The 129,305-nt window shown below is 40.2% G+C and overlaps 9 protein-coding genes across 9 annotated transcripts; 4 read left to right on the top strand and 5 right to left on the bottom strand.

Moving 5' to 3' along the window:
- Positions 1–4,891: 4,891 nt before the first annotated feature.
- Positions 4,892–8,750, bottom strand: LOC124148087 (perlucin-like protein). Its single transcript, XM_046519025.2, has 3 exons — positions 8,277–8,750; positions 6,152–6,316; positions 4,892–5,164 (listed from the first exon to the last, which is right to left on the bottom strand). Exons 1-3 carry the CDS (start codon positions 8,386–8,388, stop codon positions 4,935–4,937), a joined length of 507 nt encoding a protein of 168 aa, XP_046374981.1. The 5' UTR covers positions 8,389–8,750; the 3' UTR covers positions 4,892–4,934.
- Positions 8,751–9,801: 1,051 nt separating this feature from the next.
- LOC124148088 (low affinity immunoglobulin epsilon Fc receptor-like) lies at positions 9,802–13,027 on the top strand. The gene is made up of 3 exons (XM_046519026.2): positions 9,802–10,245; positions 10,366–10,533; positions 12,113–13,027. Exons 1-3 carry the CDS (start codon positions 9,828–9,830, stop codon positions 12,349–12,351), a joined length of 825 nt encoding a protein of 274 aa, XP_046374982.1. The 5' UTR covers positions 9,802–9,827; the 3' UTR covers positions 12,352–13,027.
- A 4,159-nt stretch (positions 13,028–17,186) lies between these two features.
- On the top strand, positions 17,187–19,425 carry LOC124148089 (macrophage mannose receptor 1-like). The gene is made up of 3 exons (XM_046519027.2): positions 17,187–17,640; positions 18,373–18,540; positions 19,106–19,425. Exons 1-3 carry the CDS (start codon positions 17,229–17,231, stop codon positions 19,345–19,347), a joined length of 822 nt encoding a protein of 273 aa, XP_046374983.2. The 5' UTR covers positions 17,187–17,228; the 3' UTR covers positions 19,348–19,425.
- A 5,034-nt stretch (positions 19,426–24,459) lies between these two features.
- Positions 24,460–27,200, top strand: LOC124148090 (macrophage mannose receptor 1-like). Its single transcript, XM_046519028.2, has 3 exons — positions 24,460–24,876; positions 25,249–25,416; positions 26,886–27,200. Exons 1-3 carry the CDS (start codon positions 24,477–24,479, stop codon positions 27,122–27,124), a joined length of 807 nt encoding a protein of 268 aa, XP_046374984.2. The 5' UTR covers positions 24,460–24,476; the 3' UTR covers positions 27,125–27,200.
- An 8,793-nt stretch (positions 27,201–35,993) lies between these two features.
- LOC124148104 (rhodopsin, G0-coupled-like) lies at positions 35,994–36,884 on the bottom strand. Its single transcript, XM_046519043.2, has one exon. It carries the CDS (start codon positions 36,882–36,884, stop codon positions 35,994–35,996), a length of 891 nt encoding a protein of 296 aa, XP_046374999.2.
- An 11,750-nt stretch (positions 36,885–48,634) lies between these two features.
- Positions 48,635–59,045, bottom strand: LOC124148140 (zinc finger protein 723-like). Its single transcript, XM_046519104.2, has 2 exons — positions 58,900–59,045; positions 48,635–51,048 (listed from the first exon to the last, which is right to left on the bottom strand). The coding sequence occupies exon 2, from the start codon at positions 50,942–50,944 to the stop codon at positions 49,871–49,873; it is 1,074 nt and encodes a 357-aa protein (XP_046375060.2). The 5' UTR covers positions 50,945–51,048; positions 58,900–59,045; the 3' UTR covers positions 48,635–49,870.
- A 3,875-nt stretch (positions 59,046–62,920) lies between these two features.
- Positions 62,921–75,239, top strand: LOC124148141 (zinc finger protein 501-like). Its single transcript, XM_046519105.2, has 2 exons — positions 62,921–62,954; positions 66,288–75,239. Exon 2 carries the CDS (start codon positions 66,306–66,308, stop codon positions 67,815–67,817), a length of 1,512 nt encoding a protein of 503 aa, XP_046375061.2. The 5' UTR covers positions 62,921–62,954; positions 66,288–66,305; the 3' UTR covers positions 67,818–75,239.
- A 20,516-nt stretch (positions 75,240–95,755) lies between these two features.
- Positions 95,756–103,249, bottom strand: LOC124148092 (alpha-(1,3)-fucosyltransferase C-like). The gene is made up of 2 exons (XM_046519030.2): positions 103,189–103,249; positions 95,756–98,816 (listed from the first exon to the last, which is right to left on the bottom strand). The coding sequence occupies exons 1-2, from the start codon at positions 103,189–103,191 to the stop codon at positions 97,518–97,520; spliced, it is 1,302 nt and encodes a 433-aa protein (XP_046374986.2). The 5' UTR covers positions 103,192–103,249; the 3' UTR covers positions 95,756–97,517.
- A 6,051-nt stretch (positions 103,250–109,300) lies between these two features.
- LOC124148105 (uncharacterized protein K02A2.6-like) lies at positions 109,301–110,341 on the bottom strand. The gene has a single exon (XM_046519044.2). The coding sequence runs from the start codon at positions 110,339–110,341 to the stop codon at positions 109,301–109,303; it is 1,041 nt and encodes a 346-aa protein (XP_046375000.2).
- Between the last annotated feature and the right edge of the window lie 18,964 nt (positions 110,342–129,305).

The following is a 129,305-nucleotide window of genomic DNA, read 5'->3' on the forward strand; positions in this document are numbered from 1 at the left end:
TATAATCTTTTAATTTATCGATAAAGTCACGAACGTGATTAAGAAAATATTAATGTCCTTGCACATCAAAATTAATATCATTAAAACACAAAACAGTGTCGAGTAACGAATTTCTGTACCAGAATATAATAATTATTATTGTGAAATATGTAAGGTGGATGTTGGAAAATCCAAAAAGGCTGTTACTGACGGTATAGGAACTCATATTAGGTAAGTTATTGTCTTGGAATTGTACTGACGGTATAGGGGCTCATATGGGGTTAGTAGTTCTGCTCTCAGATTGCTCAATCTCACTTTGAGGCATAATGATGATTGATACATGTCTGTGGGTGGTACTAATTCCTTATCACACTTGGGGGCACGGTTGGCCCAGTCGTCTAAGGCGCCGAAATTAGCTGTGTAGAGTTGCGTCCCTTGGGCACGCCAGAAACCTATGGTTTGAATCCCGGTTCGCCCCAATTATGTTTCTAGGTTTTTCAGCTCGTGAGTTTCACCGAAGTGGTAAACGTCTGAGACCCGCATCTCTTCAGGCTTTCTTCCCACATTCAGCTGACACGCAGTGATATAACTGGACTACTGTTAAAAGCGGTGTAAAAAACCCAAATCACTCACTCACCTTATCACACTTCGTGTCTAGGATATCCTAAACCAAGGCCTTGTGTGACAGACTAACTTTCGGGACCGTGAATTCTTGTTGTTAAACGCCGCACTCAGCAATATTCCAGCTATTGTAAGGTAATCTGTAAATAAGCGAGTCTTGACCAGACAATCCAGTGATTGATACCATGAGCATCGATCCACGCATTTGGGATACGATGACATGCATCAACCAAGTCAGCGAGCCTGAACAACCGATCCTGTTAGTCGCCTCTTACGACAAGCATGGGTTGCTGAAGACCAATTCTAACCCGGATCTTCACGAATCTTGTGGATTTGGTAAATACACTATGTTCATACTGTAGAGTCACGGATGAAAATAAATCGGGTATTTGTCTGTGCATTCATATCATATTGTCTGTCTGTCTGTTGTTTAACACTGCACTTAGCAATATTCCAGTGACTGACATCATGAGTATCGAACCACGCAATTGGGATCGATGACATGCATCAACCAAGTCAGCGAGGCTGACCACCCGATCATATATTTAGTGTAAAGTCACTTTTCAATGTGTCTTTGCACTCGTATTATATTGAGTGTAAATATACATTGAAAAGTGACAAGCAGAGATTTTGTTCATGACTTTTCCAAATTTTGTCACAAATCATGGGGAAATATAGTGTGACTTACAGGTGATTTCTGTAACAGATTGGTTGGAATTTGGTGCTACACGTCGACATCTTAGAAGAACAAACCAACGGAGGATAAAATAGGTTGCGCATGCTTGCATTCCTATATGAGAACAGGGAGTCTATAACAGTGCGTCATACCATCAGGCTATGCTATATTGTACAACACATTTGAAGTTTTGTTCAATAGAATAGATCCAATTTTCTACTTTGGCATGAACTCTGGCGACCGGCAGTTTTTGACATGGATATGCCAACGAGAAAACAGTCGAGACAAGCCACAAGTGGTTGTATGGTACAGATAATCCATTTTACAAAACGTCATAATATGGGTGGTTGGTATGGGCCTGGATTAGGTCGACCTGTCATATTGGACTTCGCCAGGCCGTATCGGCACTCGGCGTCGTATGTGACCGACTTTGGCCCAGGCCATACATATACTTACATAGTGCTATGATATTAATCAACTGTCTCTAACAAACCCAGACCTGCTCGCACCATACAGCTAGCCAATACGAGTTTTGAGCGTGCTTCAGATCAAGGAGCTCGTATTTCACTCGAATACGGGCTCTTTTTTTTGTTTGTTTTACAGATTGGATCCTGCATTCTCGGTGGTCTGCTCGGGCAAAAAAATTGAAGCGCCTTAAAATGGAAAAGTTGAATTGATGTCAAGGAGAGAACTCCCGTTTCAAGCAAGCAGACCTGTTTCGTGGTTCCCAGTCGGTTGTTGATATGGAAATACTGCAACGGTCTTAAACCATTCCAATATGTAAACAGACATATATTTACATAATAATACAGTATTGGAGTTCAGATCCCCGTTTACGGACATTTGCGTCACGATCTCACATATCATAAATATCTTAAATATGTGTTTGTTTTCGCACAAAAAACACTCGAAACTTTTCACTTTGTCATAAATAATCTCATGAATATTCGATAGCGTCAGCGTCTGACGACGCTTTTGGAGACAAGAGAAACAGCCTTAGCATTTCAGTAGTTTGTCCAGAGGACTACTGAATACTCTATTTCACTAGTCTCAGAATTTGTAGCTGGTCGGGCGGTCGGGTAGCCTAGAGCGTTAGCTCGTCACGCCGAAGACCCGGGTTCGATTCCCGACATGGGTACAATGTGTGAAGCCCATATCTGGTGTCCCCCGCCGTAAAATTGCTGGAATAGTGCTAAAAGCGGCATAAAACTATACTCACTCACTCACTCACTCACTGTAGCTAGTTCTGCTGAAACGAGACAATCATGTTTAGGATGTTTTCATTTATGTCAGTTTTATTCAGTTGCAATATAAAGTTTATTTTCTGACTTTCGAAGGTTTGAGAAACCTTTGGCGAGAGCGAACATTCAAGGATACCGAACTGTTAGCCAGGTATTACCATCCTACAACTGTTTGATCGGGTCAGCTGGGATATCTCTTGGCCGACACAGCGTTCGGGCGCCCTAACCTACCTGTTCAAGCTTTAGTAACACTTACATTATTGTTTAAGGGTATTCTGAATCGTACTTGGCGATTTATACAGTATTTTCAAGTCAGGAGTTCTAATTTGATACACTTATCAACGCCCGACAAACATGCCGAACTGGCCGAGATTTCTATCACATCTGTTGTGGCTTTCCGAACGTCGACTGCATGTAGATTCAACTGTCAGCGGGCACTAGTTTGCCCAGAGGACTATTGGATACTCTGTTTCACTAGTCTCAGAGTTAGTAGCTAGTCGGGCGGTCGGGTAGCCTAGTGGTTAAAGCGTTCGCTCGTCACGCCGAAGACCCTGGTTCGATTCCCGACATGGGTACAATGTGTGAAGCCCATTTCTGGTGTCCCCCGCCGTGATATTGCTGAAATATTTCTAAAAGCTGCGTAAATCCATACTCACTCACTCACTTACTCAACTGTCAGCATTGGGTCCTTCCCAAATTTGCGTCCGAACCCCTGAATCTGTAACGATTTAGAATGTGTCCCCAGCAACCTATGCTACTGGCAAGGTCATATCAATCACCGGATTGTCTGGGCCAAACCCGATTGTTCACTGGCCCCCGACATGATCATATCGCAATGAGCGCCATATGATTCATTCTCGTGAACCTCTGATCGTTGTGAATCATTAAATTCGAAATGTTGGTCAATTGACTGTGTACAGAAAGACGAAAACAGTGCCTGTGATAAGCACAAACGTCTGTCAATATAAACATATTAAACCCTTTTCTCGTGTGATCGGTGTGGTAACATTTTAAGCGTGTCTACCTAATTACATCTGACTATTATCTTGATATTATGTTGTTAATGTCAAGTGTACACGGAAAACGGCTTTTCCATTGGACGAGAGGACGGTCACAGGAACGCACAACTGACGTCCATACGTTTTTCATGCGATTATATTTTTGAAATGAAGTAAACACGGATGAACTACTTCGACATTCCTAGAGACACCCCTGGGAATTCCGCCTCACCAACAAATATAGAAGCGTTGTTTCTGATCATTTAAACGCTTTACTCTTGAATTTAGAGTTGTAGCATACATTGAGATAAGTCAGAGACTTTGACTGCATGTCCGTTTACGGACATCATCGCCGCGACCAATGCCAGTGAACAAAACGAGGTAATGCACATCCCAACTATCTACTCGATCCGTGACTAGACTGACAAGTGACGGTCTTCAGCTATCTATTAATATACCTCAGTACCTATTTGACACAATTTTTATCACCTTTCAATGGTCGACCAATTGACCAGTGATGTCACACACTTGTAATCGCCACAGGTTCTACAACTTCGGAAATCTTTCCCGTCATGTTTATTGGCTCAGCAAGTTTGACGTCCTGTATTTGATTTGATTCATTGACGAAGCGCTGTCAAAGTGACTGACTTATGGAGGTAGTTCGGACCAATCCTGTACATAACCTCATGTCACTTCTCCTTTTGATGAACTATTTTATCCCGCGTTACAGTTGGTTGTTGTGTGGCTCTGGGTGTAAACAATGAGTCACGCGCACTAAATGATTTTGTGTAATAAATCTCCAAATGTACAAAATAGTGATATATGGAATTATAAGAAATTGACTTTCACTTTGTGTGAGTTCATTGGAATATGAACCGTCAAAAAGTGAGGGCCAAACTGTATGAACGTCGGAGCTTGCATTCACCAATTAACTTAAATGAACAACAATATATAATATATATAATATATATAATGTATATAATCTAGATATGACTCTCTGAACTGACATCATAAGACAAACTGGCATCAAGTAATTTTTTAATGTTGTACTAACAGGGTATGAAACTCCCAAAATTTTCAGCCAGACCACAGGACTGGCTAGCTGAAATACTTGCCAGCTCTGACCAAAACCTGCCTGCCCACTATAATCATATGTTTCTCAGGATAATTTAATTAAAACTTTAAATCGAATTCATTGAACATGAAGTAATGCAAGAAAAGAAATAGCACTTTTTAGGTCAGATTTGTATTTAATATCCTAGAATACATCATATAAATAATGCTTATCATCGGGAAATATTTAGAATATTTTTACATATGAAATATAACCCGACCGTCTGGCAGCCCGAGTTGAAATCAACCCGTCTCGGACGGTCGGGCAGGCAGGTATTTCGAACACTGGTACTAATCGACGTGTCTCTAATACATATCCCTTTCACAAATATAGAAGTTTTCGTACGTTGCTCTGGCATCTGCCCACTTGAATCCTAGGTATTCAGAAATGTAGGCCTTGCATTCCATGTCCATACAGTTAGGTTCTCTTCGTGCCCAGTTTCGGTAGTCCACAACCGTGCCATCCATCCAGATGTATTCCCCTTCGTCATACACCATCCCTATGTAGTAGGAGTCTCGCCGTCGGGTCGTGTAATCTGAAAGAGTAGCAATACTTCAAACATATACAATATGGAATTCAGTTAATTCAGTCATACATACCAACATACAAGGACCAGACAATCCAGTGATTGACTCAAGGAAAGTAATCTAGCTGGAAGATACATATGTAAAAGTGGAATCTCCAGGTTGACCTACATATATGTCCTTTCACATCCTCTCAGTTTGGTTGTACAGCAACCGAAAACAGATACCAAATTACCCATGGCCTTGGCTCACTTAATAGCATCCAGGCGGTAACACTAATGGCCATTTACGGTCTCAGATTCCTTGGTCCAGTCGTCTGAGGCACCGACAGTTTCATTAACACCTCGGTTCATATTAATTACATCCTGTATTTTTAAGGGGGCACGGGTGGTCCAGTCGTCTGAGGCACCGACAGTTTCATTAACACCTCGGTTCATATTATTTACATCCTGTATTTTTAAGGGGGCACGGGTGGTCCAGTCGTCCGAGGCACCGACAGCTTCATTAACACCTCGGTTCATATTATTTACTTCCTGTATTTTTAATTGGGCACGGGTGGTCCTGTTGTCTAAGGCGCCGCGATTCGCGATGTGCAGAGTTGCGTCCCTTAGTCAGGCCAGAAACCTATGAGTGTGGGTTCGAATCCCGGTTCGCCCCGATTATGTTTCTAGGTTTGTCAGCATCGTACCCGTGGTACAAACATGTCTTGGTAGGTTTGACTAGGTAGCGCTTCCTGGGCTGCATGTAGAGGGGGAGAGGACCCTGAGCTGATGATGAGCCTAACTAACCTGACTGTGCCAGGGTCACCCAAACCCTCTTTGCTGCATTTTTTATTTTAATCTGTAAATGATAATAATACTATAATAAAATTGACAATAACAATAGATACATTTTGGCACGAATCCCTAATACAAAAATGAAATTAATGAATATCTAAGTCTCTAATCGTATTGGTTATGATCCCCGGGCAACCCTTGTAATGTATGTATGAATCTCACGTTGTTCTATTTCATTCAGCAGGAAGTCATCTTCATCCACAGTGTTGATGGAGACCAGGTCCGCGTTCTCAGTGAGGCAGTTTTCACGGACAGTCAGCCAGTTTGCTTTCGTCATCGCAAACAGGTAGCAGTGGTCCTGAAACCTCTTGTATCCGACGGGACATGCTGCAATAGGGACAGATGCGGTGTTAGCAATGGCTATATTCATATTTCACCAAATTACTTTTGATAGTTTATGTAGAATTCAATGTTCACCCTCTGCCCAATGCGTCTCCGAGACTCTCCTATGTATGATACCCTCTGTGAGGGTACGTAAGCGCGATATAATTCAAAGTAAATTTAGTCCTACCACTCTTTCAATCGCAGAACATTGTTGCCAGCAATCGCCAGCAACGGTCCTTAGTCTGGTGGCCGATTTTTGTTGCTGACGATCTGTCCTTTATTATATTGTGGAGTAATAACTTCCTCAGTTAAATGTTCTGAAGCTAGTTTTAAGAATACAAATATTTTATACGGCCAGTTATTGTTCTGCCCATCATAGACAGATTCTAGTATACTATTATTCGCGTGTAACATTTTCTACTCCGATATTACGGAAGCGTAGAAGGGCCAAGGTGAAATCTTTTTTGTCTAAGTATCTCCTACGTAGGACTTATTATCTCTTACGTAGGACTTAGTATCTCCTACGTATGACTTAATATCTCCTTCGTAGGACTTAGTATGGCCTAGAATCACTATCTCCTACGTAGGACTTAGTATGGCCTAGAATTACTAGTAGGGCCACGGTGAATTATTTTTTGTCTAAGTATCTCCTACATAGGATTTACTATCTCCAACGTCGGACTCAGTATCTCCTATGTAGGACTTACTATCTCCTACGTAGGACTTACTATCTCCTACGTAGGAGATTCTAAGTCCTACGTAGGAGATAGTAATTCTAGTCCATACTAAGTCCTACGTAGGAGATAGTAATTCTAGGCCATACTAAGTCCTACGTAAGAGATAGTAAGTCCTACGTAGGAGATAGTAAGTCCTACATAGGAGATACTAAGTCTTACGTGGGAGATACTTAGACAAAAAAAATTCACCGTGACCCTACTACGCTTCCGTACGATATGGCTGAAATAATCATGAGGTGAGGTGAGGTGAGGTGAAATTGGGTTTAACGTCGCGTCCAAGATTATTGCACTTATATAGCGACGTGCATGCACGTGTGTGTGTGTGTGTGTGTGTGGCTGCTTGTACTAGAACGGACTGATGCCGATTTATAGTGCTAGCCCACTGAGATAACATGCCGCAGTTTAACATTAATACCCCACTCAGACACAGTATACTGACTCCGAGCCGACCAGTCCTTTCTTTAACCCCTTAATGCCGAGCGCCAGACAGGGTAACAACAAGTACCATCTTTTAACGTCTTTTGGTATGACGCGGCCGGGGATCGAACCCCGGACCTTCCGCTCTCCGGGCGGACGCTCTACCACTAGACCACGGAGGCGGTCGAAATAATCATGATGAGAAAAGTATTAATATGAGTACACGTGAAATATCTCATGTCGCTTTTTAATACGCGGCTACATGTCTCTCTAAATGTATCAAGTATCACAAATCATGAGCTTGTTTCAAAGGTACAATAACAGATAAAACCAGATACGATATCATATTTTCACCTTTTGAGACCCTTTAAGATTCGGGTTAGAATTGGTCTTCAGCAACCCATGCTTGTCGTAAGATTCGACCTACGGGATCAGGTGGTCAGACTCGGGAACTTGTTTAATTCATGTCATCGTATCCCATTTGCGTAGATCGATGCTCACGATGACAACTACTGGACTATCTGGTCGAGACTCGATTATTTACAGAGAACCTTTTTGTAGCTTGAATACTACTGAGTGCAGCGTTACAGTTTACACGTAATGTGTTTCATGATTTCTTCTTTCTGTAGTAATTACATCATTCTACAAATTCGCTTGTTGGTCGTTGCCGATTGAATTGTTTTACACGGCACAACGTATGGACATAACTATCCAAGCTGTCATTGGCAATGAGGTGTAAAATCTGACATTCGCTGATATGTTATAAACAAACATGAAGTTAGCTTAAAAAATGTAAAATAAAGTCGTACCTGGTTTCTTTGTTGTGGTAAGTGCTGCGGTTGTAGTTGGAGCAAGAGTCGTCGTTGTAGTAGGCGGAGCGTCATGTCCAGTACATTTCGTCAGCGCGTTTTCAAGTCTCATCAATCCCTTATAAGACAATTCCACCTTCTGTTAAACCACCTGTTGTCGTGTCCTCTCAAGAGCAATCTCAGTCTCAAGGAGATCAATCTTCCGCATCCTTTCCCTAAATGTCTCCTCTAACTCTTTCTTCAGTTCCTCTGTCACCTCATTTCGAACCCGCTTTTCAGTCTCTCTTATTTTCAGAATACAGGACGCTACCCCTTGTTCTTCCTCTGATCTCAAGGGTAGATGCTCCGCTACCGTTTGAGAAAATTCACAGCAAATTACAAGCATCAATATGTGACACGCAGTTGCAGACACAACCTTAGTGGACTTCATCCTTGAAACTGTTGAAGCCACTATTCAAATCACACTGTCATACAGTTACAGCACACTCCTAATTATAGACCGTTTGACGAGAAATAGCAGTAAACAAGTACTGGTTGACAGGAAGTTTCAAATCATAGTGTAGAGTTGAAACTATGGATGACTGGATAGTGAGGATAAAGGCCTATATAATATACACTTGTTAATTAAGAGCTGTTGATATGTTCAAGGGAAAATATGAAAACGTAAACGTTTCCTCGTGAATAGCAACATATTTATTTTTGCAACGATTTCTTGTCTCTTCATCTGTGTAAACATCCAGCTCATCACGCCTGATTGGCTCTCCATTTCGTTAACCCTTTTGGCGTTCCTAATACCTTCAATAATAACATCTGTACATAGTTCCTGTTCTGTGAAGCTGTTCTCTACATAACAATGACCCGTGAAGATCCGGTGTAGAGTAGGTCTTAAGCAAGTATGCTTGTCGTAAGAGGCGACTAACGGGATCGGGTGGTCAGGTTCACTGACTTGGTTGAAGCATGTCATCGATCCCAATTGCGTGGATCGTTGCTCATGTTATCAATCACTGGATTCTCTGGTCCAGACTCGATTATTTACAGACCGCCGTCATATAGCAGGAATATTGCTGAGTGCGGCGTAAAACAACAAACCAACAACCAACATCAAAGTAACTTGCTGAGCCGTAGAAGCATTATATAAATTAATTTTGCCAAACAATTATCACATTAACTGATCGTGTTGTTTCGTTTTTTGCAGGAAATCCATGAAAACAGATATTGTCAAAGATACAGGGATAAAATTAGGAATGATTGATGAATGGCTTCTCTCTGTACACCATGTGCGCCAATGTCTAATTAACAACAGTTAAAACGCTTTGCATTCAATACGTGGTACAGGTATCGTACGTCGCCTGGTGTCAGCAGTTTATTTATAGGGTTTTCACTGCTGTTTTGACTTTTGAACCCAATGGAATCTGTGTTTCCGCAAATGATCAAGACTAGTTGTTCTCTGGCTTCAAAGTTTAATAGTTCAATGTGACAGATGAAACTACTTTAGGCAATTTACTGCTTCCTGTCATTAGTTCTATCGTCCCCTATTCTGACACATTGAACATGACTATTGACTGTAGGTTGTTAGCACTGCAGTTTAAACAAGTCACGATGACGATTGCTAAGCTCCGCGCTGTAGCTACCGTGTTTTACTTGATGTTAATAACGGGCCTTGATATGGTAGAACAAAAACATAATGACACAGATTCCTGCATGCTAAGAATAAAAGAAAACGAAAGTCGCGTTCGCGTCGAAGTGGCAAGAGAGATGAGGGAAGAGATGAAAAACGAAGTGAAGTCGCAGTTCAAGCGATTTCAACTCTCAAGGAATAAGAGGGCACAACGACAGGGGGAAGTGGATTTGTCAAATGAGGTTCGAGTTCTCGAGGCTGCTCTCTTAGAGTGCACCGTGCTTGTTGTTGCAACTTCTACGACATGTCGGATAGGGAAGTCCACGATGACAAACACGTCAGTAAAACCAGGTTAGTCTTGTATTACAGGTGAACAATGAAAAGCAACCCCCTTATGACGTGTTTCAGATGGCACATATTATATATTTGTCTGCCTCTCAATAAGAAGTTACATATTATTTCGTTCCGTAGTGTCGTGTCCAGGTGGGTTTGTGAGATTTGAAGACCACTGCTACTTACTGTCACTGGAAGAAAACAACTGGACTACTGCAAGAACTACATGTCGTATCATGGGTGCCGACCTCGTCTCCATCAATACACAAGCTGAGAACGACTTTCTGGTCTCAGCAATAAAGAAATGTAAGTACTGGCATCAAGACATAATGGTTTGGTTTGTATGTTGTTGAAAGCCGCACTCAGCAATATTCCAGCTATATGACGGTGGTCTGTTAGTAATCGAGTCTCGACCAGAAAATCCAATGATTGATATCATGAAGATCGACCTACGGGATACGATAACATGCATCAAATCAAGTCAGCGAGTCTGACCACCCGATCCCATTAGTCGCCTCTTACGACAAGCATGGGTTGCTGAAGACCTATTCTATCCGGATCTTCACGGGTCCAAGACATAATGCAGGTAGTGGCGTTTCAATTTATCATGTATTGAAGTATCCAGTAGGCAGAAGCTTCATTCGATACATGATAAATTGAATCACCACTACTTACACCAGACATAATGCAAGTAGAGGTGTTTCAATTTATCATGTATCGAATGAAGCTTCTGTGTACTGAATGCTTCTCAAAAGACAATAAATCCACCAACAAAATATGAATACTTCAAAATTGATAGTGATTCATGAACACATGTAGATCCGAGTTTGAATTGTGAGAGGCGTCTACTGGGATTGAGTTGTTTGGCTTGCTGACTAGGTTGATGCATGCCATCGACTCTTATTGCGTAGGTCGATGTGCATGATGCAATCACTGGATTGTCTTGTCCATCCTAGATTATTTACAGATCACCGCCATATAACTGGTGTATTTTTAAGTGCGGCGTTATACAAGCGAAACAAACATTAACGCATACTTTTGGCATAATTGGAATCCACGATTGTGTCGCTCTTACTAACATATTTCAACTGTTCACCGTCACCGTGAGTTTATGGCCTTCCTTGCGTCAAGATGAGATAATTGAAAGAAAAAGGAATGGGCAAGAGATAGACAGCCTTATGGGCACTAGTTGTGCACCCCTCCCTGCTAATCTGTTTCTGTGTGCTTAAAAGTAGAAATAGGAATTTCTGCCTGGATTGTCAAATCAAAACAAGGCAATTTCGGTCAAGAAGTTTCACCTGAGCTTTAGGTATATCGTTGCTCTGATATCTTTAAATAATGGTCAAATAGCCTATCCCCGTCAATTAAATTTACCCTGATGATCGTAGTGTAATAAGATATTGTAACATTCCTTTGGAAATCTGTAATTTAGCATCTTTAGTAATTTAAACCATTTTAATAGCCTTTATGTGAGCGTCTATGTACAGTGGGCATCGTTCACATTTACCGTAGACGATAACATTTGGAGTGCAAGGCTTAACACCAAGAAACTTCCTACAGTCATATAATGAATCTTTTCGACTGCATCAATAACTTTTAATCCACAATTTTCCGGAGAGAGTCACTTGATTCTTAGTCAGTGGTTGTTTTATCAGTATTTCGTAAAGCTTTAAAAACGTTGGACATGTTGACTACACTTTAACGATTTCTCTCAAAACTTTGTTCAATCATTAAACCCTTAGGGTTACACATGGTCCAGTTGTCGAAGGCACCACAGTTTGTTGTGCTGATTTGGCTGTAGGATACGCTGGCCATTAGTTCGAATTTCCGATTGGCACCGAGCCTTGTAATTACCATATCCGTTACCAGTCGTTCGTAATTCCAGATTTCCCACCGGGAACCGGAGGATATATATTCTGGCTTGGGATGATCTATGTAGGCGGAAAGAACATGTGGGCTGATGGCACTGAGGTGGGCTTCACTGACTGGATTCCATCGCCGTTACCTTCCTGTAAGGGCGAACCGTGTAAGGCATATATTACAACGTATCGTTCAACCTACAAGTGGAGTGGTGGACAAAAGAAGTATGTACACTTTTCTATTTGTGAGAAGGATGCAGCCTAGAGAAGGAGCAGAAGGTTCCTCTATAGTAAATCATAAACACATGCTCAAGATGCAGTCGGATTCGGACAATCGACTTTGCTTGTCGCACAGATTTCTTGTGGCCATGGAAAGGGATGTGTCTATTGTACTTAGAGCTGTAGCAAATGGCAACGCTATATTAGAAGGATGCGTCCCAGAGGAAGGTTCTTCTCTTCAGTGGGTGTTTTGTGCTTAAGGCTAAAGAAAAAGAAATTGAATTTTAGGTGTTGTTGATATTTCGACGAGTATCGTTGTTGACGGAAACGTCCAGTGTCCAGCGGTGTTGTCACGTTTTCCTGCTCCGAGTGCCGTCCGAAAGCAAGTCCGAAGGGTGTGGCGTAAACGTGTGGAGCAGGGATCTGATCACAAATTGTTTTCAACAGTGCATCTCGTTTGCCAACTTCATTGTGGGACGCAGATAATACACCGCATGCACACATATCACGTTGTAATATGAAGCCATGTGCTAGACCTACATGGTGACTACACCTTGATCGGCACTTGTTATGAACTGTTCTCCTGTGTCTGTAGGATGATTTCATGAATGATAGGAAAGAGCTCAGCGAATATCACTTTCAAAGGCAGCAGATAAAGGACCCATGAAGATTCGGGTTAGAAGTGGGCTTCAGCAAACCATGCTTGTCGTAAGAGGCGTCTAACGGGATCGGGTGGTCATGCTCGCTGATGCGTGTCATCGTATCCCAAATTTGTGGACCGATGTTCATGGTGTCAAACACTTGATTGTCTGGTCCAGACTCTATTATATACAGGCTGTTCGCATATTGATGGAGTTCTGCGTTAAACAACAAACAAACAATCAAACAAAGAAATTGGCCGATGTTTTGGTATATTGAATGTCAATGTGTCGGTAACACAAGCGGTGAAGCGTCCTGCTCCACACATACATGTCTTGTGGGTATTCACACGGGTGTACGTCTTTCTGGTTACAAATCGCCTTAACCACCTATCGTAATGTGCGTGTAATTTCTACAGAATGGGTGATTTTGGTGATGTGTCTGGTGATCAAGCTGACACACTGACATAACGGAAATACTGTTCAAAGCAGTGTTAAAACCTCCTCACTCACGACCAATGGACGCTTGTCTTGAAATTTGACCAATATAGGTGTAACATGCAGTGTGAATGTAGCACATAGAAATACTGTGTTAGCCAAAGACAAGAGTGGGTGAATGACAATGAAAACAATAGTGCCACATGCACTCGCACGTGGAACAACATGGACAGCGAATTCAGACGCAGAAATGCGCACACACAAACACACCACACATGGACATTAAAATGAGACAAACACGGGAACGAGCATGGGCATAAACAATTTATGTAAAAAATTTTTTTAAAGATTTTTGTCACTAAAGGGCACTTACATTAACCGGAAAGAACGGACATAACCAATTACATGGCAATTGTCCTCGTGGACGGTCATGACTAAACATAATCACATCCACTTAATGTTTAATGACTTCATTGACGCCCACGATGATCCGAGTTCGTACACAATGAGTGAAAACCACAATTGAGTTTTGGAATTACGGAAAACCTAAAAAAGGCATACACAATTCCAATTCAATGTGTTACTTAATTGTTAGATTTATTGATTGCAAATACATTACACAGGCCTAGCAAAAATAACACCAGAGAGCAAATAAACTGTGTGTTAATGTACACAGTAACCATAAAGTTTGACCAAGGTGAGCTTAGGCCATACCGTGGCAAATGGTAGCGTTGACAACTTGGGAATTCCATAGTTTGGTTGATCTCGGTTGGTTTTCTTTGGTAAACGTGAATTAAACAGTAGGGTACTTACTTACACATGTATCTTCAGATCGAAAGCTAGAACAATCTCATTAAAATCAAATCTTAGTTCTCGCTATCGCTAAACAAAGATCTGAGGACATCCCATAAGGGTCACGTCAGAACGACCTTTCATCCGACCAATCAAAGCGTCGCTTACCAGATCATGAAAGTGGCAGTCGGAATGTGATTTCTAAACATGCAACCTCGAAAACGTTAAAACGGGGTATTCCGAACGACAGTTACGGCCCGTACGACTGATTCCGTCAAAATTATCGTCTGTCTCTCGCTTCCTTAGGATAAACATTTGAACGGAGGAGGGGTTGCACAGTACGTGGGAAGCACTGCCATACAATCGTAACCACATATTAGACATTCCGGATTGTTCTTTTGTTCAGTTTTCAAAATTTTAATCGAGAACTGTGTCAACATATTTTTCAAGCGTATTCTGAAATGGAAGTCGCCCGGTTGAAACAAGTGCCGTTAAGCTCGAGAAAGCTGCTTTCTAATTGGATGATGTCGACTTCTTGTTCTTCGTTTCAGTGGTCGGTCAAAGTTCGCGAAAGGTCGTTCTGACGTGACCCGTAATGGGATGACCTCAGATCTTTGTTTAGCGGCAGCGAGAACTTAGATCTGATTTTAGTGAGATTGACGCTAGAATCGTCAGCTTTTGGTCAGCGAATAGGGTCAGAAGATGGTAAAGTTACGGTAAAACGAAATACTTCACTCAGAAACACTGACCAATAGGAAATTCATGTTCAGTTAATGCGTAACGCACCTTTTACGCCTAAAGCTGCCTTGTACATGTGAAGCTAGTCGTTAGCTAGACTAGTTATTTTACGCGTACAGCGATTTTTTACGAGTAAAGGTGGTGGTTTTATGCGTAAAGCTAAATTCATTGGGCGTAAATATGTTAACCGATGAAAAATAAATGCACCATTATACGTAACACACTTGGCTGTGAACATTCCAAGGGCACCAGGGGAAGTGTTTTGTGTTATACCATTTAAAACAATCACGCTATTCCCAAGTCACAACGGGGTAGATGGGGCCCAAATGAGACACTGTATTTTGCCCACGGTAATGACATTTCGACCCAGGCTATTGCATCTCTATACCAAAACCACAGCTTCACAGGGTAGTCGCCTTGACGAGTGCTCAGGTCCACACTGTAGTTATAGTTTTACACTTGATGATGATAGTGAGCCTTGATGCCGTAGAACAAGAACAAAACGACACAGCAGGCACATATAGTGTGTGCAACATTTAAACACAATGCCCTCGAAATGCCCAAATGGACAATAAGATGGTCGTGTGTAAGCAAGTAACATTAATGTCATTAAGATGTCATTTAAAGACGAATATACATAACAATTAAACAATGTGAAAATTGATATGTAGTAATTGTGGTATGTTTGGTTGTGTATGAAGAATCAACTTCATGTACCGCTGCGACTCCCAATGATATCACGGAAGTCTTGATGAAGTATAATTCTGGCGGTCTTTTCACGAAGCTGTCTTAGCGATAAGACTGGCGTAAATGTGTCATAGCGAAAAACGTCTTAGCTAAGTCTATTCTCGAAGCTGTCTAAGCGCTAAGTTATCTTAAGTTTAAGACAAAAACTAAGACGGGGTCTGACCTGTCGTAAACCTGTCTTAGGTATCCATCATGGCGTCCTACCTATTGCTCGGACTTCTCGACAGAGAAAAGCAATCAACCCTAACACATTCCGGGAAGAAAATATTCCGTGACAGGAGTCGGCTGGACACGCAAGATGACACGCAGCTTATATCCAGATATAGGCTAAATCGGCATGCCATCATGCAAATTAATGCGAGTGTGGGGTCCTACCTCGAACGAACGACCAAGCGTAATTCTGGCCCTCTGCATAGTTTTGCATGTATCATTGTGTCATTTAATTAATATTCAGTTGGATGTCGGTGTATATATTACTGAAATTTATTTGCTATTCCTTCTCTGTCGTGTAGCTTCTCTCTATATCTTCTCTAATTATGGCGGTGGTCGGGTACAATGTGTGAAGCTCATTACTGATGTCCCCCGCTGGGATATTGCTGGAATATTGCCCAAAGTGGGCACTCTTATCATGTCAATCCGATTTATTGTGAAAGGTAAGGTGAAATAAAAATAGCTTCATTTAGTAGTGCTGGTTTCGTGAGATTTGAAGACCACTGCTACATACTAGAACTGGATAAAACCCCAAACTGGGGCTCTGCAAGAAGCTGAGTGCCGACCTCGTGTCTATCATACAGAAGCTGAGAACGACTTTCTGATGGCGAAAATATAGGAATGTAAGTACGGACGTCATGGCCTTATGCAAGTTGACGAAGCTGTCTTTTCATGTGTCCCTCTGTATGGCCAGACCTTATGTCTGCTTATGGTTTCACAGTTCAGTCCGTGACCTTTCAGCCTTTTTTGTTTGTATTTCGAAAAAGAGAAGAACTTGAGTCACATTTTAATCGTTAGTTGTGACGTGTTAGTACTATATCCGCGCTCATGGGTTTCATAACGTCTAAGAAGCTTCTATAGGTTCTATAACAAAGATACTGTTAATGTAGGCGTACATCGCTTATCACCAACTCATTAGTTCCATAATCTACACTTACGAAGGTCATTCCCATTGTGAACTGCTGTTAGACTTGAGCGTCTATAAAAGGAACATGAAGATATTTTCAAATGGATATGTTGTGATCAGTTAAAGACTACCCGACTGGCCATGCCGAGATAAAACTGGAATACTGTTCAAAGCGGCGTTAAATAGTTGACGCTATGTACATTCGACACGTAGCAGGGTAACGTGTTTGTGTCCTTCCATTTAAAAGAATTACAATATTCTAAAGTGATATTTAACGCCAGTAAATGGCCAACTGCGAAACACTGTATTGCCCACAATAATGACCTGGGTGAATGCTGTCATCTAAAATTACTTACATAATAAACGACTTCCTGTAATTAGATATATCCCTCCCGTATAAAAGCATACACACAAACTGACATTTGGACACCACAGCTTCACAGAGTAGTCGCGATGACGAGTGCTAAGCTCCACTCTGCAGCCGTTGTTTTATACTTGATGTTGATAGCGAGCCTAGATGCCACAGAACACAAACAAAATGACACAGATTCATGCATTCTGAGGCTAAAAGAGAACGAAAGTCGCGTCCGCTCGGATGTGATAAAAGAGTTGAAGGAAGAAATAAAAGAGGTATTTAAGTCTCAGTTTAAGCGATTTGAGCTCCTAAAGAATGAGGTTGCTGTTGAAAAGGCACGACAGCGTGTGATGGAGGAGAAGGTGGATTTTTCATATGAGGGCGTTCAGAAACTCGAGTCTGCTCTCTCACAATGCACAGTGATTACAGCAACTCCTATCACGGTCGCAAACACCACCACCACCACCACCACCACCACTACGACGACGACGACAACTACAGCAAAACCAGGTAAGGTACATATTGTGTATACAATAATTAAGCGACCCGTAAAGATCCGGGGTAGAATAGGTCTTCAGCAACCAATGCTTGCCGTAAAAGGTGACTCTGCTTGTCGTAAAAGGCGACTAACGGGATCGTTTGGTCAGGCTCGCTGACTTGGATGATGCATGTCATCGATCCCAATTGCGTGGATCGATGCTCATGATATTAATCACTGGATTGTCTGGTCCAGTGCGGCGTTAAACAACAAAGCAACCAACCAACCAATAATTAAGCGCACATATGGAACAATAATTCAAGATGGTCGTGTGTTAGCAAATGTCTTAAGGCTTCTGTTCACTGTGACATTAAAGGACAAATGTACACAAAAATTAAACAATGCGAAATTTGATATTTAGTAATTGTATGATGTGACAACAAGTCATGTTATATTTTGTTGTGTATTGTGATATTTGTAATGACTTCAAATTTGACTTTTAGGTACCACTGCGACAGCCAATAGTATCAGGGTAATCATGATGAAATACAGTTGTGGCCCTATGCACAGTCAGTTATATATGCATCATTGTGTTATTTAATTAACATGCAGAGGGAATGTCTGTTTATACATTTCTGAAATTTACTTTCTGAAATTTACTTTGCTATTCCTTCTCTACCCTGTAGCTTCTCCATCTGTCTTCTCTAATTATGTCAATCCCATTTATTGTGGAAAGGTGAAAGAAACTTAATTTCATTTTGTAGATTTGTGTGCAGCTGGTTTTGTGAGATTTGAAGACCACTGCTACATACTGGAACTGGATAAAACCAGCTGGGCTTCTGCAAGAAGTAGATGTCGTATCATGGGTGCCGACCTCGTCTCTATCAATACACAAGCTGAGAACGACTTTCTGTTGGCTCAAATAAAGGAATGTAAGTACGGACGTCATGTCCTAATGCAAGTTGACGAAGTTGTGTTTTCATTTGTTCCTCTGTATGGCCAGACCATATGTCGTCTTATGTTTTCACAGTTCAATCCAAAATGCCCGAATTCCTTCTCAATCCTTCCTATCCCTAAAATTAAATACTGGACATTTTCTGGGACTTAGAAGACGCACAGGTGGCCCAGTTGTCTAAGTTGGCTCAATTCATTAAACTGAGTTGCGTCCAGTTGCTGTGTTAGGATGTGCTGATCCTGGGTTCGAATCTCATGTTCGCGATCGTTAGTTATGATTTGTTAGTACCATATCCGCGCTCGTGGGTTTCACCAAAGGTTAAGAAGCTGCCAATCGGTACGAGAACGAAATTATTGTTGAAAGAAGCGTTAATCCCATATCACTAACTAACTTGTGCCTGAAACAATAGGGCAACTTATTTCATCAACTGCAATTATGAAAGGCATTACCACTTGAGCCGCTGTTAGACTTGAACGTCGATCAAAGGAGCTTTCATATATTTGTAAAAAGAATATGTTGAGATCGGTTATATGTAATTTCAGACTTCCCGCCTGACCAGAAGACTAATGCTTATTTCTGGATGGGAATGATGCATGTTGGCGGAAAGTACACGTGGCCTGACGGCACTGAGGTGGGCTTCACTGACTGGCTTTCGGCAGGGGAACCAAACTGTATGGATGGGAACTGCAAAGCATTCATTACAACATACGACTATGCATACAAGTGGGAGGATGCCCGAAGTAGTTATGACTTCTACTCTATCTGTGAGAAGGATGTTGCCTAGAGAAAGGAACGGAAGATACCTCTCTTCAGGGAGTGTTTTGTACTGTAAAGCTAAGGCAAATAAAACTATTTAGTTTTCTGTAATGTTATTTCTATTTGCATACTTTATTCCATGGTTGTATGTCAATACAATTTTTACGAAACTCCCACCAATTTCCTTTACATAGTGTTCGTGAAATCAGAATGACACACACACTCGTGTGGTCGTTTCATTAGCATCCACGCATTATGCTTATTCTTCTATGCTGACCCAAATCGAGAAACAAACAGTGTCAATCGTCATCACTGATGATAGCATGTGATATCATCATCTTGCTTTACATCATGGCATATAACGTCAACAATATGTGGAAAACGTCAAAAAATATATATATATTTTTCCGAATTGTTACTTCTACCAGGGAGTCTATATGTCTTTGTATGGTGTCCCTGCTTATACATACTCAAGCTTGCTGACGCACGAACGCACACACACACACACACACACACACACACACACACACACACACACAAACACACACACAAACACACACACAAACACACACACACAGACTTTCGACGGATTTTCTGTTAGTTGTAACGATAATAAAAATAATGTTATGAGAGGATAAGAGAATAATTTGGACGAAATGTGGGTTCTTTGGTAGACATACAAAATCTTGTCAACATTTTGATAATTGTTTCATGGTATAGCATTTAAATTCGAATTCGTGGGCTCATCATTTTCATCCCCAAAGAGATGGAATAATGAATAAATAATGACAAACTTCATAGTTATACAGTGCCGGGTTCCAGCATTTGCTCAAAGGCGCTTAGTCAAAGGTTCTGCAGAAGAGAACTAGTTTTAGATGTTTAGTCCATGCCACAGTAATGGCGAGAGATCTGTCTCCGTAGTTAGCTGTGCTGGTTAATGGTACAGTGACTTGTCGTGATGTTGACGGTCTCAGAGCTCGCTTTGGTTGGTACCAGTAGAGAAGATCATTGACTGTGGCTTTGGGAATCTCATACTAATTGACAAAGGTAGGGTGAGTAAGTCAAATTTGAAGTCATTACAAATATCACAATACACACCTTCATTCACAGTGGCTGGATTTCATTCCTGTGATAGTTAAGGTTAATAGTGTAATCACGTGATTAACAATCCGTTGATCTACAACATATTACGACAAGGTGACACTCTGACTCATTACATCAAAAATAAAGCATGAACATCTCTGTCACAGTACACTATTGAACACATCTACCTAACTCTTTACCGTGAAGGTTTTGCAAGGAATATCGGGGTATCAATAATACCTCCATAAAGTAAGTAGTACTGGTGTACATATGGACAGTTGTAATATATTTGCAACATGCTTTCATTTTTAACAGTTTCCAGGAGGAAATATTTTATCAATATGGTATGTACATGTATGTGTCATCAACGGTATTCGGAAAACCCCCCAGTGAAACATAAATTAACATAACATGAATTTCAATAAAACTGTCAGTATATTTGCATTGGTCTCCTAACACAACCGTTGTAAGAAAATTATCGATGTTGTTTGATGTAGTTAAATAAGTCGATTTTAAAGATAAGATCGGGAAGAGTTACTTCGAAGAGTTACTGCGTTGCTGCAGCGAGTCAGCGTAGGTACGTTGAAGACACTAGATGATGGAAAACAGCCTGGGGAATGAGGTTTCAAATGTCAACCAAAGATCAGCCCAAATGAGCTGGTTCTAGACCTGTCGTGGGCTTCGATACATCTCATCCCATGCATGTTCTATGGGGGGAGACGTTTGGCGGAACAGCCGGTCATGACAGTACAGGATGATAAAGCTGTCATCTAAAAATATTTGATATCATTTACAATCTCATATCATTACTTCTATCGTCCCTCATATTCCACAACGAAACTCACGCTTTAACCAAGACTATGGGGTGCAGAAGGTTACACCACAGCTATATATAGTATTTGCGATAACGAGTGCTGAACTCCAAGCTGAAGTATTATACATGATGTTGCTAGTGAGCCTTGATGCCATGGAACATCACCAAACGACACAGATTCGTGCATTCTGAGGGTAAAATAGAACGAATGTCACGTTCGCGCGAAAGTGATAAAACAGTTGAAGGAAGAGATGAAAGAGGAATTAAAGTCTCAACACAAGCTCCTGAAGAATGGGGTTGCTGTGGAGAGACAGCGGTTGACAGAGAAGGTGACTTTGCCTTTGACTTTGTCATATGAGGGACTACAGAAACCCGAGGCTGCTCTCTCACCGTGCACGGTGATTACAGCAACCCATATCACAGTCGCAAACACCACTACTACAACCACATTACTAAACTACCGGGCAAAAGAAAGTTTTCACCGACTTCACTTGACCAAACACCGAAAACAAAGGCATATGTGAGATTTATGATGATTAATTCATAAACAAAAATCATTTTCCATGAATTAGAATGTTAATGCATTGTAATGCCGATATTGCATTCTCCGCAATACACAAAGAAAGAGTCAAGGGGTCCAAATTAAAAATTACACAAATCAGAGTTCATTGAAAAAGTGCATGAAGAGTCCATTAATGACACAGTAGTCAGGTAACACGTCATCAATAGCCAGTGTGACCACCCTGGGCATCCATGCACGCCAACACACGCCTCCTCATTGACGTCGTCAGTCGGCGGATAAAAATATAACGTCAACAGGAATCCTGTTCCATAAGTTCAATAGAGTCTGTTCAAGTTCCTGTCGGTTCGCTGGAGGCGGTACATGTTGTCTCAGCTGACGATCAAGATGATCACAGAGATGTTCAATGGGGTTCATGTCTGGAGAACAAGGTGGCCAGGGCAATACGTTGACGTTAACGTTGTTCAGGTAATCTTGAACAACTAGGGCGGTGTGAGGCCTTGCGTTGTCTTGTTGCAAAATTAATCCTCTTGGCTGATGTTGAATAAAGGGCACCACAACAGGTCTCATCGCTGAGCGTTCAGGTTTCCTCGGATGATAACCAGCCGTGTTGTAATCTGGACACAAATGCCTCCCCATACCATGACGCCTCCACCTCCAAACGGGTGAACTTCTCTAATGCAATTTGGCGCCAGTCGCTCTCCCCTTCGTCGAAAAACTCGAACTCTGCCATCGTTCCTGAACAGACAGAACTGACTTTCATCTGTAAAGAGCACTCTCGCCCAGTCACGTCGCTGCCACCGACGTACAGTTCGTGCCCATTGCAGTCTGCGTTTGCGGTGTAGACAGGTCAAGGCCATTCCACAGAAGGGTCGGTAGGCTCATATACCAGCCGTACGAAGTCGTCGAAGGACTGTTCGTCTGCTGATGGCATGCCCTAGTGCTGTTGCCGCCGTTGACGTCGCCGTCACACATCTGTTTCGGGGGTGAATCTGCCGGATGTAGCGGTCTTCGGCCGGTGTTGACACACTCGGTCTTCCCGATCTTGGCCGGTCTTGAGTCTGTCCTGTCTGTTGGTAGCGGATTATCAACTTGCTGATGGTGGTCTGGGAGCAGTTGATAGTTCTGGCTATCTGACGTTGAGTAGTCCCCATATTGGCCATACCGATCACTCTGTCTCGTTGCGCGTGTGTAAGTCCGGGCATATTCTTGGTGTTTTTTTGCTACCTGAATGCCTGCTCTGTCCAACGGCGGTATTTATGCCACAATCACGCACGTGCATTTGGACCAATGTCTCAAAATCACGTTTTGCACGTTTTCAACAATGCATGATTTGGAAAGCTGCGTTCGAAAATGTGCGTTGTGGTTGTGGTCATGTTACATTTGGGCGAATGTTTTCAGAGGGGGTTCAAACCTGTACCACCTTTTTTGCTTTTTATACAACTATTTTGCTCAGGTGGACAATAATTCAACATGTATGCAATGTCATAATGTGTAAGTACATATTGACAGGTTCTTTCTTAAAGGGCAGTTTTCTCCACTGTAGTTTGGGAGATCCACACAAATCTTAAACCTTGTTCTCGCCACAAAGAACATGTAACATAATCATTATTGTTGTAATTATTATTATCACCTAAACAGCCCTTAACCGCAAGGTAACTACACTGTTCCCAAATCTGTTTTCTCAAACCACGTTCTATGTAATAAATGCTTAGCAGCTTAAGTAAATATATATATATATATATATATATATATATATATATATATATATATGATACTATCTCCTTAAAGACGAAGGGCCTCTTAATTGTGTAACTAAATTACTGAGAACCACATGCTTGCCGTAAAAGGCGACTATGCTTGTCGTAAAAGGCGAGTAACGGGATCGGGTGGTCAGGCTCACTGACTTGGTTGATGCATGTCATCGATCCCAATTGCGTGGATCGATGCTCATGATATCAATCACTGGATTGTCTGGTCCAGACTCGATTATTTACAGACCGCCGTCATGTAGCTGGAATATTGCTGAGTGCGACGTTAAACAACAAAGCAACCAACCAACTGAGAACCACTTTCTGGTGGTAAGGAATGTAAGTACGGCAGTCATGTCCTGATGCAAGTTGACGAAGCTGTCTTTTCATGTGTTCCTATGACTTAAAAGAGCATGTGTCTACTTCTAGTTTCATAGTTTAATCCGTGTCCCTTTAACCTCCCGTTGGTGTATTTCGAAAAAGAGGAGATATGTAAATAACTCATATCATATGTTCGCCCCGATTACGATCGTTGGTAATGATTTGTTAGTACCATATCCGTGCTCATGGGAATTACAACGTCTATGAGGCTTTCAATTGGTGCTAGAACGAAACTACTGTTAAATGAAGCATTAATCACATATCACCAAATCACTAATTCCATAATCTGCAATTATGAAAGCCATGCCCATGTGAACTGCTGTTAGAATTGAACGTGGCGATATTTTGTACAATGGGTGTATTGTGATCAGTTATGTGTTATGTCAGACTACCCGCCTGGTCACGCCTTGATATAACCGGAACACTGTTCAAAGCGGCGTTAAACGGCTGAAGCTCTGAACATTCGAAGCGTAATGGCATGGGTAAGTGCTGTCATCTAAAAGTACTTAAAATAATCAACGACTTCCTATAATTAGATATTTCCCTCCCTTATAACAGCATACACTCAAACTGACATTTGGACACCACAGCTTCACAGAGTAGTCACGATGACGAGTGCTAAGCTCCACGCTGTAGCTGCAGTTTTTTACTTGATGCTAATCGTGAGTCTTGATGCCACAGAACACAAACAAAACGACACAGATTCATGCATTCTGAGGCTAAAAGAAAACGAAAGTCGCGTCCGCTCGGGTGTGATAAAAGAGTTGAAGGAAGAAATAAAAGAGGAATTTAAGTCTCAGTTTAAGCGATTTGAGCTCCTAAAGAATGAGGTTGCTGTTGAAAAGGCACGACAGCGTGTGATGGAGGAGAAGGTGGATTTTTCATATGAGGGCGTTCAGAAACTCGAGGCTGCTCTCTCACAATGCTCAGTTATTACAGCAACCCCTATCACGGTCGCAAACACCACCACCACCACCTCTACGACGACGACAACTACAGCAAAACCAGGTAAGGTATATATTGTGTATACAATATTTAAACACTCATATGGACAATAATTCAAGATGGCCGTGTGTAAGCAAATATATTTAATGACGTAGTGAACATACGCCTAAAGGACAAATGTACACAAAAAATAAACTGTGAAATTTGACGTATAGTAATTGTATGGTGTGACAATAAAACATGTTAGTTATTCTTGTGTATTGAACATTGACTTCAACATTTGACATCACCATTCAGTGGGGATGTCTGTGTACTCATTTCTGTAACTTACTTTGCTATTCCTTCTCTGCATTGTAGTTTCTCTATCTGTGTTCTCAAATTATGTCAATTCGATTTATTGTCAAAATGTGAAAGAACATTAGTGTTATTTTGTAGTGTTGTGTTCAACTGGTTTTGTGAGATTTGAAGACCACTGCTACATACTGGAATTGGATAAAACCAGCTGGGGTTCTGCAAGAAGTAGATGTCGTATCATGGGGGCCGACCTCGTCTCTATCAATACACAAGCTGAGAACGACTTTCTGTTGGCTCAAATAAAGGAATGTAAGTACGGACGTCATGTCCTAATGCAAGTTGACGAAGTTGTCTTCTCATTTGTTCATGTATGACACGAGGATATGTCTGCTTATGGTATTATAGTTCAATCCGTGACCCTTCAGCCTCCCTTTCGTGTATTTAGACGAGGGGAGATAATTAAATAACTAAAAAATGCCCCCATTCCTTCGAAATCCTTCCCATCACAAAAATGGCCTACCCTTAGGATACAGTACCACAAATTATTCAAACACGTCACCCCGTGACGTTATTTGTACAATTTTGTTCCCATCACAGGCGAAACAATGCTCTGAAATGTCAGGGGTCATCGAATGTCCATAAGCTCCTCTCAGTGATCTATCATGTCTGCACGCAATGTCACTGAATAAGCCTAGCAATGTTGAGAGTTTGAATATTTGTTAACTAAATATAGCCTGCTGTACATATGGCGCGTTTTATAGTGAAAGCACTTTTATTATCATTATATTTTTTATTTCGTTTTTCTAAAGTCATACGTCTAAAATGATTATAAATGGGAACTAATATACGTATATTTTTTTATTAATTAATTTTCAGGATTATGTTCAGGAATGCAGTTTTTTAGATATATTATATTGGCACTGAACACATCCACGTCTGACGCCTGGAGTCGTTTTCATTTCGCGCCATATCGACGCATTCCTCACCATTCGGTATCTTGTGAATTATGGAAAGGGACGAGTGTGCGAAATGGCATCATGATCACCCGTAAATGTCCGTCGACGGAAGTCACGAGACAATGCCTACCCGTAACATTCGACCGTAACGTCGTTGGCATGACTAGTTTCATTGTGTGGACGTCGAGGTTGCGTCCCTTGGGCACGCCAGAAACCTATGATTGTGTTATGTTTCTAGGTTTGTCAGCACCATACCCGTGCTCGTGGGTTTCACCGAAGTGGTAAACGGCATCACTTCGGGCTTTCCTCCCACATTAAGCCGACACGCCGCGATATAACTGGAATACTGTTAAAAGCGGCGTTAAACCCAACTCACTAACTCACACATTGTGTGGGCTCAGCTCAGTCGGTTAGCTGTCGGGCTAACAATCCGAAGGTCGCGAGTTGTGGTTCTGTATTCTAAAGGTGCTACATTTCATTAAGCTGAGTTACGTCCGGTTGCCGTACCAGGGTTGCCGTGGGTTCGAATCTCAAGTAGGCTCCGATTACAATCGTGAGTTATGATTTGTTAGTACAATAGCCCCGCTCGTGGGTTTGACCAAAGTATAAGAAGCTGCCCATCGGTACACGAACGAAATTACTGTTGAAAGAAGCGTTAATCCCAACTCACTTGTGCCTAAAACAATTGTGGAACTAATTTCATCAACCGCAATTATGAAAGGCATTACCACGTGAACTGCTGTTAGACTTGAACGTCGATCACATGAGCATGACGATATTTATTAAAATGAATATATTACGATCAGTTATGTGTAATTACAGACTACCCACCTGACCAGAAGACTGGGGCTTATTTCTGGATGGGGATGAGGTATGCAGTCGGAAAGTACACGTGGGCTGACGGCACTGAGGTGGGATTCACTGACTGGTCGAGAGGGGAACCAAACTGTATGGATGGGGTCTGCAAAGCATTCATTACAACATATAACTATGCTTACACGTGGGGGGATGGAGGAAGTGATTATGACTTCTACTACATCTGTGAGAAGGATGCAGCCTAGAGAAAGAGCGGACGATCCTCTCTTCAGGGGATGTTTTGTACTTTAAAGCTAAAGCACATAAAACTATTTCGTTTTCCGTATTGTTGCTATTTCTATTTGCATGCGTTATTTCGATCCTACAACATGGTCGTATATCAATAGAGGATCTACCAAGTTAAAGAAACGCATAACGATTTCATTTACATGGAGTTCATAAAACCAGAATGACACACAAACTCGTGTAATAATTTTATCCACACTAAAACGCAAAAGAAACGGAAGTTGTTTATAACATACGGATAACGTTAAGACCAAAGAGAAAAAAACGAGGCCGGACACTACCTGTCTGTTGATGCCTTGCGACCTGTCTGGTGATGGTAGACACATGGCATCCAAAGTTCCTCGCCACTGCAGTTGACGTTGATCTGGCCTGTATCATCCAAATGGCTTCGCCTCTCTGGAGTTCAGTTAATCGAAACAAGTTTTCTTTCAAAGTCGAGTGCGTTTTAAAATGGTTCCTTATGAAGGATGGACAAGGGGGAAATGTACGCACTTCGACTGCGTTCCTGTGATGTGCTCAAAATGAATGACGTAAAAGGTGAACAGTGTTTCTTCAATGTTACGTTTGAATACATTTCTTTTCACAATTATTTTGTGCATTGCACGAAAAAAAAAATTTGACTTTTGCGGTTAAGTATCCAAATTGAGAAAGTGTTAATCGACATTTTTATGATGACATGTGATATCGTCCTTTTGTTCTGCATCATCTCACATTTTATCTCACATTACATCAAAACTAGTGGTTGTGTGAAGATCACTTATCACACCAGATTTCCAATTGTATACCAATTGTGGATTGGTTGATGGTTTCGCACTAAATTATTTTATATACAGATTTCTGGGTTAACTAATTGTTTCAATTTGGGAATCGACACGTAATTAGGGGCTCGTCTTGGATCGAAATATAATTTTTTACAAGTTACGTATATGTCTAATTATCGGATAAACATTTCAATATGAAGCCAACAATCACTGTGATGTTTAGCGTAGAGGGGTTTGTTAGCCAACCATCTACGGAACACGTCTCTGTTTTCAAAACGTCTGAACGGGTCGACTTGGCCCAATATTACCAACTTGACATCAAAATATGTAGGATTAAGGTCGATGTCACGAAAATTTTGATAACTTGCATGGTTGGGGAAGAAATTTTGGATGATGTTGCTTTGGCATTGCTTGAAGAAAAAGACTTATGTTTGGCCTTAAAAGAGATTAGAATTTGAAAGAATAAACATGGCTATGAAAAACGAAATTCGGTTTTTAAGAATTGAAGCAGAAAAAGAGAGACCGAAGAGAGAATTTTGGCTAAAAGAAATAAAATCTCAGAATAAAGACTTGAGATTGGCAGCTAAAAAGAAATTAGGCCAAACAACTTGAATTACAGAATGGTCTCTCTCACCGTACAGGTGTTTGATTGTTTGATCTTTCCAAGCAGATTAGACTTGCCCCACCTTTCACTGAACGTGATGTGAAACATTTATTTTACGCATTTTGGAAAGGTGCCTAACAGTTTGTAATGACCTCAAAATCAGTGGACCATGTTGTTGCAAAATGTGTTCAGGGGAACTGCTCGGGAAGTTTATTCTGGCATACCTAGAGTGAGAGTTATTCACTAGCTCACAGGGTTACTTTTTGGCAGTCAGGGTTTACACGCAGTTGTCCCTAGGGTGACAAATCAGGAAAGGATAGTTCATCCCCTCCTAGATCTTGTTCTAACAAGTCTGGTTCTGAGTTTGTTGACACAAAGTCTACACCAGTTGGTTCAAGAATACTTCTGGATTTTCGCAAGAGCCTAATTGTAGATATTGCCGCAAGCCTGGGCATATCCGAGCATATCATTTCAGAGTGAAGACAGCTCGCTTTCATGAACAGTGATCCTCCGCCGAATGCTTTTGTGAATGGCAGGTCACAGCCTTTTTGTGGTTCGTCTAATGAGGAGTAAGCTGCTGTCGATCAGTCATCAAAATCTGTTGTAGTGAGTGAGGAGTACTTACCTTTCGTTAGTAAAGGTTTTGTGTCATCTACACGTGACAGTTCCAGTGTTAAGCCCATTGCCATTTTGAAGGATACTGGTACTCTTCAAATTATGATTTTATATTGTATTTTGCTATCAGCTAACTCTGTAAGAGGGCTTATATGGTTTTACCAGTTCCCCTCTCTATTTTGTGAATTTGAAGATTTGGTGCCTGGGTTGGTCAAAATGGGGGTTGTAGAAACCGGTTAAACTTGCTCATTGTGAATGATTTGGCAGGAGGAAGATGTTTGGCTGATCCTGTTCTTTTTCTTGAGCCTAGCACTTCGAAAAGTACTGAAAGGTATGTTTCCGTCGTGCGTTGGTACTTGTGCTGTGGCCAGGCAAAATTCTTCTGAGAATGATTCCAGTTATGATTTGGCTGGCACGTTATGGATCATTCTCTTGACCCGTGAGAGTAATCAAATTTCGCTGTTGATAAACCAGTTCTGTGTAGGGAGTTAGTTAAAGTTAAAGGGGGAAGACCCTGAACTCAAAGTTCCTGCCAACAAGGCACTCTCTTCAGAAGACGCTGACAATGTTCCAGTTTGCTATTATTTCAAGGATAGCGTTTTGATGAGGAAATTGGGGCTGCCATATGTACCAGGTGATAATGAATGAAAGGTTTTCCATCAAATTGTTCTTCCAAATTTATATCGAAAGCATACTTCGAGTCTGGCACCTGAAACTCCTTTGGCAGGTCATTTTGGTGTAAACAAAACTTGAGACAAAATTCTGTCCTATTTCTTTTGGCCTAATTTGCGGCATGATGTGGCCGAATATTGCAATTCTTGCCATGTGCACCTTTGAAACCCATTCCAGCTTTTAAAGAATCTTTCAGCAGGGTCATCATTGATTGTATTGGTCCTTTGCCGAAAACTAAATCAGGAACTCAGTTCATGCTTACTATCATTCCAGAGGCTATTCCTTTGCGAAAATTACAGCTCAGACTGGTATCAAGGCTTTGGTAAAGTTGTTCACTATTGTTGGTTTGCCTAGGGTTATTCAGTCAGATCAAGCCTCTAGTTTCATATAAGGGGTTTTCCAACAGGCTATGCACCAGTTAGGCATATCATCTTGAATCTCATGGAGAGGATTCATCAGTCTCTTTAGAATATGATAATGACATATTTACTCATATTCTCCTCTCTGGCATTCCCGTAGCAGTGTTGTGTACAAATCACCTGCAACATTGTTCACCAATACTCACTCAATCGTGTCATGGAAGCAACTGTGGGAAGTAGTCTTAGGTTCTAATATCCGCAGATCATGGGTTTGAATCTCAGATTAGCTCCGATTATGAGCGTTAGTTATGGTTTGTTTATACCATGTCTGTGGTTTCATAAAAGTGGTTTCGAAAAGGATTTCGGCACTTTCGGCTTTCTCCCCACATGCTGAAACGCCATGATACATGTGAAATACTCTCCAATGCGACGTTATTCTCAGCTCATTGACTGACTGGTGCCTGGGCCAAACTTCGACAAATCGTAAATTAGGTAAATAATCAAATAACGATCTTACTTAATGAAAGGTTCTCACGATTGTAGACATGACAGTTGATCACTACAAAACGTATAGGTCTGTTTGAATTAATCTATAACTATAATCTGTAACTAGGTATCAGTTATTTCAGACATTCCAGCGGATAACAAGTACAATTTGCTTATTTCGGGCTTGGAATGAGCTGTGAAGGTGGAAAAAATATGTTGGCTAATGGCACTGAGATGGGCTCCACTGACTGGGCTTTGTTAATTTAATATTATAATAATACAAGGTACAAATGGGAAGATAGAGGAAAGAACTACGACATCTTCTATATTAGTGGGATTCGTGATATTATTCACACACACACACGCACGCACGCACGCACGCACGCACGCACGCACACACACACACACACACACACACACACACACACAGAGAAGGTATCTCCGGGGGCGTTTTATGACCTGAGGCAAAGGGAAATAAGACTTTATTCTCTTACGTTTTGGTGTTATTTCTTTTTTAATAAGATATGTAGGCGGTATAACAAATTGCATATAAACACTAATTATACTCAAATCAGGTTAAAAGCGTTGGCTAGTCATAGCAAAGTCCATAATGTGATCACCTATTTTTGTAGAATGTACATACTAACACATACGACCCGTGAAAATCCGGGTTAGAATTGATCTTCAGCAACCAATGTTTGCTTGTCGCTTGTCGCACGAGATGACTAACGGGATCAGTTGGTCGCTGATTAGGTTGATGCATGTCATCAAATCCTAATTATGGGATCGATGCTGATGATGTCAATCACTGGACTGTCTGATCAAGTTCGATTATTTACAGACCGCCGTCATATAGCTGGAATATTGCTGAGTGCAGCAGTAAACAGCAAACAAACAAACAAGCAACTAAGCACATACACCTGATACTACTGGACACACAAATGGCACTATAGGTGTTCTGGTGATTAGTTGAACATGTTCTGGGGAGAAAATGTGTCCCTCACTTTGCACTGATGAAATAAAGTTAACATGTAACGACTCATACATATGCTGTAAAGTATTGTCTCCAGCTGTTTAACCAGAATAACTGTGTGACAAACATAAAGTGAACCATGCAAGCTGGAGACTGGGTTGATACATGGATGTTACAGATTCAGACACACTGAAGAAAACGACAACCCTGTTCAAACCGTTGAGAGTGGTGTTAAAGGAAGAGGTGAAACAAATATAGTTATGAGACTGAGATCAAGCGATCTGAACACCTTAACATGAATGCGTTGCAGATTGTTTCCAAGGAGATTCCCTCAGACTTGAAAAGATTTGTTATCATAGTTTGGTTCTTGCTCTTTGTATAGTAATCTTTATGTTTGTCTGTTTAAAACAACAACGATTGACCGTCTCCGGGGTCTAGTGGTAGAGCGTCCGCCCGGAGAGCAGAAGATCCGGGATTCGATCCCCGGCCACGTCATACCAAAAGACGTTCAAAGATGGTACTTGTTGTTACCCTGTCTGGCGCTCGGCATTAAGAGGCTTAAACAAGGATTGGTCAACTCGGAGTCAGTATACTGTGTCAGAGTGGGGTATTCATGTTAAACTGCGGTATGGTATCTCAGTGAGCTAGCACTATAAACCGGCATCAGTCCGGACTATTACAAGCAGACATACGCACACGCACGCACGCACGCACGCACGCACGCACGCTATATGATAATCTTGGACGCGACGATAAACCCCATTTCACATTCACCTAGAAGCACTGTACCAAGGAGTCCTTTCCCCTCCTTGAGCCGTGTTCCTGTCTGGACAAACGAAACGAGGAAGAGGAGGTGTTTGTGTTTGTCCATTTACAAATATTCAAGACGTTTTAAATGTAAGGTATAAAGAGTGAATGAAAGAAACATGTATGTCAGCTCACCCTCCATGGCGACCCCGACTGGAATTGGTCTTCAACAACCCACACATCATAAGAGACGACTAACGGGATCGGGTGGTCAGGCTCGCTGACTTAGTTGATGCATGTCAACGTATCCTTACTGGGTAGATCGATGGTCGTGATGTCAGTAACTCTATTGCCTGGCCCAGTCCGCCGTCATGTAGCTGGGTGTTGTGTTATCAGCAAACAGCTTACAAACTGTTCAGGATAAATGCTGTGATGTTAGATTACATTAAATAAATTACTATTTTCTACCTTGTGTGCCATAGTTCCTCATATTCGCCTCTTAACATATCAGCCTACAATAAAACTGACTTTTGGACTATTGAGTCTAGTTATCTTCACCACAAATAAGATGCAGCCACGATGACAAGTGTAAAGCTCCACGCTGTAGCTGTAGTTTTTACTAGTTGAAAGTGAGTGAGTATGGTTTTACGCCGCTTTTAGCAATATTCCAGCAATATCACGGCCGGGGACACCAGAAATGGGCTTCACACATTGGACCCATGTCGGGATTCGAACCCGGGTCTTCGGCGTGACGAGCGAACGCTTTAACCACTAGGCTACTCGACTGCCCCTTACTTATTGATAAGTGTTACTTGATGCGGTAGAACATACATGTAAACAAAATGAAACTAATTCATGAATTGTAAGGCTTAATAAATGAAAGTCGCGTTTGAACCATCTGTGATAGCAGAGTTAAAGGAAGTATCAGATTTGAGTCTTAACTTTTTAAACGGCGAGTACAGCTTCTAAAGAATGAGGTTACCTTTGAGGGGGCACGTTAGCGGGTGATGGAGGAGAAGGTGGATTTGTCGTACGTTGTCTGAGGAAGTATATACACTCGAGGCTGCATCCACAGAGTGAAGAGTGATCGATTTCAATACGCGGACATCGAATGCCCAATTACATCTGCAATTATGCATGTTTGTTGACATTATGCTTCAGGGAAATGCAGTGGAATAAATAAGGTTGTCAGTATACATACATGTTAATAAAACAGCATATATACGAGGCGAAATTCTCGTTCAAATGTTGGACTGATCAACAAAGTTGCAGCTTGAAGTCTAGAAGGTGTCCTGATCTGACACTATATAACAGTGATACTATTTCCTCAAAAGTGTAACACTCAGTGTCCGTCTTTTGAATGTATGTTTGTTGAAGTATTGAATTAGATGTAGGTTTGATCCCATACCAACCTATTAACCACAATTCCCATAACTACATCAGGACGATGTATCTCAGTCCATGAACCACAAACCGTATGAATATTGTCAAAAGGTCTATTCTTCACAGTCTTCACGCTCTGTGGTGAAGGGTCCCGTTAGTTCATGCTTGTCGTAAAAACCAATGACAAAGGGGAAAAGGGTTGTGAACTATTGTTGCTTGGCTGATTTGTTCCAGACTGCCGTGTTTCTGGCATGTCTAGTTCAGGATCGATAATTTAATGGCCGTCGTGGCATAACTGGTGAATTCCTTTTAGCCTTAAGCAGCACCAACTCACTCACTCTAACATTCTAGACACCTCCCCATCAGATGACAGGGCATGGATTTGCGCCTTTCTCGTGTCACTAATAGATGATACATTTTACACAGTTTCAAAATGAAGTCGGTGAAGTAAAAGTCCACCGAAAGATTTGACCAGCGGCATATCTATAAACTTTTCCCCATAACGGGAAATCCCGACATGGGTACAATGTGTGAAGCCCATTTCTGGTGTCCCCCGCCGTGATATTGCTGAAATATTGATAAAAGCGGCGTAGAACCAAATTCACTCACTCACCCATAACGGGGAAAAAGAATCAAGACGAGGACGCGTCTGTAGCATGAGGACATCTCATTCTTTATTAATATATTGGAATGTTCCATATATAACGGTTTACAACATGTTTACTGAACGCGATATTCAAAGTAGATGGCAGTTTGGGAATGCGCAGTCGCACTCCTGTAGTTATTAGTATATCACCAACATATTAACTTGTGTTAATTTACTACGGCCATATGGAGTTGAGAGCAGCATAGATCAGTATCGCTGACGCGGGGGCGTGAGTTTGGTATTTGCAATTAAAATAATACAGGATTATCCAGAAGCACGCGTTTAGGTGCGGGTCATTTCAAATTACAGTCAATTACAATAGTGAATGGTCAGTTGGACACATAACTGTGTTGACGAGGTGCGGTCAAAAAACTTGAGTGGTGACAGGCTACACGCCAGTCTGATGTAGAACTCTATTGAGTAGACAGGGAGAACGTTGTGACTTGTGACAGCAACGATACAGAGGGACTTGTAATGAGCCTTGATGATAACGTCTCCCACAGAGTGAATCCTGATTAGGTGACATTAATCAACCCTGTTGATCGCGAACTCTTAACAACATCTGAGACATCGGTAGGGTAATCTATTTTGAGTAACATTAATAATGTAACGCCAATAGTTCACTGCCCTAGTCATATAAACTGGCGAGGGGCCCTTTAAACATCAAACATGGTCCCTTTAAACATCAAGCATAGACCCTTTTAAACAACAAGCAGAGTCCCTTAAAAATCAACTATATACCCGTTAAACATCAATTGCAAGCATAGACCTTTTAAGCATGAAACATGGACCTGTTAAACGTTAAACATAGTGCCTTAAACATGAAACATAGACCATTTAAACAACAAACGTAGTCTCTTTAAAAATCATATATATATATACACCCATAAAATATCAAGCATAGTCCCTTAAAACATCACGCATTGACCCTTTTAACATCCAACATAGTCCCTTCAAACTCCAATCATATACCATTTATACATCAAACATATACCCTTTAAACATCGAGCATATACGATATAATCATCAAGCAAAGCTCCTTTAAACGTCACGCAATGGACCCTTTAAATATCAGAACTTCAGAAATATCACGGGATGTATGTCGGCAAGGAGGAATTTCATCTTTGCATAAGCTACAACATACCTTGATATATATTCTTGGAGTCACAGCATGGTGCAAGAAATATAAAAAAAAGTGTGTACACAGATTCGGACACGTGGAAGGGCGGTCGGGTAGCCTAGCGGTTACGAGTGGGGAGATTCGGACACGTGGAGGGGCGGTCGGGTAGCCTAGTGGTTAAAGCGTTCGCTCGTCACGCCGAAGACCCAGGTTCGATTCCCGACATGGGTACAATTTGTGAAGCCCATTTCTGGTGTCCCCCGCCGTGATATTGCTGGAATATTGCTAAAAGCGGCGTAAAACCATACTCACTCACTCGCTTCGGACACGTGGAATAACTTAGAAACGTTGCAGTTAAATTAGTAGAAGTTAACTGCGATAACTCACGGGTCGCGGTCAAGTAGCTGACATTTTTTCTACGTTAAACAAAACCCAACCTACTTATATGTCCAACCATATCGTTTTAAAATATATTGTATATGCCGCCTGGAGTGTTGGTCCAGGACGATCTGCGACAACTTTTGGGCAATAATTGTTTGATAGCCTCCCTGTAATCCTTCATCCTGAATGAATAGATGTACACATTGGCCAAGGTCCCAAGCAGAGGAGGGAGCATGCTTATCTGCCTTAAGTGCTTGACATTGCCGGTGATTAGGTCCACCGTCCACAGGACTAGGGGTAATGACCACGACACCAAGTACACCAGCGATATCTTGACGACGGCTTGTGACTTGCTGTCCTGTGTCCGAATACCGTACAGTCTGTCTTGATTCAGATGCCACCTGCTGATAACGTAGACACGACTATTACAAGCAACGGTTACACATATCTCCAGCACATTCACAATGACTTCTATGATCCTGGAGGCGTTCACTTCTTGAGGGAACCGGAGCGAGGCGTGCACCGCTCTAATTACTGTAAAGACCCAAGCCGCTGCTGAAAGGAGGATGCTTATTCTGAATGTCATGAATGAGTGGTAACGAAATGGCCACTGTATTCCTATCAATCTTTCAATTGATGTTATCACGAGACTGCTCTTGGAGAGATTGAGAACAAAATAAAGAATTCCAAATCTGGCTTGTGTGAAGGTGTCATTACAATAGATTTGCCGAAAGTACTCTGGTGCGATGAACACTGCGAAACCAACAACACACAACATAACGTCACTCACTGCTATGTTCGTCAGCATGACGTTGCAGGGCTTATGGAGCTTCTTGGTGTTGATGAAGGCGGAGATGACAACCACGTTGCCCAGAGTGCTGACAATGGCTGTGATGCTTCCAAAAACTGTGATAATTATCAGCCACTCGCCTTCTATTCGGTCCTGAATCTCACATTGAATTGTATTGTTCATATTGGTAGAATGTATGAACAAAAATATCCACGTTACGTCGATGGTGAAAGTAATATTTGTTTCCAAGTAAGCCTGGTCCCATCTCTCGCCCCATTGACCAGGTTACCTGAGATTAATCTGACACGGAAGTAAAAGCTAGAGTCACAATAACGCGTATATGCCCATCCATACACCACAGATCCATTCGTTGTCGTCATAGTATAAATTCGATCTCTAAATTGGGAGCTCAAGAACTGTTCGCTGCTTTGCATCATGGGGTAACGTGACCTGCCGATGACGTCGATTAGATTGCTTACGTTAGTTTGTTACAGGTCGTTCTGAACACGGACACCTTGTAAGTGAACAATCACATGTGAGACAAGTTACTACGCTCGATCTTAGTTATGGAAGTACCATATAGTCGTATCTTGAAACATCCGTGAGAACCAAGTAAGCTCAGACATCCGACGTTCGAAACATACATTCACATACATTCTGCAAAAGACCAGAGTGGATGAAATATAATAATTTTACAAAAAAGATATACTGGCACAGCAATTTATGTGGATAGAAATAATTTACTGACAGTAAAGCGACTATGTACGTATATGGTATTGTTATAAGGTTAAAAATGCATCTCAAAAACATTAGAAAATGGTAACAAATAAAACCGTTATAGCTGCAATGAGGAGTTGCATTAGATATAGTTTGTGACAGAGAACTTTTAGTTCGAAAGGAATCAATAGATAAAAGACATTTCAAATTTATCACAAGTGTATTCTTGACATTTCCTATTTATCATTGGATTGGTTCCAGGTTATCGTCCATTAAACCACCCATCTTCCATGAAACAAGCAGAGAGATCCGAGATATATTTCATTTGGGGCATCCGGAGCGAGTCACAAAATCAATAGAGAGATGAGCAATCTGGCACGTAGGCTTTTGTATTTTTCCGATTACGACACACATGAGTTCATGGTCAGATCTAACTTTTAACGAACCAAAATGAGGTATTGTGACATGTGACAAAGACAGACCAGGCCCGAACACTATGAAATGATACTTTAACATTAGGAGAGGAGAGCGCGGTTTGCAATCGATCGAGTCGAATTCCGATCGTTCTAAGTTTTCCCCAGTTAGTGACGAGTCTGGCCGGTCTGATCCTGTCATGTATTGATAGGTGGGCTGAGAGTAAGTAAAACTATGTGGGTATAAAGTTGGTGTTGCGTTTCTTTATTATGCGAGTATGAATGCTGATAGAGACAACTTGGAGTAAGCGTCGTTAGGCCGCTGCGGACAAGGCGAGTTGCAAAGTCATGATTGACAATGATGACCAGGAACGGCAATACTTTCAATAACTGTAGTAGGGTCGCACTTGACGCCCGGAAGCAGTAACGACAGTATACTGAGCCAACATTAATTAACTAAAGGTATATGATTATATATGCAATGAAACTGACCCGATCAAATGCTTGATTCTTTCTAGATTTAAACATTGGTGCTAGTTCTTTAAAATAAACCTGTTATTGCACCACATGGAGTTAGTTCAGTACACAAAAAGTAAGATAACCTTAAGATAATTACCATAAGAATGACAAGTCCAGTGACACTCTAATCCTTACCACTTCAATGCTCCACCCAAAGGAAAATATGAAACATTTTTTGGCTTATCATTAACGTAATATATGTCATGGGTATATGGCCTTGAGAGTGAAATTGACAATGGGTACAATGATTACACGAGTACTCAAACATGTAATATTTAGTGGGTGCGGACGTTCCAAAGTTGTCATTTTTATAAAAGAGTTGGATATGAAGTGTCATATTTTCCTTACAGTTATGTTTACAGAAATATTCACACAAAAATATATCAACAGTTAATGTCTAAACGGTAACCTTAAACAGCGCATACCTCCTGTTGAACAGCAGTAGATAATTTTGTTATTTCCGATGATTGTCAGTGGCAGCAAATGGCTGTAGCGCTCGTAAAATATCGAGGCTTGTGGTAGTGCTGCTGCCACTTATTTATCCCTTTGCATTGCCTTTTGTGATTGTTTACCTAAAATTGTGTGCTTCAAAATAATTTGTTAATTATTCATTGATCTTGTGTGGTCATTTACTGATTTCACAATTTTAGTTCTGTTCGAACCAAATTTTTGAGTAAATCTTTGCGTTTCAGTTTGTAAATCGCCTTGTCCGTTTCCGTTAATTTTCCTGTCTGAATCTGATAATTGTGCTTATTAGTGATAGTAATTAGGCAAACGGGGTCGTGAGTTATTGATGTCAGTTATGATTGATGTTCTATGAATATTGAATTTTGTAATTGTGGAGACCATAAACTTTCACATCAGGACCTGTCTGTAAGGTCATTGGGGTCAGAATTTCATAGTTGGGAGAATATTCTGTCATGAAATATCATAGAAGTTCAATGAACATGATCAAAATGCAAATATCAAATCAAGGTCACAATTTAGAATACAGCGAAATACGGAGTGTGTATATTGTACCCTACTATATACTAGTATATATATATACACACCAAATTTCATTACACATTGAACAGAAATGATTGAGTTATGGAGGCTCAATTTGGCCTTTTTCGCGGCCATATTGAAAATCAGATTGTAACTCTTCCCGGTGTGATCTGTGTTGGGAACACGAATGCGAAGTTTGACCAGAGGTTTCTGAGGAGATGATGTCAGCAGTATCTGGAGTGGATGTTAAACTGATTACATTAATATACAGTCATATTATTTCCACCTACGTGCCATGATATTAACCTTCGCGAATTTTCAAAATTCAAGGTAAGATTTCAGTTGTCACCAACTCCTGTTATTCCTGAATAACGAATAACGACTCGTGCCCCTCTCGTGGCCATTTTTGCGACTGGGTTCCGTCTAAGCGCAAACGAGCATAGTTGAAGGAATTGTCAACTCGTTGCTTAATGATTCACGTATATTTGCCCCATGTCATATAAAATCCAGATGCTATTTAAACACATTGGGACTTACTGTATGTATACAGTGTCATTGAATACATTTTACTGTATGTAGGGTATATTTTCAGATGCAAGGCATGTGTAAAAACATATTCCTTAGGGATTCTTTGACCGAAGTACTTGAAGTCATACGCGCATTCTGATAACATTCATCGATAGGGGGCGAGTCCTCTTGCAGGTTACGGAAAGGGGCGAGAGGTGACGACTGAATAGGCTTTGTATTGGTCATTTGACGCATATTCGTTAACGCAAAATCCAAATGAGAACAGTAGTTTTTGTGTAAATCTCAGAAGAAATTGTAACTAAAGTATCTTAAACACTGTTCATTATTATTCTCAGCTGAAACCGCTGGTTGGCTGGTCTACGCCAATTGTCTCATTACAGCTTTAACAACCTGTCGTGACGTTGCTCCGACATTAGAATGACTGAGTCGATGTCTGCACTTGTGACAAGAAGCCATCATGTCTACATTATTACAATACTATTAAAAAAAACGACTCGATAAGTTAAGGAATAGGGATTTCGGATCCCGCATTTCGTTTATCATTTTTTAAGTATTCATCAAGTCAGATAACTCAAAATGAGTAAAGTAATGTATTACTTACCTCCAAGTTGGCAATTTGTCAGTAACGTGACAGCAACAGCATTCGTCGAGGCGGCAACAATAGTAGCCAATGTCCCATCAGAGGCACTGATACTAGCAGTAGACGTAGTAGTAGACGTAGACGGAGACGTAGTAGTACTATTATTAGTAGTATTAGTATTAGTAGTAGCAGTCGTAGCCACAATCAATGGGGAGGTAGACGTATAATACGTTGTAGAAGCCGCAATCAAACTAAAGCTTGTTGTTGCAGTTGATGATGTCAACGCAGTGGTTGTGACTGTAGGAGTGGACCCCTGGAGAAGCGGTTGTGACGGTAGAAGTATTCAGCTGTAGCAGTAGTTGTAATGGTAGAGGACGGTCGATGTCGAAATGGTTGTGACGGTTGAAGTCGACCGCTGGAGAAGTGATTGTGATAGTTCTAAGAAGTCAACCACTGTAGAAGTATTTGTGACTGTAGAAGTGGTTGTGATGGGAGAAGTAGGCGCTGAGGGTGAATTTGTGATGGTGGACCGCAGTAGAAACAGTTGTGACAATTGATATGGTCAATGTATCCGCTGTGACAGTAGACACTATGGACAGTTTAGCACACACATGTTTAAGGATAAAAAAAGCAGAAATGTTCACGACCACGTTCTATGAAAATTTCTTACAAATGGTCCAACCTAAAAATATCATCAAATTAATCATGTGCAGTGTCACATGTATTTATCTCATACATCATGTCAATAGATACCCCTATCGCACCGACCAGTCGTACACCAGAGGTGTCGTGCTAATAGTGATATATACTTAGTTTGCAGTTATTGACTGGGATGATCTCCACACACACTGGCCGGTAATTGACGACAGAGCTTTCGGACTCTTGGATTACTTAGGTTATTATTTCTATCTCCCAGAAGCTCGTAGTATAATTAAACTAATTATACTTCAAAGTAGGATTTGGTATCACGTTGTCGCATACAATGTGTCCTCTTTCAACCACTTATAGCACATTAATATGATGACAAACTGGAGCAAAAACGTGTTTGATATAATGTACTAGGTGAACACGTTTTGGGGGAAAGGAAACACATAAATAATAACGTTGTGTTTTCATATTCACATTTATTCACATATATGCCAGTGGGACTATATACTTTATATTGAGTTGCATATAAAGTGATGTAGATGTTATTGAAAATAACATCGTCATGTTTGGACATTCCTCTGATCAAGTTTTATCATAAAATTTTCATTGAAAAAACTCATACCTGGTAAAAGAAGACAGAGCTACACGCACCTTAAAGAGGGATGGTTTAACAACTAAACAATGTCAATGTCGGGTGTGACTACCATTTTCGTTGATAAAGGCGAGAAAGCGGCGGCGCATTGAAGACACCAGATGATTGAAAAAAAACTCAGTCTGGCGGGTTTAGTTCCAAATGTCAAGATTGGCAAGCGCTACCGGCTGGTTCAGGTCCTGTCGTAGGCGTCGCTTTCTCTCATCCCAGGCATGCACTATAGGGGAGAGGTCTAGAGAAACAACCGGCAATACTATGCTGCCTCAAAAAGTCTGTTACAACACGTGCAACATGTGGGCGGGTATTATCCTGCTGTAACATGGCGTTTCGTCCCTGCATTTTCCCAAAGAGTAGAACGTAATCTCGAACGATGTCGCCAACGTATGCTATTCAAAATGCCATTAACAGTGATGAATGGTATGCAACCCCATACCATTACACTTCTACCCCCAAACTGACGACGTTGAGTAATGCAAGCGTCATAAAAATGTTCTCGGGGACGTCTGTATACCCTTGCATGACCACCCGAGCTGTACAGACGAAACCTTGACTCATTCTGTGAACAGTATACTGTCCAAGTCTTGTCTTCTGAACCTGAGATGCTGTCTACACCAAGCTAGGAAGTGACACGGAATCACTGGTGGGCCTACCGATTGACGTCGGGGCCGGATATTATGGTGTGCTCAAGCGGTCGCGTACGGTTCCGTCACTACTTAGTATCAACCCTGGAATTGCCCGAGCTGTTAATGTGACAATTCGGCATCCGTAGATGCACCAACCGAATATGGTTTTCTTGTTGACGTGACGTCACAAGTGGACGACCGGCCCATGGGAAGTCATGAGGGTTGCCTTGCTGTGGGTAACGTCTCCAAAGAGACGATATCTTGTTTTTGATGAACATTACAGTATCTGGCAACTTCGTTTTGCGCCATTGGGCAGCTGTTTGCTGAAACATCATTGTGTGCTGTTCACATTCAAAAACAAGTTCCACCAATTGTCAGGAAGCAGGCTCATTTCATTAGCACACATGTTCCCGTCATGTTACATAACCATAAAGTCTGATTTCAGATTAACATGTAGTGCTAGTGGCAGAAGAAATCTACGCTGCATGGTCAACACAATGTTACAGCTCCACTACGCCTCACGGTGATTGAGGCAGGAGATGCATAAGATGCGTGATGAACACAATGTCATAGCGCAACCACACACCCAACAATGAATGAAGCAGAAGAAATATACACGCCAGGAGACAGGAACCCAGTGAGACACCATTCACGCTTCTGTGTATCATGTAACTTCATGCTCACAAAATGGAGACAGAAGCCCAGTGAGACACCATTCACGCTTCTGTGTATCACGTAACTTCATGCTCACAAAATGAAGACAGGAGCCCAGTGAGACACCATTCACGCTTCTGTGTATCACGTAACTTCATGCTCACAAAATGGAGACAGGAGCCCAGTGAGACACCATTCACGCTTCTGTGTATCATGTAACTTCATGCTCACAAAATGGAGACAGAAGCCCAGTGAGACACCATTCACGCTTCTGTGTATCACGTAACTTCATGCTCACAAAATGAAGACAGGAGCCCAGTGAGACACCATTCACGCTTCTGTGTATCACGTAACTTCATGCTCACAAAATGGAGACAGGAGCCCAGTGAGACACCATTCACGCTTCTGTGTACCACGTAACTTCATGCTCACAAAATGAAGACAGGAGCCCAGTGAGACACCATTCATGCTTCTGTGTACCACATAACTTCATGCTCACAAAATGGAGACAGGAGCCCAGTGAGACACCATTCACGCTTCTGTGTATCACGTAACTTCATGCTCACAAAATGAAGACAGGAGCCCAGTGAGACACCATTCATGCTTCTGTGTATCACGTAACTTCATGCTCACAAAATGAAGACAGGAGCTCAGTGAGACACCATTCATGCTTCTGTGTATCATGTAACTTCATGCTCACAAAATGGAGACAGGAGCCCAGTGAGACACCATTCACGCTTCTGTGTATCACGTAACTTCATGCTCACAAAATGGAGACAGAAGCCCAGTGAGACACCATTCACGCTTCTGTGTACCACGTAACTTCATGCTCACAAAATGGAGACAGAAGCCCAGTGAGACACCATTCACGCTTCTGTGTATCACGTAAGTTCATGCTCACAAAAACTAGACAGGAGCCCAGTGAGACACCATTCACGCTTCTGTGTATCACGTAACTTCATGCTCACAAAATGGAGACAGGAGCCCAGTGAGACACCATTCACGCTTCTGTGTACCACGTAACTTCATGCTCACAAAATGGAGACAGGAGCCCAGTGAGACACCATTCACGCTTCTGTGTATCACGTAACTTCATGCTCACAAAATGGAGACAGGAGCCCAGTGAGACACCATTCACGCTTCTGTGTACCACGTAACTTCATGCTCACAAAAACTAGACAGGAGCCCAGTGAGACACCATTCACGCTTCTGTGTATCACGTAACTTCATGCTCACAAAATGGAGACAGGAGCCCAGTGAGACACCATTCACGCTTCTGTGTATCACGTAACTTCATGCTCACAAAATGGAGACAGGAGCCCAGTGAGACACCATTCACGCTTCTGTGTACCACGTAACTTCATGCTCACAAAATGAAGACAGGAGCCCAGTGAGACACCATTCACGCTTCTGTGTATCACGTAACTTCATGCTCACAAAATGAAGACAGGAGCCCAGTGAGACACCATTCACGCTTCTGTGTATCACGTAACTTCATGCTCACAAAATGGAGACAGGAGCCCAGTGAGACACCATTCACGCTTCTGTGTACCTACACATACACTCACACATAAGCTTGTAAAATCTGCAGTGAATCAATACAATACACATCATGTCTGGCCACACACTTTAATATTTGGAAAACATGAACAGTTTCAAAACAATACCATCAATTGATTGAAGGATTAAGAAGTATAATGTCTGGGCTTCGGAGGCACAGAATCAGTGGACAACAGGCATGAGTAACACAAACAAATCCTTAAGTGTTCACAGGAAACACATGTAATGCAAGTTGACATGAGATTCATATTACTAAAGGTCAATTTCGGCCGAGTGATTGAAGAGTCCACTGATAGGAACGCTACCACAATATAGGCAACTTTCTTGTCCTCTCAACCAGAGAACTGAATGTAAATCATTAATCAACCCAAGGCCACAATCTGTTTCCTAACTTAAAACATTTTGCTGATGAATATAATAATTCTGATTATTTGGGGGATGGGAAATAGGCAAAATAATATGTTGGTTGGCATGTGCGTATATTTGTTTTTTGCATATTTTTTGTGGTGGGAGGAACAGAGATATAGTAGTTTTCTTTTAATTATGCAAATCTTAAAGGTTAGTTGAATATGTAGCAGCTAATTAGGTGAAGGTTTAAGTTGAATATTTAGCTCTTTAAAAAGCCATGCCAAAATCCTGATCTAAGCAGGTGAATACACTATACTGCACAGAACTGTTCAGAAACCTTCGTGAATTCACACACCGATTCAGCAGGAATTATTGTCTTACCTCACGTCCTTCAAAAATAGAGTTATCGTTATTTTACACTGAACGCAACTGTAGACATTATTTTGGTTATATCATGGGGTATCAGCTTATGGGAGGAAAGCTCAAAGTAATACAAGTCATGAACATGGCGCTTACAAACCAAAGATGATAATGTTGCAAACATGTTATTCTAGTCCTGCAACAGCGAAGGGACAGCACTCTTGCATGTGAAAAACAATCATCTTTTTAAGATGGGTTTACTCAGGCCTTACCAATTATCAGAGAAACAGTTATGTGTTTGTTTGTTTGATATGCCAATAGAGAACTACAGACTTAAAAGCACATATAGACAGAAAATAAATAGTTGAGTGACAATGTGCTTTTGTTTCTTTCATACCAGGGTGCCCAAAGTTTCCGATGATAAATATAAAATGTCAATGCCAGAAAATAACCAATCTCGATTATCCAATGAAACAGATTCCATTGGGCACAAGAGACTAAATAGCTGTGAAACTTTATGAATGGATCACAGAAAATCAGTGATGACAGGTATTCGCAAAATGGGTAAGTATGCCTGCATATCGTAACTTATATGTTGAGATCATCTTCATCTGTTGTACAAGTAACTGAAAAGTCTACCCCGACATATTCCAACAACACCAACCCAATCCTGACATAACACACAATATTTAACAAGCTACCCCGTCACTGCTAATGCTCACCACAAACAAAATAACAACATTTTCTGTCTTGAGTCAAAAGATTTTCTCTCAAGTTGAGAATGTAACAAGTGAGTGAGTGAGTTGGGCTTAATGCCGCTTTTTAAACAGTATTCCAGTTATATCGCGGCGTGTCAGCTTAATGTGAGAGGAAAGTCCAAAGTGGTGCAAGTCTCAGACGTTTACCACTTCGGTGAAACCCACGAGCACGGGTATGGTGCTGACAAACCTAGAAACATAATCGAACCCACAATCATAGGTTCTGGCATGCCCAAGGGACACAACTCTGCACAGCAAATCGCTGCGCCATGGACGACTGGGCCACCCGTGCCCCCAAGAGAATGTAACAAGCACAAAGTGTTCTTTGTCCAAGAAATAACTTATTATTAACAGGATAACCATTATTTAAGTGGACTGCCCTAAAACTGACTTTGAGACTATACAGACGAACATTAAGGGAAAAGAACAGGTGCCCCTTTCACAAATCAACAGACCTATGAAAGTCATAGTGCTAAGAGTGCCTTGTGGAATGAGTGAGTGAGCGAGTTGGGTTTAATGCCGCTTTTAACAATATTCTTTTAACAATAGTCCAGTTATATCACGGCATGTCAGCTTAATGTGGGAGGAAAGCCCGAAGTGATGCAGGTCTCAGACGTTTACCACTTCGGTGAAACAAACAACGACGAATATGGTGCTGACAAACCTAGAAACATAATCGGGCCAAACCGGACTACGAACCCACAATCATTGGTTTCTGGCGTGCCCTAAGGACACAACTCTGCACAGCGAATTGCAGCGCCTTACACAACTGGGCCACATGCGCCCCCTTGTGGAACAAAGCTAAGTGAATCACATATCCTGAAGTAAAACTTACAAGCAACATTCTTCTTCAAACATCTATATTTTAAACCAAATCCCATCAACACCTTAAAGAGAAATATATTACAAATGTATTTAAAAAATAATCACCCTACCTTAATGCTCGCACATTGTTTTAATGACCCTCCCCAAATAGAAAAGATGCAAAAGAACTCTGTATTTTATAATAAAATGTTGTTTCTCACCATGATCCTCCCCAAATATGAGCATTATTTTCTTGACCCTCCCCTAGCAACTGTCATATTTCGGGGTGAAGATGAGGTTTCTCTAGTAATAACAGCTCCACACTGACTACATCATGTCATGTCACAGTCCAGCTTGTGTTGAGTCTCCCAGACAGCTAATAACGATGCTTAGTTTCACTTCTACTAATCTGGAGCGTGGTATGTCCCTGACCTGGCAGAATAAGATGACAGGTGCTTGTTCTATCATCAAAGAGGTGTTACTCTTTAGCTGAGTCCATACTCCAAGTACCAATCACCAGCAAGTGAGTGTGTCATGTTAGATGACAGTGAATGCTAATCCTAATTAGGTCGAGCCAATTATGCGATAAACTTATTCTTTGTCCAGCAAACCAGAATAAGAGCATTATGCAGATTCTATTTGATGAGAGGTTACCAAAGACAGGCCAGGATTGTACAACTGATCTTGTGTAGAAAGAAATCTGTTGCAGAGACCCTTAGTTTAAGACAGATTGCACTGTAGAAAGGGTCTGATTAAGACCGATTCTAATGTTGAAAGCATCTGGTTAAAACCGATTCCAATGTTGAAAGCACCTGGTTAAGACTGATTCCAATGTTGAAAGAATCTGGTTAAGACTGATTCCAATGTTGAAAGAATCTGGTTAAGACTGATTCCAATGTTGTTTGAATGTGTATTCGACCAATTCCACCCGAGAAAGTACCTTGTTTTGACAAATTCTACTGTGAAAAGAGTCTTTGTTAGGCAGATTCCACTTTAGAAAGAGAGTTTTGGGGACAAAGGAGTGTCTTCGATAGACAGATTCCACTGTAGAAAGAGTCTTGGATAGACAGATTCCACTGTAGAAAGAGTCTTTGATAGACAGATTCCACTGTAGAGTGTCTCTGTTAGACGGATTCCAGTGTAGAGAGTGTCTTTCTCAGACAAATTCCACAGTAGAAACTCTTTGTCACACAGACACTGTAGTTAACACGTCCCGAAGGCCTCCTTATATTAATTAGCTAGTTTACCTATTTGTTGCTCAAATCCTAGAAAAAATGTTTTTTATAATTATTTCCATGATTGGTAGGAGGCGAAATTTATAACATTTCAAATTGTCTGTTTTTCTTTTGTCAATTTTGTGAATTGTTACAAGAATGTTAAATATTTGTAATGTTGTATCATATTCATAATGATAGAGACACACAGGTCCTGGCTACTTCCTGCCCATCTCGCCCACTCCTGCCTGCAGGGAAACCAAATGTTGTCATCTGCATAGCGTGGTCATCAAATTCAGCGGAAATAAAACCGAAAGCCAGAACATATTGCGGCTGTGTGCCCTGCAGTTAAAAATATCATAATCAAATTAACCCTGAATTGTACACATTTACTAGAGTGAGTGAGTGAGTATGGTTTTACGCCGCTTTTAGCAATATTCCAGCAATATCACGGCGGGGGACACCAGAAATGGGCTTCACACATTGTACCCATGTCGGGAATCGAACCCGGATCCTCGGCGTGACGAGCCAACGCTTTAACCACTAGGCTACCCGACCGCCCCACATTTACTAGAAGTCAAGGGATACAAATTGTCACAGATTTGCCATTTCTCATCTTTAACACTGAGACAAGTTGGCTAACACTGAATATTGGAGTTCATTAATGAAATACACACGTTGTAATCTAATGCATATATGTGACTGGGGTTTCCATCAGGGGTGAAATGATACATCGATGCACCGGTTCATTGTGAGTTTTCATGGGATGACACACAACATTTATGTGTTGTAATTAGCATTTCAACTTTACTACAGAAAATAGCCGCTACAAACATTTTGCGTTTCATTTTGAACCTGCTCTGAAATTTTAGAATCAAGAAGTTTCCACGTGATTTGCTGTAAATATGCTCACCGCGATACGTTTTGTTTCGTGACCTATGTATTGTGATATGTATTGTTTCTTATTTCAAATGTTGACATACACAAGTCACACATTATTTTAGCATGTGCTGTAAGTTGATTACCGTAATTAATACTGATTACAGATTACAGATAACCAAGGTAATATGGACATACTTGAAACTATCAACTTTGCCAGCATGGCCAGGCCACTTGACGATATAAACATGTCATTTGACAAGTAAACACAAATATCTTCCAAATATATCATACATGCTACAGTCCATGACAGACAGGGTAAAAGTAAACAATGGTAGAGAGTCTATGAAATTAACAAAACAATCGCGAAGCAAAATGTGTCAGGCAGTCGAGTCATCCCACAGATGACATCTTTACCGACGGGGTTAACCTCTTTGGTCATGTGGACAAGGCGACCAACCTTGGATCAGATGGTCCGTAGTTCGAATCCCATCACAGGATTCAGAATTTTATGGCTGCTACTTACCGCCCAAGGGTCTGAGCATGTTCATATTTATTTGAGTAAAATAAGTCTCAGTACCTATGTTGCCTGGGATGTGCCTTCAGTTGACAACAGTGTGTAACATGGCAAAGAGCCATTCCACAGGTGGCATCATTGCTGAGGGGATAAACCTGTTTGGTCATGTGGATAAGGCATCCAACCTCGGATCAGAAGGTCCATGTTTCGAAATCCATAATGGGACTAAGCTACAAAGACAATGGGGAGATATCACCATGATCACAATCCCAACACGGGGAATTTGTGTTCATTTGAGTTTGTGGTCAACAAACTCCCTTGATTCTGACAACAATTTCATCAGTCATCAAGAAGATCTACTACTAAGGTAGTACACTATTACAAAGATGACCTTTGCTGTAAATCTAACTAAACTAAATTAATTTCACCATCTTCATCCAATACAGGAGGCTTGAAATATTCACTCTTAATCCCATTTGTCGTCTGTGTTGTATTTGGTGAACCATTGTCACCACCATGCTGTGACTTCAAGTGAGTTTTAAGGGATCCAGGCTGAGAAAACACTTTCTCACACAAATGACACTGAAATGGTCTTTCACGAGAATGGACCCTTCGATGTGGAATTAGATTTTCAGAATATGCAAAAGTCTTGTCACAAAACTCACACTTAAAGGGTTTCTCTCCAGAATGCATTCTTAGATGTTTCTTCAATGTTCCCGACTGTGAGAAACTCTTCCCGCACTCCTCACAGTTGAATGGTTTTTCCCCTGTGTGGGTCCGCACGTGTGTCTTCATATTCCCTTCGTACAGAAACGTCTTGTCACAGAATGGGCAGCTGAAGGACTTCTCCCCACTGTGGACTCTCATGTGAGTCTTCAGCGTTGTTTGAGACACATACGTCTTGTCACACATGTCACACGGGTACACTTTAATCTGAGGTCGGGAGAGGTCTCCATTAGAGTGGGCAGAGATCTTCTTGCAAGCATCACACTTGATACTTCTGAATTCATACAAGTCTTTGATGATATCACCACAGATATCACACTGGACTGTTTTACTGACCACAGACTCCTGACTGAGCCGAGTCTCCACTGACTTCTCACATTCAGAAGCTCCTGATTGACTTGCTCCAATCCTTCCACAGTTGCTTTGTGTGAGCTGGGCCTTGAATGCTGCATAGTTGGGAGGACTAAAATACTCCATGGGCATGACCGTAGGGAAGAGTGCTTGCTGGTCCATGTGTGTGTTGACAGTCACTTGCCTGATGCCAGTTGCCTTCTGTGACATGCTACTTTCCCTGTTATTACCTAATATGCATGGAACAAGGCCAAAACTGCCTCTTAGGTAGTCAGTCTGCGTGGGAAGTGCTGGTAGATCTTGTCTGTTAGGCTTGCTATGGCTTATCTGTGAACAAGATATTTCTTGATGCCCTGAAGATTCATGTCTGACAACAGGAAAATAGGTACTGCCCCCGGAAAACATCAGTGCTTTTACTCAGCTGGTGTTGCCAACATCAGTGTAGACATGCCGACCACAGTTGCTGGGACAGGCCCTCCATCAATTCAGCTCTGGCCCAGGTCCATTTTCTGCAAAGACAATATCTTAAATTGGAAAAGTGTTTGTAGGTACAGTACTGTTGTCTCAAACTAGGATGTGTCAAATACCTGGTTGTGATGAACTCATAGTCAGGCCCTGGCAAACTCTTGATACATTTATTACTATCTTAATCTGGTAGTGTCAAACTCGATGTGTCAAATTCCTGCTTGTCTCTAACTTAATTTATTATGCCCAGAGTTAAATATCAGAGCTCCAGATAAGCTTTTGGTGTTGTGGGTATTTTACCCATGCATTTTAAAATCATTGGGTATCAGTAATTCTATCTGGGTATTCAAATTTCTGTTACCCACTAGTTTTTACACATGTGGGTATTTAAGTTAAATATTTAAACGCTATTCATCTAGTCCCTGCAAACTGGTGTCGTGTGGGTTCGAGAGCTTTTACAGGACTCAAAAATACCACGATACTTCCACAAGAAATGATCATGATGTAACTGTCATCGTGGAGTTTGGCAAGGTTGATGGAATGCCTGTTTATAATTTCAAAATAAGTTGCTGATTTGCTAATCGAATACCCAGGGTTACTTCACAATATTTTGATGATACGCACAAGTTTTATTTTTGTAGTGTATCTGTAATGTTCGTTGCGTATTTGATACGCTTGGATTCTATTTTACTGTGTCTTTCTGTATTTCTGATGCATATTTCACGCAGATACGCAGCTTATCTGGAGCTCTGAATATAAATCAACATGATCAAAACATACTCTGATGAGTTGAACTAAACATTTTTGAAAACACAACTTCGGACAAGTTAGAACTTGTATCAAGAATAAAGTCCTTTACACTAAACGGTGTGAAACATCAGAGACAGAAAACTGTCGATTGGATTGTTTTTACTTTTATTACATAAATCCTACTTACATAACATGCATGAGCTGGTTGGCTTTCTGTTGTAAGATGTTTGTTTGTTGTTTAACGCCGCACTCAGCAATATTCCAGCTAAATGACGTCGATCTGTAAATAATCAAGTCTGGACCAGACAATCCAGTGATTGACATGGTGAGCATCGATCCACGCAATTGGGATATGATGACATGCATCAACAAAGTCAGTGAGCCTGACCCCCCGATCCCGTGAATCGCCTCATACAACGAGCATAGTTTCCTTTAAGAGCAAGATAGGATTGCTAAAGACCTAATCTACCCCGGATCTTCACAGGTTCTATTGTATGATGACTAGGTCAGACCGTAATAAGGTAGGATGTATCAAATTATTTCCCTGGTCAACAGGAGTTCAAGACAGCAGTGAGCAGGGTTTGACTGCACTTCCTATTGCTTGTGTACAAATTAGCATGACAAATTGCAAAAACCAAACAGTATAACAACACTGTGCATAATTACCCAAAGTAGCCTTTTCGGTTTGGGTACCTGTCTGTGTTTCCTTACAGATCTTTGTTGACTGCATTGAATAATGCACAAAAACGATGTGCTTCATGTGTTGTAGGTGAGTTGAAATTGGGTTTAACGTCGCGTCCAAGATTATTGCACTTATATAGCGAGACGTGAATGCATGTGTGTGTGTGTGTGTGTGTGTGTGTGTGGCTGATTGTACTAGTCCGGACTGATGCCGATTTATAGTGCAAGCCCACTGAGACACACCATGCCGCAGTTTAACATGAATACCCACTCAGACACAGTATACTGACTCCGAGCCGACCAGTCCTTGTTTTAGCCCCTTATTGCTGAGCACCAGACAAGGTAACAACAAGTACCATCTTTTAACGTCTTTTGGTATGATGCGGCCGGGGATCGAACCCTGGACCTTTGGCTCTCCGGGCTGACGCTCTACCACTAGACCACGGAGGCTTCGTGTGTTGTAACTTAGACATGTCAGGCATGTACACTGTTTATATGAGCTACTGCGAATGGTGACACACTTGGGGCCGCACATGAACAGATGCAACTGGAAGTCACATGAAACAGCATTAAAACCAGTTCTTGCTAAAATGCATAGAATTATTAAACCGCCAGCCTGTTATCAGAAATGAGCGGGCCACTGGAACTTGATAATGCCCTCATATTGCTTGATGATGGGCCATCGTCACGCCTGTTGTTAGGTTACGTCATAGGGATAGGGAAAGGTGACGTCATGTTCAATAGTGACGTTATCTGGTTTGTTCAATGATGTTTCCATATTTGTAAAAGTGGGTCAGTGACATTCGTGTTGATTCCAGTAAATGTTTCAAAACCTATATTGTGGTATATTTTTATTTGATAACAAATTCTATCCATTTTAGCTATAATAACGGTGACCCCTATTTTTCAGGGCATTATCATTTGTAGAAACCCTTGGTCTTTTCAACTTCCAAGTCGGCAAGTTGTTGGAAGACCTCAGGCTTCTGCAAATGATAAGGCTCTGAAAAATAGCGTTATCCTAATATTATATTTAAAAATGTCCACTCATTTGATATAACAATACAGTGAAATTCCCACCATTGGTACTAAGGTTCACATATTATTAGTTATGGTGTGTTATACGGTGTCATATTAGGTAAGCAGAAAAATATTGGGCAAGGCGTCAGCCTCTATGGCAACTAAAGACACCTTAACAAATTCATTATGCCGAAAAGTTTACACTATCTGGTATCCTTATCGCACATGTCATGTCAAAATGAAAACTTGACACTTACAACCATGACATTAAGGGTTCAAGAGAGACACTCTTCAAACCACAGAGGCCAAACCTTGTTGATAATTTAACAATAATCTTTATCAATAAAGTCACGAGCATGATCGAAAAAAACCCATAAATGTCCTTGCACATGAAAATTAATGATATTAAAACACAAAACAGTGTTGAATAACAAATTTCTGTACCATAATTTTCATGTGAAATATGTGAGGTGGGTGTTGGAAATCCAAAATGGTTGTTACTGACAGTATACGGTCTCATATGGGGTGAGTAGGTCTGCTCCTTGATTGGTCGATCTCACTTTTAAGCATAACAAAGGTGCATTTGTATGCTCTTACGATCTATCTCGACTCTATCCCAGGATTTAACCTGGAAAATTTTATTCCACAAAATTCCCTGTTTGCCAAAAAGAATTGAATTCTTAATGAAGGTAATTTGATTTCTACAAATTCCTTTTTAAAGACAAACCACTGTTATCATTTATGTAATGAACAATCAGGATGTGCCAAGGCCACCAAGAGATCATAGTGCGGAGATCATAACAACATTTATCAACAATTTCATGTTTCAAAAATAATTTCCATGAAACTTAGAAAATGGACGTAAAATATCTCTTCTTAGCCTACATATATTTGAAAAAAACAAGTGCAAAAGTGAGCGTGGCTCACTAATACCCCCGACCCGCCTAGTGTGTCAGTAGTTACAAATTAAATAGCTAGGATAGGGTTAGCCTTAGGGTTTGGAAAATTCATAAAAAAATGGAAAATTAATAAAACAATTTTGTTCTTTTGACTGCACCCCTCCATATGACACAGATTATATGTACTAAGTTTGAGATGAATCCACTGAAAAGTTTAAGAGAAATCGCGCGGACAAAGTTTTCGGACGGACGTTAGGGTTTGAAAAATTCATAAAAAAATGGAAAATTAATAAAAACAATTTTTTTCTTTTGACTGCACCCCTCCATATGACACAGATTATATGTACTAAGTTTGAGATGAATCCACTGAATAGTTTAGGAGAAATCGCGCGGACAAAGTTTTCGGACGGACGGACGGAATCTTGGTATAACTATATACCCCCGACATTTTGTCGGGGGTATAAAAAAAGATTCTAGTGGTTCTCTCACTCAACATGAAGGTTGCAAGTTAGATTCCCTGAAATATAAAGACATTTGTCGTTTGAGTTTACATCATCCCAAACATATCCTTATGTAGATTGTTTTCAAATGCAGAATAAATCTCTATGGAGGGTCACTCTATAGAATATCCCTGGGCAAAGGACTTCATATAATATCCCTGGGCAGGAGGTAATTTCTATATATCCCTGGGACAGAGGGACATTCTGGAAAAATCTGTGCTGAGAAATTATTCTACGTAATCAAGGCCCCGTTCAAAACAATAGAATGACATCACTAGAGGTTAATAAATCACTATCAAACATAGATCTACAATAACTTCTTCTTACCATCAATATTATAATGTCATCATATGTCTGACCGAGGACTATAACCAGTGATAACAAGGACAAAATGAAAACACCTTTTAAGCATATTTATTACTTGACTCCCTAAACTAACTGCTTCCAAATGCTACCAATCAAGGAAATCAAGGAAAAGCTAAACATGTCAGTTATATTAAAGGATAACGGGAAGCAAGCTCAAATGAAGTGTGATGACAGCAGTCTATCACCTTGTGATTGCAATGTAAGGAATGGAATGACGTTCAAAATTGGCCCCGCAAAGCCATATTGGCCTTCCGTTCCTTCTATATGATGGGGGCTGATTTGGGCTTATTACTGACAATTGATTAATAAATCACTTAGATATATTGAAGGAGAGAATAGTATGTTCAAAGATTGCATTTGTCATTCTGGTCTCACTGCACATGTTGATCACACAAGTTCTACCCTTTGTGATACCGTATTCGACGTAATAAGCGCCCAGGGCGCTCTCAAAATTGGAAATAGGGGGCTCTTATTAGAATATTATTTTGGTGGAAAAATCAGAGTTGAAAGATAAATTCCGTGGTTTATGCTGACGGCCATAATTAGGGTGCATATAACACATGAGCGCGTATTACACACGAATAAATAAGTCTTGCGTACATTGATCAAGCGGAAGGGGTGCTAATTGGGATTGTTCATTTGCCAATATATTAGCAAATATCGCTGTGGGCGCTTATTACGTCGAATACGGTATATGTAATTAGTTACCAGAAAAACATTTTCTCCAAATTGTTCAGTGTCAGCAAGCTCTCTGTTGATGCTATCAGCAGTATTCTACGTATAATCATGACAAGGTGACATCATAAATTGGTTCCACACATTGCACCTATGTCAGGAAAAGAAGCCAGATCCTATGTGTGGAGATCTGATGACTTAACCACAAGGCTACCCCACCACATTCCTGTCTGATCATGTTCAGTGTGATTAGAAATGTAATATAATTGTTATTTCCATCAGTGACAAAAATAACCCAAATGTTGCACTTCCATTATACATGAATAAACTATCTGAGGGACTGGTAATTTATTGCAGGGGGTAAAATCAGGGATGTGAGCAGGTTTTCCCGGAAAAAGAGGAAAAGTCTAGGGGGGTCTGGGGGCATGCCCCCCCAGAAATTTTTTAAACATTTGATTGCATTTTTAAAAATGCACATTTTTCATGACCCTCCCCTAGGGACTATCATACTGTTTGGTGACCCTCACCCGATTCCCTCCAACCCACCCACCCCTATAATAAATGACCGGTCCCTAATGTGCCTTGCACACTTTCTCCTTGCAATCAGATTTAATCCAACTTATGACACCATCTATACATGTAACCATCTTGCCGAAGCAAGGGCCGTTTTATGACTATAAAAGTCCAGTTTCCACTAGGATGGAATTTCCAGGCTCAATCGTAGCACCACCATTGGCTATTACAAGTTATGTCCCTACCATTGACCAATCAGATTCCATCTCTTATATCACTTGCAATTGCTTCAAACAAAATGGTGGCACCCAGTCAAGTCGATCTGATCGATAATCAAGACCTATATTGTAATAAAACAGGCCTTACCTTGCGAAGTGAATTAATTCACTTGAGCAACTTGATTAAAAAATGAAAAGACTTCCAAAATATCTGTCTACGCCCATTTGGCAGTACACATGCTTTGCACGTTTGAATCCATGTTGTTTACGAACCGGATGTCTCGTTTGTTACGCAAATTTGATTGGACTATGCATAGACTCGTTAGTCCATGCAAAATGTAACTCCGGAATTCCAGTCTAGTTCGGCAAGGGTGGAAATTGGACTCTTAAAGTCAATTAATGCCCTTGCCTTGGGAAGATGACATGTAACTTAATGTGAGATAACTCATCAATGCCCAGGTCATAATAGCTGACGTTTTTTCTCATTACCTATCACTGTCATCACTTATTTACTCTGATGGTGAAGCTTCATCCCTTTCGGATCATCTTTCCAGACAATTCCATGCACTAAACTGTCTGTAGAAAGTACTGACTTGAAGACATTATTATCCTCTTACATTGAGTAAATTTGTGTATGTGTGTGTTGTGTTTGAATGTGAGTGTGTGTGTGCAGCAATTTATCTAGACCTGCACAGGGGCCGATATTTGGCTCAAAGGCTGCAGCAAATATCACTGAAAATTCCCCAAATGCAATTTAAGGATTCTCACTTAATGTAAGTTACAAATAGCGAAGTTGCTAAAAAAGACAAATATATAGGAAGATGTTTTAATGCTTAGTTACATATTATTGCCTTGAATGTAATCTCAAAATATGTTAAACTTGGCCTAACTCAAGAAATATCTTTATAAATTCCAAATTTATAACGATTTTTTTTCCCCCCAGTTGCCTGGTAAGGGCACTTAGAATCCTGTATAAATCCCTGATGTGTGTTGTGTGTGTGCATGCATGTGTATGATGTGTGTGTGCATGTGTAGTGTGTTTTGTGTTGTGTGAGTTTGTGTGCACATGTATGTGTAGAGTGTGTGTGCATGTGTGTGTGTGTGTGTGCGCATGCGTGTACATGTAAAGCAACTTTGATAATTATTTTATCTGGACAATATATCAAATATTTATCACTTTGTTACAGACATATTGTCAAATCTGAGCAGAGAGCATTCACTCTGGAACTGGGAGCTATTTGCAGATATACGCCATTTCAGCCCTATTTGGGAAGCTTTATATCTATTTTAAATACCATAATTCTTTTTTAGAACAGAAAAAGGTGTAATTCTGGATCAGTGTGTAGATAACCATGAACAGGTTGTCTCGGGCGGACTTGGACGGTTGTTAACTTAGGACCCTCCCTAAACCGTTACCAAGACTCATGAAAAGTATGACCCAGGGAAATTCCTGCAATAGGTGCCCTGCTTGTTGTTGAGCGAGTGAGTGAGTATTGTTTTATCCTGCTTTTGGCAATATTCCTGCAATATCACGACAGGGAACACCAGACACTGTACCTTTGTGGAGGCTAAATTGTTGCATGCATATGAGTATGGTTGCTTGTGCTAGTCCAGAATAATGCCGGTTTTATAGTGCTTGGGTGGTGCCTGGTGGGTAGCCTAGTGGTTAAAATGTTAACTCATCACGCCAAGACTGGGTTTGATTCCCCACATGGGTTTATGTGCCAAGCCCAATTCTGGGGTACTCCGCCTAGATATTGCAAGAGTATTGCTAAAAACGGCATGAAAAGATACTCACTCACATTTATAGTGCTAGCCCACAGAGATACCATGCTGTGGTTTTTGACATGGAGACCCTACCCAGACACAGTATACATACTCCAACAGAACCAGTCTTTTATTCATCCTGTTAAAGCCGACCCCCAGGCAGGGTAACAAAAAGGACCTTCTTTTAACATTTCTTGAGGTGACACTACCAGATGATCGAACCAACAACCTCAAAAAGTGTGCTAGAATGTATGAAGGTAAAATGTACAAGGCATGTCCCTATACTGTGTGCAGTAGGGAAATGACACATTCATTTGCCATTTATCTGTAACTTGTCGTACGACAAGGAAAAATTATGTCAGAATGAAGGCCCGGATTTTACTCAATTATGATTTTGCTTCGAAAGGAACTCATCATGCGTAAAGACCTGCCAAATAAATAATAAACAGTAAACACCGTTTTCCCGACACAATGTTTCTGGAACTAAATATATAGAATAAAACATTTACCAACGCAAATTGGATATTATGAATGTTGATGCCACAATGCTGCCTTGGTGATTAAGGCATCGACGTCCAAACCAGTTGTCTCACACAAAACAGAGCCGGGTTCAGCAAGTTGTTAAAAATTGCAAGTCTTCCTCGTTCACAAACTCACCTCTGACAGCAGTTTACAAATGAGAATTATCTCCCCCTTGTTCGCCAATTCCCCACCAGTCTGCTACAAGCGGCTTGATACGAGGCTCCGTCTCGTAATATCAGAAGTTGACAACAACGCAGAGAAACTCGGGAACCAGCTTAGCTATTGTTTTCAACAAGGAATGATCTATAATCGAGCAATTATTTTGGAATTAATTATTCATAATTGTTATAGTATACACATAGAATAATCCATGGGAATGTGTGCGTCAGACTGTTTATTGAGATCGATTCCATTTCATATAATATAGACCTAGAGATTATATAGTCATGTTATTTCCATCAGAACTCGCAATTCTGTTTCTCTACCAAGGGTGGTCCAGAGGATGTTCATTGTCTATATATCCACTTAGTCCGGAAAAATTCACATCTGCCCGTTCCATGGTAACATTTTAATGGATATCATACGTATTTTGCAACACTTTTATAATTGAAAAAATGGGAAACAACACTATTATCCGCTTTGTGTAACACCAAACAAAAGGCACACAGACACAGAGAGAGAGAGAGAGAGAGAGAGAGAGAGGGGGGTAGAGAGAGAGGTTGCGAGTTCTGAAACCCATTTCGTAACACCTGTCGCTAGCTAGATACACACGCCAATGTACATTTAATATTTCTCTCTGTTTTCAATATTTTACGTTCATAAATTATTTTGCTGTCCAAGGAACGTCGTTATCGGGATCATCAAGATATCCTTATTACTTCTTATATGATTTAGGCCACTTAAATCATTAATATTGAAGGGGTGCTGTTGCTTGATTAATCTAACGCATATACGAGTATATCCCGAAATATATGGATAGTGAACAAGAAAACCAGACTCAGTGTAGAAGTGTAAAATGTATTATAAGTGAAGCGGGAAAATATAACGTATAAAGTACTAAAACAATCCCAACAATGATGATACATGAACACACACACAAAAAAGACAGTACTTCGATCTCTCCTACATTAACAGCATAATGTGTAAACATTAAAATTTACAAATGTCATCTTATCCTAATTGCGCAGAACGATGCTCATGGTCCAGACTCGATTATTTACAGAACGCATACCAATAATACACCATCTTTGCGCCTCCAATAACCTTCTTCGTGTCATATTCACAGACAATGCTTCAACAATGCAAGACAGTGACGTTACCGTAAATACCCGCAAGCGGTGTACATGTATTGCATGTTAAAAATGAATGGGTGGCATGCTGCACGTGCATGTCGTGCTGCGATGTGACATCACAGTTGTCACTGTATCGTCCTATGATTTGGACGGAACACCATTCTTGACATATTCACCACGGAATTTGCAGTTGTTGCGAATGGGGTTTATTATTTCCAGGGGTGCTTAACTTATTTCTTTGTCATCCACATCCTCATCCACATATTACTTTGAGATGTGAGAACATGTTTACACATTCTCACGATATCTCATCAATTGAGGGGCGGTCGGGTAGCCTAGTGGTTAAAGCGTTCGCTCGTCACGCTGAAGACCCAGGTTCGATTCCCGACATGGGTACAATGTGTGAAGCCGATTTCTGGTGTCCCCCGCCGTGATATTGCTGGAATATTGCTAAAAGCGGCGTAAAACCAAACTCACTCACTCACTCATCAATTGAAAGTGAAGATGTCGGAAAAGGCGACTAACGGGTTCGGCCGGTCAGGCTCGCTGACTTGGTTGATGTATGTCATCGTATCCCAATTGCGATTGTAGATGGAGGCTCAACATGTCAATCACTGGATTGTCTGGTCCAGACTTGATTTTTTTACAGACCGCCGTCATATATCTGGAATATAGCTGAGTGCGGCGCTGAACAACAAACACAAACAAACAAACAAAACATTTTTTTAAATATCTGTTCAGCTGGAGGGGGAGCGGAAGTGAACTTTTAAAGTTATCTACTTTTATTGAAATTAACAAACTATTTTGATAATAACTAAAATATGAAAAGAAAATCAACAAAATCAACATGTTTGTCATGGTAGGAAATACGATCCGCAAATTACGTCATCGGGTATTGTGACGTGATTGTAAACTTTGAGGTGCAAGGCCCCGTCCCACAAGGCGATCATACGGTAGCGCAACGACAGTCGTTGGTCTAAGTTAAAGTATATGAGTTGCGATAACCTTAACTCTACGATAATTTTGTGGAGCGGACGCCTGAATTCTAAAGGTGGACCGTTCTATGGTATTAAATTCATACGTTTCAATTTTTGACGTGTTTGAAGTATTACTGTGTTAAACTCAATTGGATCATGCCGTGGATCGTGTAGGTGTCAGCCTATTCACACTCAACAGTATAATTCTAAAAAACGTTATAAATGGCCAGTAATAAATAAAATACTAAACTCGCTCCCGTGTAAAACCAATTTTATGAAACGAGTGAATAGTTCTGGTATCTGACGAGCGAAAGCGAGTCAGATACCAGAACTATCCACTCGTTTCATAAAATTGGTATTACACGGGAGCGAGTTTAGTATTCTATATACAGTCAAGTCTCGTTAATCCGACATCGTTGGTTGCACATGATTGTGTCGGATTAACGAGTATGTCGGATTAACGAAATTAAGTGATATGTGATCGAAAATCGGACATCTTCACGATAGATAATAACCGTGTGTACCTTGTAATAAAATCATTAAAAACGAAATATTAATATTGTTATGTTGTTTATTCATTCATTCCTTAATTTATAATTAATGACTATGCAAAAATAATAATAATTTTCCCATTTATACATAACAATAGAACCGCCGTCATATAGCTGGAATATTGCTGAGTGCGGCGTTAAACAACAAACCAACCAACCAACCATAACAATAGAGACATTACTCACTGAATTTATCACATGATCAACGACCCACGTTTCCCCGTGTAAATGCAAGTGCTACTGTCTTAACAACTTGCTTCATCTACTTAAAATAGTCTGTCAGTGCGTGTCAAAACACGGGGTTGTGTACTCGCGGTCAGATGACCACGGAGTACGCTGATCACTGTGTCGGATTAACGAGACTGATTAATGAGTGATTTCGGCAATTCGTTGCAAATTAGGTGTGTCGGAGTCGGAGTGCGAGAATGTCGGATTAACGGGACTAAATAGCACTGAATCAATCGGTTCCCATCATTTGTGTCGGATAAAGCCGAGTGTCGGATTAACGAGTGTCGGATTAACGAGACTTGACTGTATGTGCCCTAGGGTCATATCACGCCATGAGACAACAATGTACTGTTTCCATCATCCGAAAGGCATTGTTGACGTCATTCGAATCTTATTGTGACGTGAGGTCTGAATGACGTTACACTAGAAACGATGTCATAGCTGAAGTTTGTTGACGTCATTCGACAAATTGTGGTTCCGCTGCTCTTGCGACTTGCTGTCCTTATATTATGGGTAAACACTAAAATTCGTCTATGTTTTGGGACATCTTCTTCGGTAATAAATAGAACATTATATTCGTGTTCATGTCATACTATGTTTACCCAACTCGTGCCTAAGTTCCGGTATTTAGACACTCGTGTCGTAAACATAGTATGACATGAACGTATTTATAAATATGATATGATTTTTTAATATCATATAATATCCTCTACACATATATGCTTACATAGATATGTAATGGATCTTTCAAATGACACCGTTATGCATAAAATCTACTTTTTAAATGCTTTATTTTTCTTAATACGGTGTAAGTTCTTACAACAGAGAAAAGAACAGCGTCTATCCTACTAACATGAATAACATTAAAATAATTTAACTTTGCTGCACAGAGGTGAAGCGAACGATTTATCCCTGGTGGTGGTTTTTTACCAAAGAGAAGATAACTCTCATTGCATAATTGTTTCGAAGCAAGTGTCAAAATGATGCTAATCAGGTAAAATTGGCAACGGTAAAATATAATAATTCGTCTTTTTTTCCAGTGCACCAAACCACACAGGCTGACTCTAGGAAGAAATGCAACCACACAACATCTGCGCTTTTTTTTCTAGCTACTTAGTCTGGAAAAAAACCCTGGGGTTGATATGAACAGCGATGCTGCGACAGACTTATATCCTGACAGTATGTCAAGGGATCCTTGTGAATGTCGCTGCCTCGAAATGTCGTTGCAGAAATGACGAACCGGGCGTAACCGATACCTGATTATGCATTTCGGCGTTGCAGGGAGGACATGATACAAATAACGCAATTGACAGTTATTTGACAACTGAACCAGCTGGCTATCATCATCGACACCGACGACAGATAATTATATGCTTCATTTTCACCTCGGCAACACAGGTGTCCCAGTCAGTGTGGCCTCTTGCATTTGGAAACGCTAGTCATTTACAAGGTTCATCACATTGTTAAAGGGTGTATATGCGTGAATAACAGAAGATTTTCTCATCATTTAGATATCGCTCACTTGGCGAATCGTTTGATCATTGGCATTGTTCACTCTCGGATGTTTGGTTCTGCTCACCAGCGGTATATATAGGCCTATTCACACTTGTGGTGTGAGGTTTGTATAATGGTTCTCTTGTAGTTCAGCATCTTTTTAAAGAGCATGTAAACATTGTTGTGGCATTTATTTAAGAAATTTCCGTGTCCATTATTGATTGATCTTCAGATAGCGTGCATGCAATGACATATGCCTATAACATTGGGTCAGGCTTTTCAGACCTCGAAGATATCTAATAAATGCTTACGTCTCATATTATGAATAGTGATCTGATAATCTTTTCAGAAGGTTTGTTTATTAAGAAGTAGCTAGGAGTATTTACAAATATGATTCACTGGTTGCATGACATATTTATAAATCATGTAAATTCATTGATTATAACAAGTTGTAAATACATGAACCATAATACTTTTGATTATTACGAATGCAGTAAGTCAGTAATAATTGTTATTGCAAATGTATACTAGTTAATATTGTTATTTCATTTACCTTTTAATACTAACCATATTGCAATATGCACTGCCCACAACTGTCATGATAATGATGGAATATTTCTGAAAGGGACAGGGTGTCGACCGTGCTGACGCTTTGTTTGTAAACGATAGCCGATAACTCCCAAGCTTGCTCAACCCCCAAGCTTACTTAGGTCTACTTGTATTATTCTATTTCTGCTCTTGTGACAACACTGCAAGTTTAGGCTTATCATGTGACTGGACTTTCCTCTTGTTAATGTTAGTAAACAAGCGCACTTATCCTGAAATAAGAACAGACAGGCCTAAGCAAGCCTTTTGGTGCACTTCATATATTGTTTTGCATATTTTTTTAGATATGCTACTACAACAACCACTACACTGAGGAGCATGACACCATAGTTTTAGACATCGGGACTTCGTAACAGTACTTGCAAGATAAATGCTCAAATTGAAATTATTTTTTTACGTTTTAGGATATTTTCCCAATGAAAGTTGAACATGATGTATGTATTTTTAAATGTGTAGACTCGTCCAAAATGAAACAGAAAAACACATGAATAAACTGTAAGATGTGACGCTGTGACATAGGTACACATAGGCTTCATACGACTGAGGCATGTATATATTGTAATCTGGGCTTTGATAAACACTGGCTTCTATTCTAAACAAGCTGGCAGTAAGTATTTTATAACGAAAGAAAGAAACACAAGCTTTCTCTTCAACTTGCCTCTATTAAAAACAAGACTGAAGTGAGATTACTCTGTGCAGTGCTTGCATTGTCAGCTTCACTGTGTGGAGCTCTATTGTTTTGTTTTGAGAATTCAATTAGGCATGTGACGTCACGCTCTGAAATTACTTAGTTCATGATTTAAAAACACAGAACTGTCGATGTACTGTTCCTTTAAAAAAGGGTTGGTCAGGTAGCCTAGTGGTTAAAGCATTTGCTCGTCACACTGAAGACCCGGATTCGATTCCTGACATGGGTGCAATGTGTGAAGCCCATTTCTGGTGTCCCCGGCCGTGATATTGCTGGAATATTGCTAAAAGCGGCGTAAAACCATTCTCACTCACTCACTCCTTTAAAGTAGCATTAAACCAACCCAGTCTACATTCAGTATTTCACATGTTTGTCTACACTACGTTCCTTCATCTCACTACGTGAGTGAGTGAGTTGGGTTTAATGCCGCTTTTAATACTATTCCAGCTTTATCGCGGCATGTCAGCTTAATGTGGGAGGAAAGCCCGAAGTGAGGCAGGTCTCAGACATTTACCACTTCGGTGAAACCAACGAGCATGTGTATGGTGCTGACAAACCTAGAAACATAATCGGGGTGAACTGGGATTTGAATCCACAATCAAATCACGGCACCTAAGACGACTGGGCCAGCTCATCGCTTGTGAATACATACTGTTCATATATGGCGTAGTAGTGATAGTGATTAATAATACATGTATATATATTTAGTTAGGTAGTAAAATGAAGTCGTTATAAGTCATGGATTTGTCCAACACTGTGCATAAATTTTGTCAGTTACAGTGACCGAATCTCCGTGCTGCTCCCTTAAACAATTTGGATATTGACTTGTCTCTACAGAGAGCATAGGCTGTTCCATAGTGTTTTCCTCATAGATTCCTTATCCAAATGTGCGTCGCACTTCATATCTGTACATGAGTCATGATCTGATGACAAATGCATCAGGATTCAATTCCTACGACACTTGCCTTCGAAATACAAGTGTTTATATTTTCGGTCATTGCAACAAAACATCCATACCCTCTAATATGAAAAATAAATGTTCAATGATTGAAAATATAAGTACACATATTTGAGGCAAGTGTTTGAGATAGTGAATTGCATTGCAGCTTTTGTGGGATTACAATTCATGTACATTATGGCAGGGTTTCTTAGGGCAGTATGTTCTGAATTGTGAATCTGTTCTTTTATGAAAACACAATGGAAGAGCATGTAGCTCTGTGTAGAAAGTGGGTATGGTTTTACACTGCCTCTAGCAATATTCCAGCAATATCGCGGCGGGGGACACCAGAAATGGGCTTCACACATTGTATCCATGTCAGGAATCGAACCCATGTCTTTGGCGTGAAGAGCGAACGCTTTAACCGCTAGGCTACCCGACTGCCCTACTCCCCTTTAGAAAACACAGGATTGTGTAGTAACAAGTCTATATCAAAATCATATAGCAGCACAGAGACAAAGTACCATTGCCTGATGTTGATGAAATGTGAAGAGGTGTGCATGAAATCTATCAATGAGTACAACTACTGTGTTGTGTTGTAGGTGTAGCAGACCCCTAATATGATGGGGGAGGAGGCCCAAGCTTGGGGGGAGGGGCTGGTGGAAGACCTCCACTCCCTGGAGCTAGCCCAGCACTTCCAGCTGACTAACATGGACGGGGATGACCAGGCGTGGCGGGTGGAGGAAGATGACGAGGCCCTGGAGCTAGAACGACAGTTCCAGTTAACCAGCATGGAAGAGGACTTAGCTGCTGCAGAATTCCTCGAGAATCTGACTGAGATGTTGGACGGTTCCTCTGACAATGAAGAAGCTTTCCAGGGACCAGATGAACCGGAGGAAATCAGTGCTGAAGTTCAGAGTAAGTTACACACATGTCACAGATGTGAAAAAGTATTTCCTAACCCTTCCTCTTTAAAGAAACATGTCATCCGCCAGCACAAAGACAAGCAGACGTATAAATGTGACACATGCGAGAAGACATTCAAACAGAACATTAACCTTGTGGAACATATGAGAGTTCATACTGGAGAGAAACCCTTCCAGTGCCAAGTTTGCGATAGACAGTTCTCTCATTCCGGGAGCCTGTATCGGCATACGAGGATCCACACTGGGCTAAATCCGTACGAGTGTTCCGTCTGTGAGGCAAGCTTTACTACAACCACCAAACTAAAGGAGCATGTCCTGGTCCATGTTGGAGAGAAACCCTATGAATGTGAGCTGTGTGAGAAAGCCTTCGCCCACCAGTCATCTCTCAAATACCACATGAGAAAACATACAGGGGAGAGACCATATCAATGCGATGTTTGCGAGAAAAGCTTTTACACATCTTCCCATTTGATGCGGCATGTGAAGATCCACACCGGAGACCGACCTTACAAGTGTGAGCTCTGTGGGAAGGCATTCATCCAGGCAGAATTCTACAAGCAGCATGTCAGAAAGCACACTGGCGAGACACCGTTTCAGTGTGAGGTGTGCCACAAAGGATTTGTTGGAAAGTCTCACCTCAAAGAACACATGAGATCTCACACAGGGGAACGTCTGTTCAAATGTGATGTTTGCGACAAGTACTACAGCAGTTCCAGTGCATGCAAGAAGCACATGAGGGTTTTCCATGGGGAAAAGAAGTTCCCCTGCCCTCAGTGTGACAAAACCTTTTCGTTGCCCGAAGCTTTGGAGAAGCATAAGCGAGTCCATACAGGAGAGAAGCCGTTCCGATGCGATGTATGTTCGAAGTGTTTCATCGGCAAGAAGAACCTGAAGGATCACATGAGAACCCACAACACAGAAGGCTTTCCGTGTCAGCTCTGTGGAAAACGATACAGCAGCACCAGCAACCTTCGCAAACACGTCCGCGTCCATCATGGCGGTAAGCAGGTGACGACTGGGAACCAAGATGTCCAGGGAGTACCCCAGACCATCACAGAAACAGAGGTTTCTGTCCAGGATTCCGTCTATGACCTCCTGGAAAATGAGGACACAGAAAAGGATTATGAAGAAGCCTCTTCCATCTTAGATCTCTTTCATGAGCTGGGATCCATCGGCAACTCTTTCGACCAGACTCAGGATTTGTAAATGTCTCAGAAATAGGATCTGCATCATTGTAAAACCATTTAGACAAGAGTATACTGAAGTATGACCTGCTATGTCTGTGAAGTTTATAATTAACTTATATTCTCACAGGTGTACACATGGCTTGTACTAGATATCATATTTTAGGGGAGAAAATGAAAATGGACACTTGTTATGTTCATAGAGTTAAGTCAATGGTTATACATGTTTTGAAGATCATAGATTTCCCTATCTTCAAGTCTTTATGACATTCCGTTGGTTGCTATTGTTACATTTATATAGTCGTGGTACTGTTTGTGGCCTTCGTATTGTTCATAATGTGTCAACTTTCTATGATGCATCGGTGCACACTGTTGATAATATATTTTGAATGTATCACATAACGCACATCGATCCTTCCTGTGACGTGCTAGAGGTGAGACAGTTGAGGTCGTTGTGTTGTGATGGCACCAGTTTGTAGCAGTGGTACATTTGATGCAGTTATACAGTGCAGTGATCGAATATATTGTGTTCATAATATATAGTCAAACATTGTAGGTATTAGTTATACAAAATAAATTACAATGCAGTGATACATCATAATGAATTTGCTGGAGACAAATAAAAATAGAGCATTTTCATGATTTTCCAACTTTTGATCTCAGGACATTTTCAATTACATAGTCCCAAAAATAGAAGCCAGAACCTGTCCGAAACTCTTGATACATAGTTTTATATGAAGGGATGTAAGAAATGAAAGTGGTACATTGCAGTGTTATACAACATATATATTACACCCATATTTACACTACTGGTAGTGGTATAAACATTAATATTGCATTAGAAACGGACCAGTGTTCGTTTCTAATGCATCATGATAACATCTTCCCTATGATTATTGGGTACTTATACTCACTGTTGTTTAACATAGTTGCAGAAGCACTGCAAGTATGTTGATGAAAGCATCCTTATTCATCCTCTTTTATTGTCTCACCTCTAGCCTACATACTTTGTGATCTTTTCTGAAGCCTTTAGAATACGTTCCAAAGGTTCCTTCTTTCTGGGAGTATGATGCTCAAGGTTGTTGTTATCTGTTATTCTAACAAAAGGATGTTTTTTATCCTCTATCATGTTACTTTTTTAATGTTTGTTGTGATCATATTTGCAAGGAACTGAAGTCATGTCCCAAGTGACACACATCTGTACACCGATATGCATCCAGGGGACAGCTCTGTAGAGTCATTTCTGCTGATAACTGATGTCTGTCTTAGTTCTGCAATTCTCTGACTTCCCTAAACGAGACAACAGCTGTTGCAGATTCATCTCCAGCAGTGTTTGGCTTTAAGCATTAACGCTAAGATGTGCTTATCCTAACAATCATGTTGAAAATTTAGGGGTCATTGAAACATGAAAACCTCACAGATCCAAGGTCTCCACTTTAATTTCAAACACTGTCCAGTTATTTGATACAGTACAGGGGTGGTCGGGTAGCCTAGTGGGTAAAGCGTTCGCTCGTCACGCCGAAGACCCAGGTTCGATTCCCGACATGGGTACAATGTGTGAAGTTCATTACTGGTGTCCCCGTCGTGATATTGCTGGAATATTGCTAAAAGCGGCGTAAAACCATACTCACTCACTCTCTGATACAGTACAGGTAGTGGAGCATTTGTGAATATTTAAAAAAAAAATTGTATTGTAGTCATGGTAATCACATTTGTCTATTTCCCTGTAATGAAACGATGACTTTACATGTATATACACACCATTTCCAAATGTGTAAAACTGAAGTTATCTCCCTTTCCCCAGCAACCCTTGAATTGCTAACCAAACTCATTCACTGGATTCAACGTATTCAGAATACAAGCTTCATTATAATCATATGTACAACTATCTACTTTACCTCTTGTAGTTATTTCTGATTGATGTTTATATAAAATGAACAATAATTCATTATTTACCATATTAACATGGATGCAGTTTTCCTATTACCACCTTCAAAGTAGATCCACATGATGTTGATATTGAGTATCATCAGTTTTGAAGTATGTAGCATTAAAATCAAATCAACTGATCACAAATCTCACTGGGCATTACATTAACCTATCACTATAAATTGATAGTTAGCAGAGTGAATAAGAATATTTTTAATCTAATTTTCCTTCGATTTGAGGATAAATTTACAATGTTCTAGCTTTCATGAGTGTATGTGATTCATGAATACTAGAGGTGTCATAATATGGCTGGCTACCTGATGTATCAATACATATTCATTATTGTGATATTTCTATAACAAAATGTGTCATAATATGGCTACCTGATGTATCGATACATATTGTGATATTTCAGTAACAAAATGTTACATATCACAATACTATAGGTTTGCAAGGTTTTTGCGAGAAATTGTCCATGGGTCATTTGACCTGGCTGACAGAGGTTCTTGCTACCAACCAGTTGTATGTTTAAGATTGCATGATTAATTTCAGGTTATTCTAATATTACTAATATTCATTATGCAATCAGATTTTGCATTTTGTTTCAACGGTCACCCAACACTAGGCCCAGTAGTTATCAGGCAGTGCTATTTGAGAACTACATGTAATTATTATTGTTTTGATAATTGGTACAGAATTCAAAACATGAATCTATACTGTTGTAACATGTATTGTATTGGCACATTTAAAATCGCGATACCAGGGTTAGAAATGAATTGGTTTCTACAGTCCTCCTAAAACAATCAGTTACAGAGTTGTTATCTACCAAATGGACAATGTGGTAGTCCACTAGAAAATATTACTAATCCTTCCCTAATCCTAGATTAGTTGACTTCATTTGAACCCTGGATACCTGAATAAATTGTTACATATAAAAACTGTAGCATGACATCCCTAATGAATACTGTACCAAACTGTAGCATGACATCCCTAATGAATACTGTACCAGACTGTAGCTTGGCATCCTTTATGAATACTGTACCAGACTGTAGCTGACATCCCTAATGAATACTGTACCAGACTGTAGCTGACATCCCTAATAAATACTGTACCAGACTGTAGCATGACATCCCAAATGAATACTGTACCAGACTGTAGTTGACATCCCTAATGAAAACTGTACCAGACTGTAGCTTGGCATCCTTTATGAATACTGTACCAGACTGTAGCTGACATCCCTAATGAATACTGTACCAGACTGTAGCTGACATCCCTAATGAATACTATACCAGACTGTAGCTGACATCCCAAATGAATACTATACCAGACTGTAGTTGACATCCCTAATGAATATTGTACCAGACTGTAGTTGACATCCCTAATGAATACTGTACCAGACTGTAGCTGACATCCCTAATGAATACTGTACCAGACTGTAGCTGTCATCCCTAATGAATACTGTACAAGACTGTAGCTGACATCCCTAATAAATACTGTACCAGACTGTAGCATGGCATCTCTAATGAATACTGTACCAGACTGTCTCATGACATTCCTAATGAATACTATACCAGACTGTAGCTGACATCCCAAATGAATACTATACCAGACTGTAGTTGACATCCCTAATGAATATTGTACCAGACTGTAGTTGACATCCCAAATGAATACTGTACCAGACTGTAGTTGACATCCCAAATGAATACTGTACCAGACTGTAGCATGGCATCTCTAATGAATACTGTACCAGACTGTCTCATGACATCCCAAATGAATACTGTACCAGACTGTATCATGACATCCCTAATGAATATTGTACCAGACTGTAGTTGACATCCCTAATGAATACTGTACCAGACTGTAGTTGACATCCCAAATGAATACTGTACCAGACTGTAGTTGACATCCCTAATGGATACTGTACCAGACTGTAGCTTGGCATCCTTTATGAATATTGTACCAGACTGCAGGTGACATCCATAATGAATACTGTACCAGACTGTATCATGACATCCCTAATGAATATTGTACCAGACTGTAGTTGACATCCCAAATGAATACTGTACCAGACTGTATCATGACATCCCAAATGAATACTGTACCAGACTGTAGCATGACATCCCTAATGAATACTGTACGAGACTGTAGTTGACATCCCTAATGAATACTGTACCAGACTGTAGCTGACATCCCTAATGAATACTGTACCAGACTGTAGTTGACATCCCTAATGAATACTGTACCAGACTGTAGCTGACATCCCAAATGAATACTGTACCAGACTGTAGCATGGCATCCCTTATGAATACTGTACCAGACTGTAGTTGACATCCCTAATGAATACTGTACCAGACTGTAGCTGACATCCCAAATGAATACTGTACCAGACTGTCTCATGACATCCCTAATGAATACTGTACCAGACTGTCTCATGACATCCCTAATGAATACTGTACCAGACTGTCTCATGACATCCCTAATGAATACTGGAACAGACTGTCTCATGACATCCTTTATGTATACTGTACCAGACTGTATCATGACATTCTTAATGAATACTGTCTGTATTATTATCACTGCTTGTTTCTCTAAGTCGACTACAGAGTTTCTGATGTTGGTGCTACCAAGGTGCTATATGTTTAAACCTCCTCAGAGATCATTGGCAGGTTAGCCGATAATTTCATGCTTAAGTAAATTGTTCATGCCAAATATATAATGAAACACAGCATTTCAGACTGTCAAATGATGAAGATTTTGTAGATTGAGGATTATTTTATTGAAGTGACCTTTACAATGTTGACCAAGCCAAATATTGATCGCTGCTTGTAATTGATACACATAGTATGTCAGTCTCACGTCAGATGGAAACAGTTTGAGGTGTGTACTGTTTATATTTTTAAAGTGACCTTTTGGATGCCTTAACACCAAAGATATTGTAAATTCTTCTTATACGAAAGTAAGATGATCTATCTGCATCATAAATAATTATTTTTGCAACTTGACTGCCCACCTGTAAGTGATCTACATAATGTCACTAGTCTGCCCTGAACTGGACTTGTGATGGACTAGCAGCGTTATGCTTTTTCAAAGCCTGTCTCGTGGTCTTGTCCCTGTATCCCATGTTGCGAGGCTTCAATAGCCAGGGTTCCAGAGAAAATTCTTTGAGTCATTGAGTATTCACTCACATGCTATAATTCACATTGGGTATTCATGGTTTTTCTTCGAGTATGCCATGCACGTTTGCTGTAGTCTAGGTATTTTTAAACCAGTGATAAAACATAATGCTGTTTGTATGCAGTTTCAGAGGACAATTTGTGCATTATTCACTGAAGTAGAGTTCATGTATTTATGACATTTATGATGCCTGTGGTCATTAATAAATATCTGTAAAGATATACAGGTATGCACACTGAGTAGGCTACATTGGATAGTTCATGTGATTACAAACAGTATTGTTATACTATTGTTTTTTTATTTAGTTTTGATTTGCTGCCTATTTTGTACACAACTCAAAATTAATTGGGTAATCTTTTATGTGATATTGCAGTTTATCTAGAGCTCTGAATATTGCTGTCCATTGTGCAAAGTTCAGTGTATGGGACCAGGACTACATACAGAGCTCCTTCAAACCAACCTCAGGACTGTTTCTGTGTTATTTCACTGTGCAGGGACTAGCATTAATGTTTAATTTTTGTTTTATTAAATCAATTTTGTTTGGGAAATTGTTGATAAATATAAACACATAGAGGTACAAAGACTGTTGTATCACTTCATCTATAACATGTACCTTTTAAAGACAATTTAAAAGAATAATTTGTGAAACCATACAGTTTTTGTAACCCTGTTTACAGATTTCCTTGGTAATAGTGAGAGATCTAAAACTTTGCTTAGAATAGATAAAAGCAACTGTAAACAGATCATAGCTTATGTACTCATATCACACCTGCTGTAATCTCATAGTTGCTGAGATTCCATAATCACATCCAAGATTTCTTAGTGACAGTCAGACATTCCATAGTGACAGTCAGAGATCCCATAGTGACAGTCAGAGATTCCATAGTGACAGTCAGAGATCCCATAGTGACAGTCAGAGATTCCATAGAGATCCCATAGTGACAGTCAGAGATTCCATAGTGGCAGTCAGAGATTCCATAGTGGCAGTCAGAGATTCCATAGTGGCAGTCATAGTGACAGTCAGAGATCCCATAGTGACAGTCAGAGATTCCATAGTGACAGTCAGAGATCCCATAGTGACAGTCAGAGATTTCATAGTGGCAGTCAGAGATTTCATAGTGATAGTCAGAGATTCCATAGTGGCAGTCAGAGATTCCATAGTGGCAGTCAGAGATCCCATGGCATGCATAGTAACATCAGATTTCATCATGACCGACAGATACCTCAAAGTGGCCATCAGTTTTCATCGTGACAGATCTCACTGACAGATCTCACTGACAGATCTCACTAACACTGACTTATTATTTGGTAATGTGAGAATTCTGAATAAATACCCAATGTTGATGTAAATGGTGCAGCATGGTGACAATTTCGTCCATTAGAGTTATTTTACCTGCACTGAAATAACACAGACAGCGATGTCTAATAATCACTTACAGTAGAGTTTGATGAGAACAGTTGATCTTTCATTAAACCTTTTTAAGTGAGACTTCTATTTTGTGTAATACTTTAGCCCAAAGGATATATTTCTGCTTATTATGTTTACCGAGATCTATTTAATATATTGTTTTGTCAAACCATCCTTGTGATATTATTGTTGTCAAATATGTCCAAATGTCAGATTTATGTCTGAAATATTCAGACACAGATATAGTGTATCTGTTGGTGTTTAGTATTCAGCATTGCATGGCAATTATGTGATGTACTTTATCATTCCATTGTCTTATATATATATATATATATATTAAATGATATTTGTGTTTATGTAGCAAGCCAAAAAACTGGATGTATAGTAATTTTATATTGTCCTGATATATTCTATTTTATTTATAACATTTTAAAAGGAGAGCTAGATCCAAAGGGAAGCAGTGTCATATGGCTTCACATTTAGAAAGTTGTTTTCCACAAAATCAAGAATTCTTAAGTAAATTTGACTTGTTGATGTCACAGATTGTTTAAGAAAGATGAAAATTGAAATAGGAATGACACCTCTGAGGTGTGGAATTTGAAATAAAAATACTATCTCTCCCTCAATTTTTGGAAAATATTGTTTTACTACAACTTAATAAGATGTTATTGCAGATTTTTGAAATCTCACCTTGTTGGTTTTTCTGTCACTGATGTTTTTACCGAGGTTTGTTAATTATTGTGTGTAGTGGACATACCATCCATGTTGGTTTATAATGATGTTTGTACTGAACTGTGTTGTAAATGCGGCCATGTTCATTTATTTTACAGGGGGCACGGGTGGCCCAGTCGTCTAAGGCGCCGCGATTCGCTGTGCAGAGTTGCGTCCCTTGGGCACGCCAGAAACCTATGATTGTGGGTTCGAATCCCGCTTCGCCCCCATTATGTTTCTAGGTTTGTCAGCACCATACCCGTGCTCGTGGGTTTCACCGAAGTGGTAAACGTCTGAGGCCTGCATCACTTCGGGCTTTCCTCCCACATTAAGCTGACACGCCGTGATATAACTGGAATAATGTTAAAAGCGGCGTTAAACCCAACTCACTCACTCACTCACTCATTTATTTTACACTGATGTTTTTGATGATCTGTGTTGTGCATTTATTACATGGCGGCCATGTTGGTTTATCTGAAACTGGCCTTTTTACTGAGCTGTGCTATTTTGCATTTATTGCATGGCAGCCATGTTGCTTATTCTAACACTGATGTTTCTACTGATCTGTGTTAATGTGCATTTATTACATGGCGGCCATGTTGGTTTCTCTAACACGTCTAACACTGATGTTTCTACTGATTCGTGTTATTACTCACTTATTATATGGCGGCCATGTTGGTTTCTCTAACACTGATGTTTCTACTGATTTGTGTTATTACTCACTTATTACATGGTGGCCATGTTTGTATATCTGAAACTAGTCTTTTTACTGAGCTGTGCTATTTTGCATTTATTGCATGGCAGCCATGTTGCTTATTCTAACACTGATGTTTCTACTGATCTGTGTTATTGTGCATTTATAACATGGCGGCCATGTTGGTTTCTCTAACACTGATGTTTCTACTGATTCGTGTTATTACTCACTTATTACATGGCGGCCATGTTTGTATATCTGAAACTAGTCGTTTTACTCAGCTGTGCTATTTTACATTTATTGCATGGCAGCCATGTTGCTTGTATAACACTGATGTTTCTACTGATCTGTGTTATTGTGCATTTATTACATGGCGGCCATGTTGGTTTCTCTAACACTGATGTTTCTACTGATTCTCGTGTTATTACTCACTTATTACATGGCGGCCATGTTTGTATATCTGAAACTAGTCTTTTTACTCAGCTGTGCTATTTTACATTTATTGCATGGCAGCCATGTTGCTTGTATAACACTGATGTTTCTACTGATCTGTGTTATTGTGCATTTATTACATGGCGGCCATGTTGGTTTCTCTAACACTGATGTTTCTACTGATTCTCGTGTTATTACTCACTTATTACATGGCGGCCATGTTTGTATATCTGAAACTAGTCTTTTTACTCAGCTGTGCTATTTTACATTTATTGCATGGCAGCCATGTTGCTTGTATAACACTGATGTTTCTACTGATCTGTGTTATTGTGCATTTATTACATGGCGGCCATGTTGGTTTCTCTAACACTGATGTTTCTACTGATTCTCGTGTTATTACTCACTTATTACATGGCGGCCATGTTTGTATATCTGAAACTAGTCTTTTTACTCAGCTGTGCTATTTTACATTTATTGCATGGCAGCCATGTTGCTTGTATAACACTGATGTTTCTACTGATCTGTGTTATTGTGCATTTATTACATGGCGGCCATGTTGGTTTACACTGGGCTGTGTTATTGTGCATTTATTACATGGCGGCCATGTTGGTTTACACTGGGCTGTGTTATTGTGCATTTATTACATGGTGGCGATGTTAGTTTACACTGGGCTGTGTTATTGTGCATTTATTACATGGTGGCGATGTTGGTTTCTACTGAGCAGTGTTATTGTACATTTATTGCATGGCAGCCATGTTGAGTTGTATTACAAGAATGTCTACTGATCTTTGTTATTGTGTGTGTTGTACAAGGTGGCCATATTGGCCATGACCTCCTATATACAAGTGCTACCTAAAGAGCCTCACATATTTGCTGTTACATAAATACTATATTTCTATTGTTTTTATATAGTCCTGCACTCGTGGCCTTATGTCTCGTACATGTATACACACACTGACGTTTACACAACTTTGTAATTCGCATTTTGCACCTACAATTTGATACAGTATATTTTTCAAGTTTTTTAAACTTTCATACTGTATGTTATAAACATTTTGAGCACAACTCTTATTGATGTATTATTCCCATGTTTGTTATTTGCCTTTCCCTTTTGATGTATACAACTAAACTTTTGACATGTCAGATGTGTCAGTCAACATAAAAATACACTTGACATGAGAATAAGTTTTGTCTATCATGGAAAGATAAAAAAATATACCTATCAAAATTGGAGTGGAATATCTTATCTTATCTGACAATCTTTCATCAAATGATTATACAGTGTTCGAAATTAAGCATGAAATGCAAGGGGTCTCCAGACCCAAGTGTTAAGAGTGAAAGATATAGATGATCCCTTGATTCAAGTACTATAGTAGTAAACATTAAAGACCCCGGGACCACTTAACTTCGAACACTGATTATATCTTTTGGGAATTATTGCATGTATCCCTTGTGTGATCATTATATTAATGAATGCTGTTCCAGTAAAAGTAACTTGATGAGTTGTCATATTTACCTTTGCTGATTGAGTATATTTACTATTTAGCACAAGCCACCCGAACCTTGGGATATTTGAAGTCCTGTGATCATATTGTGTATTTTAATGCAATTGACAACATTTAGCTTCAGATTCTGTTCTCGCCCAATTCAAAAAGTGTTCTACTGTTGTACATGTTGTACTGCCCTCTACTCTTTTTGTCAATATTGACATGGCAGTAAAAATAATAGATCGAATGTTCTCTAGGGCTGTGACGATACACCAACTGTGCAATCTGATACGTATCATGATACCTTGCTCACGATCTGATATGTATCATGATACGTGCATGTGCTGTTATCTGTGGTGCATAAGCCATCTTTTTCAAAGACAGGTTGGCCAAATAACTGACATACCCATGATTTACAGTTGGTAGTGTCAAGTATGGTGGAATGGATGAAAATATTTATGTTTTCACAACTAATTTTCACTAGTAATTAGTGTTTAGTGTAGCAGTTATTAAAGCAAACATTTAATGCAAGTGTCAATATTTTTTTACTTAGTGTGCGACATTGATAGATACTTGTATTGAGAAGCCAAAAATTGTGATACAACGGTGCAAGGGTGTATCGTACCACTACTAATGTTCTCCTACTCTAACATCATGTTGGTGAGTTCCTCTATCTGCTTGAGGATAAGACAGCTGGTGTTGTGCAACCTTGTCAGATGAACGATTTCTCAATGTCACAAAGAAAATTCAATATTTTAATCCCCTACATCTGTACATTAATGTAGCCAAAGATGTAGATGACAACTGATGCATTCGTACATCACAAGTTGATTTGCAAGATAATATAACTATTCACAACAACAGGCAGACCATGGCCAGTGGTCTTTGTCACGATTTGCAATGCATAGCTGCATCCCCATGGCATGCTAAATAGCTGTCGATGTGGATTCGAAAAAATCCCAGATACGCCCGATTATGTTTCCCATGCTCTTTGGTTCCGCCAAAGTGGTAAATGTGTTATACCTGCATCACGTCAGGATCCCTTCCACATCAAGCTGACAACCATGATATAACTAAAATACTGTTCAAAACAGTGTTAAACCAAACCCACTCAATCACACAGAAATAATCTCAGTCCATCTATTGTCATCTTTCATAAATAAGACACTGTGAGATTGTAGTGATTTTACTTAAAGATGCTTGAAGTGTTGTCAGATTAGCATTAAGCTACAGCTTTAACAAATAGAGCAGACTTCAATCCCAGTGAAAAATCAAACTTGTTGAGATGCAAAATCAAAGACTTTCTGTCAGTATTACATTTTACTGTTTCTGGCTCTACATGTGTTTGCATATGACACTATTGATGGTGGAGAAACAGCATTTATTCTACATGTTCTATTTACAAGATGTTTTTGTCATTGTCTTTGGTGCTATCTGGTGCTTCTAGTGCACACTGTGTAGTATTGGATTCTCCAGGTGTTGTAGTTTGTTGTTGATTACAAGTATCAGTTTCATGTATATGTCATGGCGATCCATTGGCAGCAGGGTTGGTTTGAGTGTCAAGATGCACGTGTTACTGGGATTTATCTAGGAATCTAAACCTTGTGCCCCTGCCACGGAAATTAGTGAAAAATCATAATTTTGTTCAGAGATATTTGAACATTGCTATAACATAAAACAATCATTTAAACCTCCTCCTCTTGTATTGGTCGTGTTGTCAGTACAATACAAGTCACCTCCACAAAGTCATACCATTAGTTCTAACTATATGACACATATACATATCCCCGTGTTGTCTCGTACAGCTTGTGACAGGGCTCGGTAGTTGGATTGGGTGTGTCATGTGTTGAAGTCATTGCTTGTCATGCAACATAATATTACAGCCCACATACTGAGCTGCATGAGAGGCAGCATGGTCAATACTTCATGGGCTTGCATGCTCTTTTCCTCCATCATCCGTGATGCGGTGTGGTCATGACGAGTGCCTATTTCAGGTCAAAACAGATGAACTGTTTATGGACCTTACCTACAGTGATGTCGTCCTATTGTTCTTAAAGGGGAAGTGTACACGCAAAAATCACTTTCTTTCTTTTTCTAAACAAAACGCAATTTTAGAATTAGTTAATGTCTGTGTTTGAAAATGTAAACTCATTTTTTTCACAGTGAAAGTAGGAAGCTCACAATAGTGTGAAAATGATATGCCGTTATGAGGCCTTCGTTTTTCGAGCTAAACAGGCCTGAGTTATCCCCCTTAGATTATGACGTAATTGGTGCCAATTCAACTGGGTCCCTGTCTATTCTGAACGCAAAAGATATCAAGTACAAGTTTTCGGTAAAACAACATGGCCTACGACACACTCCGGCGCAGTGGTGACTCAGCATAACACAATTCTGGCTGGCATCTGAGACGCTAGAATCACAAAACTGTACCTACACCACGTGAAGCGGCTCTAACAAAGCATGATGACGTCATAATGTTTATCAATTGGCACCAATGACGTCATATTGCAAGGGGCATAAGCCATGGTGTTTTTGTTATGGAAATAGAACACTTGGTAAATGTGAAAAATATAAATCCTTTTAATGCAAAAAATATGTTAATTAAATATGATGTTTTTATATTTTTGTCTATGACACTTCTATGTTAACACTTTTAATGTGGAAAAAGTACAAGAAAAATTGGTTCATTTCCGTGTGAACTTGCCCTTTAAGGGTTCTTTAAAGAGTGTAAAGTCTGTCATCTGCTAGTATCCATACGGAGGACATCCATACCCTTGACTTTCTAACATGACTGAAGAGTGTTACCACCAAAGATTTATGATCATCGTGTTAAACATGCATCTAATGTTGATATTTTGACTGGTAAAGAGTCACAGTTTTTTACATAAATATTTCCAGGGTGCAAATAGAGCCTGCAACCTCTCATATCATGTTTTGTATTGTAACCTACTGTATCCTAAGTAAGTTATAACACTCCTCCTGGATTCTAGTTGAAAATACAAGACCTTGAACTTGTTTAATTCTCTTCCTCATGGTTTTAAATTTTCAACCCAAACTAGGAAGACATGTTTTAACTTTAACACATGACCCATTGAAGGCAAGTTAGCCGTACACTGTGCATCAACTTTGTGTTAACATTTTTTCACGAGAAATATTGTTTTTTGTGTGAATTGTTCTGGGTTCTTTTTGTTTATTGAAAGTAAGTATGATCGTCAACAAAGGATATGTTGCAGGCACATTTATGACAAAGAACCAAGTGTATAAAACAATATGAGAATGGGCTATTGAGACACATAGAATTATTGTGTACAAAGTGTCTGAATCAAGGCTTGAGATGGTGAGGGAAAAGGGAATGGTTGGGTACAAAGGATACAATTAAGTAATCCTGGTAACAGGATTTTATGCAGGACAAGGAATATAGCAAATGCCTTATTTAAAGATATCTATTATCGGATTTCAATCCTTTTGTTTAGTCTTTATAATCTAGGAGTTCCTTTTATGGCCTTGGAGCACCTTCACGACCTTAGGGCTCCTTTAATAATCTTGGAGTTCCATTCATTAATACGTTTTATTGATATTTGAATTCAGATGTTGAATAGGAGAGATACCTGTTCAGAGTTAGGTGTTTTACATATACATGAGAATTGCTTTTTTGTGCTTCTAAAAACTGTTATGTGACAAATACCAACTTTGAGATAAGGGTACAAAAGTGTATAGTCAAGTCAGTGCTGGGACTCAATGGTTCAAGGTAGTGCCATCTCAAGATTAGTAGTCAAATTGTTACACCCGTGAAGATCCGGGGTAGAATAGGTCTTCAACAACCCATGCTTGACGTAAAAAGCGACTATGATTCTCGTAAGAGGTGACTAAAGGGATCAGGTGGTCAGGCTCTCTGCTTTGGTTGATGCATGTCATTGTATCCCAATTGCATGGATCGATGCTCATGATGTCAATCAGTAGATTTTCTGGTCAAGACTTGATTATTTATGGAACACCTTCATATAAGATGGAATATTGCTGAGTGTGGCGTTAAACAACAAACAAACAAACAAACAAACATTATTTGTATCTATTTCGTGAGAACTGAAGAATAGGTTTGAGATATTGGAACATTTGAGAGTAGGATTCCGACTGTATGAATACCTTGAGTCGGTCCCATATTAACGTTCATTTTGTTCCTAGTCATAGTAGCCAGGGTAGCCTAGTGGTTAAAGCGTTCGCTCATCACGCCGAAGACCCGGGTTCGATTCCCGACTTGGGTACAATATGTGAAGTCCATTTCTGGTGTCCCCCGCTGTGATATTGCTGGAATATTGCTAAAAGTGTCGTAAAACCATACTCACTCACTCGCTAGTCAGATGGATCATTCCTCGTGTCACTAGTTTGCCTGGTGCATCATATCACAGCTGGAGGGCATATTATATAAAATGCGTTCCCTCAGGTTTGTAAACTTTGTGATATTATTGGTATATCCAATATGAAAATAGGGGACTGAGTCATTTGTGTCATCCACAGTGGGTAATGCATGACTAACATCACGCCTCTGAAACCTCACATTTGATGAAGCAGGCATGTGGAGGTTCTGTGTCCATGTCATTCCAACAAAGAAATTATGCAACTTTAAACTCCATGGTCTGGATAGTAATGCAACACAAAACAAAATTCCATTTTGATAGTATTGCAACTGTAAACCATGCCAATCTAACTAGATATTAATGCATTGCCAAAGCATATCAAAGGAGGATGAACTCCTTGTCGGAGATAAGTGTGTGAGTTCCACTTGCTAATCTTAATCATTAAATTATTTGCCCGACCAAAGAAAGTTGACCAAATAGTGAACACTATTATGATCAATCTGAAGTATGCAGCTGTGATAAAATCAGAACAAGAATCCAATTATACTTCAAAACTAGTTTGGACTTGTCTGATCAATATACATGTGTCAAGGGACCAGTGACAAAATGATCCATAAATGTTGCCTGGGTTAGTTTGACATTCATTTTCTAAATAGCTACTTCTAACTTTGACAAACGCATAAAATGTCTGAGTTGAAAAGATATTATTAATCAAACACAGCTATTTGATTGTTTTTTGTAGGTATACTTTTGTAAAGTTTATGGTTAGATTAGGGCTAAAACAAGAAAATTATGGTGAAATAAAAGCAAAAGGAGGTATGAGCATGTTTATGTCATGAGTAGATATATTTGATATCATCATAATGACAGGAATAAACTTCTGGTAATGTATTGTAAGCTCAGCATAATTGGCAGAGACATATGTGTTTCAAGTTGAGAGTCCTCTTTCAGTGACACTCCTCCTCCTACCTCCTCCACCCATCCCTGCCCATAAGCTTCCAGCTCAACCAGCAGCACCTGTATGCACTTCAGTGGTTCCCTCTCAGACAGGACCTTGCTGGTCAGGAACCCTAACAATCCTTCTTAGTCCCAAGCTCTGTACCAAAGCAGCGTGAAACCACACACACACACACACACACACACACACACACACACACACACACACACACACACACTCACTCACACACATTCACACACACACACACACACACACACACACACACACACACACACACACACACACACACACACACACACACACACTCTCACTCTCACTCACTCACTCACACTCACTCACTCACTCACTCACTCACTCACTCACTCACTCACTCACTCACTCACTCACTCACTCTGCTATAGAGAGTCCCAGTACAGGGAATGTGTTCATGACAATGAGGTGAAAACGAAAGTCTCTGGATTTGCAAGGTTTTCCTGAATTTATGTCAGTCCCTACCCTTCTTGATGGATCTAACTGAATGTATCTGTGGCCTTTACGAAACACTATTTTTTCTATGTCTTTACAAGTGTTTATTCCGATATTGTGCCATCTGTTTGACTTTGACATTCCTGAAATAACATGCCCAACCAGACCATATCTACCAGCTAAAGGATTGCCAAATGTTGCAACTTCCAGTGATTGATGAAAATGGACAGCTGGTGCATAGTCTTAATACTTGTGTCGCAAGCTCCGACGTTCATACAGTTTGGCCCTCACTCTATAAAGGTTCATACTCTAATGAACTCACACAAAGTGAAGGTCAATTCTTAATTGGGAAAAGGTTTACGACAGACTATTTCCAAATTGCATTTACGCTTGTTTAATAAAGATTAAAATAATCCCATTCTCACTATGCTAATTACATGATAGTTAAAATTAACTAGAAATTCTAATTGACAAACATATAGAAAGCAATTTAACTGGGAGAAGAGCATTTGGTGTCATGACCGTCATTGTTTGTAAAAATAACGGTCAGTCGTTTGCAAAAAGACAATTCCATGCATGAGTGTAAGCCAACTTGAGGCAGAAAAGGGTAGAGAGAGCTCCTTGAACTCTGTCAAGGAGCTATTGCTGTGAGGAGCTTGGGCATTGCTAAAAATGATTGTAAGATGCAAAGTATCACATATGGGCATGGTTCTAAAAGATTCACACTTTAAGGAAACAGTTTTGCCTTCATGCCCATCCTGATGAAAACCATGCCTTTACACCATATAATTTTTAGGATAGAAACAAATGCAATGACAACACACAGGTATCATGGCTATTATAGCCATGATTACACTTGTTCTTGAATATATCCTTTAATTGTCCTTGTTTTTGTGTACACATTATTCCCCTGTAATTGGTGATAAAATTGAATTGGTGAAGTGTTATGAAATAATTGTTGTTAAAAATCACTGTGAAAGAAAATGAAAAAAACAAACTTTTGATGTGTGATGATTAGTGTTGACTATTTTTACTACTGGGGTCTATAATTATGTGTTCTACTGTCCATAAATTGTTGACTTTGACTTAAGCACAAAGGCTTTGCTCACTCCTTGTATGCTCAAGAGAAAGCATCGAAATCTTCAATGCAAACAGAATTACTTCTGATCAAAAGTGGTAAAGTCCATGAGTTTCAGGCCATGATCGAAATCAAATTGGATTTAACTTTTTAAACCAAATTTTGTCTGATTTTGCACTTATTACCCGTTTCATTTAGGAAATCCGTCAGCTACATTTATATAGTTTTGTATTCATCTATTTCTATCTTGTGAGTTTTCTTACAAAATAAATCTCTGTAAAACTGTTGTTATTGCTGCTGTTGTTATTTTTCAGTGTGGACTTGGGTCACAAATAGGTGTCCAGCTTGTGTCTTGTGAAGATCCGGGTTATGACTGGTCTTCAGCAACTCATGCTTGTAAGAGGCGACAGAGGATCGGGTGGTCAGCCTCGCTAACTTGGTTGATGCATGTCATCCCAATTGCGTAGATCAATGATCATAATGTCAATCAATGGCTAGTCTGGTCCAGACTCAATTATTTGCAAAATGCCCTCATTAGCCTGAACAATGCAGAGTGCAGTGTTAAACAACACATGCGCGCGTGCGCACACACAACACTCAAGGTTGTTGGGGATGACTGAAATAGGTTCTTTCATTTAGATTTGCCTGTTCCAAACTATTTGCAAATGTTGCTGTGATAATCCCATTCAAGTTTATCCATAGCGTAATATATCCATTCTTTTATGAGGAATATAGATGGAAATGTAAAACTCGGATAATCAACGATGTGATATGGCTGATATATGTAATGTATACTGAACAACAAAAGTTCCTGTGACATTGAATAAGATTCAATGTAAAGTTATGTTTTTTTATCAAATCTGAAACAATTTCGGTTTGCAACAGATAAAAGATACCTGTAAGGGTTCAAATGGTTCAATTTTCCATACTGACTTCGGAAAAGGCGTGATTTCATAAACAAACATCAACAAGCCACAATGTCAATTTACAAATCAATAGCGTGTGTGTCCACCTCTGGGATGCAAGCAACACATCTTCGTCTCATGGAATGGACCAGGCGTCACACAGTCCTGTTGGATATCTGTCCATATCTGCTGGAGCATGTTTCGAAGTTCCTGGAGTGTCTGTGGAACACGTGGCTGACGTCGAAGGCGCCGATTCATCTAATCCCACATGTGCTCGATTGGTGAGAGATCAGGGAAGCGAGTCGGCCAGGGGATGACATTCATGTTGTTTTGTTGAAGAGAGTCCTGAACAAGTCGAGCAATATGAGGCCGGGCGTTGTCATGTTGAAAGGTAATGCCTGGGCAATGACGACGATAAACCGGTAGAACAACAGGGCCATAATCTCGTCGCGGTAGTGCTGTCCATTGAGATTTCCCTCTACCACTATCAAACGGATCCTCTGTCTTGCTGTAATCCCACCCCATTCCATAACGCTGTCGCCCCCGATCCGATCTTCTTCCATGACACAATGATTGACGTAACGTTCACCTCGACGTCGGTACACTGGAATCCGTCAATCGCTGTGGCTGAGGTGAAAACGAGACTCGTCAGTGAATAGAACTTGTCCCCACTGCATTGCCGTCCAGTGTAGACGCTGTCTGCACCACTGTAGACGTGCTTGGCGGTGGTTTCCTGTCAAAATGGGACGTCTGGCGGGTCTTCTGACGACAATTCGAGGCGACGACGTACGGTTTGTGAAGATATTCGTCGAAGGCCAGGGATGCTTCTTGCAGTCACTGTTGCTGGCTGGAATCGATTTCGTAGGTGTGTTGTTCGAATCCAGTTGTCTTGTCGATTATTGGTTACGCGTGGCCTTCCACTCCAAGGATGATCTCTGACTGCATTTGTCTGTGGACGTAAAATTATCTTACAACATCACGTTGACTCGATCCTGCTTCAAGCATCTCAATGGCTTGCAGACGCTCATTTTCGGACAGGCGTGGCATTTCGTAATGTTGAATAATTGCGTGATTTTGTTGTTTTTCTGAGTGGTTGTCAGCACGATGCTAAACATTGCATAATGAATCCCGTTAAGGCACATGTTTTTATACCCATTCTTGGGTAGTGAAATGCATGATCCTTGCATAAAAGTCAACTTTTGCATGGAATACATGCTTTTCTGTAGCAGTTGCGTTTTTGTGACTTGATTCAATACATGTACTTCAATATTGAAAACCAAACTTTAATTGTTTGAAAAATACACTAAAATATTGTTGTCACAGGAACTATTGTTGTTGAGTATATTTGCTTATATTTGAGCTCTGCCACAGCTGCAATTGGGTTTCCACTGCCTGATATACCTCATGTGCAGACCTGATTTTTTCCTGACATATGATTGGATGACAATATGGAGTAGGCATCAAAGAGATTGTGCACATGATGACTAGAGTATTTATTATTGTTTTTCTTGTTTAACGCTGCACACAACATTACTCCGGGGAAGTGTCAGGAGAACGACCTTTGCGTATCTTTTGTCCAAATTCGAGGGAAAAGAAGGTCGCTCTGGTCATGCTGTTGAGCCTGGCACTCGTTTTGACCGATGTTAGTGAGTTTGTGAGTTGGGTTTAACGCCGCTTTTAACATTATTCCAGTTATATCACGGCGTGTCAGCTTAATGTGGGAGGAAAGCCCGAAGTGATGCAGTTCCAAGACGTTTACCACTTCGGTGAAACCCACGAGCAGGGGTATGGTGCTGACAAACCTAGAAACATAATCGGGGCGAACCTGGATTCGAACCCACAATCATAAGTTTCTGGCGTGTCCAAGGGACGCAACTCTGCACAGCGAATCGCGGCGCCTGAGACGACCGGGCCACCCGTTCCCCCTTGACCGATGTTATCTGAGAGGGGAACAATATAACAGAGAAAAGCTTTTGGCGAATGGCATATATTTGAAGGCATATACAAGTTTGTTCTAAATGGATAGCAGATCAGCAGTCTCATCGGCGAGCTCTACAAGTCAGTTGGTACATTTGAAAACTGCCCTCACTCTTGCGGTTTCTCCTCTTCCTTGGGGCCCCCAGCCGCCGGTGTCCCGGTATAAACTCTACCCCGTACCAATTCTCCCCCCGGAGATTTTATACCGGTACAGATTCTCCCCCGGCGAATCTGTTCTGAAATAAAATCTCCCCCGGGCGGATATATTTCGGGCCCCCCTCAGTATAAAGTCTCCCCCCTGATTATTCGGTTTGTTGCAATGTCTTTAAGTACTATATTCTTTAAATAGTTATCTTTAATGTAAGGTGGGTTACTTTAAAAAATAGATTATGAAATATGGTCATAATGAATTGATATTTCAGAATATTTTATTTGGTAACTGTACCTTCCATCCTAAAATAATTATAAGACATAATCATACCAAACAAAGGATGGGAGACAAGAGTCTCTACAGAACTTGTTGTTTCTAATACAGTTGTTGTTGTCTGTATACATTTTTTTAATATACCAGTTTGAGTCTACATGTGAACACAATCGATGGTTGAAATGTTAGTCTAAGAACAAAACATGAACTAATTCTAAAGAACTCTGATGTATAAAGTTACCTTCATCTTTGATTGACTGATGTATTTTCAATCTTTATTCAGCACTGAAGAGGCCACAGGCCTATAGTACGAAGCATTAAGTTTATGAATAAACTGTTATAAAGTATTCATAAAGAATCAGAGGTCATTTCAACTTACAAAATGATTGACATGGTCCTTTATAGAGCGAGGATTGGGCTGTTTTCCCATCCGATTGACTGATATTACAACATTCACATGGTTTAGAATGGTACAATGAATAAAGCATGCAAATTACACTAATACGCGATATTTCATAAGAAAATATCATATCTCCGTTGAAACATAAAACCAATATTTATGAGTCTACATATTGATATAAGACTTTATCACTGTATCCAATTCCAACATTTTAGATATAAACTTTCGGACAGTTCAGTTCAAAATTCTTCAACCTTTAATACATCACAGGGATTTGTAGCTAGACGAAGGGAATCTACAGTCATGACTGTGTGGTTATCTCCCAAAACCCCTACATCCCATTTCCCCTACAACCCAGTTCCCCTACAATTAGTTAAAACAACACGCGGCATTTACCTGTCTGGTATTATGAACTCACCTAAAGGAGAGATTAAGGTCTGGAGTAGAGGTAGTAGAAATGAAAGGGGTAGAGCTTTAGGGGATTAGGGGACTTAAAGGAAAGTTTAAAAAAAAAGAAGAATTAATGTAAGTGTAATGAAAGATGCCTGTATGGTGAGAAGACAATTTCTAGAAATTACAAAAATAACAATAGGAAGAAACAATTATTACACTGAGAAACTGAGATGTGACGATTTACAGTTGAGATGGCTAGGTTTAGTATATAGATACTTGAAACTGACTAACATGACGGCAGAACTAATGGGCATGGCCTCAGCCCTCCATAATCAAGAATCCAAAAAACAAAAAAAATCCTAATACTTACCGACTCCCTAAGTGGACTGCAAGCCCCCCAAAACAAAAATACCAAAAACCGACCTAAATTAATAAAGCAAATACTTAAAAGCTCCAACGACCTAACTAAGGCAGGCAAACAAATAACCTTCTTGTGGATACCCGCCCACGTAGGAATATACGGTAATGAAAACGCCGATAAAGCAGCTAAACTATCCCTCAAAATCCCAGAAATAAGCTTAAACTTACCCATCTCAAATTCAGAAATTAAAAGTGTAAACAAGCAAAAAATCACAAAAAAATGGCATAACCTATATCTAAACTCAAATAGCCAAATCAAAAAAGTGCTCAGCAAACCACTAACCAAACCAAAAATTCTCCATCCATCCAAAAAAATCGACAGAGTAATCACTAAACTCCAAACAGGACACACCAACCTAAATAACCACCTAAAAAAAATTAAAAAACACACTACAGGTAACTGCCCACACTGCAAACAACCAGAACCCCCCAGAACACGCACTCATCCACTGCACACACTACCTAACACATCGAACCGCATTACAAACCACCCTCAATCTAAACAAGGCTCTAACTCTAGAAGCAATACTAAACCCACAAAATAAACTAGAAAACTTCAAGGCCTTAGGCGTATTCTTAATAAAAACGGAACTAATAAAACGCATCTAAAAACACAATAACCTACCAAATCAAAATCACATAAACAAACAAACATCCACCATACCCAGCTCCCTTAGTTCCCCTCCCCAGTCCCATCGGCATCTATTCCAAATCTCAAAATTCCCAAATTCTATATAAGCAACCCCTAAAACCCCCCTCTTGGGTTGCACAGACCACTTTCGCCCCTTTCGGAAACACATTAAATGGCCTGGCCGGGCCCGTGTGCGAAATACGCATCAGTCGGAAAGCGCACGTTAAATCTCCAAAGTAAGTAAAGTAAGTACTAACATGACATCAACATGGCTGGTCTCCACAATGTTGAGTTTGTTATGTCACAGAGAGGAAAGCCCCAAGTCCTATTTGATGGTTATCTTCACACTAAGAACGTCGAGAGACTGACTTGCGTACACTGGTAGTGTGTCAAGTCCACATGTAGAGGAAGACGCACGACAGTAGGAACCGTGATGAGGAATGCTACAGAGCATAACCATGCCCCTGAGGATAGCCAGAAGGTCCGGTTTATGAGCACCCCGAGGAAGAGAGCGAGAGAAGAGTCAACCCCGATGCACACCCTCTACAACGACGAACTCTCCAACTTGAACAACGATGTGACAGGAATGATGCCATCCTTCCCCACCATGAGCAGCGCGTTGTACCGGCACAGACAGAAGACGATTCCTGTTTTGCCACAGACAAGATCGGAGGTGGATCTTCAGGATTCCTGGACGCAGACAGCAGATGGACGACCCTTTCTCCTGTTTGCTGACGGTGATGATGACAAGATTCTGGCGTTTGGCAGCCTAGAGAGTCCCGAGGCATTGTAGAGATTCTATACATGGATGGAACGTTCACTGCCTGCCCTGGACTGTGGAATCAAGTGTACATCATCCATGCAAGACTCGGAGCCACGACCTACCCCCTCATCTTTGCCTTACTCCCCGACCGTCAGACAGACACCTACTCAAGACTCTGGGATAAAGAGTGAATTGAACATTTGAGATGAAATTTATTATAATGTATTATGAATTTTGAAAAATGAACATTTTGTTATAATGTATTATGAATTTTGAATAAAATCGTAATCGTAATTAAATATTTATCTCAATCTATTCGTGTTTCTTGGGTTGTTCCATTGTATGAAATAGGTAACAGACTAGGGATTAGCAGTGCCATGGACCGTGAACTTTGTTGTCTTAAGCTGTAGGGGAAATGGGATGTAGGGGTTTTGGGAGGTTACCGACTGTGTGTGTTTTTTTTTATGAGAATGTTTTTTCACCGACCTTAGCGTGTAGGGGTGTGATGTCCTGGGCAGGAAATGACAGTGTTTTGACTACTCGTCTTTCATTAATTAACGTTATGGGCATCCCTAATTAACATTTACTAATTCATGTTAAACCAACACAGGATGTTTTCTGGAAGTGGACAATCGCGAATGTAATAGGGCTGACACGACATGTGTTAATAACTGTCCTAGAACTTCTTAAGTTACTAAACATTCTTTATATCTAACGACTAATATTATATCCACCTATATACCACTTTATTGTCTCATATTGCGGTAGTAAAGAAAACACAGTGCTCAAAGTGAAGCCCTTTTCACTCCACATTCTCAACATCGTCTCTATCAGAAGTGTTTGGCAACTATTGAACTGCATGGCAAGTATTTATAAAACGACCGGGGGAGGAAATATTCTGGGGGGAGATTTTATTTCGTAGGGTGGGGGAGAATTTATTTCGAGAGGGGCGGAACTGTACCGGTATAAATGACACAGGCCGCATGGAACTCTGGGTTGGAGAGTGTAGTTGTCGCAGCGCGCATTGATCCGGGAACCAAACCGGAAGTGACAGTTTGGACCGTCGCTTATATCATTTCAAAAGGAGAGTTATTTCCCTTTGGAACAAAAAGATTGCCCAATAGTCAGTGTTATAAGTCAATAATGATCGGTTAATCATCACACGAACAGTGATGATGGCGTTGAAACATGAACACATACAGTCGTGCTGTGACTCGTTTAATTGAATTTGTTCACTAACTTGTACTCCCAATTTATGCATCACACAATATGTTATTGCAAATTTCCATTTCATCTACCCTGAGCCTTTTTCCAATATTAAATGTTCAGCTCTTACCAGGAACGTCATAGAAAGTAGTATAGGTAATGGTGATTCTGCCGCAACCCCACTGGAGCCAGATTTATATACCTATACTGCTACTACAGGGGGATTTTTTTACGTGTAAACGCTGATGCGATTCAACGATCGTCATGAGATTAAGTTAAATTGACTCTAGCTCACCACTACCTTGAGTCAATCAATGATACCATAGAGGGAATTTTTAGCACAAAAACGATGATGAGACTAAACTAAATTGTAATGAAAATATTCTCTATTATTTTTACTCATACGCATACCATAATATTTTAACAAAGTGATATTCAACATTTTTACTAAGTTCTTCGTTCATTTTACTAGGAGACCAGACTATATACTCTTCTTGGTAATTGGAAAGAAACAATTGATGACCGTATTTGGTTGGTCTGACATCATTGATATAATATATACCTTGTGGTAATTCTCTCCATTTGATAATTTTGTCCCTGCGCATAAATGCTTCGATACCTTTTTCGAGTTCTTCCTTTGTTGGTTTGTAATTCTCCTATATTATATATTTATGTAAGCATTCGTTTAAATGAATGTATGATTTGTTATGCGGTGCGATCCAATGATAGGAAACAATCTATTTTTAATCTCCAACCAGTTCTTTGGTTTTGGCACGGAATAATTGACGCGCTTGTGTCCCCTGTTCTATGTACTTTTTTTCTCGTCTTCGCTAATACTACTGATCTTACGATATTAAGATCGAATCTCCTGCTTTATTGTGTTGTATTTGGTGAGTTCTGACAACACTGAACGAAAATCCTCCTCGGATATCTTACAATCAGCCAGTGCTGTTGAAATATGATCCTCAATGCTGTTCAACTTTGCTTCGGCGAGTATCGGGGGCACGGGTGGCCCAGTCGTCTAAGGCGCCGCGATTCGCTGTTCAGAGTTGCGTCCCTTGGGCACGCCAGAAACCTATGATTGTGGGTTCGAATCCCGCTTCGCCCCCATTATGTTTCTAGGTTTGTCAGCACCATACCCCTGCCCGTGGGTTTCACCGAAGTGCTAAACGTCTGAGACCTGCATCACTTCGGGCTTTCCTCCCACATTAAGCTGACACGCCGTGATGTAACTGGAATACTGTTAAAAGCGGCGTTAAACCCAACTCACTCACTCATTCGGCGAGTATCCGAATATTATCATGTTTTAATGCTTTCTTTGGCAACTTACGAGAAATAAATTTTATCGCTATTCCTGCCAGTCCAGAGACTCCAGCGGCTATTTCCATGTCAAGTACGATAGGCGTGGTGATTATAGTTGATAGTAAACCAACACCGGCTACACCGAGTCCCATGCCAGCCTTTACAAGCATACGTTATCAATGTACCTCGAGTACAAGCAAGTAATATCCATGTACTGGTACAGCATAGCATTATTATGAATATGAAATCACAACAGCACATTTTCTTTTTAAAACAGACAAATTGTGCGTTGATAATGCTTTAATCTCTACATTAACAATCCCGGAAGAAAACTAACCCCTTTGTTGCACCACTGTGCCCAAGCTTGTTCTATTATGCCAACAGTTCAAACTCGAGACCTAGCAACATATCCGATTACACTTGGCCCAGGCTGACCCTAGCGGGATTCCGTCAGTTCTCAATGCAATACTCACGCGGTAGTCTGTCTCCTAGGCCTGGTCCTGCGCCATGACTGTGGAATTTATATTTTTTAGGTATTCTGTTTTACTAAATTCCTAGGCAAGTCTAGATCATACTAACCAAGTCTAGTTTAGTTGATTCCATAACAGCAGAAGGAGAAATGTTCTTCCGAATAAAAAAAATATATTTTAAAGAAATGTTTTCATTGACTATGTGTTACTCTATCTGTCCCCAGATCCTAGAGAATATATTTGAAACGGACTCCAAGTAAAGAATGATTTGACAAGTCTAGATTGCCTAAGTTCCGGTCCTGAAATCAAGCATCGTTCTGGGATCCATTTGTATTCTATTGAGTAGATTTATAATTTTAACTACGTGAAATTGTATTTCTGGGATGTTGGTTGATTTTAGATGTGGGTATTTATAGATAACAAAAAAATATGAAATATATATTATTTATGATGTAGCTAAGGTATGTGCACGTGTAAAAACTGTAGTTTGTAGTCAACCAAAGAAGATATTCAACACTTTAGATTGTATATTGTTTTGAAATGTCTCGCCTCATGAACACGTTCCTTATTTCAATATTGTATTCAATTCCACCCATGACTGTACACAACATTTATATATTTACATGTATACGACGGCTACATGGGCAAGTATAACGGTAAACACAAACGTGTGTTTGTTTAACATTTTTGTGTGTTGAAACACTGTTATATTAAAGGGAAATATAACCATTTAGTCTGTTCGGGTAACCAATTCTAGCTATTATTTCCTGAATAAAATATTATCTACTTCAGGCATACACATATTATTTTGTGTCATGTGACACCAGATGTTGTTATCAACCAATACTCATAACGTAAACAACCATAGAAATGTGAAACATCAATGCTAGAGAATAGCCAAGTTCGATTTTCAAACGAAAAATTTCCTTTTGGCGTAAACGTTGACAATAGCGGTACAAATATATGAATGGATCACTGAAAATCAGTGTTTGCAATTGTTTGCAAAAGTCTGTTGCCTCCGATGAATAGATGAAGTTATTCCGAAACAGTAAGCTCTTAGAAGTCTTGTTTGCCAGCTGGGACCATGTCAGTATATCAGGTATGAAATGCATTTACACGTTGAACGCATTGACAGAGAGTATTAGTTATCTTGAACGGTTGGTGGAACCGCGCAAATCTGAGAAGGGATTCATACGTTATATACAACTTAAAAATATATTATTATGAAAAACGAAAGGAAAGGTGGGACACCCCCTACCCCCCACCACACACCCCACACCCCACACAAGTAACTAAATGTATAATTCAGAAAAAAATAAAGGAGATAATAAAAAAATGAATAAAAAAACACATAAACAAATTAACATTAAAACTATTGGCAACTGCATGGCAAGTATTTATAAAACGACCGGGGGAGGAAATATTCTGGGGGGAGATTTTATTTCGTAGGGTGGGGGAGAGTTTATTTCGAGAGGGGCGGAACTGTACCGGTATCTTTTTGAGAAGATTGTCGATAACCTCCAATGAAGGTCAAGGTCACGAGAAACTTGCCAAAATGTGGGATACTTCATTTTATTTCACTTTTAGTTCACTTTTACACTGGTCATGGTCATTCACACTTTGAAAGACTTGCAAATAGTATAATTCAGGCTGTATTTACAGTATGCTACAGTAACGTACAACACATGCTTTCAATTCGTAGTCAGTGGATATGGTTTTACGGCTCATAACGTATTCAAGTAAGTTATATAAGGCCAGGGACGCCAGAAATGGGCTTCACACACTTTACTCGTTGTTCGCTTTAGCCACTGGTACTCGAGCTCGTTCGGTTTGTAGTGCTTATTGTAACTTTGTTTAAGAGCATCTAGGTACATTTGACTTTCTGTTTCAAAGTTGTAATATTGTAGGCACATTTTCCAGAATGGAAGTAATGTAATTTAAACGGACGTGCTTAATAGCGTATGTATAGGCCTACAACTTAGTTCTATTGCATTAGACAACATTAATCATCCAAGATCTATCTATACACAAAGAAACAAGCAAAGAACACCTGGAACTAAGTTATACTGAAATATCCCCATTCGTAACTACTGCAGGTTTCGTGTTGAATATGTCAAGAATGGTGTTCTGTCAATCTCATTGAAATCAGATCTCAGTTCTCGCTATCGCTAAACAATGATCTGAGGACATCCCATTACGGGCCACGTCAGAACGACCCTTCGCGAACTTTGACCGACCACTGAAACGACTAACAAGAAGTCGACATCAGTTAATTAGAAAGCAGCTTTCTCGAGCTTTACGTCATTCGTTTCAACCTGGCGACTTCCATTTCAGACTACGCTTGAAACATATGTTGACAAACTTCTCGATTAAAATTTTGAAAACTGAACAAACGAACATTCCGGGATGTCTAATATATGGTTGAAATAATACAGCAGTGCTTTCAACGTACTGTGCAACGCCTCTTCCGTTCAAATGTTTATCCCACGGAAGCGAGAGATAGACGCATGTCACGCCAATAAGGATATCATTATATCATAATCATCAGACTGATACGAACACACGGCCACACCAATGCTGTACAGGATCTCCTACGCCCAGGAAGACCTCGCATGGCGTCAAGGCGTGAAGACATAGCCCTGCTTCAGCGTGTACGTCGTCAACCATTTGCAACATCTTCTGTTCTGAAACGCCAATGGTTACCCAATAGACGGATGTCAACCAGAACATTGAGGAATCGACTGAAATCGGCGGGTATAAAGTCCAGAAGGGTTATCAAGCGTCCCTTCCTTGCCGATCATCATCGGAAAATTCGTTTAATATGGTGTTTGGCCCGGAGAGCTAGGAATCTGAGGACTTGGCGAAGAGTCCATTGGTCTAATGAAAGGAGGTTCCTTCCCCACGTCACGGATGGCCGATTAAGGGTTTGGAGGGATAAAATATGGCCTACACACCCAGGAACATAAAACCTACGACACCGTATGGTGGAGGTTCCGTTATGGTTTGGGGTTGCCTGTGACGCATAAGGTGGATTCAAGGAAATCTCAATGATGATCGGTACATTCGTAACGTCCTTCAATCATTTGTTGTACGCTATTTCGACAACCACCCACTCGTCACCCGACCACATTTCCGGAGCAGTAATGGCTTTTCTCCAGAATGCCGATGTGGCAACACCTGCACCTAAGCACAATAGCATATTTAGGACATTTTGGGGCGTCGAGTACAGGCACTGGACCCATCGGTACACGCTCTGGCCCGATGGGAGGCAGCTTTCATTGGAGAATGGCTGCAGTTGCCTCTTCCACAGATCAGACGACATACTCGAGGTAGGAGACGAAGGCTGCAAGCTGTCATTCGGGCACATTGCGGGTTTCCCTCTATCAATGATTTGTGTCATGAATGTAATCTTGGACTGAAAATTACATTTTTCATCATGAATCATGTTGTGGAATTGTGTTCCTGATTCTTTACCTACATATTTTTTGTGGCTCCTGTTTTGCACAAATACAGTGCCTCTGAGTTTTTTTTGAGATAATGATTAAAATTGAAAAACAGGATAAACTTTTTATGTTTTCTTATTGTCAGAGGTGTCTTCATGAAACAACATTAGTTTTTCCGAGCTTATTGTTGTTTGGGTTTAAATGCCAACGCTCGTACAACCAGTCATTGTAAAATATACAGGAGGTCCTCAACTATTTTATTTGTGTATAGTTAGATATTGAGATGTATGTTGTTTGTTGAACATCTGTTTATAATCACAAACTGGGTCGTTACAGAAGATCTCAATCTTCAGAGTGAATGTGAGAGTATCAACGTTTTGAAAAGTGGACCAGTAATATCAAAACATGCTCTCTTAATTTTAAGACTTATGCACGTTAATTGACAAAGAGGTGTATCCCTTATGATCGGGATTATTGCATCCACTGACCAAGGATGATAACCCAAAAGCACATTGGTTCGAACCCACGTACTCATTTTGTTGTGGTGGCGTCAACCACTGGTACTTGTTGCTTCAATTGAAAACAAAGTTGTTTCCCCGTCCCTGCGATACTCATGCCTCTTCAAGGCCTACAACAATCACTGTATTTTAATTAATCTGTAAATTTATTATTCGAACATTAAGCCTTTTGGTCTCACCTAGCCAAGATCTCTTGGTGCATGGCATTCTTCTTTCCATTTCTCTACATCTGTCTGTGTGTCCCACAGAGTACCTGGGTTATTAAGTCGATAACAAAGTTCACAAAATGCCATATGCTTCCCATGAGATGACATGAAAACCCTGTACTGTTCCTTCCTCATGAGTATGTCCATGTAAGCAGACGTGTTAGACATAAGACCCTTGAGATGCCAGCCCAGAGACTCCGGGTTGGAGAAATCAGCTGCATCGATGTACGTCCCATTGGGTACTAGGTGTTTGTAGTCGGCCCCGCCCCGGACTATCGGGACGCAGGGCACGTTGAATGTCTTGTACAGCTTCTCCGTGATGTAGTCTTTACACAAGGAGTTCTCAAACGACAAATAAAACATGTAGGTATGGTTCAGCATGTTTATGCATTCTGGACTAGATTTTAAACATTCCTCAGGCCCACAACGTCCAAATACGTCAACGTCAATGATTTTCTTTAGCCTTTCGACATATGCCATTCGTCTTGAAGCTGTTTTACAATGGCTAACAAACCAAGCAACTGCCTTCGTCTTGCGTTGCACGATATTCAGAAGATGATGATACGAGGGGAGTTTCAGAGTCGGTACAAACATCCCCACGGGCGCGAAGAGGTCGGAGTCTGTTCTGTATGTCATAGTCCAATTTAATACTCTTCTCCATTTCAGTATGTGCATTGTGGTCATTGTGTGTGCAAGGTTAGCAGGACTCTCCCAAGCGAATATTACCCACACTTGTCCCGGGGTGCGGGTTGGGGGTGTCGGGGTTATCGATTTGCCATTGAAGAGGACTGCGTCTGCCTCTGCAATCATTGAGCGATTCTCTGACAACAAACAGTTGCTGTATTTGCATAGCTTCATCTTACCTTTAAGTGATGAGCGCAACCAGTCAGGACAATTATCAAATACAATAAGCTTTGTTCCATTTACAGTGTAATTTGTCAAGGACTTGTATTTGAATGGGAGATCCATATTGACCCCATCTATTGGATTCCAGTACTTTGTAATGGCTTCATTGAAGACAAGCCGAGATGAAGCATGTTGTAAGATTGTGTAGGAGTTACTCTTAACCCTGTCTGATCCTGATGTCATTTTCCCAATCAAGGTATCCTCCCACGTGTGTGCCTTCAGAGATGAAAATTGACGCACTCCTTCATCAAGGGGAGAAACAAAACCGTGACTTCCGGTATATGATGGCAACGCGAAAAGGTACATGAAGCATGTAACCACGAAGGCCCCACATAGGATAATTAAGACTTTTCGATGATCTTGCATCTGAAATTGTACGAAAATGGTATCAATGAAATATGGTAAAGTTCCACTGAATATAGTATTTAATAGTAAATATTCATTAAGCTGTTTAAAGGAAGCAGGTAACTGTACACATATTTATTGTAAGTTATTTCTGAACTGGTTAATCCTTAAATAATGTAGCTGGTATGGTCATCAAGATTACATGACGTTATTACTATCTATTCTATTTGCATTTCTTCCCCGTGAAGACCCGGTTAGTATTGGTCTTCAGCAACTCATGCTTGTCATATAGCTGAAATATCTTTACAGGTGTTAGTGATTGGTACCACCAGTGGGTCAGGATATGCTTGTCGTAAGAAGCGACTAATGGGATCGGGTGGTCAGGCTCGCTGACTTGGTTGATGCATGTCATCGTATCCCAAAGGCGTGGATCGATGCTCATGATGTAAATCAATGAATTGTCTGGTCCAGACTCGATTATTTACAGACCGTCGTCATACAGCTTGAATATTGCTGAGTGCGGCGTTGAAAAACAAACAATTACAATCTGAACAACGTTAATTCTGGAGAGAGTTCATAGAGAATTTGCATATATTCTATCGCGACTGTTTCTGTTTCGAAGTTATGAATAATATGTATGGTATGAGGCAGTGCTTCGCCACCAAGATCGACATTTTTGGGGCTGTGTGTTTGCTGTTGTGCCAGTCAATAATGTTTAAGTTGATTTAATGGCATTACATAGAAATATTCAATATTTTTAAAACAAAATATATAAAATCAAGATCATTTCTCATGCAAGATAACAGCGAAAATATTATCGTCTTTGTGTTTGTTTTTTTAATTGATCATAATCATTGGTAATAATCACCACATACATTAGCTTACAAAATATATGTGTGTTTTCGCAAACGGGCTAAGTCGACACGGATGCGAAAACGACGTACATACAGCTGTATTTGTTGAAACGGTTAGCCAGAAAGAAGACAGGATAATAACGTTCGCGAGTTCTGGTGATACATGCTCACTGTCTCAGAGTCCCCAACCATATGTTTAGCCCTTCCGCCCAGCCCTTACTGTAATGCAATAGTTCTCAATTAAGCAAGTTTAGCTTGTCCCAATGTCTGAATCTCCCCTCTCACTGGGGTTCCTTTTCAATTTAAATATACTTGTTTGTTTTTATCAAAATAATACATTTTCAGAGACTAATCGTTAGTCACAACCTGTATAGTACGCAAACATTAATCTCACTGTGGCGTATGTATATACTATCTTTTAAATAGCGAAGAACATGCTACTCTCCAGCCTCAATTGAATATGTGTGTTTGTTAAACAACAACACATCTGCAAATTGTAACTGTTTTAACTGTTTAATCGGATGATTTAATATCATTCCAACATAGCTACAGCTCACATAAAGCTGTAGTTATTATTTCACTATTATAAATCCTTAAAAAATATCATTTGTTCATCAATAACAAAGAGGATGAACATTCAATTCCCCACACAAGTGAGTGAGTGACTTTTACACCACAGCCAGTCGAAGACCAACTCTGTCCACTGTGATAAAATTTACATGTTTGCCCCCTGTAAATACTGCTGGTGATTCAGCACCACATATACCCCATGTACCTGGGATTCTAGTCAATACATTCATTCACGGCATTTTGCATTTGCTTTCCAGCCACCAATGAGCGGCGCCCCTTTCAAGATGAAATTTCCCTCGCACGGGAGCATGTTGTACAAGTCAAAATAGGGAATTGCATTCGACATAATTCCGTTCTCTAATTCTGTGGTAGTCACAAATAAATCCATTTATACTTCTTAAATAGCTTTTATCTCGAAGTCTCCCCTCTCTCGCTGTTGAAGATAAATTGAACTCTGGTGGTCTAACTGCCGTATTTTATCCACCCCGACATTTTAATAAGAGACTGGATTGTAGCAGCTGTAGAAAGAACAATGAAAGATTAATTTGATCGTATTTTAGCCGCAATATGCTACAATGACTTTACTACAAATGTTTAAACATATACCTAGTTTTGAAAAGTAGCTTTTGCTACCAAAATCAGTATCATACCCACTACTAAAATTAAGAACATCAAACCATAACCCACCCATTGAGACCGGAAGATGGAACAAAAGATCGCTTCTGTAAATTATGTAACTCACCAGGCATTGCATTCGCCACCACTCGCATGTTTCCGTTACTTACAACAAGGCTCGTCTCCCTCTCGAAGGCCGCCAGTAGTAGAGGACAGTACCCTGGTAGCCTGGTTCTGCGCATGCGCAAGATAGCTGCACTTCCGTTCCGGAGAGGGCGTGCGCATCGATGATGGCATCACTTCCGGTTCCGGGAGGGCGTGTCACACGCCCCTCCCCGGAACCAGAACTGCCGCCATCTTGGAGGCGCACGCCCTCCCGGAACCGAAAGTGACGCCATCTTGGATGCGCCCGCCCTCCACGGAACCGGAAGTGCCACCATCTTGCGCATGCACAGAGCCACTTCCGGCTTCTAGGGTACGGTCATAAACTCCTGCCGCCATGCTTTGAAACGGCGCAAGCCAATCAGAAAGCGCGTCAGGATACGGGTACTTCGATCAATATAATCCTGAGTATTTAAATTAATTTTGGTAATACGCTTTTGTTTATGCCATGTGGAAAAACGTAGATTGTCTGTTCGACACGGCTGTGTACACTGAGGACAAAATTGTGTTATATTCAATGATGTTGTTACTTGTAGGGTCATGATATTTGAGAGATTCATCAAATCTTCACATGTGTTTGTTTACATTCAGGAATCGGCTCCCTTGACTGCGACATGCGTTCATTTGAGCCATCGCTTGTTTTGGCTTTCATGAAATACATTCAGTGTAAACATCACTTTTGATGGTATACCAAGACATTAGCAATTAAAAGTTACCTGTTACATATATAAGACGTCCCATTTTAATTTTGGAAACCCACTTGTCCAGAAACTCTCCTTGCTGTCGCCAGTCGCCAGCCAAAGGTATTTACAAAATTGAACATTAAAAGTAAGAACAAATGTAAATAAATCTTTCGAAAACTCAAAATTTAAACTATGCTCATATGGGCCTGCCCGGGCGAAATATTTTAACAACTCCACAAATCTGTTGAATTATGTTAAAATGTGTTGAATCATGTGTCATGATGCTTGTAGACAAACCTCTATGTATTTGTTAATGAAAAACATGAGTTTTGAGCAAAGGAAAATATTATCGCCATGGGCCTGCCCATGAGCTAAACCTTTTCACCCATAGGCGAAATATTTTACTAACGCTACAAATTAGTTACATTAAGTTAAAATGTGTTGAATCATGTGTCATGAAGCTTGTAGACAAACCTCTATGTATTTGTTAAAGAAAAAACATGAGTTTTGAGCAAAGGAAAATATTCTCGCCCAAAAGTTCCATATACGTTCCATTAATCACACTGGGCACATAAGAGACACAAGGTGTGCGATGTTCAGGTAGACATGCGCGTATTGTATGAAAAAAACCGCATTCGTCTTTCATTGGATAACGTCTGGCTGAATATCTCAAATCTCGAAATATTTATTATATTATATGCGGTGTCCAAATGACCAATGGGAATTATGTTTGAAGTCGATTGAGGAAGACTTGAGTGAATATTATGTAACTTTTAAATGCATTGCCACTTTTGGTAGGAAAATGGGAACAGTTCAGAAAAAACAGCCTTCTTATGATAATTCCCATATTCTCATTTGTACGTTGTATCTCATTACAGTGTCGGCTTTATTTACAGGTGAATCTACAATACCTGCTCTCATTCAATGACAATCTGCAACACCACGCGTGAATAATCAGTTATGTTGGTGTTGCTGTGGGCAAATACCTAGCCCACAGCAACACAATGCATTTAACAGTTGCTTTCGTGTCACGATATTCACTCAAGACTTCCTGCTGCCAACATTAATTTTACTATTAGACGCGGGTAGAATGAGATTTATCGTTCCTGTTTGAAGTAGTACTCGTGTTCATACGCCAATGTGGAAACCTTCGAGAGGGACACGAGTCTACACTCAGCTCGTCACAAATGGTCACATCATTTATTTCGTTGTGATCATGAGGCTTTTAGAAAACAAAGAATAACACATATCGATAATCAATACTGCCCAAACATTTCGAATCTAAAACGCTTGTATTGTACTCCTAAATGTAAATACTTAAAGCAACTTGGTAGGTTCCTAGCATTTGTAAATACAGAGTTAACTAGATAGTCATATATGCAGAATACAATCTGAAGTCGCATTAACTAAACATGTAGTCATTGATTCACATTCTGTATATCATATGTTATGCTATTGCTCATGTACCATCGATTGTGGTTAAAAGAGAAATAATAAATGAATCCGTACCATGAAGTTATCTGCCCTCAACAAACCCTCAACAGTTCTCCAACCGACCCATCCGTGCGAAGCCTGTCCTCACAATGAGCCATATGTTCATGGCAAGCTCATATTAGCCATGCTAATCGATATTATATAACATCTGTTTTAATGACGTCAACCTATTTCCTCTAGTCGGGTAATCTCATAAACATGGATGTTATTAATACAACTTCCGTTAATATTGTAACATATTAATGTTTCTAGAAAGAAATTTATTTCGCATTTGAACACAATCTAATGAAATTTAAAGTCAAATGAGAAATGTTTTCTTTATATTCTCAAGGATCCTAAGGGTACATGTTGAGTTTGGGGGAATTGTCCCTTGGGTGATCGCCATTTTGGGTCGGTGGTCGTGTTGTGTGACGTCATAGCAGCGTCGAACACGTATGTAACATCGCGTGATCATTCCCTAGGCATGTGTGTGTGACGTCATACAACACATTCTACTTGTGACGTCACAACATGGCGATCATAAATGTGGTTTCGTATTCTAACGGTGATCGTCGTGTTGTGCCGGGCTCGTCAACACTAACAAACATAATTTTCTATTTATGTATGTCCTGATAAAACACTACTCCAAGACTGTGTGTGTGTGTCCGATTGTATCCGCCATGTTGTGACGTAGCTATACCCGGTATATCTCTCACCATCTGAGTATGCGTCTTCAAACAAGAGATGGCTTAGGGCTGAAACCCTCTGAAGCAGGAGTCCTAGCCACCACTACCCAATGAGCACTATCCGGAGGGCAGTTTTCATAAGCATCGGTGGGTAGTCGTGACATGGGAGCCACCACGCCAATGGTTTCAGCTCTATCTTCCGCATCTCCACTCAAACTAAAACGTCTCCCAGGCCAATAATACTCTTTAATTTTCTGTAATGCGAGCCAAGGATCGTGTGATCGTGCCGTCATCGGCCGGGTTTTTTTGCACAACAATTTGCACACATCTCTAGGGGTATCCCCATTTCACCATCCAATTCATCCTCTCGTCTCCCTGGTTTTCCTCTTGTGTTTGGTAGAATCCTCCGACGCACCAATACTGTCGTTGTTGGCACTGGGCTCACTCTCCTTAGATTATGGCATGGCCATTGGCGGCTTGATACAGCCTCTGGCGTATAGTGTCCATTTGCACCACACCTGTAACACTTGGTGCCGGGGCAGTTAGGGGCCCAATGATCAGAGCCCCAGCATCTGTAGCATTTCCCGAATGGGGGTGGGTCTCTCATATTAGTAGCAGTGGGCACCGCTAAGGACACGACATCTGCAACGCGAGGAGCTTCGGCGGACACAGCATCCTCGATGACCAGGCACACAGGAACAGCGGTAGGAGCACCAGCAGCACCGGCGCAAACAACATAAACATTGAATATTTCTATGTAATGCCATTAAATTCACTTATTGACTGGCATAGCAGTAAACATCTAGCGTAATATTCCATATCAATCACCTTAAAGATAAGGTGTGTTTTTCGGCAAGTTACTCAGTTTCAGTTTCATATTAGTTTGCGTATTTGTTGGTTATATTTGACTGCGAAAGTAATATCTATTTTCTATATTTAAGCCATTCCTGAGCTTTGCCCTTTCCTAATTATTTTGACTAAAAATCTCAACGTTATCATTACGTTATTTAATGAGAAAAGCTCGTGACAGCTTCGAACAGTTGCGACGTGTTACATCAAGTACCTGATGGAAACAATCGCGAAAGCGTGCAGCACAGAACAGCAAATTAGAGCAAGGTATTAAACAATCCGCATGCGCAGAACGGTAGAAGTTAGCAGTTCCTGTAACAGCTACGAGCATCAGCTCCGGAGCATCACCATCAGCATCAAACTCCAGCCTGTAATCCGACACGCGAAAGCTGACCAATGGAAGCTGAGAAATAGAAATACCGGTAAACGCTGTTTCAGTCAAGAAAGAGAGGAAATTGATAACATCGTTCTCTCGCAGTAAATTCCGATGTCAAATAATGACGTTATTTGGACGGAAAGCCGATGGTTAGAAAGCGTCAAAAACGTCGTTTTTTCATCCAATGACCATATACGGGAAAAAACGACGTTCAACACCGAAAATCTGTTTTCCGTTCAAAGCTTAAAAATGGGTAAATATATTTATTATTAATGTAAAACGTCTCGTTACTGTATGGCTGAAAGATTGCCGAAGGGACGTTGTATTTTAACTCACCCAACACTTAAACATAATCACGGTAAGAGCTGAAAATGTCTATTTTGAGTTGTACAAGTTATCCATTATTTGTCTTGGATCCCGATTATAAGAAGGGGAATACCATAACATCACAACATAAGCTTACCTCCAGTCCTTGGCTAAATGTGTTGTCTGATCAATATCAAACACGATCCAGTAATACAGTCAGTTTTATAATTGCTAAAATCTTTACACCTGTTCATGTAACATCTGGCATTTTCATAAGTTAGACAGTTTGAAGTGTATTGGACCCAGATGAATTGGCTATGCAGCAGTATATGCATGTGTGAATTATGTGTGACTTGTATATTTGAATCATGATAATATTTGCAACAGTAGGTACAGTTAACCTAAATTTCATACTTTAAGTACAGTTTACTTTTATTAATTGTTTAATGTCTTTGTCGGGAGAGGTGTTCAAATAGGCTTTGCCTGTTCACCAATCTCATTCCTTTTGGAAATAGATATTGTTTTAATCGTACGTAATTGCCAAACGTCAGAACAATCAAACCTGCTTCATTAATTATCATATACTAACACTCAATATCTACACACACATTTATCTTTAATCATCACACAGGTATATTGGCTTGAGGGTCATGATATGGATATACGTCGCCTTAGGAAATATGCCAGCAATGTATCGAGGGTGTACGTCTAGGGGTCATTCTTGTCAGAAATGTCAGAATTTCAACTTAGCAAAAACAACAAATTGACTTTTGTAAAATAACTTTTCTATTGACTCACTACACACAGTAACTTCTGAATAACAATGTTAAGCAAAATGACACCTTAATAATCAATGATGTCCTTATTGTGATAATTTAATAACACAAAATATGGAAACTATGTCAGTCCTGTTACCATGTTAACAATTATTGTTTCTCTAACAATCGATGAGATCGATGCACGGGATATCAGGTTCACGTTGTACTCATATGGGACATTAATCCGAATTGTAACGTGACAAAAAAATGTTTCAACTACTACCCAGCACACTCACGAAGGCATATATTGGATATGTTGTTTAATATCAAAAGAAAACCACAACGATTATTTATCTGACCCTTGCATACAGCTTGATAGACAATATGTGAAATATGTCACGTGATACTGGTGCCAGCGATATAGTGCAATACTGTTATACTATACGATTTAATATACCAACTTTAATATCAATATGACCCTGGTACCAATTATCATATTTTCTTGTCAGCTTGATAGACAATATGTGAAATATGTCACGTGATACTGGTATTAGCGATATAGTGCAATACTGTAATACTATACGATTTAATATACCAACTTTAATATTAATATGCCCTGGTACCATATATCATATTTTCTTTCTTTATTGTTTAATTTGACCCTGGTTTAAAATTATTTAGAACTATTTAATTAGTAATGATACTAGCACACGTGACCAAACATACCATAAAACGGGTATGTCGAGGTGTAGGAAACTACATGGATGCATTCAGGACAACGGATGTACTTAATCACAAACTTGTACAAGAACTTTAGCTGTCATATTGAAGTATATGTGCCTTAATGAGCGAGTGAGTGAGTGAGTTGGGTTTAACGCCGCTTTCAACAGTATTCCAGTTATATCGCGGTGTGTCAGCTTAATGTGGGAGGAAAGCCCGAAGTGATGCAGGTCACAGACGTTTACCACTTCGGTGAAACCCACGAGCACGGGTATGGTGCTGACAAACCTAGAAACATAATCGGGGCGAACCGGGATTCGAACCCACAATCATAGGTTTCTGGTGTGCCCAAGGGACGCAACTCTGCACAGCGAATCGCGGCGCCTTAGACGACTGGGCCACCCGTGCCCCCTTGTGCCTTAATGAAATCCGTACAAACTATCAGCTTTGTGGAAGTAAGTAATGCCCTTCGTATTGTTATCAACGTTAACTGTGTGGCCACGCCAATTATGATGTCTCTCTTTATGTGTATTTATACCCAAGTACATACATCAACTGTGATACAGCCATTCTCACAGTGGTATTCAACATATGCAAGTACACATACATCTAGATTTGTACGAGACCAGAGACACAATGCAAGTTGATCATAAATCAAATATTCATATGCCAAAAAGACACATATTAAAGGACACTATTATAATGACAGGAATATTTTACAAACCGGTGTTAATTATTCAAACAATACCTGTAGTTCATTTACAGTGTAGCATCATATATAGAGAGGGTTGCCATGGCCAGCCACGCATTGACGGCGTGATATAGTCCTATGAATCTGCGGATTATTCGCAACTTACCCGCGGATTATCCGCGGAATATACAAGGATTATTCGCAATTTTATTGCCGATCACGATAACAAACTTTGTGGTACATGTACCACGCTTTATAACATCGTCTGAATGAGTGAGTGTGGTTTTACGCCGCTTTTAGCAATATTCCAGCAATATCACGGCGGGGTACACCAGAAATGGGCTTCACACATTGTACCCCTGTCGGGAATCGAACCCGGGTCTTCGGCGTGACGAGCGAACGCTTTAACCACTAGGCTACCCGACCGTCCTCGGCTGAATGACATGTTAGTAATATTCACTAACAGAAAAAACTGTCAAGAAAGGCCAGTTGGTCGTTGTTGAGATGTTGCTGGAATACGATAGGTACAGTGCACATACACCAGTTTCATGGCTACACTATTTGAAGTTACTGAGGAAACGCAGAGGTGAAGGGAAAAAATACGAATTATTATAGTAAACCGAACTAAAACAATGAAAAATGTGAAAGTAGCAGAGATATGTACAAGATTAAACCCTAAATGTTAAAAATAGTTATTTTTACATTGAGGTTTGTAACACTGCTGCTATCAGCAGCCGCTGTTCCGTTGTGCTTTAGTTAGTCGTAGCATGACGTCGCAGTTAAACAGTCACCAAAAGACACCGTCTTATGAAGTAGATGGTCGTTGCTGATGTTTAGGACACTGAGTTACACACACACGAGTCTGCGCAGAAATAACAAATGAAGATATCCTGGGGACAGCGTGGGGTTACAAGAAATATTTTGGGGGAATTAGAGACGTATCGGAAATACCCAAAATCCCTTCAAATTACTAGTTTTTAGTATGCAGTCAGAGAGGTAATGCCCTTAGGATCTCAAACTTGGGACTTGGGGAAACGTTCTGCGCACACTTCGGCCAGCTTAAAAGTATGCCTGTATACGCGCGGACTCATTTTTTTAGAGTTTTTGTCCCATCAACCCTCTGTCTTTTATTTGTCAGTATCGGGATTATTGCCCAGGGTTTGCTCTTTCCGCAGATACCACTGTTAGGGGTGTTCGACATTGGTCTTGAAGTATAAGGGGTTACTGACAGACAGTTAGACAGAAAAAATAGATATTTTCATTACTTCAAATGGCAATAAACTCATTATTTTGGTGGATTTGATATATATTAGCGAATCTGTCGAATGCACATTTCCAAGAGCTTTCCATATATCTACAACACATATTTCCAATTTCCAAAGGGGGTCACGGGCACGTGACCCGCCCCTAATGCATTATGGTCGAAAATTCCGTTAACGTTAGAACCCGGTTTGGACGTGCAGAGGATACTCGTATCGCTTTTTAGCGCAGTATCGCCATGTCGCAATATAGTTTCCAACCTCGTTGGACCAATGATAAAGACACAGTTCAGTTGTCTTGATTTGCAGAGGCTTTATAGTTAAATGTATCTGCTTAGTTCACACAGGCACTGTCTGTATATGCAACCGCATCTTATAGTCTTGCCTCAAAGTTCACGACAGTAATTCATGCAAGTCCATGTTGACAATTATTACATCAATTCACTCAAGCATTACATAGTCATTGTATCTTAAAGGCAATTGTTTTTCCCTGAGTGGACGTTTTACTGAGCAAGTCTCTTCTTTATTGTATAAGACCTTGTATTGTCCTTGTCGATGACTTGCCCATATGCCCAAGGTTTTCCTCTCTGGTTTGGTGGAGGTTTAGCATACACATAGCTGCCAGTTTCTATTGGTTCATGCTCTGTACCAGACGATCCATCGTACTGAGTCTTGCTAGAGATTCCTTTGCCCCTGATCTCTCTATAAACTATTTCGGGATCCACTACCTGGGGCTGCAGAAGTTGATTTGGTGTCGGCAGCAAAGTCCTTGTGCGACGATTCATCATGCGCTGTGCAGGTGAATAGGTATGTCCCTTTTGAGGAGAATTTCTGTAGTTCAAGAATGCAAGTTCTTTATCATCAGATTTCTTCATCATAGCTTTTGCCACTTTGACAGCTGACTCAGCCTTTCCGTTTCCTTGTGGATGATATGGTGAAGACGTTGTGTGCCTGAAGTGATACTGCTGAGCAAAGTCTTCATATTCTTTGCTGATGAACTGAGGTCCATTGTCTGTATGACACACACTCGGAATCCCATAGCGAGAGAAATGAGCCTTTGTTCTGGCTATCACTGTAGCGGAGAGAGTGTCTTCCAATTCGTCAAGCTCAATCCAGTCAGAGAAGTGACAAACTGTGACAAGGTAAGTCTTTTTCTCAAAGGCAAATAAATCTTGACTTATAATTTGCCAGGACATGGTGGGTATTGGCAAAGACTTCATGGGTTCTCTGGGTGCTTCATTTCCATACTGTGCACATGTTCCACACGCACTGCACATATCATGAATAGAGTTCCTCATCCCAGGCCAAAAGAGGACCTCTCGAGCCATTCGTATGTTTGATTCAGCTCCAAAGTGATTCAAGTGTATCTTTTCCAGCATCTCTCTGTACATGCTCTTTGGGATCATCACAAGTGAACCTTTGCATATGATCCCATTGCTGATGCTAAGTTCATCTCTATAGCCCCAGTAGGAGGCCAAAGCTGGATCCAGTAGGTTTCTGTCATCTGGCCATCCATGACCTATCAGCGTGTACAACTGAGACATCAATGGATCTTTCGCAGTTTCCTCTCGGAGTCTGGTCTCAGTTTCTTCATGGAGATGTGGATTGTGCTCATCATATTCGTGTTCTAGTTCCAGACGGAATACTTCATACCCTGTCACCTTGGCATTGATTGGAGTTGGTAGTGCTGCTCATGACAGTGTGTCTGCAAGATGAAGTGATGTCCCTTTTCTGTACTTGACAATGAAGTGATAGCGTTGTAGTTTTAACAACATTCTTTGTAGCCTTGCAGGGGCCTTGTTCAGTGGCTTCTTCATGATTGTTTCCAGTGTCTGATGATCAGTATGTACTTCAATGTCTGCCTTTCCATACAGCCACTGGTCAAACTTCTCAATTTGGGAATATCTCTGTTCTGTCGCATTCATGCTGCATGATGTGAATGCCGCTGGGTGAAGTTTTCCATTAGCATCAGGCTGAAGTAAGGCACCCCCAAGACGTTCCTCACTAGCATCCACTTGCAATACCACATTCTTTTGCAGGTCATAATAACTTAGCACAGGTGCTGTTGATATAAGTTGTTTGGCCTGATTGAATGCAGTTTCTTGTGTTGACGCCCAAGAGAATGGTACACCTTCCTGTGTGAGCATTGTGAGAGGGCGAATTGTTGCACTCAGATTTTCACAGAAGGGTGATAAGTAGTTGACCATCCCTATGAATCTCAGGAGCCCAGCCTTGTTGCGTTGAGGAGGCATTTCTGTGACCGAAGCAACCTTGTCTGGGTCCACTTTCATTCCTTTGTCGGTAATTTTGTTGCCGACAAATTTCAGTTCCTTCATTTTGAACTTCAGTTTAGAAGGTTGGCACTTGATATTTTTTGTCAAGCATCTTTCCATTAACGCTATAAAGCGTCGATCATGATCCTGTTCTGCCTCCTCATATGTGTTTCCTTCACCGTATATGAGTATGTCATCTGTCATTGATATGGTTCCATCTAGACCTTCTAGTGCAGCAGATAGTCTTATTTGGAACTCCTCAGGTGCACTTGTAATTCCAAATGGCAGGCGTAGCCATCTATACCTGCCATAAGACGTGTGCATCGTAGTCATGAAAGATGATTCTTCACCCAAAGGAATATGAAGAAAACCATCACGGACATCTACCAGTGAAAAACACTTGGCGTTGCATAATTTGTGAAGCTGTTCATTGGGTGTCGGGATTTGACATATTGGTCGAAGGATGGCTTTGTTCACAGTTTGACTGGGATCTATGCATACCCTGAACTTTTTTGGAGTTTCTCTAATTAGAACATTTGAGCACCATGGTGTTGGCTCATCCACCTTTGCTAGTATACCAGCTTCTACATATGTATCAATTGCACTCTTTTCCTTTTCCCTTTTCGCTACAGGAACTCTGTGTATTGGCATCTGTATGGGAACAACATCAGTTTTCACCTTGAAATGAACTGGTCCCAGGGTCCCAGGGACCCCACCCCTTCAAACTTTTCTGGGTATTCCTTCAGCACGTTGTGCTTAGTGAGTTGACCAGGTGGAGGTAACATCCTTTTCCTTGGTACTACAATAGGCTCTGATGGTGCTGGAGGTTGCATAGTGCATTGTCAAGGCACCTTGCTGTGTATAGTCTCAAGATGATTGCATGCACATAGACTACTTGGATCTGTAATTTCCATTTGTTTCTTTTCCTCCATGCACATGGATTCATTTGAGTCTTGAAGATTTGATGAACCGCAGTCTGGTCTGCGTGCCTGAAAGTCTCCACCATCTGTAACATCTGCAACATCATGTACTTTAGAAGTCAAAGTAAATACCTCATCAGCTTCAATCTTTATCAGTCCAAGATTTTCACTGTCTTGGCCAGAAAGTAAAGCTGGCTTTCCTTTCAACTGATCATGGGGAAGTACTTGAAATGTCAAAAGTTTCCCAACGGGTGAAGGGGCTTTGCATCACCATAAGGATGCAATATGAACGGGGATCTTTGAATAGTTGCCTCTGGAAACATATCTCTAACAGTCTGATCGGAAATGGTATTACACGTGGCTGCAGAATCTATCTGGTACTTTACTGGCGTAAACGTGTTTCCTGATGTTGATGTTGAGAGGTAGACAAAGTATTTCTTGCCCATTTTGTTTGTGGTTACATTATATGCCTGCTGAGTTTCAAGTGAGTATATCTGGTACTCATCCCCCTGTTCATAGTCATCAGTGTCGTGGCATTGTGCATCTAATTGATGAGTTGACTGGTGACTTTTGCTTGTACCTCGACTTTCCTTGTCCTGGTTTTCACGCTGGTTTGTGTCCCTTACGTACCCTGTGTTTCTCCTACCACGACCCTGGTTCCCTCTACGTTGTTGTTGCCCCCGTCTTGGATAAGAAGTTGGGTTGACAGGATTTTGCAAACATACCCTGGCAAAATGGTCATTTAACCCATATCTCACACAGTCTTTTCCTTTTGCTGGGCACACCTTCCATGGATGAGGGCCTTGTCGATCTCCACACCAATGGCATGTACCTGGCTCTCTCTTCAGCTTCATTTCTTTGTGACGAGTCCAGTGTACCCATTAATATTCTTGGATTATTCATCAATAAGTTTATTTGCCTTCTGTGCAGATTCACTTTTTACTATTGTCTGATTTCAAGTGTGTCTTTAAAAGTTCAGTTCTAATGTTGCTGTCATGCAGACCAAATACAAATTTGTCACGACACATGTCATCTCCTACTGCTGCATAGGCACACAAGCTACCTGATTGTCTGACCTTGACCTCCCATTCGTGTACTGTTTCGTGTGGTAGCTGATTAGTATTCCAAAATCTGAATCTATCTGTCATCAGTGAACTACCGAGGGTTCCTTTGTAGAAGATACGTAACTTTTCCATCCATACCCATGGTTAATTCCTATCTTCTTCTACTATTTGAGGTTCTATAGTGTATCTCACGACCTGTAGTGCTTCATCTGGCATCGCCGACCTTAGCGACGATATTTCCAATTTTGGCTTCTTGTAGTAGTCTATTTGTTCAGTATTTGGGTTTTTATCTAGATTTCTGTAATCCGCCTGAATACAATAGTCATTGAACCTAACTTCAAAGTTCTTGAAGTTTTCAGACACATTCCCCGAAAGCTTGAGCTCAGGTCGCTTCGGAAGTCCCGCCATTGCATGTGCTCGTAGTTGATTCGAGTTTGAAACAATCTGGCCTACCTCCGCTTCTATAGATTGCGTGATCCCACTTCTGACACCAAGTTTCCAACCTCGTTGGACCAATGATAAAGACACATTTCAGTTGTCTTGATTTGCAGAGGCTTTATTACGCCTGACGATACACCGGGACTCGATCACAACACATGCGGGCTGCCATCTTTTAGGGATACCCGACCATGCTACTTCCGGCCTGACATTCGCAATACTTCGTATTTCCAACAATCGGAATAACCCGGAAATGAACATACTAACAATATCACCGTGTCTCATGACCATAACGCCATATCGCTTTATCGCCCTATCTCGTTATCGCCACATCGCCATGTCGTGTTGTGTTATCGTCATGTCGTCTCGTGTTATTGCAATGTCGTTGCGGGTTATCGATATTTCTTTTTTGGCTGTCATGCTATGAGGTAGAGAAAGGATTCTGTTGCGGTCACGGTTTCAAAACACGTACTTTTATTTTGAGTGAGTGAGTTGGCTTTATCGCCGCTTTAAACAGTATTCCAGTTATATCAAGGCGTGTCAGCTTAATATGGGATGCAGGTCTCAGACGTCTACTAGTTTGGTCAAACCCGGGTCAAGCACGGGTGGGATGCTGACAAACCTAGAAACATATTTGGGGCAAACTAGGATTCGGACCCACAATCACAGGTTTCGAAAGGGGGAGCCGAATTAAAATATATTTTTTAGGCTTTAATTCTCATTTATGAAACATTTTTCTTAACTTTCCATTATTTCTGTTAAAGCTGTACTCAAAGGTATTTGTGAATCTCAAAGATAAATCACCCCTACCAGATCTACTCCGTACTACTGATGCAAACTGGCTGGATGGAGAAGATGATTATTTAATTTGCTGATGAGGAATTGTTGGGACATTAAAAAGGAAAACCAACATTTAATGATACGTTAAGGAAAAACATACACCTAAAGTACCATTAGTTAATGAGAGTGAATGGTCGTTATTAATGCAGCCATTAACGTATGACACATTAAGAATTTAATGGACTACCATTAGTTTACATCCCATTAGTTAACGAAGTAAGGATAAGATATATGGATGGACAACTTCTTTATTAGAATTACTTAGTACTCCAACTTCTAAGTGCCTCTCAAAGGAGTTAGTTAATAAGGTTTAATACAAGGATCTGCTCTTCTGACTTTCTTGTAATTACACTAATTCCAACGTTCATACAACTGGTATATTGCCGAGTTTGTCGTTAAAAAACAAACGAACAAACTTATTGTGTGTGACGAGCTTCGTGAATCAAGTGATGTGTCAACCATCAGCCGATGGACAATTAATGGTACACTAAATTCTTTAATTAGTTTACAGGTCATGAATTGTGTTCTTATATACCACTAAAATCAGCTTCAGTCATTACTTAATTCAAATCATACTTAACAAAGTAACATTGCAACGATGACATCTGGCGTTTGACATAGGAAGACGGCCTTATCTGTTTGTGTTCTTTTGCTATCGAATTGGATCGGAGTTGGAGGGAATTTCTGTGTTAATTTATAATGTGTTAATTACACACAATACGGATGTAAAAGCAAAAGGTTTAAGTTAGTGCTTGGTGCATATGAGATGGTTATTATTCACTAGTGAATACTAGCTTTCAGGTATAAACATGCATAGTGCAGTTTCAACCGAACTTAGGGACAAGATTTAATGTAAAAAAGTAGAGTTGAGGTGAAATTGGGTTAAAGGTGTGTGTGTGTGTGTGTGTGTGTGTGTGTGTGTGTGTGTGTGTGTGTGTGTGTGTGTGTGTGTGTGTGTGTGTGTGTGTGTGTGTGTGTGTGTGCTTGTGGTTGTGGTTGCTAGTCATGCGGTGTCATGAAACAAACACTTTTCAAAGCACGTGCTCATGTAACATAAATGTTAATACAAGTATTAAAACAAAGATAAGTGTTGACGATTCTGGTGTGCCCAAGGAACGCAAATCTGCACAGCGAAATGCGGCGCCTTAGACGACTGGGCCACTCGTGCCGCAGGTAGCAAGAGAAAGGATGGTGGTGGCATATGGGTAGATTGATTTTGCAACAGCGGAAAGGGGCGGTAAGGTGGCGGTGAGGGTATACAAAGGTAGATATTGGCGTGGCAATCGGTAAAGAGTTTCGAATGAGGGAATAGGTTTTTTTTCTGCGCGGACCAGGGAAGAGTAAACGAGAAATGCGAAAAAAACCCATGCTGCTTATATACCGAAGTTGATTCCCCAGTTGGAATGCATTTTATGAAATTATATCAGTACTTTTGTTACAAAATGATGACCTGGATTACTCTCATTATGTGTTAGTTTCAACAGAGAAGTGTCGATGTTTGTTTGTTTTAAATTTTTGCCAGAATCGTCAAAGCTGGATTATGACTTTGACTCTCAAATATACGAGACTGTTCCAGTATGCACGTAGCTGCTTATTCCTTCTCCTTTGTACAATGCTGCATATGGCGGCAACCTAACAAGCGTAAAGGTGTATCTGTCTCAAGATCGGTAGAATCAAAAGTCATCTCATTAAAGATGTAGCGGCCATAAAATTTCCGAGTCCCGTGATGGGATTCGAACCACGGACCTTCTGATCCGAGGTCGGACGCCTTGTCCACATAACCAAAGAGGTTAATCCGTCAGCAAGCTGACAAGGTAAGGATGTCATCTGTGGGATGACTCCACGCCCTGCTACAAAGACATCACACTGTTAGTTATAACATTTGCAATAACTTGTCTTGCTATCTATACCCAGTGTTTTGAAATTTGATGTAGTCCCACCGTAGAGTAGATCTCTTTCTTTTAATTTGGAACCGAGCGCTTTGTTCCGATTCTGATCACCATAAAACATTTCCCTAATAGTTTCATAAACATTTCATTTGTATGCCAAAGATATGCCTCCGTTGAATATTTTAATGGCATCATTGAAGCAGTCAGGTATGCGGCCTAGAACGCCCAAAACATCCGATATCAATCTACCGTATTTCCTCCTATTTGACGCTATGCCGTCTATTAATTTCGCGAGAGCCCTTGACTCGGCGTGTATTAGAGACCTGGCTGGTATCAGAGACCCAGCGTGTATTAGAGGAAACATAGATACGTTTTACAGTTCATATGGGGGTGATCGATCGGCAACCACTTTTTATGAATCGATATGTAGGCTATCTATGTATTCATACGCACGTTTTTTTGTGAAAAGGCTTAATTTCTTTGAAAGGGGTTTCCGGAGCAAAAGGAAACCTCTTTTTAACCAATCAGAATCAAGCATGCATCAATGTTATGGTAGAATCTGATATAAAAACTAGTGACGCTTACTATTTCACGCTGTGAACCTGTGTTACTTTAAGACTGCGCACAAATCTGTTGCCAAACGAATACTGAGTATATTTCTTAACGTTTTTCTTTACCAATCAGCAGCAAAATATCTGAACTTGTACACAGCAAACGTAAAATTACATACCGTTTTTATCAGTTGCAACAAAACCAGTAATGGTACACTCGTGTCACTAGATTTTCTGGTTCATCGATCAGTTGATATTCTGTTTTTTTACATGCCGACGTACTGCTGAGCGACGTCAGGCAAAAACACTTACATTTTTTGCAAATTGTATGAATTGTGGGTTGCTACCGGTAGGGCATGACATGCTTACCCTTTTCGCGAACACCTGGTGTCATCACTGATTTAATATAAGCCCAATATATAGGCCTGATATCGGAGTGAGCATTTGCTGAGAGATGGGCTTATACACATATACTACGAGGGGCCTGAAGTTAGCAGCGGGTTCGTTGTTCGTTATTCGTTTTTCGAATAACGAAAAACAAGCCAGCACCGGGTTCGTTATTCAAAGGCTGTATATTAAACTACAGGAATGTGGTCAAATACACTGAAACTCATTTAAAATATGACAGCAGATTCATCTTACATCATCATCCAAAAGCTGTTTTGTTTTTTAGTACTTTTGAATAACGAAAAATTAAGCTGCAGCGTTTTAGTTTTCAGTTCATGTCCAACAAAATGACAAATGTGAGGTAGTCTAATTTATGTTCAAGCAGTTTTTAGTTACTACGTGCTGTCCAGCAACTGGAATCTAAACAGCACCATTCATCTTTTGTCAAAACACTGTTCATTCGGATTCTTTCCGGCAGTTTAGGGATAAATAATAACGAACTAAAAGGGGATAGATCGAACTGTATTAAATTTATTTGTAGGAAAGGGTTACAATACCTCTTACACTCTTGTATGGTAATTTTCATTACAGTTAAATGTAGTGAGTTACCGAGACAGTGTTTTCTATAAAAGTCGTTCGTCAGATAGCAGTTATGTTCATTCTATAGGTAAATTTGCTGTGGACAGAAAGTTATATACGTCACAATGCAAAACTGATCCATCTGACTGCTTTAATACTAAATGGCAATGTATCTATACAGACAATGTACACTAATGTTTACTGAAGTCTTGAACTCTACTGAACTATAATGTAAGTTTACTACACTATGCAAGTGGTTGTCTAGAACTGTGCAAACAAACGTGAGGTTAACTTGTCACCTATATATGATGAATACAATCATGGGATCCTTCCATTCCAGGTTGTAGTCAACGATCAAAGTTACAAACCCAAACAAATTTAATGTCATAGTATCAGACATTCGGAGAGTAGTAAGACATCTTACTGCAGTTGTGTGATTTGTCATCACCATTTACTGACCAGTCATGTAATTCATAAAAACATAGATACATTGTAAGACTCTGTTCTATAGTGGGTGATGATGGGCACTGACCAGAAACGTTTTTTTCTGTGGGAACGGATATAAGTGGTGTGGTTGAAGATACAGTGGCAGGGTCTACGAGCAGAGGCCACACTCATTATACAATTAAATTTTCCTATATTTGTTAATTTGTCCTAAAATAAGTCAATATTTAATGAGGGCTACTTCTGCAAAGGTTTTCCCACAATTCAAGTCTTTATTGTAAATAAGTACATAAATAAAAACAGTATTATTCCATTTATTTATATATTTTCTTGGACATGAACTGAATAACGAACCCGGTGCTGGTTAGTTTTCTTTCCTCAAAGATACTGAATAGCTTAACAGTCGTTGGAAGATTTGACCATAGACTATGTTATATTTAATAGAATTGTTGGACATAAACTAAATAAGGAACCCGTTATTTGACCACATTACTGTAGTTGTTTAATATACAACCTTTTAATAATGCTGGCTTGTTTTTCGTTATTCGAAAAACGAATAACGAACCCACTGGTAATACGGTATCTTATACAATGTACATGTATTTGTCATACCAAGTCTGATAAACGAACCCGGTGCTGGTTCGTTTTTCGTTATTCAAAAGTACTGAATAACAAAAAAGCTTTTGGATGATGATGTAATTAAGACGAACCTGCTGTCATATTTTCAATGAGATTCAGTGTATTTGACCACATTATATATGTAGTTTAATATACAGCCTTTGAATAAACGAATAACGAACCCGCTGCCCGAACCCGAACTTCAGGCCCCTTATACTACGGCATATCGCATTAGTGTTAGAACAGTTCATTTGACATTTGCCAAAAGCTGTAATATATGTCTTATCCTATGATAATACTTCCTGACAACTGTCAATATGAAAAAAAGAAATCACACAACCCGATCAAAGAATCTTTATTTTATTTGAAACACATTTTAAAAGTCTTGATACAAATTTAAAGGCTCTCAAGTTCTGCTCTCACAAAAACACCTAGACCGTTTTGTCTCCATGGAAACAAGGGGAAAACATTCGTAAAAATTCAAAATAAAGGCACTACTTCACTGGCATGTTAAGTTAAAGAATATTTTATGATTTTCGCGCTCTGCCCTGAAAACGACATGCGACTCATCTCGAGACTAAATCCACTTGTTTTCAAGGAAACGGAGAAAAAGAAATATGCCCAAAATACTTAAATATAACAAGTCACCACTTTAGGATCTGTTTGTTATATCCATCAAGTTTTTTTGAGATATTGAACGGGTTTTGAGGTGTGCTCGGGATACGAAATCCGTGCCCTTTTGAGGCTAAGTGCAAATAGTATACATTGAGATCAAGAAAACAAAAATCCGTAAATAGCAAAAGGTATCACTTCAGGATCTGTTTGAAATATCTGCTAACCTTTGTTGAAAAATATTGAACGGTTTATGAGTTGTGCTACTGAAACGCAATCCATGCCCTTTTGAGGCTAAATGCAAATAGTATACATTGAGATCAAGAAAAAAGAAATCCGTAAGTAGCAAAAGGTACCACTTCAGGATCTGTTTGAAAAAGCAGCTATTTTTGGTTGAAATTTTTTTAAGGGTTTTTGAGTTGTGCTCCGGAAACGAAATGATTATGGACGGTTAGACGGACACCGGACGGTGGACGTGCGGACAGACAGACGAGGCGTCAACTATATCCCCCTGTGTGTCATGCCGGGGGGATAAAACGTGTCAATACTTACGTTTCAGGCCTTGTTTCATTTTGTTTTCACTCTTGACAAAGTAAACGGACTCTTATTACCCATATGGATATTTATTTGAATTAGAAACATCAAATAATGAAACATATTTATTAACAAAGGTATATTCTTCACCCACATGCACATTTTCAAGATGGCCACAGTGATTCACTGGAATTCTTATTCATTCCTAGGATTTGAGTCCTATTACATTGCAATTTTTACATATATGTGTATCTCAACATGAAGGTAATTATTGTCAAGCAAGGGCCTCCTTAGGCATATGAACACTCCTGAAAAAACAACATTTTTATTTACTACCATTAAGATTTGGTAACAATGTCTACATTTTCAATATTTTTTAGGAAAAAAACACATTGGGTTAAATGCCACGGTCTATCTGGTATATGTAAAAACTTAATAAGGTGGAAACACTAATAAAACTTTTTATGAGAAAGAAAGATCTCAAGTACAGTCGGAAATGCTTGAAAACTGCTTTTTGCCTGTTAAAAAAGGATATAATTTTCCATAGACTGTTGTTATTGAAATATCAAGTAACTACCGATCGCCCTACCTGTGGTTTGAAGTATTTCAGTCACAAGGAATCCTATCGACAAACTTACGGAAGACAAATTCGAACGAAAACAGGAATTTCACATTTGTTCTAAGTCCAATGATGACAATCTGAAACGGAATATAGAAATATGCGCACGTGACTCCTTAATAATGATAACAATGTAGTCTTCATAAAACATCTAATCCACACGCACAAATCATTTTGAGAAAATTCTAGATGTGCACCTTCTAAAATGACGCTGCGTTTTTGTGTGTGTTAACATTGCTCCCGTGATGCATGTTACATTACACTTGCATAGCCATAACCATGGTACACGATATGGAGTCAAGATTCATTTTTGTCATCAGCGGAGATACATGCTACCTCAAGACCATCTGAAGAACAACAAATACTTCTGGATTCCAAAACCGCGACCTTCCAATACTCATACCGTTTCATAGCTCTTGACTAGTCCATCATGTTTCCAAGCAAATATAATGCAGTACATATCCTAAACTGCTACCCCATCAACGCATGTAAATTAAGTACAATAACAGCAGTATTTTGAGACCACCCCCAACTCGGTGACATTTGCACCTGGGAGAATGCACGGGACGGTGGGAGTTCATCACCCCGGGACAGGTGTTAGGTAATTACCTCAGGTTATAGACCGTTTCAGACATGCATGACAACACACGAATATTTTCTAAGTTGATCATCATTTTACCTTTAAAAGTACATATTAAGGGTAATAACAAATGTCAGCTAGGACAGGCTAGATTAGGTCAATTCGCGTTGTTACTTACTTACTTACTTTGGAGATTTAACGTGCGCTTTCCGACTGATGCGTATTTCGCACACGGTCGCGTTGTTTTGATACATGCTCTTTTTATAGTCCATAAATGAAGCCAGAAAAGCAGTTTTCTAGCATTTCCGACAGTACTTTAGTATTACGCCATTCTACTACCGGTTCATATCACATGATATCATATGGATGCCCAGCTTTGGCATAGTATCATTACATTACTTCTTCACCCTGCTGTGGTTTTGACACAGAGGTCCATCCATGGTACGACCCAGAATATGTAGAATAGTAAGTGAATTAATCTACGCATGCGCCGAAACGTTTTTACTCCTTTTCAAACTCCACTGGTCTTTTGTTAGTTCCAATGGTTCTAAACCCAATGTAGCAAATGCAATGTTGTTTACTTTTCTCAAAATGAAAACAAATCGATCATCGTTGCTTTAGAAATTAGTTCATATATCGTTATTGTCTGTGTCCGTTTTCATAAACCAAACGTATTTTCATAGCAAAAATCAAACACTTTGCATTCCTATTTAATTCATTCAGGTCTCCGACATCTTTTTTTTCAAATGACACACGGTTGGCTCTGTCGTTTAAGACGACGCAGTTCGCTGTGCGTCTCCTAGACGTACCAGAAAACTTCGATCACGTGTTCGAATCCCAGCACCATACACATACATCACTTAGGGATTTCCTCCCACAACAAGCTGAATGTTTGCTCAAAGCGGCGCTAAACCACAGGTCACGTTAGTCACGGGGAGTCCTTGGATGGGTGACCGTTTTCGGCTGCTTGGCTCCTGAGAGTTTCAAGAGCGGCGTTAAACAATACTCACTCACGAATTTCACAACAATGTATTTGCGGTGTCTATATTTGAATCATATATACTTAATCGGAGTTAATACTTCAAAATTCAGTTAACCGACGACCCCTTAACTCACAGACTTAGCTCCTTCACCACGGACGTATGTATGCTCATTTGTAATTGTTGTGACTGAGTTCGTTCACTGGGCGCATTCATCTATAACCATAGATCATGTTTTGTTAAAAAATTTAAAGTAAGCAGTAACTACTGAAAGCGCGACAATGCGACAACGCGTCATTTTGATGAAAACGAAGCAAGTGCTCTTTTGTATCGAATGTACGATTTAATTTGATTGGCTGAATGTGAACTGATTCTTAATCCTATGAATACAAACTGAATTGGACCAAATTCGGCCTTTGTTATATGTAAGTGTATTCCGTAGTATTTGCGAAGTAATTAGGTCAACTGTCATTTGATTGGTTGTATTTAAAATGGCTTTAATCCCTGAAATAGACCTTATTAATATGACTTTAGGGTTTTAAAGTTTTGTATCTGTAGGTGTACCGGATCATTTTAATATTTGCTGTGTCCCTGTGTTCTATCCCTTGCAATCATTTTCCAAAGATCATCTCTCTCCTGACGACCTATCATACCATTTTCATGATCCCCTACTTGTTTTGGAGAGTATATATCTTATACATAGATGATGTAAATATAAAATGTCAACGCCTGAGAATAACCAGTCTCGATTATCCGGGGGGCACGGGTGGCCCAGTCGTCTAAGGCGCCGCGATTCGCTGTGCAGAGTTGCGTCCCTTGGGCTCGCCAGAAACTTTTGATTGTGGGTTCGAATCCCGGTTCGCCCCGATTATGTTTCTAGGTTTGTCAGCACCATACCCGTGCTCGTGGGTTTCACCGAAGTGGTAAACGTCTGAGACCTGCATCACTTCGGGCTTTCCTCCCATATTAAGCTGACACGCCGCGATATAACTGGAATACTGTTAAAAGCGGCGTTAAATCGAACTCACTCACTCACGCACTCGATTATCCGACAAAACATATTCCATTGGGCCTGAAAGGCAAAATAGCTGTGAAACGTATGGAAATGGATCACTGAAAATCAGTGATCACGTGCACCAGGTGCTCATGAAAAGTGTAATCATGTCCTGCCTGTAAAATATGCAGTTTTGAAGATGAATATAATTCACACTTCTGATACCTTCTTGCCACCAAACCATACTTGTGATTTAAATCCCGTTATACATGTATGTAAGAAGAAACCCCAACACATCTGAAAAATGTTTCCTACATTCTGGACAAGATGTTGACTCCATGGTGACTACTGTAACACTGGGTCTCAGTAAGACGTGTCTGCTATTTAGGGTGCTGCTGGTAGTGGTAGCGGCAGGTGAACAGTTGTATTATGTCTGGGCATGGCGTGCCATCTCAAAATTAGTTTCTACACACAGAGCATGGTACCTCCTACTCTATGATGCCTTACAGATGCTCTTGCTTGGTGTTGATGTTGTCGTATTTGTAAGCATCGCAGAGCAAGATACACCAAGTATCAAAACTGTTCAGAGGGTTAGAGGGTTAGCGAGAGGGATTGGTGGGTCGGCGGACAGTGCCCGTCCCTAATATGAAGACATGGATCATATAAGATGACTAAATATTAGCTGAGATAATGATAAGGATAAGGATAAAATCTTATAAAAATTATTTGAACCAGCATTCTTGTATCACTTAACGATATACTACTTGGGCCCCCAAGCTTCAATAGCGTAATTGCACTGAGCTGAGATAAACGAGACTGTGTATTCTCTGTTATTTATTTGCAAGTGAATCGTGAAAGGCAGTTTCACGATGGTATATGTGATCTAGAAGATCATTGTGAAACGTGATATTTTTGTTGTGATGTTTATTTATATATTCACAGAAGACAGCTTTTCTCGACATTGCTGACATATGTTGAAATGTTAAAGAACTGCCCCCCTAGAAGTGTCCCTAAACACAGTTAGAGCATTCGTCCTCCTGCTATACTTTTGAACACCCTGGATGACCAACACTGACAAGGCAGCTACAATGCTCCATCTATAGAAGATGCTTTCAAGCTACATATGTTGATGTTTCAGACGACAATATGCCTGCAGATAAATCACTCATCTCATCTGCAGTGACAGGTCATATGTCATATGAACCCGAAGGCTTGAGTGACAGTGGCAGTGACTAATTGTATCTTACTGTAATGGAGAAAAATAATGGATAATGGAGTTACTGACAATATTGAAGCAATTGCATATAAGTAAGTCAATATGACCAGCAATTATAGTACATAACATAGGCGATAATTATCTTACATATGACAATGACACGCGTACGATAGATGGAGTTAATGGTCGAAACCTAAATTTTGACATTTAAATTTCTCATACATTCCGAAGTGAAGACGAAATATTGTCATTTTCCTGTCTCGGCGGCCATCTTAGATGCCATTTTGTCCGCTATATTAGATGTTTTCAAGCTCATATATGTAAGATACTTAGACTTTTCATATGTCATTTAAACCTATTTGGTGTACAAGAATGTTAGTGTTTTCATAGTAATTTTTTAAACATGTAATTATATAATTGTTGTTTTCTTAACAGGATGAGGGTGGGATCCAAATTTCCTAATTTTTCATACATTATATTATACCTACATTAATTATGGATTTTCCAAAAGCATTCAGGCAGGTTTTGAGATGTCACACGACATGATTGTCAATATGGAGGTTATATTATCTTTAGTTTTGTAATAATTTGAAAATGAAAAATGAGTGATTTGTTTCCTGTTTTTGACACATTTTGGCCCATAACTCGACTTAAATAATTTTGCTTATTGTTTGTTTATTATGTTGTAGATTTCTTAACTCAGCACACTGTTTTCGTTCATAAAACGAGCATTGCAATATGCAAATTTACTTGTTTAGAGCCATTTAATTTATTTATTTCATTTTGACACACAAATGTGCATTGTACCAACAAAACAAATGTCTTCCACCAAAAGAAATCACCACAACCAGCATTTTTCTAATGCATAAATGACATTTTGTGAAGAAAAAACCGGTTGTGCTTTGTTTTACTGTGGGTAGGAGATACTGATATGCATCTTTTTAAGAGTTGGCCGCTACTCTATTAGTCGCCTCTTACGACAAGCATGGACTGCTGAAGGTCAGTTCTAATCCGGGTCTGCACGGACGTGTTCTACAAAGTGATTGACATGTTAAGGTAATGATCAGCAATCACATCTAGTAAATGTGTAAATGCCAAATCAGAAGATTCGCCGCAAGTATATAACATTGTAAGCAGCTATCACGACCCTAATTTATGAAGGCATACCAAAAATGCATGACATTGTATAGAAACGCTGGTCAAATTTGATAAAGAATTAAAAAATTGTTAAGGCACGTGAAACTCACTCACCCTTCATAGTTCATAGGCATAAAGAATATCGCAAGTAAATAAAACTGCGTTGAAACCTTTACAATACTTTTTCACAAATAAAACATACATGTACGAAAGAAATGACATGCAGATAGTGAATGAAGCGCCAAGAAAATATCTGTTACCTACTCGTTGGCTCTCTGAGTCAGACTGTATGAGCGAAGCATTGCAAAATTATCCGTCACCAAGCGCTAAAGTACAGTCGAAAATGCTTGAAAACTGCTTTTTTGCCTGTTAAAAAGGGATCAACTACCGATCGACCTACCCGTGGTTTGAAGGAGACAGGAGACAAATTCGAACGAAAACAGGAAGTTTACATTTATTCTAAGTCCAATGATGGCAGTCTGAAACGGACTATAGAAATATGCGCACGTGACTTATAATGATAATAATGTAGTCTTCATAAAACATCTAATCCACTCACAAAACTCATTCTGAGACAATTCTAGATATGCGTCTTCTAAAATGACGCTGCCTTTGTTTTGTTAACATTGCTCCGATGTCGCATGTTACATTACACTTGCGTAGCCATAACTATGGTACACGATAGGGAGTCTGTGTTGGGAAATGTGTACACGTTCTTTACACTTTAGAGAGAAAGAGGGTTAACATTTATTAATTTAGACAGGGTGAATAACCGAACTGCCCAAGCTATATGGTTTTCAATTCATACTATCAAGTCGATGGTTTGATAAATAAAACAAAACAGGTACAGCATTGGTCTCAAAAACAATACTGGGACGTAAAATGATATTAGACATCTTTTAAAAAAGGATTAGGCGTATAGTGTACAAGCTTTATGAGCAGAAGGTAACCCTGACTTGTTGTAGAATTTGGGAGAATTAAAGATACAATTAATGTTAACTGCTCTAACTATTTCCCACCAAGAAATGGGATTTCGATACACTGCGCGTGGCGATGACCGAGCATTTTTCAGGGGAAAATATTCCATCCTGTCTATGTGGTCACATTGTATCTCCGAATCATTCATAACTATCACAGTCAGGGCGTCCAGTTAATGTACCTTGGTGAATTATTCCACTGACTACATGTGTCTATCGGCAGATGGACAAAACGCACCCATAGACCATCAGGGAAAGGAAATCGTGTCATTGTTTTTTCACGCTGCAACCCATGATATGGGGCTTATTGATGGATGTGTGCTAGTTTTCGAGGCGAAAAAGAAAACTGGTGATTATCATAAGGAAATTATAGGAGACGATGTGTTCAAAGACTGGTTGGAACTTCAGCTATTGTCCATTTTAAACAACGTCAGTGTCATTGTCATTGATAACGCCAGTTAATATAACGTCCGGGAATCAGATACTGTCGCCCAAACCATGAGTCGTCTGAAGGCGACCATACAGGTATATGTGGCGTTGTCGTCTTCAGACCATATGAAACGAAAGTTCAACTCATGGAGAAAATTCGGCTGAATAAGAACCCTGTAAAGTACAGGACATATGTGATGGTGGCACAACACGGTCATCGGCGGAGATACGTGCTACCTCAAGAAATCATATATAGAATAACAAATACTTCTGGATTCCAAAACCGCAGCCTTCCAATTCTCATCCCGTTCCATAGCTCTTAACTATTCAATCATGTTTCCAAACAAATATAATGCAGTACATATCCTTAATTGCTACCCCATCAACGCACATGTCAATCAAGTACAATAACAGCAATATTGTGATACCACCCCCAACTCGGTGACATTTGGACCTGTGAGAATGCACGGGATGGTGTGAGGTCATCACCTTGGGACAGATGTTAGGTAATTACCTCAGGTTATAGGCCATTTCATACATCCATGACAACATGCCTAGCCTAGTGGTTAAAGCGTTCGCTCGTCACGCCGAAGACGCGGGTTCGATTCCCGACATGGGTACAATGTGTGAAGCCCATTTCTGGTGTCCCCCGCCGTGATATTGCTGGAATATTGCTAAAAGCGGCGTAAAACCATACTCACTCACTCACTCTTTTGTGCTGGATTCCAAAGCTCCATAAAACTTCATACAAAAATCCTAACCACAATCACGGAAGGACTTTCTTGATATTCACAGAAAGTATTTGCGACAAGTCTAATTAAAAAAACTCTCAAAAACTAGATTTGCTAGATTTTTCGCAAAACCAGAAAGGAATCATGTTTAATTCTGTAAGCAAATTTGATTTTTCAACTTTGGACAGATCTAAATACGAAACAGATGGTTATTGAACGATATCATACCATCGATATACCTGAAGCTTAAATTAAAGTTCTTGTTTTGAAATAGATTACCTTGTTTTGAAACAGATCAGCGAGGAAGGGAGCACAATTGGTGCCAATGGGGATGCCTACTTTTTCTGTCTTACCCCCAAATATTACAGAGATGTTATATCATTGAGGAAGTTCAGCATTTCGCATATGTTTTCTCAGTAAAAGTTAGAAAGCATTTGCTTTCTTTTTTCACAAATGGCCCTGAACATCTGAAGTTAGATATGTAACTGTATCTATGGTCACCACGTTTTCGAACAAAGGCCCCAAGGATCAAGGCATGAAGTTTGTGCATAAAGATTCAGAGTGACAAAACACTCTCCACAGGAATGTATGACAAGCGGGATGACTTCAACTTTACAATAGTTACTATCCCCTTATGTCGAGCAAGAGCCCCAGCCCCAGACCTTGGTGTCTACATTTCACAACTTATGAGGTACAATTGAGCATGCAATTTCTGTTAAGATTTTAAAGAGCGTCATACAACTCTTGCTCAGAAGTTGTTTGATCAAGGATACAGCATTCAAGGCCCAAGTGAAGCGTTCAAACAGGTTTATGGTAGTCATGTAGAGGGCATTTTCAATTTTGACGCTTCAGTGACAAAAATGATGTCCGATGCAACTCCCTATTTTGGTATGTACCACATGTATATTGTTTATCATTAAATATATTTTATATGAGAATATAGATTCTTTATTAATGTTAGGAATTTACCGTTAATACCACTTTTAAACGTTTTGTTTTTCTCCAAAAGACCGAACCTTTCGTGAAATCTAAAAATGCGCTTTTGAAAATGGGTTGAAACATCGGTAGAAGAAGGCCGATACAAGATAATAGTGTCAATCAAATATTTATTTTCAATATAAACTGTGACCGATGCCTCGTTGCCCTATAAATCTTTTGTGGCACACTGTATGTCCTTAAGTGCAATATCATTGCTCAATATGTCAGTTTCATACTGGCTGAGGTCTAAGTGACCGCCTCCGTGGTTTTAGGTAGAGATTCCGCCCGGAGAGTGGAAGGTCGATGGTTCGATCCCAGCCCGCGTCATACCTAAAGACGTTCAAAATGGTACATGTTGTTACCCTGCCTGGCGCTCGACATTGAAGGACTATAACAAGGTCTGGTCGGCTTGGTGTTAGTATTGGTCTGAGTGGGGTAGTCATTTTAAACTTGCGGTATGGTATCTCAGTGGGCTAGCACTATAAATCGGCATTGGTCCGGACTAGAACAAGCAGCCACAAAACCACAGACACACACACGTGCATGCACGTCGAAAAGTAAGTGCTATAATCTCGAACGCGACGTTAAACCCCATTTCACCTCACCTCACATTCTGGGTCTTCATTATCATCATAAATATCATTGTTACCTCCATTTGATTGGCTGTTTAGATTCTTAAAAAATCTCATATAATTTTTCCAAATCTGGTTCAATATGT

This window comes from Haliotis rufescens, unplaced genomic scaffold (genome assembly GCF_023055435.1).
Source record: "Haliotis rufescens isolate VD_foot unplaced genomic scaffold, xgHalRufe1.0.p SCAF_7, whole genome shotgun sequence".
In the NCBI taxonomy this organism is placed as follows: Eukaryota; Metazoa; Mollusca; class Gastropoda; order Lepetellida; family Haliotidae; genus Haliotis; species Haliotis rufescens.

Bases quoted from the DNA above. Each gene is read 5' to 3' on its own strand.
- LOC124148105 (XM_046519044.2), bottom strand. From the start codon at position 110,341: ATGTCTCAGTTGTACACGCTGATAGGTCATGGATGGCCAGATGACAGA.
- LOC124148087 (XM_046519025.2), bottom strand. From the start codon at position 8,388: ATGAGACTTGAAAACGCGCTGACGAAATGTACTGGACATGACGCTCCG. The intron at 6,317-8,276 runs GTACGACTTTAT...TCCCTATTGCAG, and splicing joins TACCACAACAAAGAAACCAG to CATGTCCCGTCGGATACAAG. The intron at 5,165-6,151 runs GTGAGATTCATA...CTACTCTTTCAG, and splicing joins GCTGAATGAAATAGAACAAC to ATTACACGACCCGACGGCGA.
- LOC124148141 (XM_046519105.2), top strand. From the start codon at position 66,306: ATGATGGGGGAGGAGGCCCAAGCTTGGGGGGAGGGGCTGGTGGAAGAC.
- LOC124148104 (XM_046519043.2), bottom strand. From the start codon at position 36,884: ATGAACAATACAATTCAATGTGAGATTCAGGACCGAATAGAAGGCGAG.
- LOC124148140 (XM_046519104.2), bottom strand. From the start codon at position 50,944: ATGTTTTCCGGGGGCAGTACCTATTTTCCTGTTGTCAGACATGAATCT.
- LOC124148089 (XM_046519027.2), top strand. From the start codon at position 17,229: ATGACGAGTGCTAAGCTCCACTCTGCAGCCGTTGTTTTATACTTGATG. The intron at 17,641-18,372 runs GTAAGGTACATA...TTCATTTTGTAG, and splicing joins GACAACTACAGCAAAACCAG to ATTTGTGTGCAGCTGGTTTT. The intron at 18,541-19,105 runs GTAAGTACGGAC...ATGTAATTTCAG, and splicing joins GTTGGCTCAAATAAAGGAAT to ACTTCCCGCCTGACCAGAAG.
- LOC124148088 (XM_046519026.2), top strand. From the start codon at position 9,828: ATGACTATTGACTGTAGGTTGTTAGCACTGCAGTTTAAACAAGTCACG. The intron at 10,246-10,365 runs GTTAGTCTTGTA...TTCGTTCCGTAG, and splicing joins AAACACGTCAGTAAAACCAG to TGTCGTGTCCAGGTGGGTTT. The intron at 10,534-12,112 runs GTAAGTACTGGC...TCGTAATTCCAG, and splicing joins GGTCTCAGCAATAAAGAAAT to ATTTCCCACCGGGAACCGGA.
- LOC124148090 (XM_046519028.2), top strand. From the start codon at position 24,477: ATGACGAGTGCTAAGCTCCACGCTGTAGCTGCAGTTTTTTACTTGATG. The intron at 24,877-25,248 runs GTAAGGTATATA...GTTATTTTGTAG, and splicing joins GACAACTACAGCAAAACCAG to TGTTGTGTTCAACTGGTTTT. The intron at 25,417-26,885 runs GTAAGTACGGAC...GTGTAATTACAG, and splicing joins GTTGGCTCAAATAAAGGAAT to ACTACCCACCTGACCAGAAG.